At 44.3% G+C, this 130,177-nt stretch overlaps 1 protein-coding gene and 1 long non-coding RNA gene across 3 annotated transcripts; one reads left to right on the top strand and one right to left on the bottom strand.

Moving 5' to 3' along the window:
- Positions 1–9,321: 9,321 nt before the first annotated feature.
- On the top strand, positions 9,322–115,179 carry ITIH5 (inter-alpha-trypsin inhibitor heavy chain 5). Of its 2 annotated transcripts, XM_032151600.2 has the most exons (14): positions 9,322–9,488; positions 20,673–20,717; positions 34,738–34,901; positions 35,952–36,053; positions 39,311–39,561; positions 58,644–58,813; positions 59,841–59,957; positions 88,536–88,704; positions 94,571–94,880; positions 97,633–98,192; positions 101,424–101,477; positions 104,851–104,967; positions 108,015–108,392; positions 110,992–115,179. In XM_032151600.2, the coding sequence occupies exons 1-14, from the start codon at positions 9,399–9,401 to the stop codon at positions 111,291–111,293; spliced, it is 2,829 nt and encodes a 942-aa protein (XP_032007491.1). In that variant the 5' UTR covers positions 9,322–9,398; the 3' UTR covers positions 111,294–115,179. The 2 variants fall into 2 exon arrangements, with proteins under 2 accessions (XP_032007491.1, XP_058287350.1); XM_058431367.1 differs by lacking the exons at positions 9,322–9,488; positions 20,673–20,717; positions 34,738–34,901; positions 35,952–36,053; positions 39,311–39,561 and adding an exon at positions 56,300–56,315.
- On the bottom strand, positions 58,747–60,291 carry LOC131381964 (uncharacterized). The gene is made up of 2 exons (XR_009211066.1): positions 59,896–60,291; positions 58,747–59,006 (listed from the first exon to the last, which is right to left on the bottom strand). It is a non-coding gene; the product is annotated as an uncharacterized LOC131381964 (long non-coding RNA).
- Positions 115,180–130,177: the final 14,998 nt, after the last annotated feature.

Below are 130,177 nucleotides of genomic sequence, written 5' to 3'. Positions count from 1 at the left end.
AAAAAAAAAAAAAAAAAAAAAAAGCATGAGGGTGGGGGACTAGCACGGGATGTGGAGACAGGTGGAACTGAAGCTCCATCTTATTCCACAGTGTTAGCACATCCTCTGTTCTATCCCTGGTCTTCTGTGATCCCAGGTTAAAGCCTAGAAAACTAGGATGCAACTTGTTGCTCTGGCATCTTCCCCAAAGAAAATAAAAAGGATCCTTGAGTTTGGACTAAGATTTTTTTTTTCAGTATTTAAGTATTTCTGTAGAAATAAATCATCACTCATCTGATAAATATTTCTTCAGAACTGCTTGCCTGGCACTAAATTATACATTAATTCAGAACAGCAAAGATGAAGGCAAGTGTTGGCTTTGTGTGTGTGTGCGGGGATGCACTCTTAGGAAATAAGGCAAAATTAATGCTAATTGTGCCTTCTGATGACTTCAGGAATATAATAAATATATTACTACATATTATGAACCTTAAAATTTTTCAAGGGAAAATTATTTTTAGTGTGTCTGGAGGATGGTTGTAACAGTTTTTGAGAGCAGATGTTTCAAAATGGGGAGATCCTTGAAGAGGTGAGGGTTTGGGATAGAGAAATAGAGATGAGGAAGGGGAAGTGCATGGATTGGAACTTGCTTCTTCTGCCACAAATAATTCAAGAACGTGGGAATTCAGTACTCTAAGAAAAGATTAAGCATCAATATAGTATTACATCAAGTGTGCAAAATTCAGTTGCTTTTTTTCCAGTTTTTGTAATTATAATTCCCACAAAATGAATAAACAAAAAAGAGAGATGATTGTGTCCTAACATGTTTTTGGCAATAGAGGAGTCGATATTCTGCTGCTCTTTAAAAATACTCCCCTTTAGAGAGGTACACACTTAGTCTAAGGTCTTGCATCCTGTCAATGCCTTTGCAGACTGATGCTAAAGGTATTTCAAAAGAAATGACAACATGAAAGCTTACTAAGTAAACTAAGTCTAGGTCTACCATACTAACCAAGTTTCCTTTATTCATTCAACAAACATTTCCCAAGCTCAGGTACATGCTGAATGTGGACAAAGCACACAAAGATGAAAAGAAGATAGCTAGGCACGGTGGCTCACGTCTGTAATCCCAGCACTTTGGGAGGCTGAGGTAGGCGGGTCACGAGGTCAGTAGATAGAGACCATCCTGGATAACATAGTGAAACCCCCTCTTTACTAAAAATACAAAAATTAGCTGGGCGTGGTGGCATGTGCCTGCAGTCCCACCTACTCGGGAGGCTAAGGCAGGAGAATCACTTGAACCTGGGAAGTGGAGGTTGCAGTGAGCTGAGATCATGCCACTGCCCTCCAGCCTGGGTGACAGAGCGAGACTCCATCAAAAAAAGAAGAAAGAAGAAGGAGGAGGAGGAGGAGGAGGAGAAGAAGAAGGAGGAGGAGGAGGAGGAGAAGAAGAAGAAGGAGGAGGAGAAGACAGCCCTCTGCTGGGTCTTGGTTTAGTGAGAAACAGACACATAGACAAAGAGCTGGATGCTCTATTGGAGGCACTAGTGGCATTTATGAACCTAATGAGATCTGGGAGACACTCTGGAGGAGGTGACATTTGCAGGGTGGGGTGGGAAGGTAGAGGCAGACATTCCAGAAAAGAGAAGAATCCATGCAAAGCAAGGGGCAAGAAGAAAGAAGAAACCAGAAGGAGTTGCGCATAGCTGGCATGTGTGTGTGTGTGTGTGTGTGTGTGTGTGTGTGTGTGTGCACGCTCATGAGCCCAGGAGGGGAAGCTAGAAGAGGGGAGTGCAGTTCCACTGTGAGCCACTGAGTTTTGTGTCTACCCAGCAAACCCAGGAGAGTTAAAGTCTTCAATAAGAGAGACCTGAGGGGTCAGCTGTTCTTCTTCTTCTTCTCCTCCTCCTCCTCCTCCTCCTCCTCCTCCTCCTCCTCCTCCTCCTCCTCCTCCTCTTCTTTTGGCTGTAGTTTTAAATTAATTTATTAACCCTGAATATGTAGTACATTCACTGTGGTCAAAAATAAAGAATCAAATATTAAAATAATACAGTAAATATATAATACAGTAACAAAACAAAACAAAACCCATCCCTTCCTGAGATCACATCTGTCCTGTTCCCATCCTCTTACCACCCCGTCCCCGCAAATACTTTTCTTCATGGTTTATGTTTCCTAGAATTTCTTTATGCAAAACATGCAAGCAAATATGAATATGCTTTCTTATTTTCTTCTTACACTAGTCAGCCTGCACTTTGCTCTTTCTTCCCTAATTACATGATACTGGCCATTTTTCTGTAGCAAGACATAGAAGCCTTCCTCATTCTTTTGTACAGCTTCATAGTACCACATTGTATCTAATCAGGCTTCACTGTACCACACTGTATTTAATCAGGCTTCGTAGTACCGCATTGTATCTAATCAGGCTTCATAGTACCGCATTATAGCTAATCAGGCTTCATTTATACCACACTGTATCTAATTAGGCTTCATTTGTACCACATTGTATCTAATCAGGCTTTACAGTACCGCATTGTATCTAATCAGGCTTCGTTTATACCACATTGTATCTAATCAGGCTTCGTCCTACCGCACTGTATCTCATCAGGCTTCATTTGTACCACACTGTATCTAATCCGGCTTCGTAGTACCCCATTGTATCTAATCAGGCTTCATTTGTACCACACTGTATCTAATCAGGCTTCGTAGTACCGCATTGTATCTAATCAGGCTTCATTTGTACCACAGTGTATCTAATCAGGCTTCGTAGTACCCCATTATATCTAATCAGGCTTCATAGTACCCCATTATATCTAATCAGGCTTTATAGTACCGCATTGTATCTAATCAGGCTTCGTAGTACCGCATTGTATCTAATCAGGCTTCATTTGTACCACATTGTATCTAACCAGGCTTCGTAGTACCCCATTGTATCTAATCAGGCTTCATTTGTACCACAGTGTATCTAATCAGGCTTCGTAGTACCCCATTGTATCTAATCAGGATTCATTTGTACCACAGTGTATCTAATCAGGCTTCGCAGTACCCCATTGTATCTAATCAGGCTTCATAGTACCCCATTGTATCTAATCAGGCTTCATAGTACCCCATTGTATCTAATCAGGCTTCATTTGTACCACATTGTATCTAATCAGGCTTCGTAGTACCCCATTATATCTAATCAGGCTTCATAGTACCCCATTGTATCTAATCAGGCTTCGTAGTACCCCATTGTATCTAATCAGGCTTCCTAGTACCCCATTGTATCTAATCAGGCTTTATAGTACCGCATTGTATCTAATCAGGCTTCATTTGTACCGCATTGTATCTAATCAGGCTTCGTAGTACCCCATTGTATCTAATCAGGCTTTATAGTACCGCATTGTATCTAATCAGGCTTTATCTAATCAGGCTTCACAGTACCCCATTGTATCTAATCAGGCTTTATAGTACCGCATTGTATCTAATCAGGCTTCATTTGTACCGCATTGTATCTAATCAGGCTTCGTAGTACCCCATTGTATCTAATCACGCTTTATAGTACCGCATTGTATCTAATCAGGCTTCATTTGTACCGCATTGTATCTAATCAGGCTTCGTAGTACCCCATTGTATCTAATCAGGCTTTATAGTACTGCATTGTATCTCATCAGGCTTCATTTGTACCGCATTGTATCTAATCAGGCTTCGTAGTACCACGTTGTATCTAATCAGGCGTCATTGTACCACATTGTATCTAACCAGACTCCTGTTAATAAACTTTTGGGTTGTTTCCAATCTCTGCACATTACAAACAAATTCATGCTGTAATGCATAATCTTGTACCTACACCTTTCTGTATGTGAGCAGGTTCGTTCACATGATAAAGTCTCCAAAGTGGGTTTGGTGGATCAAACAGTAGATGCATGTGCAGATTTGATGAGATCACTGCCAGAGGCTTGCGTTCCTTTGGCATTTCATATTAGGCATATCACATAATTGTATAGAGCTCTTGACATATAAGACTCTGGACAGGTGTCACAGCCTGGATGAATACTGGATAGGGAGCCAACAGCACTGATGTCATTGAAAAAGTACTCATGTTCAACTACTCACTTTATAGTATTGGTAGTGGCAACCAGCATGGGAAACAGAAATAGTAGTCGTTGTTGTAAGTTGCATGTGCATGCTACTACATTTGTGGGATGTGTGAGCAGGATTTCTGATTTCTGTATCATCAAGAAGGTTATTCTTTTCTTTCTTTCCTGCTTTCTTTTCCTTCCTTCCTTACCTTCCTCCCCCTTTCTCTCTTTGTCTTTCTTTCCCTCCTTTCTCCTCCCTCCCTCCCTTCCTTTCTTCCTTCCTTCTCTCCTTCCTGCTTTCCTTCCCTCTTTCTTTCCCTCCCTCCCTTCCTTCCATTTTTCTTTTCTTCCCTCCCTCCTTCTCTCTTTCTCTTTCCATCCCTCTCTCCCTCTCCCCTTCCTTCCCCCTCCTTCCCTCCCTTCCTTCTTTCCTTCCTTCCTTCCTTTCTTCCATCCTTCCTTCCTTTTTCTCTTTCTTGATGGGGATCTTGTTATGTTGCTCAGGCTGGTTTCGAACTCCTGGCCTCGAGTGATCATCCTGCCTCAGCCTCCTGAGTAGCTAGGATTACAGGAATGAACCACCATGCCCAGCTAAGCAGGTTTTCCACTGTTTTCCTGAGATCCTGGTTTACCATTCCCTCCCCAACATACATACCTCCTCTGGGGACATACTCTTTTCACTCTCCACCCCACGGCCTCACAGTAAGGCAGTGTTATCAATATTGTTATTGACCAAGGAGTAACAAAAAACTTAGAGCAGAGCAAAGGACAGTTCTTTAAAGTAAGAAGTTGGTGGGGCATGGTGGCTCACACATGTAATCCCAGTACTTCGGGAGGCTGAGGTGCATGGATCACCTGAGCTCAGGAGTTTGAGACCAGCCTGGGCAACATGGCGCAACCCCGTCTCTACTAAAAATACAAAAATTAGCTGGGCATGGTTGAGGCTGAGGCGGGAGAATTGCTTGACCCCGTGAAGCAGAGGTTGCAGGGAGCTGAGATGGCGCAACTGTGTTCCAGCCTGGGAGACAGAGATCTTGTCTCAAAGTTTAAAAAAACAAACAAACAACAACAAAAAAAAAAACATAAATACACCATGATAACTCAGTTTTCTCCTTTCACAAGCAGATGGAGAAAATGCGGTCAGGAATCTGCACTGGTTGGCAGATTTGTGTTTGGGACCACTGTGTTATACTTTCCCATTTTTCAGCCTCCCCACCCCCCACCAAATTCCACAAGCAACTGCCCAGACTTGAACCTCAGAATTTTATATTGTTCTTTCCCCAATGTCAAAGCCTTTTCCACTCTTGTTCCCCCTCCTTCCTCTGTCTCCTTAATGTTTTCTCTTCTCCACTTGGCTTTCAAAATCAAATTCATGCAAATATCAATTTTCACATCCTTCATGAAGCCTTCCAGACCACAACTGCAATCACAATCTTGTCCCTTCTCCTCTTAGGAAATCACTATTGAGTTCAAATTTTGTCCATTTTGTTAGCTCCATCTTCATATCTAAATGGTAACTTCTTCAAGGTCACAGAGTCTGTCTAAAACTTGTCATATCATACACAACTAGCACAGGATAACCTAATGGCAGATATACATTTTTTCATTCATTCATCAAACATACAGCACGTCTACTCTATTCCGGGCCATGTGTCAGAGCCTGAGGATGTCAAAACAAGAATGATAGAATCCTTGACCATGAAGAAATCAGAGTCTAATTTAGGTCTCAAATCTGCAAGCCAATAATTAAAATATGGTAAGTGTTACACTTCGTGAACAGTTGAGTTCAGCAATCACCAATTATAAATTAGAAAACTGCATTCCCTATTTCTTCCTTCACAGATCTCTGTGGACAAAACTCAGTGCTTGGTGAAGCAGATGAAAAGTGGGTATAACTAGACTCCTGACAGGCTATAACTGGGCTCCTGAGAAATCACCAAGTCAAAGTCAAAAGGAACCCATTTCCTCCCTAGTAGTCCCCTCTAATCAAGAAAAAAAAAAAAAGCCAAGGTTGTAAAAAACTACCGATTCTAGAGTTGTCAGGGGGCCAAGAGAAACACACAAGGCCATATAAGTAGATAAAAAAGGAGTAGACCAAGGATGGGGAGAAATAGCTGGCCCAGAATAGAACAATGGCCTTACAGAGGCTCAGAAGGGAGGATGAGAGAGGGAGAGCAGGTGGAGACCAAAGGACTGGGTGGTGGTTTGAATGTAACCATAGCTGGATTTAGGAGCTATGGGGTGTCAGGATGTAAAATCAAAGGAGATGTTTAAAAGAAAACAAATATGCAGCCTGTTTTCAACTCTTTAATCTCTTTAAGTCATGGTTGTTTTGACCATGATTTTGGGCCTGTCTATGGGTAGTCTCCAGTAGGAGACCAGGATAAAGGGATAACTCTCACAAGTGTGATTCGACAATTCTGGAATACTTTGGCCCATCATTCAGTTACTCGTGGGAATCGTTTCCTAGAAGTGGCGTGGACAGAGCAGCATCTCTGGCCCAGGAGAAACAGCTCCTGTTCATTCTTGGACTCTGAGTCCCTTGTCGCTGAGCTCTGCATCTAGATCCTGTCCATGAACTCCGGGGGCCTTCTCTGTGATTTGTCACTCATGGCACGTGGTCCTGGTGAATGAATTGAGCTAGACATCCTGCAGAGTCTTTTCTAGCTTTGAGATTTTATGTGTTCAGTAACTGGAAATTCAGCTCCTCCTGGAGGTAAAATGAGAAACATGGAATCAAAGGACAAATGTATGTGGGGACACCTTAGCCCTTATTTATAAGGCTGACATAAATCACTGCCTTTGCTTGTTGACAGTCTTGGAAAACTTTCACTAGGTCTTATTTTTATCATACCTACCTAGATTTTAAAGATCGTCATACAGATACACAGGTGTCACATAGAATACTGAACTATTACAGCTTGAAAATAATAGGAAGTTCAGAAACTCTATCAAGTCATACAGCTAGATAGAGGTCAAGTTTGCACTCCAGCCCAGCCCCACCTCCCTGGCACAGCCTGGCTCTACCCTGCACACTCATTCCTCCCATCTACTAATCTCATTCATCAAAAGGCCCTTAAGTGCTAACAATATATTTAGCATAGTGCTAGAAGTTGGGGGAGAGGCTTGTCCTCAATGAACTGATCCAATTAGAGAAACTGGCTTTATATTAAACAAACAACACATTAGCACCACAGTCTAGGGTAGAATCAGAGGGTCCTCCCAGATGAAGAAAATAAAACTCACTTTTCATAACTAATGTAAACTGCTGTAAAACCCAGTTAGTATGAATTTGGAAAAAAAAAAAAGAGATCAGATATAAAGGCAAAAATAGTTTAGTATGGGCCCTTTCAGCATTTCAAGGGAGAGGGATGGCAGGGAAGGAAAGACGATGGAGTCTCTCCTCTATTGCAATCATGGACTGAATTAATGGCCGCTGTATGGTTCCCCATTGCAAATAACCCGGCTTTGTCCAGTTCAACTTCTGGTTCACAAATAGTTACTTTCCTCTCGAGGGAAAAATAACCAGCTACAGTTGTTTCTTATTGGTTGCATGCTGACTAGTGGTTAGGCTATTAAAGGATTAACTGCTAATGACAATAATTTTCCTTTCATTTATTTCACAGTAGCAAGGTGTTTGTTTTTAACCTCTCCTAATTCATTAAAGAGCATTTCAACAAGAATAGATATTTTCGAGGATCTCACCACAAACTAACTTACTCACTGCTTTTATTTTTCATGTTTTTTTTCTAGTTATGTCCATCCATATGTATTTCTACCTAATTGCAATCATACTGTTGATACGATTTGGTGATGTGATTTTCTCTTTAGATTACACTATCAACATTCTCCATGTTTCTGGAGACGTCGCGATGATTATTTAACGGCCCCATAATATCCTGCATGGAATACTATTCTCTATTCCATGGTCCGAAGTTGGCCACTTCCCTCTTTTTGGTCCTTAAGGTCTGTCACTCACCTCATCTATTTAGATGAAATTGTCACAGAGACATAAAAAAAATTCTTTGCAAGATGAAATAAACAAGTAGCCCCAACTGCAATGTGTATCACCATACAAAAAAGACGCACTCAGCCTGTAGAAGGCCAGGTGTGGACGGCTGGTGGATAAGAACTCTCCCAAGGGCAGGATGGAAGTATCACCAATAGTTTGTAACTAAGATACATACTGGCACTCACTTTCATGATTAATAACCAGAAACTCAGAAATACTACCCGCTGCCAAGATACTTCCCTCGTCTCGTCTCTTTCTCCTTAGTCCAGAACATAAAGGCCGGCAGCCTTGCCAGTCTCCTGCGCTAGACCGCAGGTAGTACCCTTTGTCCTGCCAACTAAACGTCTGTGGCCAATGCAGAGGTGACGATCTGCCGGCTTCAGGCTGGCAGGTGCGGGGGCCAGGCTGGCCTTCTCGCGTCTTCTGGCGACAGAAATTAAGCAAGTCCACAAAGAAGCATATTGCACCTTGAGGGAGAGGAAGAAAGAGTTGCGGGGGGGTGTGGGATGGGGGCCCGGGAGGCAGGGGGTGTTGGCAAGAAACGGAATAGGAGGCTCGACAGAGGAGACTGGTCCTTAGTTAAGTGTCACAGCCGCAGGATGGGAGGGTGTGGGAGGGGTCCGTGGGGCCAACACAAGTGGACCCTGCTGTGCGCGGCGAAGCAGGCTTGGAGTGCCTTCTCCCCGAACAGAGCTAGCCCGGGGCGGGGTAGGGGCTGGGGAGGAGGCAGGGCCTGGTGTGGGGGTGCACAGGGAGGCGGGGCCCGGGTTTAAGGGGGTGGCTGTAGGTTGGGTCCGGGAAGTTGGCCTCGGTCGGGACAGGGACAGGAGAGGTAGGGCCGGGACTGGGGAGGTGGGGAGAAATGGGGGCGTGGAGAAGCGGCACTTGGGGTTGGGGACCTGTGGAAGCTGGGTCCTGACTGGGGCCCAGGGAGGCGAGGCCCGGGCTGTTGGGGGGTCAAGAGAGGCAGGGTCTGGGGAAGTCTGCGGCGGGGAGGTGGGGTCTGGGCTGGGGGTGGGAGAGTTGGAGTCCAGAAGGGGACTGTGGGGTACGCGGAGTCCAGGAGGGGACCACAGTGTGGGCGGGGTCCGGGCTGGGACCGTGGGGTGGGCGGGGTCCGGGCTGGGACCGTGGGGTGGGCGGGGTCCGGGCTGGGACCGTGGGGTGGGCTGGGTCCGGGCTGGGACCGGGGTAGGCGGAGTCCAGGAGGGGACCACGGGGTGGGCGGGGTCCGGGCTGGGACCGTGGGGTGGGCGGCCCCGAGCGCGTCCCGCAGTGGCCGGAGCCCTGGGCGCTGCAAAGCGTGTCCCGCCGGGTCCCCGAGCGTCCCGCGCCCTCGCCCCGCCATGCTCCTGCTGCTGGGGCTGTGCCTGGGGCTGTCCCTGTGTGTGGGGTCGCAGGAAGAGGCGCAGAGCTGGGGCCACTCTTCGGAGCAAGTAAGTGGAGCCGCGGGGAGCCAGGGCCGGGGCGCGGCCGCCCCCTTCCCTCCGCCGACCCGGCCTCGGAGCTTCTGCCTGGGCCTCCTTCGACCGTCGCCCAGGATCCCAGCAGAGGCCCAGGGATCCCCGTCTGTGGGTCACTCGTGGGTCACCTCTGTGTGAGCCGCGGTGCCTGATCTGGCCTGAGGCTTCCTGTAGAACTGTGCCCGGGACTTGTCCTGCGGAGCCGAGTTTTCTTCTTGGCTCCTGTTCATTGAGCAGATTTCTGTTCGTCGTTGTTAATTTATGGGGCAGCTCCAAAAGTTATTATAATTACAAGGTTTTTTCCTTACCACGCGTGGGGGGGCAGTCTGCTGTTATCATCATTCCCAGTTGGTCCAGGGAGAAAGGCAATCTGAGAGGAGTTCTAGACTCCTGGAAGCCTCAGCTTTTCCCATCTGAAAACCGGGAGAGCACGACTTTCCCATTTAGTGACTACCTACCGGTGGTTTAGCATTTAAAAGTGGCCAAAGCGTCTGAGTTCCTGGTCTGTGCGTTTGTCAGGATTTGTGTTTTAAATGCTGCAATAAAACCTGCAAATATGAAATGTCAATAAAATGATGAATAGACAGGCATTTTTGTCTTTAAAAAGTATGAAGCGGGTTCACACAAATAGCATTGAGAGCTAATGTGCAACATGGCCCTGTCACAAAGTAGAAGTGCTGTTCACACACATGCCATTTAAACATTTAAGCCGTTTAGCTTCCAGCGTGTTTGTGCATGACGGGAGGAAGATACAAGTAGGCGGACCTTTTCTCCCTTTTCCAGCCCCTGTTTTGAAGAGCAGTTTTGAAGACCAACTGCCTAAATATGAAGACAGTTATCTTCATGTTCTCTGTCCTGTGAATGTGCTTAACAGTAAAATGGTAGTAATCATACTTCCTTCTGGGGGGGAATAACTAATAAAATCCCAGAAGGCATCGTAGTGATGTTGGAAAAGTGCAGGCTTTGGATTCAGAGACAGGCTGGGCTTTAGTTGTGTGTTCTGGGCAAGCCCTTTAATCTCTCAGAGCCTTCATGTCCTCGTTGGTCAGGGCAGGGAATGCGGCTCTTTTTGAGCAAACTTGCAAGGACTCAGCTAGTTTGTGTTAAGCACCTGGTTTACAGTGGACACTCAATCACTGGGAGATGTTTTAGTAGATGGCTGAAGGCGTGGGCTTGATGCCAGGATGTCTGGGACCTCTTGATTCTTGATTCTGTCACTTATCAGCTCTGGGACCCTGGGCAAGTGCCTTTCTGCCTTACATTCCTCTTCTGTGAAATGTGGAGAAATGATAGGGTTGTGAGGACTGAATGCTTAAAACACTGTCAGCACTTAATACTGGCCATGGTCTTAGACTCCTGCTGCTGAAATGCTGAGTGAAGGAATTTAGGGTAAAGATCTTGAAACTTTTTTTGGGGCGTGGAGACAGGAGAGTGTGGGATGGACTGAAACAAAGATTCTGTGTCTGAACTAGGAAGGCTGTTTAAACTCTAACATCTACCAAGTTCAAGTAGGCTTCACAGTCTCTGGACTTGCCGTTATAGAAAAACATGGCTTTGACCTGTTTTAATGATTTCATGCTGTCTTCAACCCAGCACAATATTTATTTATCTTGAAAATTACTAAATCAGGAAAAAAAATCCAAGGTATAAAGTTCTATGAACTTGCAATTTTACCTTTTATCCCTAATCCATTCATTTTTATATTTAGTTTTTGTGATATAGGGCTTGAGAGCATAGGCTTTGGCACCAGAATTCTGGGTTCAAATCTTGGGTCTGCACTTACTGAGGAGTTGCTTAATGTTTGTGAGCCTCTATGTCTGTATGGGGATGATGCATTTACTTAGGGTTTTGAAAAGTGAAACAATTAATATACTTAAATCTTAGAACAGAACCTGGGAATGTAATGCGCGCTCTATTCTCCATCGTTATGGTCTTTAAAATTGTATGTAAACTTAATTTTAAAAATGTAAGTCTATGCAAATCTTATGCAAATTTTAATATAGCTGAATATGACTATTAACTTGCATTGCATTTATTTGTCATTCACCTGTAATTGGAAATATGCCAGTAACACCTTTGATTCAAGTTCCTTCACCTCTCACCCTTCACCCCATCTGCAGACAGTGGGTACTCAGTAACCCATAGTGGAATGACTCCTAAAAGCAGTGGTTTTCACCCTTAGGGTGGAAAAAGTCACTTGGGGTGTTCATTAAACATTCAGCTTCCTGAGTTCCACTTCCATTGATTTAGATCCATTAGGTTTGGGATGGGGCACAGATGATTCTGATGCAGGTGGTCCATGGACCACATTTTAGTTTTTTGTTTTTTTTTTTTTGAGACAGAATCTCACTGCGTCGCCCAGGCTGGAGTGCAGTGGCAGGCTGTCTGCTCTCTGCAACCTCTGGCTTCTGGGTTCAAGTGATTCTCATGCCTCAGCCTCCCAAGCAGATGGGATTACAGGTGCGCTACACCACACCTGGCTAATTTTTGTATTTTTAATAGAGACAAAAATACATCACGTTGGCCAGGCTGGTCTCAAACTCCTGAGCTCAAGTGATCCACCTGCCCTGGCCTCCCAAAGTGCTGGGATTACAGGCATAAGCCACTGTGCCTAGCCGCACACTTTGAATAGTAGTATTTTTAAAGGATATTTTGGGAAATTAGTATTTAAAAGAAAATTCCTTGTATAAAAACTGTCTGCTACAGAGTTATCTGTTTTGTTAGCTTAAATTTATATGGTGTCTTTAAATAAAGATAGAGTTATATTCCCATTATTATCAAAGCAGTTTTAGATTGACAGAATGGTAAAAGCCACCAGTTATTGAGTATCTGTAATGTCCCTATGTCTCAGGGAGTTTGCTAGGAGCTTTATTTGAAAATAATAAGAGGCAATAATGTATTCTGGTCGAGTACTCCATGTGGTGCCAGACTGCCTGGGTTCAAATCTGGACCCCATCACTTACTGGCTGTGTGTACCTGGGCAAGTCACTTAACCTCTCTGGGTCTCAGTTTCATCATCTGCAATAGAGAATTGTTAATAATTCCTACTACATAGGCAGGGATGGATCTAGGCTTTGGGAGGAGAGTAAAGTTTACAGAATTTGCAGGACCCTCTTGAAGGCAAAAAGTATCAAATTATAGCTACAAAATTAGGTGCTAAAATGACCATTTACTTAGAATGATAAAGAAAGCACAACAAATTACACATTTTGACAATCTGACGGGCACCACAAATATCATGCATTTTTAGGGGCTTGCACAAGTGAGGGGTCCTGGAGCTTATGTTTTATTAGCATCTAAATAATAATTAAATTTTTATAAAAATAACACACTTCTGCTTTTATGATTGTTTGAGGATTAAATGAGTTAATTCAGGCAAAGCATTTGCATGTAGTAAACACTTAGGTAATATTAGTTGCTTTTACTATTTATGCACAGCCTGGTTAAGTCTCTCACTATCGCTGTAATGTCTCAATGTACTTATTTGACAAAGGACAACCAGGAAGTCCTTTCTGAGAAGTGACGGCTGCAACAACGTACTAAGTGCAAAGCCTGGATTGGAGTACAGGTGTGCCGACCCCCAAAGCTGGGGCTCTCAGCAAATCCTTCAAATAGCAAGCAAGCCACGTTCACCTTTATAATTTAGTTGAATTTGTTTAAATGTGATTTGTGTTTGTAGCTCATGGCACATAGGTGATGTGCAATACATGCTAGTCATAATTCAAACATGTATTGTGGTAATACATTTCTAATTCCCTGAATTGGACATTTCCAGATTTTTAATTTCTTATAAATTCTCACTCAGAAGCAAATCTTTGCATTTTGGGGGAAAAAAAAAACAAAAAAAAATCAAGACAGCTATTTTTTTTTTTAACTCTTTAAAAAACAAAGCCAGTGAAAGATTTTGTAAGCTTCTGGCCATTCAATAACATCTCCCTATGTGCAGGGCTGGATTGTTGAAATGAGTTTGTAGGGCAGAGTGTGGAAGGAGTATGCAGTGGGAGAAATTCCAGAGATTTGGTCACTCCCAAAGCAGCCATATGCCATTTCTTGAGGGCGGAAAGGAAGGGTGGGGAAGTCCTGAGAACTGGGTGATGGGCTGTGTGTGACTTGGTGTTCCTAACTAGCACTTTCCCCAAGTCCTTGGATGCTCACATACAAGGGGATCTTGCTTATCATGTCGTCAGCGCTGCTGCTGGGAATGCCAGCCGGGTGTCTCTGGATCTGAGGAACAGTGGAGTAGGTCGATTTAGGAAGATGGGGGCCAGAGGATAAAGACCTGAGCTTTTCTTCGGAGGAGGGTTCTGAACCACTCATTATTTTCCCACAAGCAATATCCAGTTCCTTGATTTTTCTTTTCTCTCTCTCTCTCTTTTTTTTTTTTTTGAGACAGTCTCACTCTGTTGCCTCCAGGCTGGAGTGCAGTGACGTGATCTTGGCTCACTGCAACCTCTGCCTCCCGGGTTCAAGCAATTCTCCTGCCTCAGCCTCCCAGGTAGCTGGGACTACAGGAGCCCACCACCACACCTGGATAATTTTTGTATTTTTGTAGAGATGGGGTTTTACCATGTTGGCCAGGCTGGTCTCGAACTCTTGATCTCAGATGATCGGCCTGCCTTGACCTCCCAAAGTGCTGAGATTACAGGCGTGAGCCACTGCCCCCAGCCCCTGATATTTTATAGGTAAAGAAAATAAGCAGGATGACTTGCCTAATGGCAGTTGCTTTTAAAAAATTTTAGTCAGCCAGGCATGGTGGTTCACACCTGTAATCCCAGCAGTTTGGGAGGCTGAGGTGGGCAGATAGCTTGAGCCTAGGAGTTCAAGACCAGCCTGGACAACATGGTTGAAACCCCACGTCTACTAAAAATACAAAAATTAGCTGGGCATGGTGGCATGCACCTGTAGTCCCAGGTACTTGGGAGGCTGAGGTGGGAGGATCACCTGAGCCTGGGTAGTCAAGGCTGCAGTGAGCTGTGATCACACCACTGCACTCCAGCCTGGGTGGTATGAGTTGAGGGTCTGCCTCAAAAAAACTTAAAAAACAATCTTTCAGGAAATTGTTTGGAATTTTAGCTGGAATATCAAGTTTCTTCTTCTATTACCAAGGTGATAGGCACCCCAAATTGAAATGGTTAATAGCTAAACAACTTGCAGCAACATTACTTTCAAGGAAGAAAAATTTTGGGTGAGTCATATAGAATTACCCAAATGGGAATATTCTCAGACTGACTGTTCTCAGCCCACATAATAAATGGCATCTCAGGTGACTTTCCAACATTTAGCTCTTGGTTCTGTTCCAGGTCCTATTGCAGATCTCTGAGGTAATTGGCCCTTTAGTTTCTCAGTTTTGGTTTCAGCATTTCAGAATGCCCTCAGAAGAATGGGGCCAGGTGGTGGATAAATTCCTTGTACAGATTCCTCTGGGAACTCATGACTTCAGTGAGTTGAAGGTGTTTGGCTGAAGCTGGCCTCAGTGTAATCGCTCTTGGATCTGTTATGGCAGCAGTCCCCAACCTTTTTAGCACCAGGGACTGGTTTTGTGGAAGACAAGTTTTCCACGGACTGGGGGTGGGAGGGATGGTTTTAGGATGAAATTGTTCCACCTAAAATCATCAGGCATCGGTAAGAATCTCATAAGGAGCACACAACCTAGATCCCTTGCATGCACAGTTCACAATAGGGTTTGCCTCCTATGAGAATCTAGTGCCTGGAGCATTAGGAGGCAGAGCTCAGCCGGTAATGCGGGCTTACCCACTGCTCACCTGCTGTGTGGCCCGATTCCTAACGGGCCACCAACTGGGACCTGTCCACGCCCCAGGGATGGGGACGCTTGTGTCATGGGACCTAGAGTCACGGATACAATGTTACAGCTCAAAAGGAAGAGTGGAGGTTGTAAACCTCGCCTTTACATCTGTCTTGAAGTCAGCTGGGTCATTAAAGCATCCATACCAAAGGTGGACTGTCTATGCTCAAGAATTAGGCTTTGTTTCTCTCCTCCTGCCTCGCATTCTTTCCCATGGATCGACTCTCGAGATGACTCAAGTACCTATCTCTCTTCCTCCCTCAGTCATGGTCTGATGCTCTGATGGATCCCGGGAAGAAAAATAGAATCCCTATCAGTCAAATTATAAACACTTAAGCAGCACTGGCAGGTTTTATTTTCCACCTATAGTTGCACTAATTGATAACAGGGTAGGTTTGGAGATTCCACACTCCACAGCTCTGATGATGTTACTGACACATGCTTGTGCTAAGGAAGCCTTTATCTCACCTTCTGTTTCCTGGTGGTGATGTTGCTGGGTCCATTTGTGTTAGAGGCAGGTGCAGATCTATGAAGTTGATGTTCTGAGGATTGTTCCTGTGTTGAACCTGATTCTCTTTAACTTTCTTCTTCCCTTTCATCCCACTCCAAGACACATCTCCACAGCTAAGCTGCAGCCCTGTCTCCTTCATAAAGCCCTTCATTGTCACTCAAGAGGATAGTGATCTCTTCTTTCATCTATTTCTTTTTTAACTTATAAAACTCACTTTGTCTATTGTGCTTTCGTGAGTATATATATTTTTGAAAATTAGATAGAATGGTCCTTGGTGGCAGAGATGGTGGCTTACGTTTTTCTTAATAAATGTTGTGGTCTGGAGATCTTCTGTTCTGATACTGGAGAAATAACCTCAGCTGGGTAGCACCATCTCTTCAGTCCATGATTTGGGGCCTCAAGGAAGTCAGTGGAAGCTCTAAGATGACTATTTATGGCAGTTTTGCCTGAAGCTGGGAGTCAGTTAGTTTTCTGTACCCAGACTCCACCCCTACTTTCTTAAAAGGCACTGGGAAAACACTCAAACAATAAAAAGGATCAGGAATTCTTAACTAAAAATGATGATGGTATTAATGTCCTTTGCAATTCCAATCCTAGCTGGCACCAGCAATGTATGTGTACTGGGAAGTTTTGATTCTGGGTCAAGCTGAGTTGAAACTTGGACTGAAGTGTGGCCATAGTGATCCCCTGAGACATCAGATAGTCATCTCAAAAATGAAAAACCAGCTTCTCTTGTTCTCCTTGAAGCATGCTTATTTTCTCAGAAAACCTATTTTACAAAAGAGAAAACTTCAAAGAAAATACTTTAGATCAGTCAGGGAACTTAATACCTGAGAGGGGCTGGGCTTTCCTTCTGACCATAGTTATTTTAAGTGGTCCCCAGGCTGCTCCACAATTTAGGGAGGGAAGGGCAAGAGATGGTCTTACAGGACTGATAAAGAACTTGCCCAGGGTCCCTATGATGGCCTTCCTTCACAGTCTCTTGTACATCTCACCTCATTTTATTTTATTTAATTAATTAATTTACTTTTAATTTTTTTTTTTTTGAGACGGACTCTCGCATTGTTGCCCAGGCTGGAGTACAGTGGCATGATCTCGGCTCACTGCAACCTCCACCTCCCGGGTTCAAGCGATTCTCCTGCCTCAGCCTCCTGAGTAGATGGGACTATAGGCGCCCGCCACCACACCCAGCTAATTTTTGTCTTTTTAAAGCAGAGATGGGGTTTTGCCATGTTGGCCAGGTTGGTTTTGAACTCCTGACCTCAGGTGATCCACTCGCCATGGCCTCCCAGAGTGCTGGGATTACAGGAGTGAGCCACCGTGCCCAGCCTCACCTCATTTTAGAATTCCAAAACCGATATACTCCTAGGAAGTGTTTGGTTTGTAAACCAAGAATAAAATCTGAAGGCCCGCCAACCATCTGAATGGACTTCCTCCTCTAGGCCAAGGCCCTCTAAGTTTAACCTGAAAGACTGGTTCAGACCATCACGGGAAGTGGGGCTCCGGGAAGTGGGGGTTCGGCATGCCTGCTTGTACCCCTCCAGCACGAACATCAACACAGATCTTAAGTCTCATAAGAAACATTTACAGTTGATGCTCTCTGAAGCCTGCTACCTGGGGGCTTCATCTGCATATAAAATTTTGGTCTCCACAATCTCTTATTATAACCCAGAGATTCCTTTCTATTGATAATAACTCTTTCAACCAATTGCCAATCAGAAAACTTTTACATCTACGTATAACCTGGAAGCCCCAACCACCTTTGAGATGTCCCGCCTTTCTGGATTGAACCAATGTATATCTTACATGTATTTGATTGATGTCTCATGTCTCCCTAAAAGGTATAAAACCAAGCAGCTGTGCCCCCGACACCCTGGGCACGTATTCTCGGGATTTTCTGAGGGCTGTGTCATGGGCCACGGTCACTGATACTTGGATCAGAATAAATCTCTTCAAATATTTTACAGAGTTTGACTCTTTCATCGATAGGTTCTTACTTGGAGTCAGGGTGATGTCAGCCTAAATCCTGTACTATTTTTCTCCGTCCCATGTTCTATTCAATAGTAGACTCTATAATGGCTTAGAATGGCAACTTTCTTACTTGGAGTCAGGGTGGATGTCAGCCTAAATCCTGTACTATTTTTCTCCATCCCATGTTCTATTGAATAGTAGACTCTATAATGGCTTGGAATGGCAACTTATAATGTATGTATATTTTTGGGTGGGAAGATAAGCAGGGAATGGGGTTAAAAGAGTTTCTCTTATACTTTTAGTCTTCAAAATGGAAATATCTGCGTTTTGTTAAGACTTGAGGTAATACAGAAAAGTTTAAAGAACAAGATGTCAATCAAAGGTAACAGCCGTTGATTAGCACTTTGATACACATTCTATACATAAAAACACTTACACTTACAAAAATGGGATCATGTTACATATAGTGTTTTGTTACCTGATTTCATCACTTAAAATTGTGTCATGAACATATCTCAGGATAGACTAGGTTATGCTGTGGTACCCAACAATCCCCAATTCTCAATGTCTTAAACAACAGACTCTTACATTTTGCTTATACACCTTGCCCATCTTGGGTCAGCAGTGGGGCAGCTCTGCACCCGTTGGTCACTGTGAACTTGGGCTTCATGGAGCAGCCATTACCCCGAACATTACTAACTACTGTGCTGAAGAGAAGGCAATTCTGGAACACTGAACATTAACTTAATGCTTGGCTCAGAAGGGACTAATGTTACTTACATTCATAACTTATTGGCCAGAACTAGGCACATGACCCTATCTACCCACAAGGACTAATCCCTCTGGCTGAGAGCTAGGAACACATTTGGAGAACAACATTGAAGTCCAGTAAAATGAATGTTGATCCATGTTAGTAAATGTAGGTGCAGGTCCTTATTTTCAGTAGCTGTGTGGTAATTAATCAATGTATCATAGTCTACTTAACTGAACCACATTTTCAGGGCATTTTAGGCTATTTCTAATTAAGGGCAATCGTTTTAAAAGTTGCCAAGAATTTTCTTTTGTGTTCATTTTTTTTTTCTGTCAGTATTTTCCTCCCTTTGCTATAAGTAGAATTTATAAATTAAAAGATTGCATACTGGTGGGAATGCAGAATGTTACAGCCACTTTGGAAAACAGTTTGGCAGTATCGTAAAAAGTTAAACTTGGCCGGACACAGTGGCTCATGCCTGTAATTCCAGCACTTTGGGAGGCAGAGGCGGGCGGATCACGAGGTCAGGAGATCCAGACCATCCTGGCCAACATGGTGAAACTCCGTCTCTACTAAAATACAAAAATAAAATTAGCCAGGCGTGGTGGTGCATGCCTGCAGTCTCAGCTACTCAGGAGGCTAAGGCAGGGGAATCGCTTGAACCCAGGAGGTGGAGATTGCAGTGAGCTAAGGTGGCATCACTGCACTCCAGCCTGGGCAACAGAACAAGACTCCGTCTAAAAAAAAAAAAAAAAAAAAAAAGCCAGATGCAGTGGCTCATGCCTGTAATCCCAGCACTTTGGGAGGCCGAGGCAGGCGAATCACGAGGTCAGGAGATTGAGACCAGCCTGGCCAACATGGTGAAACTCCATCTCTACTAAAAATACAAAAAATTAGCAGGGTGTGCTGGCAGGCACCTGTAATCCCAGCTACTCCAGAGGCTGAGGCAGGAGAATTGCTTGAACCTGGGAGGTGGAGGTTGCAGTGAGCCGAGACTCTGCCACCGCACTCCAGCTTGGGCAACATAGCGAGACTCTGTCTCAAAAAAAAAAAAAAAAAAGACATGAAGTCTAGGCATATTTCTTATGTTTTTGATCTACATTGTAAAACTGCCCTCCAGAAAGAAAGGAAAACTTATTACTCCCAGCAATAATAGTTTACACTTCTATTAGTTAATGAGATTTGCCATAAGTAACGTTCATATAACCAGCTAAGACCTTTAAATTAGTCCAGAGGGGCTAATTAATTATTAATGAGTTTTTTTTAAAATATAACTTTTGGGTGGGCACAGTGGCTCACGCCTATAAATCTCAGCACTTTGAGAGGCTGAGGTGAGACGTTCACTTGAACCCAGGAGTTTGAGATCAGCCTGGGCAACATAGCGAGACCCTGTCTCTACAAAAAATACAAAAATGACCCCGATGTGGCAGCTCATGCCTGTAGTCCCAGCTGCTTGTGAGGTTGAAGTTGGGGGATGGCTTGAGCCAGGGAGCTTGAGGTTGCGGTGAGCTGTGATTGCACCACCGCACTCCAACCTGAGCAACAGAGCGAGGCCGTGTCTATAAAAAGATGATTTTATCACTTTCCTGCATCCCTCCCCTGCATGTGGAAGAATATAAGAAATCATCCAGAAAAGACACAATGAAGAAAATTCAAGATAAGTTCAATTTTGCTTCCAGAGTTTCCTGGAGTTTTAAGTTGAATAGTGAGCTCATTGGAATTAAGACTGAATACCTTTACTTACTGTAATAAACACAGTAGCAAAGAGTTTAACGTGAAGCCCCAAATAAAAGGAAACAGAATATACATACTCTATCTTTTTGTTCTTGTCATTTCATCCATTTCCTCTTACAGATAGAAGAATGCTCAGGAGATGAGGTAGTGTGACGTTACAGGTTAAGAGTCAACCAGATCTGACAGGGCTGAATTCTAATTCTGGCCTGGAAACCAACTCCCTGATAAAAAGTCAAAACTGCTTTTCAGGATAGATAGGGCTTTTGGTGAATTTGAATAGATTTTAACCCCCTTGTATAACTCATGTAAGAATGACCTCACAGTCATATTTCATGTCTCTTCTCTTTTCTTAAAATCACCTTTTTAACAGTCTCTTCTCTTTTCTAGGATGGACTCAGGGTCCCGAGGCAAGTCAGACTGTTGCAGAGGCTGGTAGGTATATTCACGGTGCATCTTGAAATTCCATTGCCTCATTCTTCTATTTATTTTGAACCAGGTATCCACTTTGCTTGCAGATCCTCCAAAACATATAACGTTGCTTGTAGAAAAATTCTGAGATGAAACAGCATAGCTGAGTCTTTTATAAGGCTTTCTTTAAGTGGATTTTTTTTTCTTTTTTTTTCCTGGAAGGAGACCTGATTATTTCAATAGGACTAAAAACACAAAGGTCTTTGCAGGCTTATTTTTTTAAAGCCTAAATATAACTTTTATTTATTTTTATGACATCCTTACCCAGGAAATAAGAGCTCTGTTGTGAAGTAAACAACTAAAGCAACCAAAGAATTCATATTTGTAGACTAAAGCATCATGTGATGAAAGTTGGACAGGCTCTCAATGCATGCTGGAGGCTAAGAGATTGGGACTTGGGCAAATGTTCAGAAACTATAAGAGCTTATTTGAAACGACCTCAGTTCTTCCTTACCACTGTGCATGGAGTGAAATATCAAAATGTACAGACGTGCCTTTAGACTCTGGTGAGGCATTTATCCTAGCCCTCCCAGCACCTGGCGGGTGTTTGAGTGAATTCAGATTTCTTGTCATTACCAATATCACAAACATGACCATCTTTGTTTGGATTGAGATTTTGAATTAAAAAAATTTTTTTTGCTTGGTTTTCTCATCTCCTTTCCTTCTTCTGATCTTCCCAATCTTGCTTCCCCATACCCCAAATTCATTAGCCTAGTGTTCCTTCTTTCATGTTTTCTCTACCTTCACGTAATCCTAGACAATCACATATGTACATAAACACGTCAAGAATCGTGAAGGGGCTGAGATTAAAGGTACTTACAAGCTAATAAGTAGTTTGTTACCATTTCATGGATGCTAGTGGAAAACAGGAGACTCCTGGGTCAGAGACAAAGGACGATTTATTACTCACAGTAATAGCAGTAGTCAAAGCATGTGTGCCATTCCCCCAGTTCCCAGAAGGTGGTAGAGATGGCCAGATGACACCTGCCATGCAGTTGGTTTGCATGGTGTGAAAGGAGCCCTTAACTTAGGGAACGTGCCTCTTTAATCATGAGCACTAAGCCTGCCTGGTCTTTGTTCCTGGAGGGAGATATTTTCCTTATTATTCTGCACATTAAGCCAACCTGTCTTCTTCCCTGAAGGGGGAACCTGTCTTCCGAGGCTATTCACCATACATTTGTAAAGGTAGTTCCCAGCAAAGGCAGCTAGAGTCTCTGCTTGCAAATTGTGCAGAAACACCAGAGATTCATGGAGAATAGCCTCCCAGCAATACGTACGTACATGTAAATTGTAAGCATACTGATAATTGAGATGATGACAAGTGCCACTGAAAAATCGAATGCAGCAGGGGAACCCGAGGTACTTTTGCATACCGAGACATCTGATCATTGCTCTAAAACCATGCGTGCATGTGACGGCTCATGTCAACCGAATGCTTACAGAGTTGCACTCTTGTTGCTCAGGCTGGAGTGCAGTGGCGTGATCTCAGCTCACTGCAACCTCTGCCTCCTGGGTTGAAGAGAGCCTCCTGCCTCAGCCTCCTGAGTAGCTGGGATTACAGGCATGCACCACCACACTTGGCTAATTTTTGTATTTTTTAGTGGAGATGGGGTTTCACCATGTTGTCCAGGTTGGTCTCAAACTCCTGACCTCAGGTGATCTGCCCACCTCGGCCTCCCAGGGTGTTGGGATTATAGGCGTGAGCCACTGCACCTGGCCTTCAATTACTCTTATAACAATTATTTGAGGCATTTTACAGATGAGAAAACAAATTCAGAGTGAGTGAGTAACTTTTCCAAGATGACACAGCTGGGAAGAGGTGGTAGAGCCAGGATTTTAGTCCAGTTCAGTGTCTGAGTCCATGCTCTTAACTAATACACCAAATGGGCCTCTCAGTTATATGTATTTAAACCTGTATTTATATTTATATGTATTATAATTTACTAAACTTTCTGTTATTGATGAACTCTCATTTCCAGATTTTTTCACCCTGTATACAATGCTTCAAAAAACACTTTCATTTCTTCTTTTATGCAGCTGTTTTTAATTGTACGACTTACAATTCAAAGTGCATATACATTTTAAATTTTACTGGGCTCGGTGTCTCATGCCTGTAATCTCAGCAGTTTGGGAGGCCAAGGGAGGTGAATCATCTGAGGTCTGGAGTTCGAGACCAGCCTGGCTAACATGGTGAAACCCTGTCTCTACTAAAAAATACAAAAATTAGCCAAGTGTGGTGGTGCATGCCTGTAATCCCAGCTACTCAGGAGGCAGAGGCAGGAGGATCTCTTGAACCCTGGAGGCAGAAGTTGCAGTGAGCCGAGATCATGCTACTGCACTCCAGCCTGAGTGACAAGAGTGAGACTCTGTAAGCTACTCGGGAGGCTGAGGCAGGAGGATCTCTTGAACCTGGGAGGCATAGGTTGCAGTGAGTTTAGATCACACCGCTGCTCTCTAGCTTAGGCAACAGAGCAAGACTCTGTCTCAGAAACAACATTTTTTTTTTGATAGATGTCAGATTAATTTTTGAATACTATTACTCTTAATACTATCTGTATTCATACTATATCAGCAATGATGAATATGCACATTTCTGCAAGCAACTGATATAATTACTCTTTTTAATTTGCCAATCTCTTACTTAGGAAGTGGTATCTTATTGTTCCTTTAACTTGCATTCCTCTGCCTATGTACAAATTTGGAATGTTTTTCTTTTATTGCTCAAACCATTCTCCATAACAAGGATTTGGACATTTTAAATTATATATGTTAGCCATTCAAAGTCGTTCTCCTGTGAATTGCTTTTTTTTTTTTTTCAGGCCCTTGGCCCATCTTTCTATTGTGTTTTTTATCCACCTCATTGTCAATGTATCAGAGACCTTCGTATGTGATAGACACCTTCTGTCTTCTAAACTGGAAGAATTCCTCTGTGAATGTGTCATCTATTAATTTTCTTTCTGGTATGATTGCCACGTAAAAGTGCTCAGTTCCTAAGTAATAAGTAGCTCATGTTTTCCTTTCAAAGGAAAGGAAAAGGAGGCTTTGTACACGTAGCCTGTAAGGGTACAAAGATTTTCTTGACTCGTTGGCTTAGACCATTTATACAACCTCTTAGATTTTCTTAGAAATTTCTTAGAATTTTGAAAGTCTTACTTTTACAAGTATCATAAATTTTTAACATGAACTTTATTGACCATCCAGTTGGTACTAGAATGATCTTTCAGTGGTAGACCTGGCGCGTCACTCTCTTGTGTGCATGTCTTCAGTGACTCCACATCACCCGTGGGATAAGCTCCAAGGACGTGTGCGACCCTGCGTGATGTGCCTCCTGCTTGCCTCTGGAGCTCAGTTCATCCTATGAGTCTCCTTCTAGCCTGCATTCTTGCCTTCTCCCTCCAGTTGTCATTCTCTGAATGTTCCGTGCTTGAATTAATGAATAGAATGTGGATGGCAACAGCTGGTACTCCCGTAACATTGCCAGGACCACAGGAATTTGTTTGATTTTATTCTGAATTAATTAGATACCCTTTTTATGAATCTCCCTGGCATCACATACACACAAAATATTTTACTCTTTGGAAAGCAGGGGGATCTTTGTGTGTGAGTTTCCATGGTGCTGAATGGATCCTGGCCTGGGTTTCCCAAGATGATTCGCTGCCATCATTTAACCCCCTGACTGCAGGGTCTGTCTTGGTGTCTGCTTTGCGGCAGGTGTTCTACAGTTTGTGCTCAGGGTTTGTTTCTATCAAGTGTGGTAAGACACACAGACACAGAAATAATTGACGTGAAGGAGGAATTTCATACTCACAGATCCCTGGAGACAGGGGCGGCAGCATACCGTGCCAGGACACATGGGGAGGCGCCAAGGTGGGTCGGGGCAGCAGGTGCAGAGGACAGCGCGTGTCTCAGAGCCTGCATTGGGGTTTTCATGGGAAGGAATGGGCAAGGTGGGGTAGTAGGTAGGCTGAGAAGGTTTAGGATTGGCTGTAGGGATGGTCCCTAGTTGTCAGGTACCTGGTCCTGGGGAGATTTAGGGTAGGGGGAGTATTGGCTTGATGCATGAGTTTTATTTATTTATTTATTTATTTATTTATTATTATTATTATTATTATTATTATTTTGAGACAGAGTCTCACTCTGTGGCCCAGGCTGGAGCACAGTGGCATGATCTTGGCTCACTGCAACCTCGACCTCCTGGGTTCAAGTGAGTCTCGTGCCTCAGTCTCCCGAGTACCTGGGATTACAGGCGTGCATCATCGCACCCAGCTAATTTTCGTGTTTTTAGTAGAGATGGGTTTCGCCACGTTGGCCAGGCTGGTCTTAAACTCCTGACCTCAGGTGATCTGCCTGCCCTGCCCTCCCAAAGTGCTGGGATTACAGGCATGAGCCACCGCGCCCAGCCAAGGTGCATGAGTTTGATATGGGAGACGGTTGGATGTGTGGCTCTGGATTGGTCGGTTTATATATCAAAGGTGTGCTTGCAGCAGGGTTGCCTGCTGTTCCTAGAAACAAGCCAGCCCTGGGAGGGATGGTCTTTCCAGGATCAAAGCCCCAAATGCCGGAGCATCAAGAATATAGAAAACAAGAAAATAAAGTCAATACAGCAGGTAGCATGACTCTGGGCCTCATACCTCATTGAGGACGAGTCATATGTGTGTTTGTGCCGGTGCCCAACTCTGACCACTGTGGTGCATCCTGTTCAGGAAGTGTATAGAATGGGACGGGGGGAGGGGAGGTCTTTCTTATATAAAAATAAAAATGGCATTTTGCTTTCCTTCTCTAAATATAATGAAACATCACTACGTAGACTGTATTAGCACAAGTAGGTGATTCAGAACCGATGCCATTTCCTGTCTACAGAGGGGTAAAATGATTTCCCCGAGGTGGTAAATCCAGCAGTCAAGGAAGTGCCTTTTTCTCCTGTTTCATTCGATAACAACATGGGCTGTATTTTTTTTTTTTTTTTTGGGATGGAGTTTTGCTCTTGTCACCCAGGCTAGAGTGCAATGGCATTATCTCGGCTCACTGCAACCTCCTCTTCCCAGGTTCAAGTGATTCTCCTGCCTTAGCCTCCTGAGTAGCTGGGATTACAGGCGCCCATCACCACACCTGCCTAATTTTTTGCATTTGTAGTAGAGATGGTGTTTTACCATGTTGGCCAGGCTGGTCTCGAACTCCTGATCTCAGGTGATCCACCAGCTTTGACCCCCAAAGTGCTGGGATTACAGGCGTGAGCCACCACGCCCGGCCCTGTATTGTTTTTCTCAGAAAGGAGAAGCATTAAGAGTTAGTAGAGATTTGGTGCGTGGAGTCGGCCAACTGCCACGCTCCAGCCTTCTCTCTAAAACAAAGGGGAGCAGAGTTAGATGATTTCCAAAGTTCTCTCCCACCTCCGTAATGACTTCTAATGGTCGCTAAAGACTGGTTAGACTGAAAGAAAACAATGAAAGGTTAATCTTCTAGGAAGAGGCACTGTGGCCTGAGTGCTGGCAAAGGCTGTCCCAACCATTCCCCCACCACATTTCCAGATGGCATCTTGGGTGACTCAGGACGTCCTCGGGTGGCTTGATTTTAAGTGCCTCTCATGAGTCATACCCAAAGCTTAGGTCCCTTGAGCAATTAAGACACTCCCTGCCTCAAATGACTTTTCCATCTGTGTTGCCTTTGTAGGAAAAAATAATGAAGAAATTATCTTATGTCACAGGAAGATTTTTTTTACCACTATTTTCCAGCGGACATCCCAAAACAAAGTTATGACTTAAATAGAAATATGGAAAGCATGTTGGATTTTTAAGAACCATGCACTGGGAAAAAGGCCACTGTTTTATATCCTTCCTTTCATGACACATTTTCATGAGCCTCTGCCATTCAAAGGCCTCGCTTGTGTTTTAGGGTTGTCGGGTTGTCCATTTTCTGTGTTACCTGCCTGTCCAATATTCTTCTCACAGCATGCCCTCTTTTCTAGTCATTGATCTGGGAATGTGCTGTGATTCATTTCCATTTTCATGTCTTCCATGTTCTTAGAGTGTTCTTTCTGTTCTCTTTCACCACATATAAACACTACATCTGTTTTAAAACCTTTTCTTACTTTTGCAGACCTCACTGATTTATCTTTTTCTCAACACTGGAAGGTCTTATAGTCAAGGTATCTATCTATCTATCTATCTATCTATCTATCTATCTATCTATCTATCCATTTACCCATTCCTATATCCCCTATCTCTTTAGATATAAAAGATTAGATTTCATATATATATGTATATACATATGTATATATATAGTTTTCCTCTATCTTGAGAGCTGTAGGTAAAAAAAGAACACCATGTTAAGCACTATTATGTCTCATGATCTAAATAGAAACTCTTTCTAGTGCAAAGAAAAAGAAGGAGGGGGAGGAGGGGAAGGGAAAGAAGAAGAAGGAAGGAAGAAGAAAGAAGAAGGGGGAAGAAGAAAGGAGGAAGAAGAAAGAAGGAAGAAGAAAGAAGAAAGAGAAGGAGAAGGAGGAGAAGGAAAAGGAGGGAGAAGGGAAGGGGAAGGGGAAGGGGAAGGACAACAGGAGTAAGTGGTAGTCATGGTTTCTGTTCTTCGTGTTTACAATCCCATAATCTACAGGGCAGGGGTAAGTGTTGGTAACTGGGAAGGGAATAGACTTGTGCCTAATTGAATCTAGTAGATTCTGCACCAAGGAAACTGTAACAGAAGGGCCAGGCTGTGGTATGTCAGTAACAGCAGGGGATCCTGGGAGAATTGTAGCTGGGCAGAAGCATAAAAACTAAAATAGTTTCTTGAATCTTTTTTCAGCCTGTCTCTTGGGCCCGTAAACTAAGCTTCATATTCTTGATCTAATATTGTGGAAAATTCTACTAAATCTATACACTTAATTTAAAGTATAAGAAGATAGTGTAATAAACTTAATATTGTCAGGTACCTCCTAATTTTCACATTTTAAATTTAATGAAATTATTTCTTATGTCATAAATAAGAACAAATCACCATGACATTAAAAATAGTCTTAAGTATACCAAGTGAAGAAGATTTTGATCTATTTTAAAAATACTACTGAGCAAGAACTATTAGCAGAAGGAGCTAAATTTTACTTGGAACACTGTGCAGCTAGAGCTGCAAACTTCTGCTTGTCTAAGATGTAAACTTAATACTCTCCCCCCACTAGTATTCTACTTTTATGTAAAAGAATTACATGATAAGTTGACAAGAAGAATTTTTGAAGTGTCAGAATATGACTACAGTTCAGAGAATACATTCAGTTTAATGTCCTCTATCTTCAATGTGTACAATTTAATGGATGATAACTGAGCTTCACAAGTAACTTTTGAATTAGCACCAAAGACTGAATTATATTTAGTATACCTTTGGTGTTCTATATTTCATTGGTTATCAAACAATTATCCCTGCGAAAAGCCTTGAATTAGCCAAGGTGTCTCTGTGTTCTTTTTTTTTTTTTTTTTTGAGATGGAGTCTTGCTCTGTCGCCCAGGCTGGAGTGCAGTGGCGCAATCTCAGCTCACTGCAAGCTCCGCCTCCCAGGTTCATGCTATTCTCCTGCCTCAGCCTCGTGAGTAGCTGGGACTACAGCTGCCCGCCACCACACCTGGCTAATTTTTGTATTTTTTTTTTTAGTAGAAACAGGGTTTCACCATGTTAGCCAGGATGGTCTTGATCTCCTGACCTCGTGATCCACCTGCCTTGGCCTCCTAAAGTGCTGGGATTACAGGCGTGAGCCACTATGCCTGGCCACTGTGTTCTTTTTCAAAAGAGGGAGGATTGGAAATCGGGGCTGTGGATGGCCTTTGGGGATTGACTACCTTTTACCTGTGTGATCTGGCAAAGTCACACAGTGAATAACTTCGGCCTAGACTGGAAAAGTGAAGAGTTTATATTTCAGAAGCTCTTTTTCTTTACAGTTTATCTTCATAATTTAACCTTTTCCGGCCAGGCGCGGTGGCTCACACCTGTAATCCCAGCACTTTGGGAGGCCGAGGCGGGTGGATCACGAGGTCAGGAGATCGAGACTCATCCTGGCTAACACGGTGAAACCCCGTCTCTACTAAAAATACAAAAAATTAGCCAGGTGCGGTGGTGGGCGCCTGTAGTCCCAGCTACTCGTGAGGCTGAGGCAGGAGAATGGTGTGAACCTGGGAGGCGGAGCTTGCAGTGAGCCACGATCTCACCACTGCACTCCAGCCTGGGCAAAAGGGCAAGACTCCGTCTCAAAAAAAAAAAAAAAAAATTTAACCTTTTCCAAAAAAATTTCAAGCATATTTTTAATATGCTGAAAGTTTAGTTTACAAAATATAACAAAGTGTGTAAAGATCAGAAATGACACAGAGTTGGAAAAAACTATTAAAATACCTAAATTTCACTCACCTGCAAGTCACACTGAAGTGGGGTTGCAAACTCAAATGTCTACAAAGACTAGACAGGTGTTCAAGTTTTCTATTGCTGCACAAAAATTTTCCACAAAATTCAGTGGCTTACAGCAACAACCATTTTATCACATCATTTGGTGGGGAAGGATTTGGATAGAGCTCAGCTGGGTGATTCTTCTGTCTTGTGGTGTTGCTGGAGGTTGCTCTGGGGTGTTCAGTTGGCAGATGGCTGCTCTGGAGGGGGCAATGCAGCTTCCCACGAGCCAGGCTCCTTGGCAGGAGCAGCTGGGCTCAGCTGAGTTATTCTCCATGTTTTTCCTGCCATTGTAGCAGAAATGCAGCCATAGACAGTATGTAAATGAATGGATGTGGCTGTGTTTCAATAAAACTTTATTTACAAAACAGTGTGGCCTGCCTGACATAGCTTGCCTACTCCTGCTACAGATGAATGAGAGAGCAGGGATATCTGAAAGGACTTTCCAAAAATGATGAAAAATGATTACAAATGGATGATGGATGATGGGGAAACTGGTTAACTAAAATTTAATACATCCATAAAATGTAATACTATGCAGCTATTTTTAAAAAGGAAGGAGGTAGATATTTTTTGTTCAGTGGCAGATTGCATTTTCCAAAGATGGCAGCACTTGGATGTGCCATTCCTCCCATGGAGATGGGGGTCTGTGCCCTCCGCCTTTGAGTGTGCCTTTATGCCTGCTTTGACCAGTAGAGTATGATAGAAGTAATGCATTGTGATTCTGGAGGTCAGGACATGACAGGGCATCTAGCTTCCACCTTGCTGTTGGGAAAGCTACCAGGTGACCAGTAAAGCCTGTGGCTACCAGGTGACCAGCCTGACTCATGTGCAGTGGCCCATGCTGTGAGTTCATCTACACTTGCCCATTTGGAAGGACTATGTAGAGGGGATTGAGGGACAACATGAGACAGAGAGATGCCAGCCTTGGCTGCCTCAGCAACTCACAATTCCAGCTTCAGCCACCCTTTGTAGAGAAGCCAGACCTCCCAGCCAAGCCCTTCTGGAATTCATGACCCACAGAAACCCTGAGAGAAAACATAAGGATTGCTGCTGTTTTAAACCACTGAGTTTTAGAGTGATTCATTAAGCAGCATGAGATAGCTAAAACACAGATAAAGAAAGATGAACTAACTATATCACTAGGTGAGATTAAGCAAATTAGTACAGTATATATTTATGGAAGGATATACAAAAGTTGTCAAACATTGTCTCTGGGAAATGGAACTGTGAATCCAGGGTGGGAGGGAGGCTGCTATTTTCATTTTATATTCAGCATAATTAGTTTTTACCATGTGCATATGTTACTTGATAATTTTTAAAACACCGGTTTAAATTTTAAATAAAGCAGAGAATGATAAAGCTAGAATATACTGAGTTTGTAGGATTTTTTTTTTTTTATTATACTTTAGGTTTTAGGGTACATGTGCACAATGTGCAGGTTTGTTACATATGTATCCATGTGCCGTGTTGGTGTTCTGCACCCATTAACTCGTCATTTAGCATTAGGTATATCTCCTAATGCTGTCGCTCCCCCCCTCCCCCCACCCCACAACAGTCCCAGTAAACTATCGCAAGGACAAAAAACCAAACACCGCATGTTCTCACTCATAGGTGGGAAATGAACAATGAGAACTCATGGACACAGGGAGGATTTTTTTTTAAACCATTGATTCCTATTTACTTTGCAGTGCATCTATAGAAATCAGAGCTGTGTTCAGTGGTATTTTAGATGCTTCGCAAATTCACAAGATCACAGCCATGGGGCATTTCTTATACACTCGTTTAGATTTGGAGATAAAAGAATATATTTAATCATGGATAATTTAGAAAGAAAACCTCTTCCAGAAATAACACAGATCAAAGTAAATAATTCATCTCAATTCATGGTCTTATTCACCTTGGGGTTCTTTTTGTGAAAGATAATGAGATACAAATTTTAACTTTAAAAAAAACCCCACAGGTTGTCATGCTGTTAAGATAATTATCATTACCATCCCCAGCCTAATCCTCATGGCCTTTACTGAAATGTATGAAATGTTTTTAATGAGATCATTTAGCGGAAACATTTGGTAAAGCTACATGTTGGAGTCTCTTTTTTAATCCGAATCGCTTTGGAAGAGAGAGGCAGATTTTGTCCTGAAGAGACTAGATTTCCATAAAATGATACTGTATAATCCAGCTTCTCAATTCACACATAATTTCCTAAACCCAAAGGTTTTATTCCTCAGTTTTAGCTTTGCCTTAAATCTGTGGATCACAGATGTGGATGTAATTTTGGTGATTTATCCAAGCCCTTTTCACTTGCAGATGAAGAAATATATATTTTAAAGTTCGATTAGTTAAAAAGAGTCATTCTGAAGCTTGATCAGGCATTAGAATGACCTGAAGGGCTTGTTAAACCACAGCTTGCTGGGCCCACCCTCTGAGTTTCTGATTCTGTGGATTTGGATGGAGTCTGAGAATCTCTAACAAGTTTCCAGATGATGGTGATGCTGATGGTCTGAGGACCACACTTTGAGAAGTGCTACTTTGAAATAATTCCTTCTCAAACTAAACTGGAAGGTTTCTTTTCCTCTTTTAGGCAAAAGTCTTTCAACTATGCTCAGATTTTTTTTTTAACTTGATCATCACTTAAATGAACTGTAAATGTTTATCCCTTCTGTCTGTCTAGGAAAGATGCACATCCCCCTAACATTTTCATTAAGCTGTTCCATTTGTCTTTGGCTTTTTTGAATTACCAAGACTGGAAGTTCTTGCACAGTCTGTTACAAAGATGAATGGCCCCGACACCTTTGCATGGAGTGCTTGCCCATTCTCTCCCCTTGCTCATGTGCTTGGCTCCAACCCTCGCAGCTCCCTGTCTTGTGTGTGTTCGAGTCCATCCTCAGGTGTGCTTTATATATATATATGTGTGTACACCTATATATATATGTACATACACACCTGAGGTGTGCTTTATATATATATGTGTGTGTACACCTATATATATATGTACATACACACCTGAGGTGTGCTTTATATATATATATGTGTGTGTACACCTATATATATATGTACATTGAAATAGATGACACCCATATATATGTACAAATAAAGAGGTGTCTTATATATAGATTACCAATTAATTAATTGATATATATGTACATACACACCTGAGGTATGCTTTATATATATATGTGTGTGTACACCTATATATATATGTACCTACACACCTGAGGTGTGCTTTATATATATATGTGTGTGTACACCTATATATATATGTACATACACACCTGAGGTGTGCTTTATATATATATGTGTGTGTACACATATATATGTACATACACACCTGAGGATATGTGTGTGTGTGTGTGTGTATATATATATATATATACACACACACACACACACATTAAATATGTTTGTTTTTTTTCTGTGACAGGGTCTTGCTCTGTCACCCAGGCTGGAGTGCAGTGGCACAATCTTGGCTCACTGCAACCTTTGCCTCCCTGCTTCAAGCAATTCTCCTGCTTCAGCCATCTGAGTAGCCGGGACTACAGTCATGCACCACCACATGCAGCTAATGTATTTTTGGTAAAGATGGGGTTTCACCATGTTGGCCAGACTGGTCTTGAACTCCCAAACTCAGGTGATCTGTCCACCTTGGCCTCCCAAAGTGCTGGGACTACAGGTGTGAGCCACCGCACCCGGCCGGTGTGCTTGATATTTATAGCCACTTCTCTAATACATCATAGCAAATGTCTCTCAAGCTTTTGGTGGTTTGAATGCAGATCGTGATTTGACGCAAACATTTTGAGTGCGTATTTGTTTAAATAGAATAACCCTCTGTAGTAACCTTTTTGAAGTAAGGTTTGTGATGACCTTTGTATGTCACAGCAGGAATATGTCTTTGATGGCAATAGGTCGCAACCTTATATCTGTTTTGAAAACAGGCCTAGGGCTGTAAATAAGTTAATAAAGCAGATGAGGGTTGAAATAAACATTGCCCAGCTAGGTGACAGTTCCTGAAGGAGAGAGTAGAATCTTATCAGAGGAAGCCAGTTGCATTCAACATTTTTGAGAGCCTTTGTGTGCCCAGGGCCAGGATAGGGATTGAGCACACAGTGATGAGTAGGACGTGTCTGCAGAGGGCAGCCAGACAGTCTCACATAATAGTGGCCAGTGCAGACTTTAAGGTAAGTGGGATTGGGTTCAAGTTCCACATCCATTAATTGCTGGCATGGGCCAATATGTGCCCTCACTAAGCTTGACTTCCCTCCATCTATGAAATGGGAATAAAACACCTACTGCGTATGTCTTCCAAGACTGTCATGGGGTAATGACTTGTTTTAGATTGCTCGGGCTTCCGTAACAAAATTCTATAGACCATGTGGCTTAAACAACATACATTTATTTTCTCACAGTTCTAGAGGCTGGAAGTCCAAGACCCAGGTTCTACAGGGTTTGGTTTTTGACGGGTGCTCTTGTCCTGGCTTGCAGACAGCTGCCTTCTCAATGTGTGCCCACATGGTCTTTCTTGGTGTACGCACACGGAGAGAGAGAGAGAGAGAGCTCTCTTATGTCTCCTCACTTGAAGGCATTAATCCTATCATAGAGACCCCACCTTCATTACCTCATCTAAATCTAATTTCCCCCAAAGGCACTCATCTCCAAATACTGCCTTCCCCCCAACCCCACCACCTCCGATAGTGGGTTAGGGCTTCGACATGTGCATTCTAGGAGGACACAGCCCACAACATGCTTGTCAATTGCTTGGCCAGTTCCTGGAGTTAGATAACCACTCTGTTAGTAGTGGCTTGTGGCTTTCCTTACAAATGTTTTCTTCCTTCTTCAGGCCTCTGCTACCAGCTGTCACCAGATGTAGCTCTGTTGTGAGGACTAGAAAAAACCCTGAAGAGTTTTAACAGGCTCTTACATTTGCACCTTCTAGTTACTGCTCTTATCAGAGGCTTTTGGGAGAAATTTAATTAGCACAGACTTAGGCGTTCCTTTTTCTGGGTTCTAAACTCTCCAGATACTCTGCTGAGTTCAGTATCGATTCCTATGTCACAGTAATGTGCCTGTAATTCAGATAGGGAAGCTCTGGTGTATTGTTTCTCTAAGTGGACATTGAAAGTAATTTTAAAATATGAGATTTTTGTTAGTCATGTTCCGGTTTTTGGAACATTTCGGTAGTCCTGTAAATGTGATGTAAAAGTGATAACAGAATAGTATACACAGCACATACTTTCTTCTAAAATTCCAATAATTGATTGAACTATTTAAGGAATGTGTATTTTCTGCTAAATTGGACGTCTTCACTGTGTTCACTTGTTAAAGTCAGGTTAAAAGATTTGTTTGTGTGTTATTAATTGTTTATGCAAAACAACCAAGGTTGTTTTACAAAGGAAGGGAGTTAAAAATGGGGAAATCATGACAAGATGAAGAAAGGAGGTAGGAATCACACGCCAAAGCTTCCCGAACTGAAGATCATTTCCCTTGTGGAAAAAAAAAAGACGTTCCGCTACCACCAAAATGCTTTCATGCATCACCGATAATACTGTGTGTTTCCATTCCTGCAGAAAACCAAACCTTTGATGACAGAATTCTCAGTGAAGTCTACCATCATTTCCCGTTATGCCTTCACTACGGTTTCCTGCAGAATGCTGAACAGAGCTTCTGAGGACCAGGACATTGAGTTCCAGATGCAGATTCCAGCTGCAGCTTTCATCACCAACTTCACTATGTAAGTGACACGCTGGTCAGGGATGAAGATTTCTGTGTGGGGTGGTCACGTTGAGCCTGAGATGATGTGAGGTCCACAGCCTTGTGGCTGTGAGGATTTATATTCCAGTAGGTGGTATATGGATCAGAAGGTTGATTCTTTTGTTCAAATTCATTAGTTTGTTCATTCATTCATTCATTCCTTTTCTTCTTCTCTTTTTCCCGCCCTCTTTTCCTTCCTTCCTTCCTTCCTTCCTTCCTTCCTTCCTTCCTTCCTTCCTTCCTTCTTTCCCTTTCCCTCCCTCCTTCTCTCTCTCCCTTCCTTCTATTTTCTCTTTTTTATTCAATTTTTTTCTTCCTTTGTTTCTTTCCTCTTTCTTTCTTTCCTTCCTCCCCTCCAACAAATGAATGACCTTTGTGGGCCAGGTTACTCTTCATGAAAACTGGTGCACTTCTCTGAGAAAGACAGCATCACTGTGCTGCACAAATTCCAGTAGGGAGAAACAGTCAATAGATAAATGAACAAAGAATAAATGAGATGAATTTCAGACAGTTGCAAATATGATAAAGATGGCAAGTCAGACCAACAGGGCCTTCTTCAGTTAGGGAGATCTGGGAAGAGCTTTCAGGAGGTTCTTCCTCCTCCATGGTGAAGTTGAGGGCTGAAAGACAAGGCAGTGTAGATCCTTTGATATACTAGATTGGATATCTTTCCTCCTTCCCTGAGCCAAAAAGTAAAGATACGTAAAACGGGGTAGGTGTTGGGTTTAATTTTTGGCCCAGGTCAGATGTAAGTTGGTGAATCTTCATGGTGGTATGAGCAGATCTTGTGATTTTTCTCCTGGAGAATCACAGAGGCACCATGGGTCAGGTCTTGCTATTTGGACCTGTTGAAAATTGCCCTAGAATAAAATGAATTATTCAAAGGTAGTGCCCTAGTCTGGAATGCATCCTTTCTACACATCCAAGAGGCAAATAAAAATATTTCCTGGGGTTGTCATGGTTATAAGATCCATGTCTGAATTTGTCTTGGAACTGCAAGCTGGTAGCACAACTGTCTCTTGTGTTTCAGGCTTATTGGAGACAAGGTGTATCAGGGTGAAATTACAGAGAGAGAAAAGAAGAGTGGTGATAGAGTAAAAGAGAAAAGGAATAAAACCACAGAAGAAAATGGGTAAGTATTGGTTAATTAAGGAATTGAAAACTCATTTTAGCAAAGTGCCAGGTTTTCTATGCCTTTGCCTACTCCTCTTATTGTCTTCCTTTCCTCCAAATACTTTTCTCTTTCTTTTTTATTTTTTATCAAAGTAGTAAATACATCTAGTGAATAATATATTAGATAAGTGTTTGTAATAAAAAGGAAAATTTTACCATGCATATCCCTCATTCTCACTTCCTACACATATCCTCTTCTAATATTTTCCTTTTTTTTTTTTTTTTTGAATGAAGTCTCACTCTTTGCCCAGGCTGGAGTGCAGTGGTGCAACCATAGCTCACTGCAGCCTCAACCTCCTGGCTCAAGCGATCCTCCCACCTCAGCCTCCCAAGAAGCTGGGATCACAGGTGTGCACCACCACACCCAGCTAATTTTTAATTTTCTTTTTTTTAGAGATGGGGTCTTGCTATATTGCCCAGGCTGATCTCAAACTTCGGGGCTTAAGCAGTCCTCCCACCTCAGCCTCTCAAAGTACTGGGATTACAGGTGTGAGCCACTATGCCTGGCCTGTACATAGTTTTTGTTGTTGTTGTTGTGTGTTTTTTTTTGTAATTACCCCCCTAACTCTAAATATTATGATAGTCATACTTCAAAAAATTTTTGTTGATAAAAATAAGACATTATCTGTTGACTCTTTGCTATAAAGAAAGGGTATATAGCAAATCAGCAATACTCCTACTTTTACTCTGCATTCAGATTTTTATATTATTTTATTTCTTCTTCCATCAATCCAACAGTATTTAGACTATCTTGGACTATCCCTACTATCTTAAATGATTATATTCCCTCTCCTAACCTCCACCGTCTCTCTCCTTTCTCATTTCATGATGTTACCTAATCATTGTTTGAGTTATTAGCATCCTAATTCTGACTTGTAATAATTTTATTCTTTCTTTTTTCTATAAATTGAATCTAAACATTGAAACCAATACATAGCAATTGCTTTTTAATGACTATAGAAATAACATGAACGCATGCAGAGCCACGTAGTACACTAAGATTATTTTTTCCTCTCCACCAGCCCAACGTGTAGGCCTTCATCCTCTTGGCAGAAAAACGATCTTTGTATCTAGATAAAATGGTGCGAACTTGGTAACCCGGTTTTCCTCGTGAATAAAAAGACATCATTTTGAGAAATTTAGTTCTTTAAAATTATAGACTGCCAGAAACTTTGCTGTTGGAAATTTTATTAATGACAAGGGAATGCCTCACTCTTGTCTGGAGGACATGAGCCATGGGTTCACTTTGATACAGAAAAGCAACCAAGGTCCAGAGCTTCAGATAAGGGATTTTCAAAGGCACAAAATTCCACATTTATCTTAATGTCATAGTTTCTAAAGCCACAGAGAATCTTTAGTCTGCTTGTCAGTCCAGGCTGCAATGATGGTTTTACACACAGCCTTTGCTTTGAGTCTGTCCAAATACTGCTCTATTTAAATTTAACCTATACTCCATCCTTCCCCTAATTCTGTAAAAACCCTGTCTCTTCCTTTGTTTGATGAGTTGCCTCGTTGTGCCTCTGGTATGTGGTCTCCCTTGCTGTGGCAAGTTATTAAAACCTAACTCTGTTAGACTATAGATTTATCCCAAGTGGTCTTTATCACAATTGTTCAGAGTCACGCTACAAATTAGTTTAGTTGAATCATGACATATGTTTCTGTTTTTCCTGGAGTTTCTAATTGCTTTTCTTTTTTCTTATGATATAAAATGATATAACATCTAGCGAGACACATAACCATTATTTAAAATATGTTATGATTTAACATAACAAAATGAACAGCTATGAACAAGTTTCTGCAAGCAGTGACATCCTTATCACTCCTGATATCTGGCCAACAGCAGCTGAAAGACATCACTCATTGGGAGACATTCTGATTTCAGAGCTATGAAAACATGGATGTCTTTATATCCATGAAATACTTTCATTGCTTTTCAGCCTTGGTGCAAAACCTTTACCCTGGTATCTCTTTTCATTTTCTTCTGGGTTGGCTTTTTTATTTCGTGTATTCCACATTTTCCTCTTTCTTGGCTTTCACCTTTATTTTGCAGAAGTTATATTCTGAAGTAACTTTCTCAGAATGGGTGCATGAGAAGTAAACTTTCTGAGACCTTGATTAATATTTTGGCTATGTATGACTTTAAGGTCAAAATACTTTTCCTTTTGAACTTTGAGGCATTGTTTCAATGTCTTATAACATCCAGTATTATTGATGACACATCTAATGGGATCAGATAACATCCCTTTTATGTTTTCTCTATGTGATGTTCTGAAGTTTTACAATGGTGGGTTTCTGTGTCAGTCTCTTTTCATTCATTCTGCTCAGTGCTTGAATTTTTCCATTTCAATACTTGTGCCTCTTTCCAGTTCTGGGAAGGAGGAATATAGAAAGCCTATCAGTTTAGTCATTCATTAACATTGGACTTGGCATTATCCTCTCTATACTGGGTCTCCCTTTTCCCTTCCATCTTGTGGTGTCCTGAATTCAGAGCCTGCACTCTCTCTTAGATTCTGCCACACAGTTGGGTTCTCTCCTTTGCTGCAGCCCTTTGCTGTATGTTCTGAGCTATAAAATTCTTGCTCTACTGAACACCCTAAGCCTTCTGGAAACTTCTTGAAATGTCTTACCTAACGGTTGCCACTCCCACTTATTCCTCTGGTGATCAGTCTGCCATTTTGAATAAGAGAACCCTCACTCCCAGTACCGAAAGCATCTGGAGTGTATTTCTGTCAGCTTTGGAGTCCTTTATTCCCTACCTTTCCTGCTAAACATATCCACCAAACTTTACCAAGATGTGAAAACCTAGTATGTTAGCTATTTTAAAGTTATGTAAAATGACAAGATTCATGGGTCATCCTTGTAAAGGGAGAGCACAATTCACAGCTTCACTCCGAAGCTCTCTCTTCTAGCAGTTCACCTACTCAACGTCCTTTCCCATTACTCCCTTGGGTCTGTCTCAGGGAGAGGTAGGACAGTATTCTTAGAATCCTCTCCTGGTCGGTATTCTTTGACCCTTCGTGACTTACCTCTAGCACGCGGTTTCACTTCTTCTAATATTAATTTTTATTTTTGCTTTCTCAGGACCCACACTCACACCCCTGGGTCTCCCTGGCAGGCTGGTTGAGAGGGTATGGCTCTCAGTCCTGTGGGGACTGAGGGAACCTGGCTCTATCCTCTTCTGAACCTCCCTGGGGTTCTTTTCCTTTTTCCTGACAGAGAGAAGGGGACTGAAATATTCAGAGCTTCTGCAGTGATTCCCAGCAAGGACAAAGCCGCCTTCTTCCTGAGTTATGAGGAGCTTCTGCAGAGGCGCCTGGGCAAGTACGAGCACAGCATCAGCGTGCGGCCCCAGCAGCTGTCCGGGAGGCTGAGCGTGGAAGTGAATATCCTGGAGAGCGCGGGCCTCGCATCCCTGGAGGTGCTGCCGCTTCGCAACAGCAGGCAGAGGGGCAGCGGGCGCGGGGAAGGTGAGTCCTGCGTGCCGGGTTCGCGCAGATCTGCGGTGAAAACACCCAGCTGGTACTTGGCTTCGGAGAAATCTGCAAGAGATGGCACCCTTTCCCTTCAGCAAAGCCTTTGCATTTTTGTAGGAACAGGAATGATAGCAATGAAGCTAAGACAGCACCTGGTACTTTTTTTCTTTTTTTTTTTTGAGACGAAGTCTCTCTGTTGCCCAGGCTAGAGTGCAGTGGCAAGATCTCGGCTCACTGCAACCTCCGCCTCCCGGGTTCAAGCGATTCTGCTGCCTCAGCCTCCCGAGTAGCTGGGATTACAGGCATGCGCCATCAGGCCCGGCTAATTTTGTATTTTTAGTCGAGACGGGGTTTCACCATGTTGGTCAGGCTAGTCTCGAACTCCTGACCTCGTGATCCACCCGCCTCGGCCTCCCGAAGTGCTGGGATTACAGGTGTGAGCCACACCACCCGGCCCATATTTTTTTATTAAAGCCATGCTCTAATAGGAGGTTAAAAATGTATGAGTTATTGATGCAGTAATACCACTTTTGAAAATCTGTCCTAGGTAAAACATCTAACATATTGGGAATGTCATATGTACAAGCTCGTTTGATAGTATTTGTGGTAGCAAAAACATTCCATCAGCCTAAAGATTCAATTATACGGAAAAGATTAGTAAATTACGATTATAAGACAATTCAGCATGTGGCAGAGAAGAAAAGGCAAGTTGCATATGTACTATAATGTTAAATATGAAGCTGATAAAATACTAGAAAGTTATAGAAAATAATCATTTTGTATCGGGGTACGAGATTGTGGGGCCATTTTCTACAAATCTGTTTTTTGACATTCAGCAATATGTTATATTCTTTCTAAATTTAAATAATGAGAAATGCTTAGTATAGGTGTAAAATACAGGCATCCTGATTCATTAGCAGAATCATTCTGATTTTTAAATTTTCTCAAATGCTGATTTTTAAAAAAGCTCTTCATGTATTGAAATGAAAAATTACAGTATAATCTAGTTTTAATCACCGTATTTTTTTCTTTTTTTGGGAGGGGGCTTTCTGGTTTTCACAAAGTCGAAAAGAGTGACTTTAGTTACTATATGAATTTCAACTAATAGTATATATTAAATATTTACTTGTGTTGGACTGTATACTTAATCTACCAGTAAGCCTGGTCAGTGTTGAATTGGATGAGACAGGAATGTTCAAAAATTGCACCAGGATTGGAATTTTAAGATTTCAGAGAATTGTGACATCGAGGGTGGAGAAATGGTAAATGACGAGCAGAGAATGTGCAGAATCTGTATTCAGTGCCTGTGGCTGCACAATCATAGAGTGACCCAGGAAGGCTTCTTGGACCAGGATATGTAGGGATGAGATTGGCAGGAGAAGAGAGAGAGAGATGCCTGGACAAGTGGAATCAGAGAATGTTGGTATTTAACATAATGCAAAAATAGCCAAGGCCTAGAGCTGGTCTATGGAAGGGCAAACAGTGTGGAAAATACGCTTCCTCCCCCAGCATGCATTTGAGTTAATGACTTTGTGAGAGGTCGTTCACTCTCACAGACTGAGCGTTTCCTGGCTCTGCGAGAGACCTAGGTCCTTTGTTATGTGTTGGACTCAAGTCCTTTGTTATGTGTTGACTCCAAACAATGAGCTTGACATTCTTAATCCAGATCTAGCTGGTATCTAGAAAAAGCAAAAATATTGTCAAGGTACCTGGCATTTAGAAATGGCATGAGATCCAATACACCATTCTTAGGTCCTGCGGGTGGTAGCTATATGGTTAATGGATTTTAGTTCGGTTGTTCATTGTAACCTTGTAAAAAATGCAAGGCTGTAAGACTTAGATTGCACATCTGGGAAACAGGGGTAATAACTAGCTCATGGGTCATTGTGAAGTGCTCATGTATGCAAAGGGTTGGCCGCAGAATGAGAGCTTAAAAATTAAGTATTATTACTAGTTATCACATTATATTGACTTTTTTTCTGTTGCAAAACTTATCTCTGTAATAAGATCATCAGTGCCTTTGAAATCAGGTCTGTTTCTGATTAACCTGTGTCTCCCTAGCACTTAACACAATGCCTGTTAAACAGTAGGTAGCTAATTGAGTGTCTTCAAACTACAGAAGAAAAGCAGGCCAGGGATGGTGGCTCACACCTGTAATCCCAGCACTTTGGCAGGCCAAGGTGGGAAGATGAGGAGTTCGAGACCAGCCTGGACACCATAGTAAGACCTTGTCTCTGTGAAAAAAAATAAATAAATAAATAAAAAGAAAAGCAAACACAAATAACTAAGAATGTTTTAAAATTTCATTTCTCTCTAACAGTACCTCGGAAGAAAATTTTCTCATGTGCAACTGTGGGAAAGAAGTTTTTTCTCAGGGGGCAGAGTTGTCAGGATCTCGTAAGGAGGGTAGAGTATCTGTTAAGTGTGTCTGGGATGAGAACACATTCAGTAGCTGTGTCAGTAGAAGGTTCAGAGGGGAGTCCTGTTGCAGTAATGAAATGTGTTTTGCCTAATTTTCAGAATCATAATCACTCTTCAGAGATGTGTACGTGTTGTGGGGTGTGTATGTGTTTTGTTTGGAGGGAGTGTGAATTATGACTGTTAGCTAAAAAAGTTGCTTACTGTTTATATTCAGGGCCTGCTAGTGTCTCAGAGGAATTTTTCCAAACGGTTGATCTCTTGGGATCTGTTTATTTTTAAGGAAATTGTTTTCTTAGCTCCTTGTACCAAAGCAGATACTTTGCTGTCCAGAACATGAAGCTTTTACAAGCATGTCCCAGAGCCAGGTGCAGTGGACGGATTCCCTTTTTGCTGCTCCCCACTCCGGTCTTTCAGAGCTCATGGTTATTGTTCCTGCAAAATGGCAGCCTTAGCAGCTTGAAGCACAGGATGTTGTGATTTTGTCTGGACACCGCTGCTTGTTTCCAGAAGAAATCCAGGCTAAAGATCAAACTGGAATTGGGCTTGCACCAAAACTATGATTGTGTGAATGAGGTCCAAGCCAATACATTCCGCTGATAGATCTGGCTGTGTTAAGAAATCTAACTTCTGGGATTTGTCTAAGTAAATCTCTCACCATGGACCCATTTTCTTTTTCTATTCTTTTTTTTTTTTTTTTTTTTTAGACGGAGTCTTGCTCTGTCCCCCAGGCTGGAGTGCAATGGCGCGATCTTGGCTCACTGCAAGCTCTGCCTCCTGGGTTCACACCATTCCCCTGCCTCAGCCTCCCCAGCAGCTGGGACTACAGGTGCCTGCCACCATGCCTGGCTAATTTTTTGTATTTTTGGTAGAGACGGGGTTTCACTGTGTTAGCCAGGATGGTCTCGATCTCATGACCTTGTGATCTGCCCGCCTCGGCCTCCCAAAGTGCTGGGATTACAGGCGTGAGCCACCGTGCCTGGCCACCATGGACCCATTTTCATCTTTAGAGATGCAATTCTAGGTAAGGATTATTACTGTGTGCTAGATACTAGACTAAGCACTTGCAGAGTGTATTATCTCATGCAATTTTTATAACAACCCTCTTAGCTTTTTTTTTTAATCCCCATTTTAATTATTAAGAAGCTAAGAAACCTTACTTACCCACTAAAATGGAGGTTCAGTAATATAGACAAGGTCTCATATTTAATTATGGATAGAAATAGAATTTAAACATAGGTCTATTTTATTCCAAGTTATACCCTTAACCACTGCACTGTCTACCTCCTCATTAAATAGACTGTACATTACTGTGGGTGGAGTTCAAATTCTAACTCTCTTCCTAAATATAAAAATAAAAAGAAAGACTAAGAGCAATACAATCCACCTTTGCCTCAGTTTACTTTATAGTGTATCAGGATTGAACCCACGTCTGTTGAATTATAAATTAATGGGATCTTTCCCAGTATAAAAGGCAATCCTGTGAGATGTATTTTGGAAGATGAAACATTATAATTTCTGTTTATTAAAATAGTTAACACAGGTATGTGGTTCAAAATCTCAAGCATTACAAATTGGTATACAGTGAAATACAAGACTCCCTGTCTCTTCTGTCTCTCCGTTCTCCACTTCCCCAGTTCTTATCCTCTACAATATTCTCATGCTTTAAGAGCTCAGTAGAACAGAGTATTTGAAATGAACGCTTTCCTGGAACATGCCTGGGACGTGTGATTTCTGAAGGTATATTCTGACTGATGTTCCGAGACAGATATTCCCACTGTGTGATTGTTTTAAGGCTGGTTACTCTACTCTCTTTGTTAAAATCTTAAACTTCCTACTGTCCCACTTATGGCACCTAAATTACTACCCTTGCCATGATTCCAATACTTTTTTTGGCAGAAAATTTTCATTTATGACAAGATCCCCAATGACTAGGGGTAAAATAAAATGAGATAAATCAAGTGAGAAAAAGGATACCTTACTTATTTTATTATCCTTGTGATTTTACATCAATGACTCTCAACCCTAGAGGGGTTTAGAAAGAATTCCACACAACCTACTCTAGACAAGTCCTACCCTAGCCTAGACAAGCGAATTTGAACTTATTAGGGTGGGGCTATGGAGCTGCACTTTTGGGTATGATATCCTACACATTTATATTAAAAACTTAAAAATCTGTGAGTGATTAAAAAATTTTTAGTTATTTGTAAAGTTAAGAATAATGCTCATTATTTTTTCTGCCACTTGACAGATGTGGTCATATGATTTTCATGGTTTATCCTTTCTATTCCTTGCTTTTTAAAAAAGTTTTAGGGAAGTTTAATTTACATACCATAACATTTACTCATTTTAAATGTACAATTTAATGATTTTTAGTACATTGGCAGAGTTGTACAACCGTCATCAGGGTCCAATTTTAGAACACTTCTACCACCTCAAAAGGATCCTTGTATCCATTTGCAGTCACATCCTGTTCCTACCCCAGCCCCAGGCAACCGCTGATCCACTCTCCATCCCTGTAGACTTCAAACAGCTGTATTTTTAAAAGCACTACAGCTAATTCAGATGCTCAGTAAAGGTTGAGATCTATTCCCTTGGATTTTCCAGCAGACCTTAGGAATATTAACTATATCAAAATCTTGATCTACAGAAGCAGTTTTTAAATTAAACAAGATTGGGCCAGGTGCAGTGGTTCATGCCTGTAATCCCCGCATTTTGGAAGGCCAAGGCGGGTGGATCACCTGAGATCAGGAGTTCAAGACCAGCCTGGCCAACATGGTGAAACCCCATTTCTACTAAAAAATAAAAAATAAAAAAAATACGAAAATTAGCTAGGTGTGGTGGCCCACCCTTGTAATCCTAGGTACTTGGGAGGCTGAGGCAGGAGAATTGCTTGAACCCGGGAGGTGGAGGCTGCAGTGAGCTGAGTTTGTGCCATTGCCCTCCACCCTGGGCGACAGAGTCAGATTTGGTCTCAAAAAAAAAAAAAAAAAAAAAAAATTAAACAAGGTTGTTTCTCAATTTCATGGGGCCCTCAGATTACTCTAACTTTAGATCCTTGTTAAAATGTATTTTGTTCCTCTTTTTCCACCGACAAGTTTTCACTCTCAGATACAGGCCAATGCAGAATTATGTGATTGGTGGAAACAACCTCTTCCCATCTCCTGCTTCTGCTCTTCCACGTGGAGACCAGAGATGGAGAAATCCCAACAGGCAAGCTCAGTGGGCCAGTGCAGTCTTTGTAATACAGTCTTAAGCTCGTTAAATTAGATATCTCACCTTCTTTTGGAGAAAAGCATGATTGTTCAGGACATTTAGGTGTCAAAAAAGAGCTTCTTAAAGGTACTTGAGTCCCTCTCTGGCTTCTTAGACTTGTGGCACTTGCCCCTCCCACAGCCCTCCCACTCCAACCCCCACCCCACGTTGAGAGAAAAGGCTCCAAGTCTGGCTTAGTGTCAGCCTTTATCCCTGTGGTTTGACGGCTCCATTGCCAATCTCAGTGGTTCCCAAACTTTGCCACCCGTTAGAATCCACAGGGAGCTTTTATAAATCTATTGCTTAAGCCTCACCCATGCCAATGAAATCAAATAGCTGTGGATGGAAACTAGGTGTCAGTATTTTTATTAAAAAGATCCCCTTGTGATTGCAACGGGTAATAAAGTTTGGGGTCTAGACTGTGATGTCCTGTTTTCTAGAAATATTCGGCTTTAGGTCCTACCCCTTTGTTTTCTAAACTCTTTTTTTTTTCCTGGGCTGCTTGACCCCGCTTCCAAGCTGCCACCTGGGGTTCCTGGGTAACCTCAATTCCTCATCTCTGTCAAAACTGAGGGACTTAGAAGACCTTGCGCTAACCTAACATTAAAAGCAAATCTGAACTCTGGGAATAGGGAGACCTTTGTAACTGTTTTCGTGTTCTCCTGTCATCTGGTTCATCACCGAGAAGTGTTTGGCACTTAAGAACATGAAAGAAAGAGATAGGGTATCTGGTTATGCTCTTAACAAAATACATTCTAAAAAGACAACCTACAGAATAGGAGAAAATATTTGCAAATCATATATTTGATAGGAGTCTAGTGTCCAGAATATACAAAGAATCCTTACAACTCAACCACAAAAGGATAAACAACCCAATTAAAATATGAGCAAAGGACTTGAACAGATGTCCTTCCAAAGAAGACATATGAATGGCCAAAAAGCATCAGAAAAGGTGCTCAACACGATTAGTCATTAGGAAAATGCAAACCAAAACCACTTCTCACACCCTAGGATGGCTATAACGGAACAAACAAAGGAAAGTTACAAGCGTTGGGGAAGATGTGGAAAAATTAGGACCCTCGTCCGTTGCTGGTAGGAATGTAAAATGGAGCAGGAAAACATTTGAAGTTTCCTCAAAAAGTTAAAACGAGCAAGTTAAGAGATCTAGCAAGACCCAAGATCTGGCAAAATTTACCAATGTAAGTCAAGAAAGTGCTGAAAACCTAATATCACTGTCATAACCAACAGTTATTTCCCCCTCAGTTCCTTCGACAAACACTTACTGAGCACCTATGCCAGGTACATAGTAAATTGTACACTTAAAATGAGTAAATGTTATGGTGTGTAAATTAAACTTCCATAAAACTTTTTTTAAAAAGCAAGGAATAGAAAGAATAAACCATGAAAGTCATACAACCACACCTGTTGAGTGGCAGAAAAAATAGTCAGCATTATTCTTAACTTTACAAATAACTAAAATTTTTAAATTACTTACAGATTTTTAAGCTTTTAATATACATTTATAGAATATCACACCCAAAAGTAAAGGTCCCTGGCCCCCGCCTAATAAATTCAAATTCAACTTGTCTAGGGTAGGACTTGTCTAGAGTGGGTTGTCTGGAATTCTTTCTAAACCCTTCTAGGTTACTACAGAGTATAGTCAGGATTGAGAGTCATTGATGTAAAGATGGAGCAAGTCCTCTGGGTATATATTCCAAATAACTGAAAGCAGGTACTTAAATACTTGTGCAGAAATGTCTACAGTAGCAGTATTCACAGTAGCCCCAAAGTGGAAACAACAAAAACGCTCCTGAACAGGTGAATGGAAAAACAAAATGTGGTATATGCATACAATGGAATATTATCCAGGCATGAAAAAGAATGAAACACGGACACATGCTACAACATGGACACATGCTACAACGTGGACACATGCTACAACATGGACACGTGCTGCAACATGGACACGTGCTACAATATGGACACATGCTACAATATGGACACACGCTACAACATGGACACATGTGACAACGCAGATACGTATGACAACATGGATGCATGCCACAACACAGACACATGCTACAACATGGACGCATGTTACAATATGGACACATGCTACAACATAGACACATGCTACAACATGGACACATGCTACAACATGGATACATGCTACAACACAGATACATGCTACAGCAAGGACACGTCACAACATGGATACATGCTACAACATGGATGCATGTGACAACCTGGACAACATGGACACATAGTACAACATGGACACATGGTACAACATGGATGCATGTGATAACATGGATACATGGTACAAAATGGACACATGCCACAACACAGATACATGCTACAGCATGGACACATGTCACAACATGGACACATTCCACAACATGGATACATGCCATAACACAGATACATGGTATAATATGGACACATGCCACGACACAGATACATGGTACAACATGGATACAACATGCTATAATACAGACACATGCTACAGCATGGATACTTGCCACAACATGGATACATGCTACAACATGGAGCCTCAAAAACATTACGCTAAGTGAAACAAGCCAGACTGAAAAGGTCATATGTGTATGGTTCCATTTAGCTGAAATGTCCAGAACACACAAATCCGTAGAGACAGAAAGCAGATTGGTGGTTGCCTGGGGCTGGGAGGAGGGAAAAATGGAAAGTGGCTGCTGGATGGTTACAGAGTTTCCTTGGGGTGATGAAGATGTTTTGGAACTTAATAGAGGTGGTGTTTGCACAACATTGTGGAAGTACTAAGTGCTATTTTTTTGTATACTTTAAAATGGTTAATTTTGGCTGGGCGCTGTGGCTCAGGCCTGTAATCCTAGCACTTTAGAAGGCCAAGGTGGGTGGATAACTCGAGGCCAGGAGTTTGAGACTGGCCTGGCCAACATGGTAAAACCCCATCTCTACTGAAAATCAAAAATGAGCTGGGCGTGGCGTGCCTGTAATCTCAGCTACTCGGGAGGCTGAGGCAGGAGAATCGCTTGAATTTGGGAGGTGGAGGTTGCAGTGAGCTGAGATTCCACCACTGCACTCCAGCCTGGGTGACAGACCAGTGAGACTCTGTCTCAAAAAAAAAAAAAAAAAAAAAAAAAAAAAAAGGTTAATTTCATGTTCTGTGAGATTCACCTTGACTTTTGTTAAAAATGAAAAAATTACATTCTAGGTTGTTAGAATCCCCCTCCCTCCACATGCCCTGGAAGCCAGTTTGCTGTGTTCTCTGGCAGTTATCTGTGGGTCCTTCACATGTGTGGGAAGGCAAATAACAGGACTGGGTACCATCCAATTTATGGCTTGCTTTTTAATCATATCACTCCTATGTAAGTGTCCAATAAAATGTCAATCTTCAAATAATCCCAAGAACTGAGGAAGCGTCATTGGAAAGAAGAGAACCATTGGAAATACAGCTTTACGATCTTTTATTTGGAAGACCTGGTGGCCGACACTGCAGCTGTCTTTGAGGGCAGGCTACTGACCAGCCACACATCCCACAAGGTCAAGTCCCCTCGACCAGAGACTAGCACAGTGTCCTGCATTTCAGTTGATGCCCAAGAAGGGCTTGAATTGAATCTGTTAATTTTTTTTTTTTTTTGTACTTTATCTTCTTCTTTTCTTTTTTTTCTTTTACTTTAAGTTCTGGGATCCATGTGCAGAACGTGCAGGTTTGTTACATAGGTATACATGTGCCATGGTGGTTTGCTGCACCCATCAACCCGTCATCTAGGTTTTAAGCCCCGCATGCATTAGCTATTTGTCCTAATGCTTTCCCTCCCCTTGCCCACCACCCCGTTTTTGAAATTATTCTGATGTTTTTCTTTGCTCTGCGAGCATCATGATCTGCCTTTGCTGTGAAGGCTTCGGTTGTCTTTGTAGGCACTTGGTGTGGCACCTGGCATAGAATGGGTGCTCAGTAGGTGTTTGTTGAAGGAACTGAGGGGAAATAACTGTTGATTATGACAGTGCTATCAGGTTTTCAGCACTTTCTTGGCTTACGTTGATAAATTTTGCCAGATCTTGGGTCTAGCACTTATGTTGTTATGAAGCAGGGATTAAGAGACAAAAGTAATAACTAACTTTGGTTCCAGAAGACTCTGGTTACAGAAAATCTAGATAAATCCCCCTTAGCTAGGGTTTCCAGATGAGATATAAGATGCCCAGTTTCATTTGAATTCAGAGAAACAATATGTCCTGTGCAATATTTAGGACATGCTTCTACTAGGAAATTATTCATTGTTTATCCAAAATTCAAACGTAACCAGGGATGCTGTATTGTAATTTGCTAAATCGGGCAACTCTGCCTATTAAAGGGCTGCATTGTGACTGGCTGTGAAACCCCCAGCTCCAGGGTCCCGGCCTGGGTCCAGTCTCTGCTCTGCAGCTGGAAGGGCAGGACCCTGTTTGGCCTCTGCGAAATCTCTGTACCTTTGCCAGGAAACAGTCTGGTTGTTATGTGAGGGTTTCCAGCATTGTTCACACAGAAATTATTCAGGTATGAATCATTTGGCCCCATAGTTGGTTGTGTTTTGATTTTTAATCCAATATGGAAATCCATGTTATCTTGTTTGTTTTGACGTTGGCTGTGGCTCGGTCAACCCAAGAGTGTGGCACAGAGGCTTTGGCGTTTCTCTGTAGCCCAATACCGGTGAGACACCTCCTCTTTACTGTGAGGCTTCACTCTTACTCTTCCTTTTTCCTGCTGCCTTGGCTTGCTGTAGGAGGTGGATGTTGTCAGTGTGTATGACCCGGGCCACCACAGCTGTGGCTGAACCAGAGGTGGGCGAGGGGATGTGATGCAGATCACCAAGAGCATCTGCCACACCCCCTGAACACTTTCGGGAAGAGAAACATCAGTTCCCTTGAAGGGCTCCTCTGTCCATCTGCCCAGCTATGTGCTAATGCGTTTCATCATTTTCATCCTCAGTGTTCCACAAGCTGGACATGAACTCTCACACGTTTCTGGTGCTGTGCGAGGTTCCTGGAATCTACAGACGTCTAAGATGTTGTCACTGCCTTTGCAGAACTTAGAGTTGGCAGTTAAAAACTTTGTAAAAATTGTGATAAAAAGCATAAAATGTAAAATTTACCATCTTAGCCATTTCTTTTTCTTTTTCTTTTTTTTTTTTTTGAGACAGAGTATCACTCTGTCACCCAGGCAAGAGTGCAGTGGTGCAGTCTTGGCTCATGGCAATCTCTGCCTCCCGGGTTCAAGCAATTCTCCTGCCTCAGGATCCCCAGTAGCTGGGGTTATAGGCTCACGCCACCAGGCCTGGCTAATTTTTGTATTTTTAGTAGAGACAGGGTTTCACCATGTTGGCCAGGCCGATCTCTAACTCCTCACATCAAGTGATCTACCTGCCTTGGCCTCCCAAAGTGCTGGGATTACAGGTGTGATCCACCACGCCCGGCCCATCTGAGTCATTTCTAAGTGTTTGGCAGTGTTAAGTCTATTCACATTGATGTATTGCCAATCTCCTGAACTTTTTCATCTCCCACACTGAAACTTTGTACCCATTAAACACTGACTCCTCATCTCTCCTTCCCCCTGGTCCCAGATAACCACTGTTCTCCTTTCTGTCTCATCTATGAATTGGACAACTTTGCATACCTCATGTAAGTGGACTTCTACAGTATCTGTTCTTTTGTGTCTGGCTTATTTCACCTGACATAATGTCCTCAAAGTTTATCCATGTTGTACCACATGTCAACATTTCTCTTCTTTTAAAGGCTGAATTATATTACACTGTGTGTCTGCACCAAGTGCCACTCCGCTTTTTTCAGTTATTAGCCCCTGCTCTGCCTGTGTGCCAGAGAACACTGTAAAGGCATTTAACAGAAGTCTCTCAATCTCATATTCTTGGCTGCTCTACCATTGTTTCTGGTGGGCTTCCATTTGGTTGAATTTCAAATGCTTGGAGCAGCTAGTATTTGAGGTCTCCAATGGACACATGATGGCAGACAGGGATAATGCATATGTGTATATATATATATATATATTTTTTTTTTTTTTGAGGCAGAGTCTCACTCTGTCGTCCAGGTTGTAGTGCAGTGACACAGTCTTGGCTCACTGCAACTTCTGCCTCCCAGGTTCAAGCAATTCTCCTGCCTCAGCCTCCCTAGTAGCTAATTTTTGTATTTTTAGTAGAGATGGGGTTTCACCATGTTGGTCAGGCTGGACTGGAACTCCTGGCCTCAGGTGATCTGCCCGCCTTGGCCTCCCAAAGTGCTGGGATTACAGGCATGAGCCACTGTGCCTGGCCTGATAATGCATGTTTGTTTGTTTTGAGATGGAGTTTCGCTCTTGTTGCCCAGGCTGGAGTGCAATGGTGTGATCTTGGCTCACCGCAACCTCTGCCTCCTGGGTCCAAGTGATTCTCCTGCCTCAGCCTCCCAAGTAGCTAGGATTACATGCCTGTGAATGCGTATTTTTAAGGGTTAACTTTTAGAATGTGTGCTTGCTGTGTGAGGTAGTTGTACTTGTTTTCACGCATAGTCTCTCTTGGGAAATTTTTTCAAATATGGGAAACTGAGAGTCAGGAATCTATTATTTTAGGAAGCAAGAGCATTGAATAAGCAGTGAAGAAAGCTGATTTGCTAAGAAACCTGGGCAAACATCTACTTAACTATAAAATACTACAGTTGAGTTTAAATCCCTTCAGCTGTAAATTTGAATTAGTATTCTGTGCTCTGTGTTGCTATCATATCTATATGATGCTGTTTTCCAAAAGGATTTAAAATACCAAACATTCATGTAGGGGGAAGAAAAATCCTTTCCCAAAAGAAAGCTGTGGATAGTAAGAGACTTATGAAGGTTTTTTTTTTTTTTTTTTTTTTGAGACGGAGTCTCACTCTGTCGCCCAAGCTGGAGTGCAGTGGCACAGATCTCGGCTCACTGCAAACTCCGCCTCCTGGGTTGATGCCATTCTCCTGCCTCAGCCTCCCGAGTAGCTGGGACAACAGGTGCCTGCCACCATGCCTGGCTATTTTTTTGTATTTTTAGTAGAGACGGAGTTTCACCATGTTATCCAGGATGGTCTTGATCTCCTGACCTTGTGACCCGCCCGCCTCAGCCTCCCAAAGTGCTGGGATTACAGGTGTGAGCCACTGCGCCCGGCCTTATGAAGGTATTTAACCAAATTCCTTCTCGTCATCATTGCCTCTGTGGTACCAGTTTTTCTTTCAATCCTCTGCTGATTTGCTTGAGTTTTGTCTTTATTGCCACCCCCAGAGGGTAGTGCTCCAATTATTCACAGTATTTTTGACCTCCATATATTTAAGAAATTGCCTCGTTGGATCCCAGGTAAGCAGGGTTCATAAACAAACATAGACAATTTAAGTTTCTTTCTAAAGAGGAAATGAGCAGGCAGTGTGTGTTGGGAAATCCTTTTGTCAATGCACCAGGTGTTGGCTGCTTTTCTCCGACAGCAGCCAAAACCCAGACCCTCAGGAAAGAGAGGCCAGGAAATCCGTCTCCCTATCAACCCAATGGGTGGCGCTTCCAGCCCACGGCTGTGAGCATGGGGCTCTTCTCCTCCATCTTTTCACCTTTGGCATTTTACATAGCAGTTGGCTGCCATCTTTCCCCATGTGATAATTGTCTAGGAAAAGACTGTATGTTTGTGACCAACAACCACGTATCAGGACATCACTAAGGACATATATTTTGTTCTCTTCAACTCTGATGCACAAGCTATAAAGTACTTTGTCATTACCCAATAGGATCAGTCAGAGGAATATTTACGGGCACTTATAGGCATTGTTCTTAACTTTCTTTAGAGTCCTTGGAGAATGTGGCAAAATCAATGCATCCTTTCTTCAGAAAAAAATGTACATTTACACTTACGTGCAAACTTCTGTGTATAATTTTAGGGGACTTTCAGACAGCTACTGACTTCATTATATTTTGTAAAGATTATTCTTTTTTTAAAAAGATTATTCTTTATATAAGTATATTGACATATATATAACGTGTATATATATTGAATTTCCTGTTATGAAGGTCTGTCCTTTTGAAATATTATTTGTTTTTATCAAGCTTTCAGTGGCATAGAGAAAACTGTTATGACAAAATGTGAACTGTATGTTATCAAAGAGCATTTTTTTCTTTATAAGTTGCCTTTCATAATGGACAAAGAGTATAAAAAACTACTTCTGAAGTGGAAGAGGATGGAGCTAGTATGTATTGAGCACCTACTGTCTGCCAGGCACTACGCGGGGCACCTTACATATGAGATCTCACTTCATCTCAACAATGATTCTGTGACTGTGGAATTGTTCCCATGTAACAGACGTGGGACTGAAGCTCAGGAATACTAAGTCAGTCGTTTTGATTCAGTCACACTCTAGAGCCCTCTCTCTTTGGTATTCTGTAGTTTGCAAAGATAACACAAAACTTCTTGCTCTAAAATACTGGGCTTTAGAAAAGAAGAGAGCCCCTGGGAACCCTGGTGGCCTGAGAGGCAGGGCAGAGTCAGTGAGTGGAGGAAGAGCGGGAGTGAATGTTCCCGAGGGCAGGAGAGGCAGTTGTGTGTCCCTGGGTTTGGCTTGCATGGGACCGCCAATGCCCGCATGGAGACAGGAAGATGGCATTAGAAGACTTGGCCTCCCTCAAATCGGAGCAGCTGCTCCAGCTCGCCATAGAAGTGGGCAAGAAGGAGAGAACACGAAGGAGGAAAGAGACATGGGTTCTCGTTAAACAAGTGGGTCAGATTCTTCCTCTTTTTTGGTCTGCACCAATGTCTTTCCTTGCAGTCTTCATTAACCTGTGACTCTGAGGACCCTGTGGGTGACATTCATTTTTGTGCTTAGGAAATATCTGTGGTGGTCAGCAGGGTGAGCCCCCATTCACAGCAAGGAAAGACGGAGTGATGTTCTTCTGCTCTGGGATTTTGGTCAGTAACTGTGGAATAGCCCATACGAACCTACTTAACAGATTTTTTTCCTCCTTAATAAAAAGATGATTCTATTTTCTAGAGATGCTCCTCTGGAATTGCTCCCAGTAAACTTAAAAAAAAAAAGTAGTGAAAAATTTATTGGGTCACATTTACTGTCTGGTTCTTACTGGGTGGTGGTTGGCCTCAGGAACTAGGCTCCTTGGTGAGTAACCAAACTGAGAATCAACCCATTCTTTGGGTGTGTAAAATAAGCCCATTTAGTTGAATCTCATGAATTTTCATCATGAGCTAGTAAAACCAGAGGTCACTAGGAAACCAAAATAATCATACAGTATCCTTCCTCATGGTCCATATCAAAGAGCCTAGTCAAGTGAATGATGAAGAGAGAAATTATACTTTCTAATCCCCTGTGCTTTTACTCAGCCATGGATGGTGTTAATTCAGGGAGCTTGTAAAAAGCATTTTCACGAGAGAGATTGGAAGCAAGACTAAGTAGGTACATGCTGGGAGCATAAAGACAGTCTAATCTAATTATTGTAGAATCTTAGAGATAATCTAAGTGCTGCCTAATTGCATGCAACACATTTTATTGACTCTTTTCTATGTGTAAGGCACATAGACTGTGTGTAAGGTACATGCCTATTTTCTATGGGCAAAAACAGGAATCACCCTGAGGGCTCGTTAAAACACAAATGGTGGAGTCCCATCCCCAGAGTTTCTGACTCTGAGTTTCTGGGGTGGGCCTGAGAATTGGCATTTCTAGCAAGTTCCCAGGAGCTGCTGATGCTGCTGGTTCAAGATCACACTGTGAGAGCTGCTCTACACCCTCGTGGGGGGGGATTATTCCAGGGTTCACTTGAGCCCTTGTCATGGGATGGGTTGTGAAAGCAGCCGATCCCAACAGGACAGCTTTCTTAGGGTTCACCGACACTGCGCTGAAAAGTGCCTCCCGGAAACTCTCTCCCTGGTCCTAATTCTGCCAGCTGGAATTGCTCTGGACACACCTAATCCTCATTTAATAAATGCCCATGCACATTCATCCTAAGGAGAAGGACAGAGAGGGGTCTGTTTGGCAAATAACATTGTTATGTTCCATGCTGGGGAATGCCTGTTTAATCCACTTTGCTAACAATAAATTTAAATGTTAATAACTGGGGTGTACATACACCATAAAGGGTACAAATGTCATGTGTACAGCTTGATAAAGTTTTACATAGGTATACACTCATACAACTGCCTTCCACCTCAAGACATGGAATATTTTCTCCCTTCCTCAAAATTACCATGTGCTCTTTCCTGGTCCGTAGCCGGCCCTCAAAAGTCAGCACTGTTCTACTCCAGTTGCCATGGATATTTCATGCTCCTCTTGAACTTTATGTAGATGGAAGCAGAGAGAACATGCCCTTTTGTATCTGATATTTTCACTCAAGAAGACTGTGAGGTTCAACCATGTTCTAAATAGCAGTATTAGTTCTTTTGTTTTTATTGCCTTGTGGTATCCCAAGTTTGACTTGTGTTTATAGTTGTATATTTAATTGCTCCTTCTATTTTTTTTTTTGCGGGGGTAGGGGTTGGTGGGATGGAATTTTGCTCTTGTTGCCCAGGCTGGAGTGCAATGGCGCCATCTCAGCTCACTGCAACCTCCGCCTTCCGGGTTCAAGCGATATTCTCCTGCCTCAGCCTCCTGAGTAGCTGGGATTACAGCCACCACACCCACCTAATTTTTTGTATTTTTAGTAGAGACGAGGTTTCTCCATGTTGGCCAGGCTGATCTCAAACTCCAACCCTGATCTCAGGTGATCCACCCGCCTCAGCTTCCCAAAGTGCTGGGATTAGAGGCGTGAGCCACCATGCCTGGGCCCTCCTTCTATTTTATATAGTTAAGGTTGGAAATCGATATGGTTTGGCTCTGTGTCCCCACCGAAATTGCATTTTGAATTGTAATCCGCCTGTGTCAGAGGAGTGGCCTGGTGGGAGGTGATTGGACCGTGGAGGTGAATTTCCCCCTTGCTGTTCTCGTGATAGTGAGTGAGTTCTCACGAGATCTGGTGGTTTAAGAGTCTGGCGCTTCCCGGTTCTCCCTTTCTCTCCTGCCACCATGTAGACGTGCTCGCTTCACGTTTGCCTTCTGCCGTGATTGTAAGTTTCCCTAGGCCTCCCCAGCCATGCGGAACTGTGAGTCAGTTAAACCTCTTTTCTGTATAAACTACACAGTCTCAGGTACTTCTTTATAGCAGTATGAAAATGGACTAATACAGTAATGATATAAGCTGGCATGACTGCTGACTGTGAACTGGAATGGTGCTAAGTACATGACATCACTTGATGTTTTCAGTACTGTGAGATTGGTACTATCATTAATCCATTTTACAGATGAGATAACCAAGGCTGAGTAACGTGCTCAAAGTCTCACAGCTGATAAGAAGTGAAACCAATATTTGAATGCAGGTTTCTGACCACGATCCTGCGTTCTTAGCTAATATATTGTGATGCCTGTCACTCTGGGTGCTTTAACAGTGACCATAATGAGAGATTGACCCTGGACAGCATGCAATTTCCTTTGATTTCGAGGACTTTTCCTTTTTCAGCACCCGTTTCTTTCTCCTAATGGTTCCAAGGCATCTTCAACCATGCTGGTAGTGACCTGGACCGTGCCACCTGTGCATGCACTGTCTAGATTTTCCCAGCTCCTTCAGATGAGCAGATCTGTGGATGCATGTTCTCTCTTATGTAACTATCTCCTTACAAAAATAACCTTTTCTCTTTGCTGGCTCTCTGATCACTTCCAAAATCCTTGTTCTTGATAAGTGCAAATAATAGAAGAATCTGTTCTACCTTGTGGTTCCTGTTGAGGTTACACCTAAATTGTCTCTGAAAAATAATTGTCTGTTTTGTTAAAGGAAATGTTTAAACTTCCTTTGACTTTTGTGTCTAATAAACCCTCAGCAGAAGGAAGTTTATTTTTAAATACAAATTACTGTGGCCACTTAACGCCTCATTTCCTTTTTCATTCTGCTGATTGGAGATGGGAAATTGCTGGTCAGCCTATTTCATGCTATCAACTTGAGTACATTTAAAAAGATAGTCAGAGGCTTTGCAGCAGTTTTAAGTCTGGCTTTGATTCAATATCTGGATAAAAAGCCTCCACATGCCCTTATGATTAAGAATTCTTGTTTATGTTTTTATATTCTCCAGAGTGCATGCAGACCTCATCGTTTGGGTTTTTATTGCTAAGTACATAGATATGGTGTTGTTTGGCTTTATAAACATGAGTAGTTTGCTAAATAATTATCTGTGTTCTAACCGGAAATGAAGGTCAGGAGTAAAAGATGGGATGCTCTTTGCTTAATCTGTCATCACACTAGGTTTTCATAAATTACATAACATCCATTTATCGTTTATCTTTCTGTAATTCTAATTTATATCCTAAATTTCATGTTAAAAAGCTGTGAGAATTTTTTTTTTTTTTAAATGAGCCATAAGCCGGGCATGGTGGCTCACACCCATACTCCTAGAACTTTGGGAGTCCGAGGCAGGAGGATGGCTTGAGCCTAGGAGTTCAAGACCAGTCTAAGCAGCATAGCAAGACCCTGTCTCTACAAAAAACAACAACAAAAAATTATCCAGGTATGCTGGTGTGTGCCTGTAGTCCCAGCTACTTGGGAGGCTGAGGTGAGAGAATCAATTGAGTCCAAAAGTGAGCTGTGATTGCCCCATTGCACTCTGGGTGACAGAGTAAGACTCTGTCTCAAAAAAAAAAAAAGGAATACGGAAAAAGAGAAATCCTGAAGGACAAATGACCAGCAATTTATCACATATATGTAGCATCAGAAAAGAGGTGGAGGCAGACACTGGAAATTAAAAGACGGAAAAAATGGAATGTGATTGGGGACTCTGTTCTAATCTTGATTCAAACAAATCAACCATACCAAGACCCTTTCTTTAGGGAATCAGATAAATTTAAATATAAACTGAGAATGAGGTAATAATAGGGTATTCAGCATTAATTGTGTTAGTTGTGATAATGGTTTTGTGGTTATGTTAGTAAAAGAGTTCTTACAGGTAAAGACTTACTGGAGTATTTATGGATGAAATATAGTGTCTGGAATTTGTTTTAAAATACTCTAGGAAAAAATGGGGAATAGATAAAAACAGATACAAAAGATTGGTAACATGCTGATGATTGTTAAAGTTGGGTGATGGGTACAGGGGTTCATTTTACTGTTCTCTCTACTTTTGTGTGTTTTAAAAATGTTCATAAGAAAAGGTTCAAAAAGAGGCATAAGAGGGAACTATATGATGACATAACTGTCGTATTGTGATATGTGAGTACAGTCTTAGAAGTTCCTGTGAAATACAAGCCTGTAATAAAATGAAATCTAAAACTCTGTGTCTGCCAAACAGTTCTTATTTCTTTTTGGAAAAATATATATTAAGTTATTAATTATGTTTCTATCTTGTTTGCAGATGATTCTGGGCCTCCCCCATCCACTGTCATCAACCAAAATGAAACATTTGCCAACATCATTTTTAAACCTACTGTAGTACAACAAGCCAGGATTGCCCAGAATGGAATTTTGGGAGACTTTATCATTAGATATGACGTCAACAGAGAACAGAGCATTGGGGACATCCAGGTAATGGGATCGTTGTTGCTATTTCATGTTGGTTGGTCGGTACTTTGGATAGACTCAGACTGTGGATTCCAATATTTACCCAAGGGAGAGAGAACTTTCTGCTTCTTAGTAGATTTGTTTTAATCCAAGATATTTCTTCAACGAGACTAGTGGTATTGTTTTGCTGAGGGTACCTATTTCCGGCTTCAGTAATCTGTAGAGCAAGTGAAATCTGTAATATAAAGCTGCCTGTGGTGTTTTAGATGAAATTAGAATTTTAGTTCATGCTCCATTTTATTTTATTTTTGAGACCGAGTCTCACTCTGTCACCCAGGCTGGAGTGCAGTGGCCAGTCTCGGCTCACTGCAACCTTTGTCTCCCAGGTTCAAGCGATTTTCCTGCCTCAGCTTCCTGAGTAGCTGGGATTACAGGCACCCACCACCACGCCCCGCTAATTTTTGTATTTTTAGTAGAGATGGGGTTTTACCATGGCAGCCAGGCTGGTCTCGAACTCCTGACCTCAAGTGATCCGACCATCTCAGCCTCCCAAAGCACTGGGATTACCGGCATGAGCCACCGCCCTTGGTCCGTGTTCCATTTTAATTAAAAGAGATTGCTCATTTCCCTTTAGGTCTTACTGTTCCAGAGACAGGGTGGGAATATTAAAACCTATTAATTTCATCCAGAATGTGGAGAATCTTGATGTCTTAACTTGTAAGATGCTTGGTAAAAAAAAAAAAAAAAAAACAGATAATGAAGGAAGCAGAATTCTCAAGTAGCAAAGGTACAGGGGATGGATAATTAAACTTGAACTGGTAGTCATCATTGATCAATTTTAAAGGGAAGAATCCACCCTTATACAGACTAAATTAGCAATTAGTTCTCTTGGAGGGATCAGGGCCTTAGATAATTTTACTCCAGGTGTGGAATCTGACCCTAAACGCTTTGTCATGCTTTAACTTTTAGAAATTCCATAGACTACCCACTTCAGGTATTTTTCCTCCCCACTCTAGGTACTACCGTTTTTACTTTCTTTTCCCTCCACCAGGTTCTAAATGGCTATTTTGTGCATTACTTTGCTCCTAAAGACCTTCCTCCCTTACCCAAGAATGTGGTATTCGTGCTTGACAGCAGTGCTTCTATGGTGGGAACCAAACTCCGGCAGGTGAGTGAGTGCCAACCACCCATGTATTCCTCTCTCGCTTTTGCCTGGGACAATGACTTGCTTTGCGAATAAAGTTCAGTAGATGCCAGACGTCAGCTTTACCATCCAGCGACTCCTGCCTGTGGAGAGCCTTCCTGAGCGGATTCAGTTAAGTCGTTTGACATAAACTGTATTTCAGCGTGGTGGTTTTAAGAGAGCAGAGGGACGTGCTGTAGAAACCCCTTGAAATAAATGGCAGCGGCAGAGTGGATAATGTAAGTGAGACAGGAATACATCGACAGGGCCAGTCCTCAGCACTATCGTTGATGGAGTAATTCTGTTCAGTGATGATTCCTTTGAGAACAGTGGAATAGAATCGTTGGAAGCCTCCTTAGAATAAAGAACTCAGGTCACAGTAAGTCAGGACTGATGTTGTCACAAAACTTAGGATGAATCTTAAAATTCCAGGGTGGTGGGGAGACATTCAGGGGTCACGTAGTTTATGTTGAAAAATTAGATTCCTGAAAATATGACTATTTATACTTTTCTTACAAACCACTGGAAAAGGCTTTCTTATTCTGCTATCATAAATGTCAGAATCCTTCATATACGATGCATTTCAAACTCACATTATAGAAAACAGAGCTACTGGCTGCCAGACCAGCTAATATCTTTACATTCTTCGAAAACATAAATCTCTTAGTTTGTCTTTTAAAATTCATTATCTATTTTATTTTACTTATTTTTTTGAGATGGAGTTTTGCTCTTGTTGCCCAGGCTGGAGTGCAATGGCGCGATCTCAGCTCACTGCATGCAACCTCTGCCTTCTGGATTCAAGGGATTCTCCTGCCTCAGCCTCCTGAGTAGCTGGGATTACAGGCATACCCCACCCACCTGGCTAATTTTTGTATTTTTAGTAGAGACAGGATTTCATCACGTTGGCCAGGCTGGTCTTGAACTCCTGACCTTAGGTATCCACCTGTCTCGGCCTCCTAAAGTGCTGGGATTACAGGCATCAGCCACCACGCCTGGCTTACTTCATTTTTTTATACAATTCACGATGCATTTGTGATTTAATGAGTGAGATACTATCTCAAATCTCACAGAAACTCTGTCCAACCTGCATCCACCTCCAGGTCCTGCCTCACACGCAGTTGAACCTACTCCTAGCTGATAAACTATTGCAACTATTTTTTCTCAATCTCAATCTACTACTTTATGAATGGCTTCTTTGGCCATTTATATTTAAAAAATCTGGCATTAAAATCTGTATCTTCTGGTTTCTTCCGGTTTTCCATGATTTTCTGGTTTTTCATGGCATCTGGTTTTCCTACACTCCAGTAGAGCAAAAACATATTCCAAAATATGCTGCGAGACTAGGATTTAACTGTTTTCTTTCAGAGCAGGGGTATCCAATCTTTTGGCTTCCCTGGGCTGCACTGGAAGAAGAAGAATTGTCTTGAGCCACACATCAAATACACTCACACTAACAATAGCTAATGAGCTAAAAAAAAAAAAAATCACGCAAAAAAATCTCACAATGTTTTAAGAAAGTTTATGAAATTGTGTTGGGCTGCATTCAAAGCTGACCTGAGCTGCATGTGGCCCATGGGCTGGGGGTTGGACAAGCTTGTTTTAGAGGAGAGCCAAATATAATGTCTAACTAATAGAGGGGGAAAATAACCTTGCTCTGTGAATCAGCTTTTAGTGGTTCTTTAATGTCACGTGCTTGTCCAGAGCGCACCCTGCCAACTGCTCCATTTTTGACTTTTTCTTCCTTCTGCTTTCTTGACTGTCCATCTGGGGTTCCTTTTCTTTTGCATGAGGAATGTCATCCATGAGCATATTTTTAAAAAGAATTCTCTATCTTTGTCTGAAAATGATTTATTTTACTTTTATCCTTTAAGGATAGTTTTTACTAGCTATGGTATTCTACATTGGCAGTGATCGAATGATGAACATAATATTTGAAAATCTGTTTGTAGAAATAGTTTGAGGCCTAGGATGATGGTCTATTCCTCTAGAGAAGGTTTGGGCTTGTTTCTGTCAGGTCGCTGGGGGAATTAAAATCTGGGATTACTTTGGTCCATTTTCAGGGGTGGAGGTGTTTGGGCAGCCCAGATGTCTCGAAGCGGGACGGCAGAACTTTGAGGAGCTGGCGTATTTCTGCTTTGCGCATAGTGTAGGTTTGCCAGAGCACCCCTAAGCTACAAAGGGGATGCGCAGCCTCTCAGGTGTCTCTTCAGCCTTGACAAACACCCTTGAGACACAAGTGGTCCCAAATGCTGAGCTCACCTGTTAAAATTTGCATCTTCTCTCAGATTTTTTTTTTCTCACTGTTTTGTTTGCTCTCTGTTACTTTAAAGATTTTTTTTAAACCCCATTTGTTTAGCTTTTTTAGTTCTTACTGGGAAGCTAAAGAAAATGTTTGTTTAAGTTCTTTTTCAAATCTCCTCTGTGACGTTTTAGGATTTTCCGTTTTTTACAAAGTTTTTAATCTTTATATTTTCTCAAGCACAGTGAACATGTGCTTGTCTGTGTCTGCGAAATCCAAACTTTGGAGTCCCTTAGGGCTCAAGTGACTTGTAGGTTTCCCAAAGTTTTCCCCAAAGTTTTCATTACACCAAAGTGAAGCTTTCTCTTATAGTGGCTGATATTTATCGATGTTTTAGAGGCCACATAGCCTTTCCTTATTTACCAAATACCCTGTGAAGTTCTTCGCATTATGGGCTACAAGTTCTTTTTTTTTTTTGAGACGAAGTCTCACTCTGTCACCTGGGCTGGAGTGCAATGGCATGATCTCGGCTTACTGCAACCTCCACCTCCCGGGTCCAAGCAATTCTCCTGCCTCAGTTCCCCCAAGTAGCTGAGATTACAGGTGCTCGCCACCATGCCCAGCTAATTTTTGTATTTTTAGTAGAGGTGGGATTTTACCATGTTGGCCAGGCTGGTCTCGAACTCCTAACCTCAGGTACTCTGCCCGCCTCGGCTTTCCAAAGTGCTGGGATTACAGGCATGAGCCACTGCGCCCGGCCCTATGTACTACAAGTTCTTAAGTGCCATTTGTTGACCAAGTTGTTTTGTGACATTGATGGCTGCGTGATAGATGCTGACAGAAGAATAATCATGGCTTCTTTTAAGACCACTGTGGGCCACAGAATACAGTGTTAATTAGGCTGACATATGATCAGTATGATAATTTCCATTTGGATTTTGAATCACTTAACAGTTACTGAGTGGGTGCCATGTGCTGGGTTTCCCCAGGCATCTCATTTAATTCCTAGATACCTATGAATCTTCAGATGTTCTTTCTTTTTCTTTCAAAAAAAGCTTTTTCATGGGGGCAGGGTTTGTATTTCCTCTGAACAAACATAACTTGCTGAAGATATTTATGACTAAATTAACTGCAACCAGTCTGAATTCCTGTGACTACTGAATAGTTTGTATTCTGATGTTTTTATTCACCCCCATATTATGAATATATCTTATGGCGTTAAATATTCTTTAAAAACCTGATTCTAATGGCCATAGAGCAACATTGTTCACTAGAAGCTTCTATGAGAATGGGAATGTTCTACACCTGTGCTGTCCAATACAATAGCCGCTAGTCACATATGGCTGTTGAGCAAGTGAAGTATGGCTAATGCAAGTGAGAAACTGAATTTTTAATTTTAATACATTTAAATTTGCGTAGTTAATATGTGGCTAATAGTAACCATATGGGAGCGTGTAGCTGCAGAACATTTATTCACCCTCCACCTGTTAGAGACTGTTCAGCCATTTCCATTTTTTGCGATAATAAACCCCATCGGGATGACTGTCTTCATGTAGAAATGCCTGATGCATGCCCTGTCATTTTCTTAAATTAGATTCTTAGAATTGGAATTACTGGGGCAAAGAACACCAACTCATTTGTGGGTTTGGTACATATTCCAAAAACATTTTCTAAAAAGTCTGTGCCAATTTATAACATTTAAAACTGTTACCAGGCTAAGAATTCCAAATGGGTTAAGAGGCTTAAGGTAATCAATGAACCACACCCCAAAATATGTATAAAAAAATGCAGGTGCATATTTAACTGATTTTCAAGTGGGAAGAAACTTTCTAAGCCTAAAAGCAGTATAATCACTTTTAAGCCTAAAAGTAATTACAAAGGGGAAAATCAGTAACTTTAGCTACGTAAAAATTTTAAATTTTTGTTGTAAACAAAAAAAAGTAAACAAAAGACTAGAAAATTACATGCAGAAAAATACATAAGTGTATTATTAATACGTAAAGAACTGTTCCAGATTAATGAAAATTAATCCTATATAAGAAAATGAGCAAAGGATATAAAACAAGCTACTAGAAAGAAATAAGAAGATTTGATAAAATTATGAAAAAATCATCAAGCATATTAGTAAGTGAAGAAATGCATCTCAGGTGCCAGAGTCACTTCAGGGTTTAACCCCAAACCTAGTCCAATCCAGTGCCCCAGGGTTGTCTTCCACTTCCTATGGGAGAATGATCAAGAACCTTCTTGCCAAATAACCCTCAGAAAAATGAACCCTGCCCCAAATTGTCCAGAGAAAAACTAATGAACTAAATCAGGGTCTCCTAAATGTACCTTTAATCATAAAATAATTTGGGCACTTCTTAAAAATATGGCATGGGGCATTTCCAAAATAGCTAAGAGTATTATGTGAATGATTTAATATAAGAATCTTTAATCTTTAAAATAATTTGGTTGTCATCTCCATTTTACTGATGGAGAAACTGAGGCTTTGCAAAGGTAGATAAGTTGGCTAATACATGATGGTGGCAGACTTTAGTCCCAGGTCTGAAGTCTGAGAACTAAGCCATGTACCGTGCAAGTAACAGCGTGGTTGTGGTAAGAAGGCACACGTGTGTGCAGCTGGCAGAAGTGCAAATGGATGCAAGGTCAAGGCAGTCTTACATTTCAAGACCCAGTTGAGAAGGCTGCATTGCAGAAAGCAGGGATTTCCTTGCATGATGCAAGAGCAATGTAATAACAGATGTCAGATCATTTGTTTTTCTCCCTTCTTCCTTCATTCCTGGATATTAAAATTCCATTCCTTGCTAGCCGCTGAAAGTCTGGCATGCACTCTGCTGGCTTCGAAGCTTCAGCATGGCCTCTTTCCAGGAGAGCCACCCTAGACCAGCCAAACACATGTCTGAGCAATTTTGAAAGCCCCTCGCTGCCTTGAGTGGTTTTGAAAATTGCCAACTATTTTTGCAGTTCTCAGCTTCTCCAAGGCCACAGTACTAAGTGAAAAGCTTAGCTGGCTCTTTGAAGAGTCTTGTATATGATGTTGTGTCTATTGGTGAAGAGGACAATTACCTCAGGCAAAGGGCTTTCATATTGTGTCAACAGGCTTGGCAATGTGGGACACTTGTCATGCATCCACATGGATTCTGTTAAGACTCATTCAGTTATTCCCGATGTTCTTGGCTCCCCTCATCTTTGACAGGCCTGAAAGACCTTGCTGCATTTATTGCAATGTAGGACACATAGTTGGCATTTAATAATTACTTGAACCATTGATTTAGAAAAAGCTGTAAAGACCATTCAACCTTAAAAAAATATTCTCGGTAAGGGGTATATTGGCACCTGGGGAGCCCCCAAAGCTGAGTGTCTCTGGCATTTTCTGGTTTCTAATCCCAGTGGGAACATGATCCTGGAAGCCAGGACCTGCCCGGCTTGGGAACAGCAACAGAGCTGCCTGAGGTTTGCTGGCACGTGGCTTTGCTGTTTTCCCTCCTGTGTGCTTTTGCAGATGAGTTTGTTGAGAGATGGCTCTGGTGTTGGGTCAGGCAGGCAGGGTTTCTACCTCCCAATTTGAGCTAAAACTTCTCGGTGAGAATGGGAGCTGAGAAGAGCCAAAAAAAAAAAAAAAAAAAAAAAAAAAAAGGAGGGGGAGAAAAATGTAATCAGGGAAGGCTTCTGTTTTTCTTGTTAGTTGCGTGCTTAAAGCATTGACATTTGCAGACAGACATGTAGTCCTTGGGAGCATTAAGAATATGTTTTTCCTTGACCATGGTGTCCACTTTCTTGTCTTCCCTTTCCCTGATCTATAGAATTAGATCTACTACTTTCACATTCATATTAAAGAACTTGGCTAAGGGACCCTCTTTGGCAATCAGGCAGTGACGAATGGATCACTTACCAGATGTTTTCCATGCTTTAATGGTCTTCAAACCTGTTCTCACACTCTGTGTCCCTCTGTGCCAATTCTGGGTTCCCATGTAGCCTTTGAAGCTTGTCTTCCTTTCTCCATTTTATTTGGCTGACAAATTTAGAGGGTAAAGAACAAGCATGTTTCTTATCTGTAATTGTCAAGTTAAAATGAGGGCAAACGTGAATTAGTCAAGTTAAAATGAGGGCAAACGTGAATTAACGAGTAGGAGAACTGGGATCTGCATGTCGATTTTGCTTCACTCACAGGCTTACTTTATGCTCTAGGACATCGGTTTCTCCCTTGCTGTCCAAAATTGGGTTCCCAAGAGCTATTTGGGTATTTCATGTGTAACCTTACAGGTGAATAATTTGTAAGCTCCATGGACGTGGGGAACATCTTGTGTTTGATCATTACAATATGCATTCCCAACTCTTCACACACAATAGGTAATGACATTTGCTGCCAAACTACCAGCCCACAAACAATAAACGTATCCTGCATTTTTCTGAGGCACAGTAGTTACCATTGAGTGATCAGTGCATATCAAGTGCTGTGAGGGTTTTACATACATTTCTTCATTTAATCTTTCAGCCATCCAGTGAAGTAAACATTGCTATCCCTATTTTATACATGGGAAGGTGGAGGCCAGGAAGATGACGTAATTATGCTGAAATACACAAAGTTGTAAGTAGGAAAGTTAGGATTCAAGCCCAGGTCAGCCTTACCTAAAGCACTTCTCCGTAACATCATATATGGACCGTAACACAGTGGTGGTCTGTAGACCACTTCTTAAGCTTTGAGGCTCTGTTTTTGTCACCAAGTAATGTGAAGGACAGTGCTGCCCATCTCAGGTGAGTGCACACAGATGTCACCTACTCAAAGAGGTGCCAGCCAGCAGGCTAGTATTGTGAAAAACTCATGAAGCTGTTCTGCTTTGATTCATAGAATTATTGAGCAACATTTTATTATTTAACATTAAGCACTCCTTGGGCATGTATAGGGAGGCAAACTTCTTTACCTTTTATGATGTAGATTGGGCAAGTGACATCCGAGTGTGCGTGCAGATGGCAGAAATGTAGACTGAGGCAAAGTGGCTCGGGCAAGCTGGGTGACTGTCAAGTCCAGTGATGTCCAACAGTGTGACATTGTAGCTGCCCTCTTCAAACTATGTGGATCTGACACATTTCAAAAGAGAGGATCCAGACCAGGTATGGTGGCTCATGCCTGTAATCCCAGCACTTTGAGAGGCCGAGGCAGGAGGATGGCTTGAGCCCAGGAGTTCAACACCAGGCTGGGCAGCATAGTGAGACCTCATCTGTACCAAAAAGATAAACAAAATTAGCCAGGCATGATGGCCCACATCTGTAGTCCCAGCTACTTAGGAGGCTGAGGTAAGAGGATGGCTTGAGCCCAGGAGGTTGAGACTGCAGTGAGCTATGATGGCGCCATTGCACTCCAGCCTGGGCAACAGAGCCAGACCTTGTCTCAAACAAACAAACAAAAATTAAATGACGGAGATCAAAGAAGGCAGTCAGATTCACCGAGCAGCCTGGAGGAAAGCTCGGCATGAGCTGTGGGACCCAGAGGGCCTCTGAGGGCTTGACATCTGGTTAGGGGAGAGAAATCCCCGAACAAATGAAGGTGCTCAGAAAGCAGGAGGATGCAAGCTTGCCCAGTGAGAGCATGCCTGAAAGACTGGGGGAAGGGGTCTCAGAAGGCAAGCGCTACGTGGCTATCATGCAAATAAAAATCGACAACAGAGAGCGTCGGGTCCACCTGCTTTGCCTGTTCAGGTCTAGGCCTTGTTTAAGCACCTGAAAGCAAGGCCCCAGGAAATATCAGAAGGAAATATCAGAAGAGTCTAGCTTCCCTTTTTGGCTTTCTGGAGCCAGTGTCATCACACTCTTTTGGAAAGGGGCAGATGATAAACATCTTAAGTTTTGCAGACCAGATTTTTTTTGTTTTTTTCTTCTTTTGAGACTGAGTTTTGCTCCTGTTGCACAGGCTGGAGTGCAATGGCGCTATCTCAGCTCACTGCAACCTCCGCCTCCTGGGTTCAAGCAATTCTCCTGCCTCAGCCTTCCGAGTAGGCTGGGATTACAGGCATGCGCCACCACACCTGGCTAATTTTGTATTTTTAGTAGAGATGGGGTTTCACTATGTTGGCCAGGCTGATCTCAAACTCCTAACCTCAGGTGATCCACCTGCCTCGGCCTCCCAAAGTGCTGGGATTACAGGCATGAACCACGGCGCCAGGCTGAAGATTCATTTTTCTAAGCTTTCTCCCCTCTCCCCTCCTCTTTATTTCTGTAGAGACAGGGTCTCACTATGTTACCCAGGCTGGTTTTGAACTCCTGGACTCAAGCGATCCGCCCACCTTGGCTTCCAAAGTGTTGGGATTACAGGAATGAGCCACCACGCCCGGCCCCCAGATGGTTTCTGTTGTAACCACTCAACTCTGCTGTTGGATGCAAGATCTGTCCTCCTTGTGACAAGAGCACAGCCACAGGCAATATGCAAAGAAATGGGTGTGATTGTGTTCCAGTAAAAGCTTATTTACTAAAAGGCAGCAGCGAGGCCCCTGAGCCACAGTTTGCTGACACCTGTCTAGAGCAAGGACTCATCAAAATGACCTTGAGTTACATGCCGGTTGATTGTGTTTATTCTCGTCTACTGGGCTGCCCTTGTCAGGATGTTGCTGCCAGCAGATGCGTGTTTCGGGAAAACATTGCAAAACAGATTTGAGACTTGAGGCAGGAAGCAGAAGACAGTGGGGAAAACTGGCTTTTGTCTCTGACTCAGAATATGAGGTAATAAATGATGGACAGAGGGCAAAATATTCTTTCCCTAGGCCATGAGTGAAAGCTTGAATTTTTAGTTTCAAGAAAAAAAATTGCTCTCCAACAATGATAACACAGATAATTTAAAATAAATTAGAGGCACTCATTTAAAAATTTATTGCCGTTGTTGAGGTAGTTAACATTTACTCTGATGAAGTATATCTTAAAGGTAAAATGACGTCCTATTTTATTTATTTTTCCTTTAAACTTTTAGGTTTAAGAGGCACATATACAGGTTTGTTATATGGATAAATTGTGTGTTGAGGGGGTTTGGTGTACAGATTATTTCATCACCCAGCTAATAAGCACAGTACCTGAGAGGTAGTTTTTTGACCCTCTCCCTCAAGAGGCCCCAGTGTCTGTTCCCTTCTTTGTGTCCATGTGTACTCAATGTTTAGCTCCCACTTGTAAGTGAGGGTATACAGTATTTGTTTTTCTGTTCCTGGGTTAATTTGCTTAGGATAATGGCTCCCAGATCATCCATGTTGCTCCAAAGGACGTGATCTTATACTTTTTTATGGCTGCATAGTATTCCATGGTATATTTGTACCACATTTTCTTTATCAAGTCCACCACCGATGGTCATTTAGGTTGCTTCCATGTCTTTGGTCTTGAGAACGGTGCTGCAATGAACATATGTGTATGTGTGTCTTTATGGTAGAATGATTTCTATTCCTTTGGGTTTATACCCAATAATGGGCTGGCTGGATTGAATAGGAGCTGTTTCCAGTTCTTTGAGAAATCGCCAGACTGCTGTCCACAGTGACTGAAGTAGTTTACATTCCTACCGGCAGTGTATAAGCATTCCCTTTTCTCTGCAACCTTGCCCGCATCTGTTATAAAATGAGGTCATGTTATTGAAATGTGGAGTATCTCTGAATGTGGGCACTCTGTGGCCGTCATACAAAGAGACACTTGTCAGTGTAGAGCTTGGGGTGCTCCGGCATCACCTGCTCAGATTGCAGCCTTGCTGTGAGCATCGGAAAGTGTGGCGCCAGGAAATCACAGAAAAGCCTAGTTTCCCCCTTTCTGGTTTCCCAGTTTTTCACTTAAGTCCCAAATTGGAATTGGCAGACTTTTTCTGTAAAGGGCTAGATAGGGGCAGAAACGAAACTTTGCTACAAGTAACAGCGAGATAAACACTACAAGTCAAAGAGAATTAAATGAGATAACAAACGTGGAAGTGCTTATCAGTGTCAGAATGCTTTGTCACTCAGGGATTGTGTAGTCTTGGCTGGCTGGCTGAAATTGCAACTGGGTAAAATTCCTAAGCGCTGGCGTTGCCTGATAGCACAGCCCCCCACTTCTCAGGTTCGGGACGCCTGACTGTCACTCAGCTTCCCACTTTGGCTTTAACTCTAGACTTCAGATTCTCCGAACATGAAACAAATATGGGCTATAGGCTGTCGGGGTGGGGGCGCTAGGTATGGGGGACACAGAGATAAATGAGACACAGCCTTTCCTCACAAGAAGCTCAGAAGAGAAAGTCAGGCAAAAATTATACAGGGAGTGCTGCGTGTAATAGGGCATATGTAAGGGCCAGTAGTTGCGTGATGGGGTGGTGATCAGTTCTTTTTAGTAGTGGGAGAGTGGGGGATGATGGATGATTCTCAGAGGAGGGCATATTTGGGTGAGTCTCAAAGGCCTCTTGGAAGTTAATTGAGTGGGTGGCATGAGAAGAGGGGGATTGGATCCAAGCAAAATCAGAGAGATGCATGACATGTACAAAGTGTGGAGGCAGGAGAAAGCTTGCCTCTAAAGGCATCAGCCCTAAGTCACTTTCACCGAGAACTTTAGAATTTTGCTGGGGAAAAGAAACACAGAATAGACAAAGCCCAGTGGCTCACGCTTGTAATCCCAGCACTTTGGGAGGCCAAGAGGGGCAGATCATCTGAGGTCAGGAGTTTGAGACCAGCCTGGGCAACATGGCGAAATCTCATTTCTACTAAACATACAAAAATTGGCTGGGTGTGGTGGTGGGCACCTGTCATCCCAGCTGTTTGGGAGGCCGAGGCAGGAGAATTGCTTGAATCTGGGAGGCGGAGGTTGCAGTGAGCCATGATCACAGCACTGCACTCCAGCCTGGCGACACAGAGAGACGCAATTTCAAAAAAGAAAAAAAAATGGAACAATCATATATTATTCAAAACTAACATAGATAGTGGAAAGGATTGTAGGGGAGAGAAAGAACTTGAGATAGGGAGAGATTAATGATGGAGATGGAAAAGGAACTGGTTCTTGAAGATGGGGTACAATTTTCTTGGCAGGAAAAGAATGAGTGAATTCTTGGTTGGGGAAAACGACGAAGCATAAAAGAAGGCCGAATATGCTGTAGTGTGAAGGTGTGGGTCATGTTTTGGACTAGATAACTTGAAAACCTTCCTGATACAAACATTTAGAAAAGGAGGTGAATTGAAACATGTCTTGCTGGTAAGCAAGACACAGTCTAAGAGTCTCGGAATGAAAAGAGGACGGGGAAGGAAAACGCTGAGCGCGTGAGTTAAGTGTTATCCCCCAGGAGAGTTACCAGTCGCTGGGTCCTCGGGCCTGAGGCTTTAATGACCCCATGGGAACAGCAGATGAAAGCTTCGGCACTCTGAGGTGGGGGGTTGAACCTGAGACCCCTGATGAAGCTGGTTCCATCAAAGGACTGCACCCTTAGGGGAGAGTAGGCAGAGGAAACCTCCGCCCGCTGATGCAGGAAGACAACATAGAAGGTTGCCCAACTCTGTTTGGCCTTGGAGGTTGGGGGCAAGGGAAGACTTCCGTTATGACCATGGGACCCAAATCAAATAGCCTGGAAGCATGTGAGCAGGTGATTGAATGTACACTACCATGGAATCAAAGATCTCTCTGATAATCTACCTATCAAGAGCTTCTGGGCTAGGGAGAACCTGGAGGTGCCTGGGAAGCTCTTGCAGGGCTGTGGCACCAACTTATGCTGTAGGGGATTCCCCCGGATAAAGCCCCTCTGAGAAGACGCTCACGACACAACAGCACAAAACACACAAGGAGGCAGTCCACGCAGACCAAGGGACAGTCATGCCACGCACTTCAAAAATAACCGTATCAGGCCGGGCGTGGTGGCTCACGCCTGTAATCCCAGCACTTTGGGAGGCCAAGACGGGCAGATCATGAGGTCAGGAGATGGGGACCATCCTGGCTAACACGGTGAAACGCTGTCTCTACTAAAAATACAAAAAAATTAGCTGGGCTTGGTGGCAAGGCCTGTAGTCCCAGCTGCTCGGGAGGCTGAGGCAGGAGAATGGCGTGAACCCGGGAGGCGGAGCTTGCAGTGAGCCAAGATCGCGCCACTGCACTCCAGCCTGGATGACAGAGGGAGACTCCGTCTCAAAAACAAACAAACAAACAAAAAACAAAATCGTGTCAGTGTTGAGATAGAATTCACAGACCATAAAAGCCATGCTTTCTAAGCATACCGTTCAGTGGCTTTTAGTATTTTTGGGGAGTTGGGAAACCATCACCACTATCTAATTTTAGAACATCTCATCATCCCCTAAAGAACCCCCACACTGATTAGCAGTCATTGCGCGTTCACCCCTTTTTCTAGCCCCTGACTACTACTAGTTGGCTTCTTGTCTCTATGGATTTGCCTATTCTAGACATTTTGTATTAATAGTTATACAGTGTGTGGCCTTTTGTGCCTGGCTACTTTCATGTAGCATGATACCTCCCAGGTTCAGCCATGTCATAGTGTGCATCCGTACTTCTTCTTTTTTTATTGTTGAATAGTATTTCATTAGATGGATATACCAGGCATTTTTTAGCAGAGATTCTGAGAGCGTGAGGTGAGTTTGAGCTTGCACAGAACTATGCGCTACAGCTGCAGCTAAACTCAGAGGTGGGATTCAGTTGTTTACATGATGCTGAGGTGTAGGATTTCTTCAGTGGCTGATGGAAGGAGCCATGCAGCTGGAAGTGCTGTAGGAATGTAATCTGTGGGCCACAGCTGTTGGTAAGACAAATGGGACACAGAAGCTATGAGACTCGGGGAGCCTGCATGGAATGAGAGCATATGCCTCACAAGAAGGAACTTGAGCCAGAGTGGTGACTACGAATGTGGAAGAAGGAAGAGGTATGGAGCTGTTACTAAAGAAAATCAGTGTGGCTTGGTAATTAGCTGGATAGAGTTAAAAAAAAAAAAGATTCTTGAGACTTTGGAACCATGAGTGGAAGTAGGAAATCCTACAGGAGGAGCTGATTTGAGAGAAAAATATTATATGAGTTTGTTCTCACACTACTATGAAGAAATACCTGAGACTGAGTAATTTATGAAGGAAAGAGGTTTAATTGACTCTCAGTTCCACATGTCTGGGGAGGCCTCAGGAAACTTACAATCATGGCAGAAGGGAAAGGAGAAGCAGGCACCTTTTTCACAGGGCAGCAGGACAGAGTGAGTGCAAGCAGGGGAAATGCCAGATGCTTAAAAAACCGTCAGATCTCGTGAGACTCACTCATTATCACAAGAGCAGCCTGGGGGAAACCGCCTCCATGATTCAGTTACCTGCACCTGGTCCTGCCCTTGACCTGTGGGGATTATGGGGATTAAAATTCAAGGTGAGATTTGGGTAGGGACACAGGCAAACCATACCAAATATTATGTATTGAGTTTTCAGCAGATTAAGACTGAAATGACAGTGGGGTGGTGAAGGTATTCAGATGGAGAGCCTGGAGGTGTGGACTTGAGAGAGCCCAAAACAGATGTGGTAGCTGAAGAATGGATAAAACTCCTTCAGGGAAGAGGAGAGAGAGAGGGAGGATGAAAGGCCAAAAACTGAGCCTTAGGGCAGGCATGGTGGCTCACGCCTGTAATCCCAGCACTTTGGGAGGCTGAGGCAGGCAGATCACCTGAGGTCAGGAGTTCGAGACCAGCCTGGCCAACATGGTGAACCCCCGTCTCTACTAAAAATGCCAAAAATTAGCCCTGCGTGGTGGCATGCACCTGTAGTCCCAGCTACTCAGGAGGCTGAGGCACGGGAATCTCTTGAACCTGGGAGGTAGAGGTTACGGTGAGCTGAGATTGAGCCACTGCACTCCAGCCTGGGCGACAGAGGGAGACTCCATCTAAAAAAACGAAACAAAAACTGAGCCTTATAGTGTATCAGATTTGGTAGGAGGAAAAGAGGGTGATTGATATGCATGTGATCAACAATTCTACAATCAATGAAGAGAAATTCTGGTGAGGGGATTTAGTACTCCAAGGGTAGCCCTTGTTCTGAGAAAAGCTGCTGCTCAGGGATGGCCGTCGGCCCTGTGTGGTGGTGTTCCCCATCACGGGGTGTTCACATGCATTCCTGGGGCCACCTGGAAGGACCCCCAGAAGCAGATCATGCAGAGGTTGGAGATATAACCTGCTTGATGCTGGCTACTGGATACCAGGAGGGAGGCTGATGCTGCTGAGAGTGTTCAGAGTTCCTACGGAGCAGACTTGTGTCATTGAGAGAGAGACAGGCCTGGCAAAGCAAAGCCTCAGCTAGTCCTCAGTGCAGTAGTGTTTATGATTTAACAATGGCCTGGCAAACTCTCCTTGAATATGGCTCTGGAAGATCTGCTTCTGTGAGGATAAAGCAGTCACCCTCCCCAGATATAAACACTTGGCATTTGGCATTCTTGACCTCCAAGAACCCCGTTGGGCCAGCCCTCTCTCTGAATTGGGGTAAAGAAGAGGAAGTTCTCACAGTCACTGTTTTAGACACTGTTCCTTTGATTCTCTGAAATCTCCCACTTTTGCTTAGATGTGGTCATCATGCACAGTTCTACAGTTTGCCAAATGACATCAGTTGCTGATGTTTCAAGAAAGATGGATAAGTAAAATTTGTGGGGAGAGGAAAGCCAAATTAAAATTAATAACAATTAAGAGCTCTTTCCCCACCGGTAGCAAAAAATGTTATATTGAGTGGTGCCATAGTCTGTGTCTTAGTGCATTCAGGCCACTATAACCATGTGCCATAAGACTGAGTAGCTTATAAACAACAGAAATCTATTTCTCACAGTTCTAGAGGTTGGAAAGTCCAACATCAAGATGCCAACAGACTCTGTGTCTGGGGAGGGCCCACCTTCTGGTTCATAGACGCAACTTCTCCCTATGTCCTCTCATGGTGGAAGGGAGTAGCTAGCTAGCTCACTGGGGTCTTTCATAAGGGCACTGATCCCAACAATGAGGGCTCTAATTTCATGACCTAATTACCTCCTAAAGTCCCCACCTCCTGGTACCATCACTTGGGGGTTAGGATTTCAACATATGAATTTAGGGGGACCCAAAAAGTCCCTTGTGTACCCCTAGGCTTTGCCAAATTCTTAGCTTGAAGAAGGATGTTCTGATTAACCAAATGTTAAGTCAGATAATTAGTGATTTCCCAATCATCTTTTCTAGGTGCACGTGTAACTTGAAAGGGAAGGCAAAGGCCAAGGTCACAAGACAAATATCCAGGAGGAGAGACCGGGCTCATTTCTGGTGGGCTGGGCAGGGCTGGGTTGATGGCAGCAGTGGGCTGAAGGGACCTAGTGCTCAGAGATGTTCAGGAGACAGTTGTGGTCACTTTGAGAATGTGCTAGACTGAAGGAAAATACCTAGAAGAAGACAGAAGCATGTTTCGGGGGACCAGGTGGGAAAATGGGGTTTCAGAGGTCAGATTAAGTCACAGCATTGGAATTATTCTCCCCCCAGCATCCTGTCCACTGGCTCAGATTTCTGAGATACGGAGCACATCTGAAACTTCAGCCAACCTACACCCTTTATGACTGGTTAGAACTTAGTCCTGAGGCCATTTTGCTTTTCTTCCCCAGGTAGTTGAGCCAGACAGAGTAGGAAGAGATGTGAGGTTTCTACTTAACCCTCCTTCCCCATAGATCTAAGAAGCCTCTACTGCCTTCTCTGCTCTGGACTCTCTAGCTATCCACATCCAATCTAGCACAAATAAGGAAGACAAGAAAAAGTAACCAGAGCACCTCTCAATCCCCAACAGTTAAGTTCACCCGTTTTTATAATTTCTTCCCTCTTGCAACAGAAATCTCCCTCTCCAGTCTCATTGGTGACCTTAACTAAGAGTCTGGGAAGATGGGAAGAGACCCAGGAACAGTGTCACTCTCCCTGCCTGGTGGAGGGGGCTCCACTTCCGCTAAATATTTTCTTGTATATACAATCTACATTTGTGGATATGCTGTGTTTACTTCTTGCATAATTGTTCCATGATTTTACATGGAGCATGGCTTTTTCCCAGCCTGTCCATATCTTTGTGTTTCATGTTCTCAATGTTTGTGAAGACACATCTCTGGGAATTTATAGTGAGAGGCATAGGATGGACCAAAGCCAGGGAGAGAGGAATCATGAGAACTTAAGGGAAAGGGAAAGGTGATCAGGTCAAAGGCAGGTGGAGAGTCTGACACCAAAACACCTGTACAATGAAACGTGGGGATCTAGAATCCAGACCTGCAGTAGGACAATATAAACTTCAGATTTAGACCAGGGGTGAGAAACCAAGAACTCAATCATTTTATCAGTTCGTGTGTCAGAACAGTGGATGGGAGACACCAGTTACACAGAGAGCTGAACCTCTCTTGGTCAGCATCATCCTCTTACTTCCTATTAGGGCAGGCAGCCATGCCTGGGGTTCACCTGAAGCCAAGAGTTAGAGGTAGGCGGGGTTCTTGTCAAGGCTATCAAGCCTATGTGCTAAGGCTGTGTTCTTGGCTAGAATGAGAAGTATGGAATTGACAATGAATGTAAATCCTCTGAAGTACTGACCTTCCACATGAAGAGAAGTGGGAAAAAAATCTATTTCTAGCCCTGAGTTATTTACACATCAAGTATAAAAAATGGATTTGTCTACTATGTCATAAAGAATAGCAGAAATATTATTGGCAAAGAGCTTTTCAGAAAAACGTACAATGACATGATTAGGTAAATCATGTCAAAGCAAAGTCAAAACATTAGATAACTGATCTTAACATAAGCGGAGGGTTAAGATGAGACAGTTCGCTTCTCAAGTTAGAATAATATTATGCAAACATAAAGATTAATGGAATTAGTTTTGTTTATATTGCAAAAAATGTTTTAATATCTAAACCTATTCAGCCTTTTTAAAAAAAGTTAAGGCTGACTTTAGCCAGAATTTAATCTTTAGCAATCTTTCTATTTTAGAACCAGTCTTGAAGTGGTACTGGTATTTAGAAACTTTACAATAAAAGTGCTTTTTATCTTGCTATGAAGAAATAATTTGTTTATATTTTTACGTAGATGGGGTAAACATATATGCAAGTAAGTATTTCGAATCAGAGTTGCGATATTATCTAGCACAATCCTGCATTCAAAGAGCATTTGAAAGGAGACTTTAGCAGTAAATGAAAGTGTAGTAGCTTAAAAGAATATATTTTAAAATATAGGAGCCCTGTGATTTTGCTTAGTTGAAGAAATATGCTTTTCTTGGCAATGTGAATGTTAAAATGTTGAGAACAAAGAAAAATGTTTTCTACATTTACTTCTGAGTGAAATTTCATTAAACTGTTTAAAAATATTTGAAGATGTAGGACTTCTATCCTAAATTTTCCATTTTATGAAGAAAGCTAATTAGTTTCTGCCATTTCTCCAAAAAATATTTTGGCCAGTAGAAAAATCGTTCTAGTTTCTCGCAACAAGATTTCCCTTGTTGACAGAGACACCTTTTTTGGTTATCTTCTGTATGTTACAATTAAACATTTTTATTTTTAATATGAATTATATAATGTGGTGCATTTCAGGAGGTATTTGTAGCAGAGGGGCAACAAAAGGAACTTTGGCATTGCACGATCGTTGACTTCCTTTAGGCATTTTCATAACCCCTTGAAGTGTTACTTACACTCTTACACTGTAGTCAATGGAGTAGCATTCTTTTGTAATGTTTTGATTTCTTCCTGGGAGCCAATCTGTTGCTAGATTTTTTAGAAGTACAACAATGATATGGACCCAAATACATTATGGAGAACTGGTTCTTCTTACTCAATTTATTGCCTTACTCCTAAGACTGGGGATTTAAAAAAAAAATCTGATTATTTGGTGGGTCAGTCACAGTAAGATTTCAGAAAAGCTTCCTTCAAATTACTGAATGACCTGCAGAATGTAACATAAGTTTATGCTACCTTTTATAGAATAAGTTTTTGTAATCTTGTAATACTATGGACTTGGAATACCCCCACTGAGGCTTAGTGGACACCCACGTCCTGGGGACATCCCTTGGAAAGTCATGGCTGCTCTGGTCTCAGCCATGACTGTGACTCCAAGGTGACGTGGGACCATGCTGTGTACGGGTGTCTGTGGGGTACACAGTGGGTGACTCCAAGGTGACTTGGGATCATCCTGTGTACGGGTGTCTGTGGGGTACAGAATAAGTGACTCCAAGGTGACGTGGGACCATGCTGTGTATGGGTATCTGTGGGGTACAGAATAGGTGACTCCAAGGTGACTTTGGACCATGCTGTGTACGGGTGTCTGTGGGGTACAGAGGGGGTGACCCCAAGGTGACTTGGGACCATGCTGTGTATGTCTATGGGGTACAGAGGGGGCAACAGATCTGAGGCTGCGAAGGCAGACATTTCCATTCTCCTCACTGTGGGCTTAGGCAAGAAGTTTCAGGTTGCAGTAAGAATCTGTTGTTGTGAACTTTGATGAAGTCACAGATAGTTTTTTATTTTGGTTGGTTCCTTCAGATGGCATGATGACAGGGCCATACTGCCACCCACCAAGGGGCACTGAGGACCTCCTGCCTGCTGGGTCGGGAAGGCCCAAGGACAGTACAGACACCTGCCCCCTCCCCACTGGTGTCCGTGGCCTCTGCCTACCTTAGAAAGGACAAAGGCTGACCTGCCACTACAGCTTGTCTTGGGCATATTTCATTTTCCAGAATTACCTTTCAGAAACTTAGGGCTGTTTTCATTTGCTGATCATGATTCTCTTCCATGGCTCAAATCAGGCTTTCAGAAGGTCTTTGATTTCTTTGGTGGATTTTTTTTTTGAGATGGAGTCTCACTCTGCACCCAGGCTGGAGTGCAGTGGTGCGGTCTCTGCTCACTGCACCCTCCATCTCCTGGGTTCATGCAGTTCTCCCGCCTCGCCTCCCGAGTAGCTGGGATTACAGGCATGCACCGTCATGCTTGGCTAATTTTGTATTTTTAGTAGAGATGGGGTTTTGCCACGTTGGCCAGGCTGGTCTCAAACTCCTGACCTCAGGTGATTGTCCTTCCTCCACCTCCCAAAGTGCTGGGATTACAGGCGTGAGCCACTGCACTTGGCCTTTACTGGATTATTTTAAGTTGTTCATCTTAGGTCTTTCCCTTAGGCTCATTCAAAAGAACTATGTGGATCAATGGGAAGGAAAATAACCCCCTGGTAAACATTTTAGACTGAGGCAAGTGATGGTTCCACTCAGGAGAACAGCACGATCATTGTGCAGGAGGCGTGGAATGGCTAATGCTGAGTTCCCTTGAACTTGGATTCATCTGTGATGTCATGGGTTCTCCTTGTCTTATGCCCAAAAAACGTAGGGTTTGTGGCACAAGAGCCTTTTGTGTCAGGGTTAGTTCCCATCAAATATGGTTTGAGAAAAGCTGCATCGTGGGTACCCGATGGAAGTGGGAGGAAGCCGTGGGCTGCAGCTGGCTCTTCGTGGGCTCCCTTGACTTCCCCTCTGAGGGTCTCATTAGACGCGATTCTACTTGGGAAATGTTCACCGGTCATTCATGGCGTGGTAGTTAACGCAATGGAATGCTTACCCCTTTGAGGGTTGTGCCAAGAGCCTGAAGCTCCTTGGGCTCAGTTTTATAGGAAAGAGGGAGAGGCAGACAAAGGAAGACCCCATCTCTTGTTCCCAGTGCAGCTTCATGCAGGGCCTGTGGTGTGCAGGACAGATACCATTAAAAAGACTCTTTAATCTTCCTCCCCAAAGATCCACTGGAACAAGCCAGACCATTGCCAACTGTACTGAAGGGATGGAGAATCTGAAATAGAGTTTACATGTATTTATTTATTTAGACGGAATCTCGCTCTGTTGCCCAGGCTGGAATGCAGTGGCGTCATCTCGGCTCACTGCAACCTGTGCCTCGTGGGTTCACGTGATTCTCCTGCTTCAGCCTCCCTGCCAGCCTCCCTGGCACTTAACTTGAATTCCAGTACTACAACCCTACTACTATCCCGCACCTGAAATAAACTAACCTGACTAAGTAGCTGGGACTACAGGCACGTGCCACCATACCTGGCTAATTTTTTGTATTATTAGTAGAGATGGGGTTTCACCATGTTAGCCTGGATAGTCTCGATCTCCTGACCTCATGATCCACCCGCCTTGGCTTCCCAAAGTGCTGGGATTACGGGCGTGAGCCACCACACCTGGCCAGAGTTTACTTATATTTATTTATGTCCTGCCTTGTGCCTGGAAGAATTTAAATAGAAAGAGATTAAGGGACTTACTTAATAGTAAACCTAAGACAGAGCTGGAATGGACTTCTAAGATAGTGTTTTTAAAGCAAATAGGTTTTTGTTCTTTTAACCCAAGTGAAGTACGTGTAAGAAGAGGAATTCATCACCATAAAATAGTTTTAAACAGAGTAATCTCTATCCTTTGTGACTCTAGATAACTGGGTTTTAGAAGGAATCTTGTGTAATGCCTGCATCCAGGCCAAGGTATGTCTTCACTACCCGAATAGTAAGAAGTATATTCTTTCCATTTACTAAGTGTATCTGGGTGCGATTTTCAAAATCTCCCTTCAGTCCAAACATCATCTGGTATTTTTTATTTTTTCAATTTTAATTTTATTATTTATTTATTTACGTTTTAGAGCTAAGGACTCGCTCTGCTGCCCAGGCTGAAGTGTAGTGGCATGATCCTAGCTCACTGCAGCCTCAAACTCCTGGGCTCAAGCGATCCTCCTGCCTCAGCCTCCTGAATAGCTGGGACCACAGCCATTGCTCCCAGCCTGGAATTTTTAAAAGATCTCTTCTGATGACCTGTGGACCCATGTCTGCAGCTTGTCCTCTTGTGTTAGCAGAGATGACACCCATTCACTATGGATTGTGCTTTTAGGAACTGGCACGGACCCCCCAGGGGAAACCCGAAGGGCCTCTTGTGGGTTGACCTCTGTAAGAACCCTGTTTTCCTCCTCAGTAAGGCCCACAGGTGCCCCTTATGTTTTTCCCCTAGGCACAGGGGCTTGGTGTTCCTGCCTCTTCCTGATCCCCCACTCTCCCCAAGACTTGCTAATTCCTCCCCACTGGCTTCCCAGTCAGGAGTTGTCAGGCAGTGACCCGAACCCCGTCCCCTTGGTTTCCACCCCAAAGAAGCCCTTGTCCTTGTCCAAGAGCATGAAGACAATGAGTTGGAAACTCTTCTTATGGCCCCAAAAAGCAAGAGTGGCCTTCTAAAGTCAGACACTTAAGCCCCTTGCGAATCAGGCCTGTACCCTGATTGTATTCATCTCCATGGAAACTGCGATACATACGATGATACATTTTATATGCCTGTTTTAAAAGATCTCCAGGGAAGACATTTCCACAGCCCCCTGTGGTCATCTTTTAAGGAATTAACTTCATGACTCCAACATGTATGTTTTGGGGGTAACTGTCTCAAGCAGGCTGGCCTCTTTCTAGCATGGAAGGCCCCTAGAGGGAGCTTGGAGGACAGGAGCGTGGCTTCCTGGGGTGCCCAGTGTCTCTTCCTTCAGGCCTAGTTAGTTGGAAAGAGCATCGAGGGTAAGTGGTGACCAGCTGTGTCCATCACCTGTACTGGAAGAGTCTACAGCTCTTCCTAGCCACGATCATGCGGCCTCAGGATTGGGAGGGACTCTGAACGGGAGTCTTGTCCAGTCCCTGAAGTGATGTTCCCTTTTCCTCTGGACAGGCTCAGAGGACACATCTTCTGCCTCTCTGGGCATCCTCTGATCTGTCTGGAATGCGCTTACCGTGTTCTCTGGACTGTGCTCCTGGCAGACTCTGACTGCATTTCAGTTCGTCTTCAGCATCTGAACATGATGTGCAGAAAGATCAGCTCCAGCCCCTCACATGAACCCTTCTGTGTGGACGCTCCTCTCCTCTTTGCTCTTAAACCTCCCACAGGAGGCAGAGCTCTTGGCTGCTCAGCCCATTGGAGGTGGGAAGGCAAGTCAAGGGGTAACAGAGCCAGTGGCTGCAGTCTGCAGTGATTGGTGGGGCCGGGTGGCTGCAGTCTGCAGGGGTGAATGAGGTTGGGTGGCTGCAGTCTGCAGGGGTGAGTGGGGCTGGGTGGCTGCAGTCTGCAGGGGTGAGTGGGGCTGGGTGGCTGTAGTCTGTAGGAGTTAGTGCCTGCCCCTCTGGAACGAGGGCAGGAGTCCATCACACGGCTCTCCTCTGAGTGGGAATGGAGCCACCGGGAGGTGCCTGGGCTGCCTTCCCTGGTGCATGCAAGGACAAGTTGCAGCTGAGGCCTTACAAGGTCATAAGGAGCCTGTAGCTGCTGAGCTGAGGGAAGGAGGGTAGAGAGATTGAATAGCTCTTCCTAAAGCAGAATATCCGTCATGTGGGAAAAAAAAATGCCAGCTTAAGAGCTAGGCGGGTCCCTCTGGAGGGTCCTTGGCACACTGTGAAGGATCTCCAAGGATGCCAGCAGCTAAAGCAGCAGCTCTGCCGTGTGTGGCCTCTCTGGCAGGCCCCCATGCAGCCTGACCACTCTGGGCCCAGCAGTGTGCAGCATGGAGACTCTCAGGAGGGCCTGAGAACCGGGCCCAGCACCCCAGCACCCCAGCATTGCCCCACCACCGCCACTGCATGCTGCTGTCCCTCCCATCCCAGCCGGCACCTTCAGTCCTTCCTGGGTGGGGACACCTGGACTGAGTGCACAGGGTCCGTCTGATGCTCACATAGGCTGTGCTGGCTCTAAGTGAGAGGAGGGGCAGGGAGCCCAGGATGAACCAGGGTGAGAAGCACCCAGCGCCCTGGCTGAGGCCGCCCCTGCCTGTGGAGTGCAGTTCTCTGAGTTATTGATCATCACTGCCGCTTGTCTATCAGGCAGCTCGGAGCTTCCTGCACATCCTCTTTCTCAGTAGTGTCTGTCTTAGCTTCTCCAGGGCTGGGCTGTGTCTCATGTCCCTTGCATTCACCAACAGAACCTCTCTCTCTCTTTCTCCTGCCCTCTATTTCCCTCTTTTCCCTACTCTTTCTGTCTCTCTCTTTCTCTCTGTCCCTCTCTGAGTATTCTGTCTGTCTGTCTCTGTCTCCTCTACCTCTGTTCTTCTCTGTCTCTGTCTTATTTGTTTAATAATACAGCAGATATTTACTAAAAGCTTACAATGTACCAAATGCCACCACGTTGGGAGGGTGGGGCAGGGCAAGGGGATGGCTGTTTTGAGGAACTCCCTGTCCGGTGTGACAGATGGATCGTTTATTCACTACTCACTTATTCAGAACACATTTGTCAAGCATCTCCTATGTGCCAGGCACTGCTGGGTATTAAATATAGAATAATAAACATACAATAATAAACCAGAAAAAGTGGCTGGGCGCGGTGGCTCACGCCTGTAATCCCAACACTTTGGGAAGCTAAGGTGGGCGGATAACCAGGTAGGGATCGAGACCATCCTGGCCAACACAGTGAAACCCTGTCTCTACTAAAAATACAAAAATTAGCTGGGCATGGTGGCATGCGCCTGTAGCTCCAGCTACTCAGGAGGCTGAGGCAGGAGAATTGCTTGAACCCAGGAGGCAGAGGTTGCAGTGAGCCGAGATCGCACCACTGCACTCCAGCCTGGCGATAAAGCAAGACTCCATCTCAAAAAATAAAATAAAAAATAAATAAATAAATAAATAAATAAAACAGAAAAAGCTCTTGCACACAGAAGCATAGACTGGAGATGGACAGACCAGTCAATGCACAGAGAGAGAAGGACATTCTGTCTATCAACGTGAAAGGAGAGAGCAGGGGCCCATGCTTTGGGGAATGGTGGGCAGGGCTGGGAAACAGGGAAGGGCTCTCTTGGAAGATCATGTGTAAACCCAGGATTGCAGGACAAGAAGGGACCTGCAGCAGCAAAGACTGAGAGGAAGAGGAAGGGAGCGCCAAGCAAAGGAAGCAGCAGGTGCAGGAGTCCTGGGGAGGGAAAGAGCTTGCAGGACTCATGGCCGCACAGCGTGGACATCCTGTAGCTGGGGTACGTGTCAGCTAGTGCAGCAGCGGGGGTGGAGCTGTCACCTATCTTCACCATTGGGTTAGGAATGGCCTCACCAAGGAGGGGACATATCAAGTGAGTTTTGAAGGGTGGCCATAGCTCAATGTTTAGGAAAGGCGGGGAAGGAGGGCAGCCCCTGGTGCCACCACAGGAAGTCACGAGAAAGCAGGGTGAGTTTAGGGAAGCTGGGTGTGGGCGAATCAGACCTTATTGTTGATAGCTGGGGCAGACTAGCAGGAAATAAAAGACAGGGATTTGAACCAGGACCATTTATTTTAATGAGGATTTTGTATCCAAAAAGAGACATTAGGCCAGGCGCGGTGGCTCACGCCTGTAATCCCAGCACTTTGGGAGGCCGAGGCAGGCAGATTACGAGGTCAGGAGATTGAGACCATCCTGGCCAACATGGTGAAACCCCGTCTGTACTAAAATACAAAAAATGAGCTGAGCGTGGTGGCGTGTGCTGTAAGCCCAGCTACTCTGGAGGCTGAGGCAGGGGAATCGCTTGAACGCGGGAGGCGGAGGTTGCAGTGAGTGGATACCGCGCCACTGCACTCCAGCCTGGTGACAGAGCAAGACTCCGTCTCAAAATAAAATAAAATAAGAGACATTAGACTTTATGCTGAGGGCAGCGAGGGGCCATGGAAGGCTTTGAAGAGAGGAGGGTTGAAAATCCACATGGCAGTAATGTAGGGCCACGCTACGTCCTTCCTAAAGTGCAAGCCCTTTGTCGCTCCACTTCCACGTATGGGAATTTATCCTAAGGGAAGAGTCATGGGCACAAAGACGTGGGGATAATGAGCTTCCCAGCAGTGCTGCTCAAATATTCCAGAATACTAAAACATGGTGGATGCATGCAGGAGGATGCTGGGTTGCTGTTAAAATGACGTGGCAAACATTTCTCCATTGACGTGAAAACCGTATGTAATATGTTATAGTAAAGAGAAACTTTACAGCACGAGATCTGTATTATATGATCCCACTTTCTTTAAAAATCACACCTGCACACACACACAGCCGGGAATGTTTCTGAAGTGGTATGTGGCACACCAGCATTTTAGTAGTGGTTGTCTCTAGGTAGGCGTGATGATGTGAGTTGTATATGTTTTTCTTCTGATCTTTCAAGGAATTCCAGGGTGGTGTTGAAGGATGTGAGGGCCTGACGTCCAGGCTTCCGTCCTGGACCACGGGTGAAGGTTGCAGTGTCCTCTGTCCCGGGACAGAGAGCAGCAGAGGAGAGGGAGATTTAAAAAGACGAAGGTTCCATTCTCCACCGAGTTGAGTCTGAGCTACCCGTGGGACACGCAGGGAGAAACGGTTGGCAGGTCAGTCTGGATGGAACGAGAGAGGCCAGCTCCAGAGATGAGCCTGGAAGTTCACAGATGACGATGGCACTATGGGGATGGATGATGTCACCTGGGGCAGTGTCTGGTGTGAGTGGAGCTGAGAACTTCAGCTGAGAAAAGGACCGTGTGACTCACCCTGAAGGGCCAGCAGAGAAGGGGGGCAACAGCAAAGCCCAGGGGAGCACCAATCCCCTCCAGGGAGGGGCCGGGGAAGTCAGAGCAGGAGGAGTTTCAAGGAGGGAACAGCATAGACTTGACAATGTCTTCTGCAGAGTGCTGGCACATCTTGGGTGTGGATTCTGTTTATTTGCATGGGATACTTTGACGGATTTCCTGGGGGTGGGAGCGGACAGGAAACTGCTGCAGTGAGCTCCTCTGAACAAGGAGAGTATCGGGGGATAGGAGGAGGGAATAGCAGAGGAGAAAACAGAGAATAGTGGAGGTCTTTGAGCCCTGGGAATGGAAAGGAGCACTCCACTGAATGTTCTTTTCTCCCAGAAGAATTTGTTGCATTCTTCAGTAGGATGAGAACGTGGGTTTAATGAAATATGTTCATTGTTCTTGTCCCTGGGCAGGTGCAAAAATCCTGCAGTGCCTTCATTTTTTTTTGAGATAGAGTCTCGCTCCGTCGCCCAGGCTGGAGTGCAGTGGTGTGATCCCAGCTCACTGCAACTTCCACCTCCCAGGTTCAAGTGATTCTCCTGCTTCAGCCTCCTGAGTAGCTGGGATTACAGGTGCACCACCATGCCCAGCTAATTTTTTGTATTATTAGTAGAGACAAGGTTTCACCATGTTGGCCAGGCTGGTCTCAAGCTCCTGACTTCAAGTGATCTACCCACCTCGGCCTCCCAAAGTGCGGGGATTACAGGTGTGCACCACCATGCCTGGCTAATTTTTGTATTATTAGTAGAGACGAGGTTTTGCCATGTTGGCCAGGCTGGTCTCTAACTCCTGACCTTAAGTGATCCGCCTGCCTTGGCTTCCCAAAGTGTTGGGATTAGAGGCATGAGCCACCGCACCTGGCCTAATGTGCAGATTTAAAAATAGATGCATTGAGAATAGTTTTCTGAAGTAGAATTTGAGGTTCCTACAAAATTCAAGTTGGACAGTGGGATATGGGATGAGCAGTTGGATTCAGGATTGAAAGGAGGCTGAGGAGTGAGGAAGAGGGAAAATTCCAGAGGGAAAGGATACGAAAGCAGTGGTTGTTTCACCTAGCCAGAGAGGCCGACGGGGCCATCTGTCCGAACCTGGAGAAGGAGGAAAGGCGAAGAGTCATGAACCGGGGAAGAGACCTACAGCGTGTTTTGACGGTGTCCCAGAGCCCCTTAGCACATGTCCTTCTGGAAACCACCACTCCTGATGTCACCGTTTCTCTTAAGCTTTGCCAGGGCTTTCCACCAGCCAGCAAGTAACAGCAAACCCATCTAGAACTGAGATTGTGTGCCTGGCCCTGCCCAGAGCCCTCTTCATCTCGATCCTGATTTAATCCTCATGACAACCTGATGAGGCAGGTACTATTACTGTCCTGATTTTATGGATGGGGTAATGTGGGCGGAGCGAGTAAGTGAGGGAGCTTACTGCTCAGGGCCCCAGGGCCCCACGGAGAGTCAGAGATGAATCCAGCCTCAAGGGTGACAGCTGGCCCTGAAGCCTGCGCTCTTCACCTTCGTAAAGGTGCCGGATGTCTTTTCGTGGTCATTATCTAATGAAAGTCCCTGACCTCCTATGCTGAGTCTCTAAGTGTCTAACAACAGTGCTGCTTGGGAAGACAGAGTTTGCCCACAGTGTCTGTGGATTACTATAGAAACCTTTTCTAGGCCCCTAGAGTATTTCTGGTTTCAGGTCATATGGCTTCTTTCTTCTTTCCATGCGTCACAGCTGACTTTAGTGCATACCTGTTATCACTTAGCATCCCCAATCTCACCTGTATTACTTCCTGGCTTTGCTCAAACTGCCTTCCTTCTCTTCAGAATGTCCTTCCAAGCCGGGTGCAGTGGCTCACGCCTGTAATCCTAGCACTTTGGGAGGCTGAGGCAGGTGGATTGCCTGAGCTCAGGAGTTCGAGACCACCCTGGGCAACATGGTGAAACCCCCGTCTCTACTAAAATACAAAAATTAGCCAGGCGTGGTGGCATGCACCTGTAATCCCAGCTACTTAGGAAGCTGAGGCAGGAGAATCGCTTGAACCTGGGAGGCAGAGGTTGCAGTGAGCTGAGATCGCACCACTGCATTCCAGCCTGGGTGACAGAGTGAGAGTTTGTATAAAAAAAAAAAATAAGAAGAATGCCCTTCCAGTTCTTTCAAGGTATTCTTTAAATCTCATCCTCAAATTCCTCTTTCTCTATAAGGCCTCATGTCACTCCAGTACACAGTAATAATCTTTTCAATTCCTATGCTATTTATTATTTGGGCCTTTTAATTTTATAATTCATTAAATGTTCATTCATTCATTCATTCATTCACCTGCCTCACCTTTGTCTAGCACCTCCTTCTTGTCACGAGGTGATAGGAAGATGAAGGAGACCCACCTGCAAAGAACTCACAACCAAGTAAGGCAAGGAGATAAAACGATCAGCATCATTGTGTGATGTGTGCTTTATAATAGGAATGTGTTGAGGGCTTTGCCAGCCTAAGGGAGGGAATGATCAGCTCTCTTCAGAGAAGTTAGAAAAATTTCAAACAGAGAATTTGCACACTTGCCTGGCTCTTAAGAATGATGAGGGGCTTGTCAAGTGAAAGATGGAGGTAGGGCAGTGGGGAAGAACATCTGGGGTCAAGAGAACAGCAGTTGTGGAGATGTGGAGGCCCGAAGCACCATGGCAGGAAGCAGCATTCAGCACTGATTCACTCCTGTCTATAGCCGTAACATCTTTATACCATTTTTTCCAGCCAGGTAACCAATTCCTTGACATTCAGCCCAGTGCCCTTTACGTAGCTGACACTGAATTTGAACCCTTGACATTGTTCCTGTGGGGGCGGTTTCTAGAACAGGGGACAAGTGGACTTACGTGAGCGGCTGTGACTGGTTTTGCTTTTGTGTTTGCCTAGACCAAGGATGCCCTCTTCACGATTCTCCATGACCTCCGACCCCAGGACCGTTTCAGTATCATTGGATTTTCCAACCGGATCAAAGTATGGAAGGACTACTTGATATCAGTCACTCCAGACAGCATCAGGGATGGCAAAGTGTACATTCACCATATGTCGCCCACTGGAGGTAAAGATGACACCTTCTTTTCACATTGGCTTGGCTTCAAAATAATGTTTTGGGTTTTTTTTTGCCAAGAGATAAGGATTTGAAAGCTGGGGTTGATGACAGGAAAGGAGACTGCAGGTGAGAGTTTTCTCAGCAGCTTAGGTTGCTCCGAATACCAAATCCGTATTCTCCTTTCCCAGTCTCCAAATGAAGCTGGTGAAGTTCTGGGGGAAAATAACCTGATAGGTGTTTGGAGGCTTTCCTGGTTCATCTCATGGATCCTGTTAGAAAAAGTCTTGCTGATACAAAAACAGTACCGTTTTCATAAATGGTTTTAGGGTGGAGAATTAAAGCCACATGGACCAGCCAGTGTTTCCTGCGCACCTTGGGCAGGGGCAGGTGGAACTGTTTTACAAAACAAGGAGCGCTCTTGGTAGAGCTGCAGCAGAGTGAGTGAAATGTGTATCCCAGTGGCCCAGGAGGGCTGCGGGGGTAAAATGTGATGGGGAGGATGTGGGCTCTCAGCCACTGCATGCTTGTCTTGGGTGGTGCCCAGGTAAGGGTGCAGAATGTTAAGAAAGGAGAGAAAAGATCATAAAGAATTCTGAGAAGAGTGGAGAATCAGAGCAGTGTGTTACCAGCTGTCCTAGATGTTAAGTTCTCCTAACTCAGGACCTGTGCCTTGCTCTTGCCGTTCCCTGTATCAACAGTGCAGTGGACACAGAAGACGTGCTCAGTATTGGAGCATTTAGCAGAAGTGGACCTACTCCCTCCCCATTCCTTTCAGGCTCTGTACAGAGACACCACCTCCTGGTTAATTCCACTTCAGCTATCTGGAAACATACAAAACACTCTGTTCAGTCTTCTCCCATCTGGGATTTTCCATCTTTCATATATTCATTGTTTCCCAATCCAAGACAAAGCCCTCATTTCCCAAATGAACTTAACTTGGAACTTGATCTTGCTGGGCTGGTACTTTCATTTACACTGGGATTTCCTACTAGCCTCCCAAACAGTATAATCTAGGAACTGTTTTGGTGTTTGATGGGAGAAATAGAAGATTAGATTTAATATGATAGTGATGCTCTACGGCAGGAATTCCACAGCACCGTAAAATTCTTGAAGGAGCGGATTTCTCTTCATGTTTACATAGCTCCTACCTCCATGCATGGTTCCTAACACAGAGGGCATGCTCAATGGATATTTGTAGATTGGATTTATTTTAATGGCCCTGCTTACTAGCAGAATGATGTGTGTGTGCTTGTGGAGTGGGGGCCGTGGAGTAATAAACAGCTTTAGAAAATGGCTGGGCTGGGTGAGGTGGCTCACGCTTGTAATCCCAGCACTTTGGGAGGCCGAGGCGGATGGATCACCTGAGGTCAGGAGATCAAGACCAGCCTGGCCAACATGGCGAAACCCTGTCTCTACTAAAAATACAAAAAGTTAGCTGGGTGTGGTGGTGGGTACCTGTAATCAATCACAGCTACTTGGGAGGCTGAGGCAGGAGAATTGCTTGAACCCGGGAGGCAGAGGTTGCAGTGAGCCAAGATCATGCCAGTGCACTCCAGCCTGGGTGACAGCGAGACTCTGTCTCAAAAAAAAAAAGAAAAAAAGAAAAAATAGAAAGAAAATGGCTGATGTATGTTATGGTCTTTTGGACTCCAAGCCTTAGAAACCCTGTGGGTTTCCTTTATTTTTCTTGACACCGCATTGCCCTAGCCTCTGCAGGTGAACAGCAGATCAGCCTGCTTCTCTCTAAGACATGTAGCATCAGGATTGTGAGCATGGATTTGGAAGCCAGACTGCCTGGGTTTGAATCCAGCTCCACCTTCTCTGTGCCTCAGTTTCCTCATCTGTAGAATGAAGATAACAATGGAGTCGTTATCAGGATGGAGTGAGTTAAAGCATTTCTAGTGGTTAGAATGGTCCTGGCACATAGGAAGTCCTCTTTAAGCATCAGATGTGGCCGTTATTTTCACCCACTCGGGTAACCCCTCTCACTGGTGCTTGTGAGTCCTGTGATGACAGCTCCTCTCTATTTTCAGTGGGCAGGAGATGCCCCACTTAACGTGGGCTTGATGCCAATCCCTGCAGGGCCTCTGGTGGCTGTGTGCCATCAGGAAAGCTAATCCATCCCTCTGCCTGGGCTCTCCTTGGCTTTAAAGTGGAGTGAGAGATTTGGCACCATTGCTGAATACAGATAAGAGAAAAAAATGCCCGTTCATCCTTGCTCACACACCCAGGGGCACTAAGAAAGTAGACTGGGACTTAAGAAAGGTAAGTTAGGCCAGGTGCAGTGGCTCATGCCTGTAATCCTGGCACTTTGGGAGGCCAAGGTGGGCGGATTGCCTGAGCTCAGGAGCTCGAGACCAGCCTGGGCAACACGGTGAAACCCTATCTCTACTAAAATACAAAAAATTAGCTGGGCGTGGTGGCTTGCGCCTGTAGTCCCAGCTACTGGGGAGGCTGAGGCAGGAGAATTGTATGAACCTGGGAGGCGGAGGTTGTAGTGAGCCGAGATCGCGCCGCTGCACTCCAGCCCTGGTGACGGAGTGAAATTCCGTTTCAAAAACAAACAAACAAACAAACGAAAGAAAGGCAAATTAGTGATTCCAATAAAATGTTAAATAACTTTCTTTCCATTTGGACTCTGCATCTTAGCAAGAATTATCAGCATTTGCTCATGGACATAGCCTTATCTACTTTTTTAGCTAGAAAATCTGGAGGATGTAAAGCCATGGGGGAGATGATCTGGTTCTCTCAGATGTGGTACCTTTTAATTTTAATTTTAATTTTTTGTGGGTCCAGAGTAGGTATATGTGTTTATGGGGTATATGAGGTATTTTGATACAGGCATACATTGTGTGATAATTACATCAGATAAATGAGATATCCATCACCTCAAGCATTTGCCCTTTGTGTTACAAACAATCCAATTATACTCTTAGTTATTTTTAAATGTGTCATGAAATTATTATTGAATATAATCACCCTGTTGCACTATCAAGTACTAGATCTTCTTCATTCTTTCTACTTTTTGTACCCATTAACTATCCCTACTTCTGCCCCACTCCCTACTACCCTTCCCAGCCTCTGGAAACCATCCTTCTACTCTTCATCTCCATGAGTTCAATCGTTTTAATTTTTAGCTCCCACAAATAAGCAAGAACATAGGAAGTTGGTCTTTCTGTGCCTGGCTTAATTCATTTAATATAATGAGCTCCAGTTCCATCCGTCTTGTTGCAGATGACAGGATCTCATTCCTTTTTACGGCTGAATAGTGCCTCATGGTATGTATGTACCACAAATTTGGTAAAATTTGCAGGTAGAGAAAAGTCACTCCAGTCAGGATGATGGATGGTGGTGATGGTCATCAAACTCTAAATTTACTACAAATCATGAATTGGACACTTAGAATGGGTGATCTTTTGGTATGTAGATTTTGTCTTAAGCCATTTTCAAAAAACAAAGGAAATAGGTGTTCACACTACAGTAAGGTCTCTGCTTTACTTGATGATGGTGGGATGTTGGTAGCTTAGTTCAGTGGAATTCTTAGTTAACCCAGAAACCTCACTGTAGCTGGGATTTCAACCTCAACCACCCAACCACCTGTCTCCCCATCCACCAAACAAATACTTGTTCAGCTCCTATCAAAGACACAGGCCCCAACTTTATTTATTTATTTTACTCCCAAACTTAAATTGTCTGATTTATTTTAATCATAAAGCAGTAAATTTAAGAATACATGGGGCCAGGTGCAGTGGCCCATGCCAGTAATCCCAGCACTTTGGAGGCCAAGGTGGGCAAATCACAAGGTCAGGAGATCGAGACCAGCCTAGCCAACATGGTGAAATCCCATCTCTACTAAAAAAATACAAAAATTAGCCAGGCATGGTGGCATGTGCCTGTAATCCCAGCTACTTGAGAGGCTGAGGCAGGAGAATTGCTTGAACCCAGGAGGCAGAGGTTGCAATGAGCCAAGATCACCTACTGCACTCCAGCTTGGGTGAGAGAGCAAGACTATGTCTCAAAAAAAAAAAAAAGAAAAAGAAAAAAAATACATGGGTGGCTGGGCATGGTGGCTCATGCCTATAGTCCTAGCACTTTGGGAGGCTGAGGTGGGAGAATTGCTTGAGCCCAAGAGTTCGAGACCAGCCTGGGCAACATAGTGAGACCCTGTCTCTAAAAAAAAAAAAAAAAAAAAAAAAAAAAAAAAAAAAAAAAAAAAAAAAAAAAAAAAAGGAAAAGAAAACATGGGAACATTCTTTTTTAAGGAAGCAGTAACCTGTAGTGTAACATACATGCAGAAAAATGTACATGTGGTAAGTGTACAACTTGATATGTTTTCATAAACTGAACAGAACCCAGACCCAGATCAAGAAACAGAACATTTAGAATTCCAGAAGCCTGCTCATGTTCTCACCCCATTTTTTTCCGTGGAAGTATCTATACTAAAACATTTGAGGAATAAAGAAAATCATCAAAGGAAAAGAAGGAGAGAAAAACCTCCTGCTGTCCACAGATGCCTGCTAATGTCACTGGTGTTTATTGTTCCATCATTTCTCAGAGTTGAGATTAGTTTTCTGTTTTGTATCGTTTTTCTAAGCCACATATTCCTGATAAAATTTTTCTTCCCTTTCGCCCCCAACTTTATTTATTCATTTATTTATTTTATTTTTATTTTTTCTGTTGAGACAGCGTCTCACTCTGTTTCCCAGGCTGGAGTGCAATGGCACGATCTTGGCTCACTGCAACTTCCGCCTTCTGGGTTCAAGTGATTTTCTGATCTTAGCCACCCGAGTAGCTGGGATTACAGGCATGTACCACCACGCCTGGCTAATTTTTGTATTTTTGGTAGAGACAGGGTTTCACCATGTTAGTCAGGCTGGTCTCGCACTCCTAACCTCAGGTGATCCACCCACCTTGGCCTCCCAAAGTGCTGGGATTACAGGCATGAGCCACCGTGTCTGGCTGGCCTCCAACTTTAATCAGAGCTGTTGCTGACAAGGGCCTCTGAAGGAAAAAGGGTGACCAGGAGGAGAAATATTTCATGCTCCCTTCCTCTGTGGGGTTCTGGCAAGCAGAGGTGATCTGAAGGGACAGGAAGCCAGGAAAGGAGAGACGATGAAGGCAACAAATTCATTCTTTCATCAGCTCCACCCAGCCCTAGACAACACTGGAAGGCATCTGAGATGTCAGCAGCTACCCTCCTCCTCTTCATTCCATGCCCCTCCTCCCCTCTGTGGCTCTTTCTCCCTCCATACTCCTGCTGTCCTCTCTGCTCAACACCTTCCTGCTCTTTTCAAAGCCGTTCTCAGAAGAGGGCACAGAAGCCATTGAAGCTCAGGTAAGCTAAGGCGTCGCCACACGCCTTCTGGAGAAGGTTTGTCACAGTGGGATAATCCCCAGTCACTTATATGCATTTAGTAAACGCACTTGCATTTAGCAAGTTTCTGGATGGCCCCCTAACATCTCACTCCTGTGAGCACTTGGGTGGTTGAGTGTGAACTGCAGCTATGAAAGTGCATTCAGGCTGGGTGTGGTGGCTGATGCCTGTAATTCCAGCACTTTGGGAGGCCAAGGTGGGTGGATTACTTGAGGTCAGGAGTTTGAGACCAGCCTGGCCAACACGGTCAATCCCATCTCTACTAAAAATACAAAAATTAGCCAGGTGTGGTGGTAGGCACCTGTAATCCCAGCTACTCGGGAGGCTGAGGCAGGAGACTTGTTTGAACCCGGGAGGCGGAGGTTGCAGTGAGTGGAGATTGCGCCACTGCACCCCAGCCTGGGTGACAGAGCAAGACTCCGTCTCAAAAAAAAAGAAAGTGCATTCAGGGTGGGGAGGTGAGTGCAGAGGCTTGAGCTGTCCTGTGTTGGTGTCCTGCAGGCACAGACATCAACGGGGCCCTGCAGAGGGCCATCAGGCTCCTCAACAAGTACGTGGCCCACAGTGACATTGGAGACCGGAGCGTGTCCCTCGTCGTCTTCCTGACAGATGGGAAGCCCACAGTCGGGGAGACGCACACCCTCAAGATCCTCAACAACACCCGGGAGGCCGCCCGAGGCCAGGTCTGCATCTTCACCATCGGCATTGGCAACGACGTGGACTTCAGGCTGCTGGAGAAACTGTCGCTGGAGAACTGCGGCCTCACACGGCGCGTGCATGAGGAGGAGGACGCAGGCTCGCAGCTCATCGGGTCTGTGGACTGTCCTCGTAGGCGTGAGGGGATGTTCGAGGGGCTGAGGGGTGGCTGCGGTGGGGACTCAGAGAGGAGTGTGTTGCTGCACCCCAGCCTTGCATCTGCTGACAACGATCACAGCTCATTGCAACGGGAGGCGTCACAATATGTTTTGAAACCAGGCAGGTCAGAGTTCAAATTCTGATCCTCCTTTATGACTTTAGGCAAGATTTTTTTTTTTTCTCGTGATGGAGTTTCGCTCTTGTTGCCTAGGCTGCAATGCAGTGGTGTGATCTCAGTTCACTGCGACCTCTGCCTCCTGGGTTCAAGCAATTCTCCTGTCTCAGCCTCCTGAGTAGCTGGGATTACAGGCACATGCCACCATGCCCGGCTGATTTTGTATTTTTAGTAGAGACAAGGTTTCTCCATGTTGGTCAGGCTGGTCTCGAACTCCTGACCTCAGGTGATCTGCCCGCCTCGGCCTCCCAAAGTACAGGGATTATGGGCGTGAGCCACCACACCCGGCCCTAAGCAAGATTTTAAGACAGTCTGTACCTCCGTTTTCTCATCTGTAAAATGAGGATTATGGTTGGTTGCAGAATTTAATGAGAAAATCGCTATATGAAAACACTCTGTAAAGCCTTGGCACAGTGGCCATCCCATATTAAGTATTTAATGAGCTCTCATGGTTCATTGACGTTGTGATATTTCAAAGCACTTTCTAGTAAGTTTACTTTTATTCTACCCTGTAAGCAAGTAGCAGAGTACTGTTATCTTCATTTTGAGTACTAGTTAGAAGATACTTTTATTTAGAAGCAAAACCATCAGATAAAACTGTTAAATAATCAGATTATTTTGAGGTGGAGAATAAATGAGATCTTTTAAATGAGAGATGGAGAAAACTTAGATCTTTTAAAACAGAAATAGCTTCCCTCAGATATTATGTTGCCACACACAGTCTGCCCCTTTGCTGTTCATTGAGTGAAGTGCCAACTCCCAGTTCAGTGTGAGGTGCTTTAATCTGCCAACTCCCAGTTCAGTGTGAGGTGGCATAAATAGTATCTACTTAAAAGCAAAGGGGTGGTTTGGGTAGATTTATGGGTGTTTAATAGCCATAATCAAAGGACATTTGTTAATGATAAATGGAAGTGGAGGCCCCTAAGGTATGCAGTAAAGATAGGTCCTTGGTTTAGGATTTGCCGCCGTTTCCTCCCACGCATTTTAGTGAAAGATTTAAATGAAAACACAGATTTGCTTTCCACATTTTAAAAATTATTCAAAACTAGAGTCAAAGGGGAGAATCTGATGCACTGGATAATAGAGTTGAGATTCAATAAGGCATTCAGAAGCAAAAGCAATTATGCTGTAGCAAGTCAGCTGCACTGCCATCCCACTGAAACTATGATCAATACCCGGCATTTATGAGAACTTATGATACACCAGGAACTTCTATGTGCATTACCCCAGCTGATCCTCACAGAAATCCTAGGAGATAGGTATATTAGGGTAAAGGCTGAGCTGCAGTACAGAGATGATGAAAGGCAAAGGCTGAAATAAGATAGCCATTTACTTTCCTCTCCTGTAATGGTAACAGGCTAGATCCTGCTCCAGGAAGTCATTCAGGGACCCAGGCTCCTTCTGTTTCATTGCTCTGCTTCCCTCAGGTATTGTCCTTCATGCTACAGGATTGAAATTCGGTCACCATCACTCTTGTTTTCTAGCTGCAAAAAGGGAGAGAGAAAAGAAAGCCAGCATGGATTTTAAGCAAATATTGAGAAGTTGCACATCTCACTCCTACCCATGTTCCATTGGGAGGACATAGTCACATGGCCATTTGTGGCCTTGATGGGGGCTGGGAAATGTAGGTTGTAGCTGGATGGCCGGAGCTCAATTCTCATGAAAGAAGGGGAAAATGGACTTTCGGGGCCAGCAGCAGGCGACCAAAGAAGTACTGTTAACATCCTGATTTTCTAGATAAGGAAACTGAAGTTCAGAGAGGTTAAGTCACATGTCCCAAGACACACAGCAAGGAAGCAACAGAGATGGAAGTCTAACTCCACAGCCTGTGCTTTCTAGATCTTTTGAAAGGGAATTTTAATTGTCTCCTTAGCAAGAAGTAACCATGTAACTTAACTACAAGAAAAGCAAATGCAAGCAAATGTTATATGCACAAACTCACGCAAGTCAGGTTTCTGAAGTAGAATGTGCTGCTTAAAGCACATCTGGAAGTTGTGTTTGGTTCTAAGAAAAAGGTTTATAAGAGGCCCTTTAAGAAATGTAAGTGTACACAAAGGAAATTTACCAAGACTGGTGAGGGAATCTTGAAATTATATCACAGGAAGAGCAGTTCATGAAACTGGGGATTGACTGGGCTTAAAGGAATGCACAGCATTGGTTTTTAAGCATCCAAATGTCTGTTGAAATGGATTATACTAATTCTGTATTGTTCCAGAGGCAAAACTGAAACCCGTGGGTGGAAATTTCAGGGAGGAAGATTTTAATCCACTATAAGCAGGTTTTTTCTCATCATGAGAGTGGTTGAAAAATAGCTCAGAAACCGCGTGAGAGAATGCATTCCCTCTCACCAATGGCGTTCAACCTGCTGCCTAGTGACCTCCTGGCAGAAATATTGTGTGGGATGCCATGTTGGACTCGATTGCTTCTAAAATCAGACGCATCCCCCTGAGAGTCTGCAGTTTCCTTTAGGACTGTCCTGCCTGCTGTCAGAGCAGGGCCCTGATCTCCCTCTCTCCCTGTGCTTCCACCACAGGTTCTACGATGAAATCAGGACCCCTCTCCTCTCTGACATCCGCATCGATTATCCCCCCAGCTCAGTGGTGCAGGCCACCAAGACCCTGTTCCCCAACTACTTCAACGGCTCGGAGATCATCATCGCGGGGAAGCTGGTGGACAGGAAGCTGGATCACCTGCACGTGGAGGTCACCGCCAGCAACAGTAAGAAATTCGTCATCCTGAAGACGGATGTGCCTGTGGGGCCTCAGAAGGCAGGGAAAGATGTCACAGGAAGTCCCAGGCCTGGAGGCGATGGAGAGGGGGACCCCAACCACGTCGAGCGTCTCTGGAGCTACCTCACCACAAAGGAGCTGCTGAGTTCCTGGCTGCAAAGTGATGATGAGCCAGAGAAGGAGCGGCTGCGGCAGCAGGCCCAGGCCCTGGCCGTGAGCTACCGCTTCCTCACTCCCTTCACCTCCATGAAGCTGAGGGGGCCGATCCCACGCACGGATGGCCTGGAGGAGGCCCACGGCATGTCGGCTGCCATGGGACCCGAACCGGTGGTGCAGAGCGTGCGAGGAGCTGGCACGCAGCCGGGTACGAGGCACCTGTGCCAGCCAGGTGTGGGGGACGCGGGCCTGAGATACCACTCTCCTCCTCCACAGGGAGCCCCAGCAGGAAGCTGTGTTATTCCGTCTTGCTATAATACTTAGAAACAATAACCCAGACCGGGTATAGTAGCTCACACCTGTAATCCCAGCACTTTGGGAGGCTGAGGTGGGATCTCTTGAGACCATGAGTTCAATATCAGCTTGGGCAACACAGAGAGACCCTGTCTCTACAAAAGAAAAAAAAAATTATCTGTGTATGGGGGAATGCCTGTAGTCTCAGCTACTCAGGAGGCTGAGGAAGGAGGATCACTGGAGCCCAGGAGTTTGAGGCTGCAGTGAGCCATGATCATACCATTGCGCTCCAACCTGGGTGACAGAGCAAGACCCCATCTCTCAAAAACCAACCAACCAAAAAGCAGTAACACTATATACAGCGCATAGTCTTCAGAGAGGATTGTAGACTGTTGTACGTGCATTGCTGTACACTGTGGCTGTCTAGAGAAATGAGAAAAAGGTGGCCTTTGGTTCAGAAATGTCGCCTAGTGAGGGCAGTCCACCAATAAACCATCAATACACTGAGTGCTTGCCAGGTTTCAGGCATGGGCGGAAGCACTGAAATGAACATACCAGTGCCCATTTTTCAGTGCCTTTCTATGTTTTCAAGCACTTCAGAGTTATGTAGTGTAATTTAATTGTATGCTTGATTTTATTTCCCCGAGAGCATGTGGGAAGGACCAAGGTACGGATTATTGCAAGAATGCGGTCTTTCCATGTCAGTCTCTGCGAATCTGAACAGAAGCAGGCACAGTCGATCTCAGTGCCATTCTGCTAGGGGGATGAGTAGAGACAAGAACAAGAGAGAGCAAACACAGAGAAACCAAAGCAGGGCATTGCGTTCCTGGCAGATCTGCTTGTGGAAAACCGCGTTTCATATGCATCGCATTTTTAACTGGGCGTCTGTCAACTTCTGTCTCCTGGGAGAGGAAACTGAGGTTGATGAGGCCCTACTCCGCACCCCACCGATGCTGTCCCATTTATTCCTCACGCTCTAAAGTCTTAGAAGGACCTGGGTGTGGAGAAAGCGTGCAGTTAGGATTCACCAACCTCCTGACCAGCTGTGAGGCCTGAGGCAGGTTTCTCAACCTCTCTGAGCTTCCATTCCCACTCCCCAGCCCTGAACACGCAGATAATCATAATTTCCCTGCAGGGCTGTTGTAGGGACTAAATATGGAATGCCATGGGCACACAGTGAGTTTTGCACAGATGTCAGACACGCCTTCCGTGGAGGCACGGAATACCAGAAATGTGTTGAAAAGTTGGGACCCTGATAGCGAGGTTACAATTGACGTGGCTATTTCAGAAAGCCTGGAGCTTGTCTTGGCAACACTTACACAATTTTTGTTGCGATTAAAAGCATGTGGCAGGATGCTGTCACTTTCTGCCTATGAGGTCCATGCCACTTCCAGGAAAAGTGGCTTTCTGAATAAGATCTTGATGCTAGGTCATCAGCGCAAATCTCCACAGCTTCAGGAGAGATCGGATCCAGACGATACAAGACTCGGGGGGCCAGAAACACAGAGGAGGAGATAACCAACTGACTATTTGAAAGGCGTGTTTTTTTTTTTTTTTTTTTTTTTTTTTTGAGACAGAGTCTTGTTCTTTTGCCCAGGCTGGAGTGCAGTGGCGTAATCTCGGCTAGCCGCAAGCTCCACCTCCCAGGTTCACGCCATTCTCCTGCCTCAGCCTCCCAAGTAGCTGGGACTACAGGTGCCCGCCACCACGCCCAGCTAATTTTTTGTATTTTTAGTACAGATGGGGTTTCACCGTGTTAGCCAGGATGGTCTCGATCTCCTGACCTTGTGATCCGCCCACCTGGGCCTCCTAAAGTGCTGGGATTACAGGCGTGAGCCACTGTGCCTTGCTGGTTTTTTTTTTTTTAAGAAGATTCTTCCTTTCCTTAAAGCTCTGATGGTTTTTAAATTTAAATTTTAATATTTTTGAGAGTTGGTGGCAGCTGCCACTCCTCAAAGCAGTCATCCAGTCATCCATCCTCTTTCCTGGCTAATCTGCATTCTGCCCAGATCACACTGGTCAAGACCAGTATTGAGAAGGAGGTGCTTCAAGAACGTTTAGATACCTCATTCTTTCATTTCTGCAAGCAGTAAAAACCAGAGAAGAGGAGCACAGTTTTGCCAGTACTAACAATTTGACATAAGATATTGATTTTATTTATAGATATTAATTACTTTTAGGTTATCTTTCATTGAATGTTTATTCAAAGCACCAGTACTTTGAAATACAAAGTGTTTCAAAATCTTCTGCTTTGTAAATTCCGCCACACACAATAGCTACAGACACTGGATTATAACTGTACCTCTTTTTTTACATTGTTGTTTGTTTTTATTGTGAACATAAAATTTACCACTTTACCCATTTTTAAGCGCACAGTTCGACGCTGGTAAGCGATGTTAGGTATATTCACACTGTTGTGAAACAGATCTCTAGAACTTTTCCATCTTGCACATCTGAAATGCCACAGGCCCACTGAACAACAACTCATTTCTCCCTTCCCCTATAAATATATCTCAAGTGTGATAAAATATTTTCCCCTATAATATACACAAAAATCACAGAAAAGAATAATGTCTAAATCATACAAGAATTAAATAATTAATCCTACACACTTTACATTCCACTTGTGTAGTTTCTATTCTTTTTTTTTTTCCTTTTTTTTTTTCGAGACAGGGTCTCACTCTGTTAACCAGGCTGGAGTGCAGTGGTGCAGTCACAGCTCACTGCAGCCTCAATCTCCCGGGCTCAAGTGATCCTCCCACCTCAGCCTCCCGAGTAGCTGGGACTACAGACATGTGCCACCTTTTTGGGTTAATTTTATTTATTTATTTATTTTTGTAGAGACAGGGTCTCACTATATTGCCCAGGCTGGTCTCGAACTCCTAGGCTCCAGTGATCCTCCCACCTTGGCCTTCCGAAGCACTGAGATTATGGACATGAGCCACCATGCCTGGCTCTACTTGTGTGTTTTGAGGCCAAGCTCCCTTTTTAAGACTGATGATGTTTTAAAGGTTTTTTGATTATTTAAGCTGTTACAAATGTACCTAAAAGCTGTGTTTTAGTCATGTCTCCTCTCTCCCTTTGTACCTCTCTCTTCATCTTCTTTAATGAATGACCGTGATGTTCTCTTCCTTCTCCTTTTTAGGACCTTTGCTCGAGAAGCCATACCAGCCAAGAATTAAAATCTCTAAAACATCAGGTAAAGGAAAGGATGCAGTTGTGTGTGGATTGAGAGTAAGAGATGTTTAAAAAGTGTAAAACCAGGCCAGGTGTCATTACACCTGTCACCCCAGCACTTTGGGAGGCCATGGTGGGTGTATTGCTTGAGGTCAGGAGTTCAAGACCAGCCTGGCCAACATGGTGAAACCTCGTCTCTACTAAAACTACAAAAATTAGCCAGGCATGGTGGCGGGGGCCTGTAGTCCCAGCTACTGGGGAGGCTGAGACAGGAGAATCGCTTGAATCTGGGAAGTTGAGGTTACAGTGAGCCGAGATTGCGCCACCACACTCCAGCCTGACCTACAAGAGTGAATCTCTGTATCAAAAAAAAAAAAAAAAAAAAAAAAAAAAGTGTAAAACCAAGAATTCCTTGAAGCCAGTTAAAAATACCAGCTCATTCAGCAATGTTTCAAGCCCACAGCGTGAGGCAGAGCCTGAGAACTGCAGCTGTCATGAAACCATCCCATAAACACCGTGGAGATAGCACAGTCCCCAGGAAGCCTGGCAGGAAACCCGAAGAGGCTGCAGTGAGCTATATTGCACCACCCAATAGATGGGTGGCAGAGGCACATTCTGAGCCTTACTGAGTTTGGAAGACATTTGGTTTAGAGACCCGGAGCATGCGTCCTTCCAGCCTCTGCTATTACAAACATAAAATGGTGCTACCAAAATAAAAACGTCTGGTGTGACAGGCAGGCTTTGTTTTTGTTTTCATTGTTTTCAGTTCATGCTTCAGAAGGGAAGAACAGATTTTTTCAAATGTCATGAAATTTCCTTTTGCCAGCATCCTGGGACTATAATAAAAATTCACAGGGAAGAACAACCTATGACTGGGCTTTGTTCTGCTGTGTCCACATCACCTCTGGAAGTCTTGATTGTTGCCTTTCTGCTGCTGTGCTGTACGTGCAAGTTCCTAAAGCCAGGGACATCCCAGAGATTAGCTGTGGATATAGAGTCCGCACAGCCTGCGGGAGACAGAATGTAATTCCTTTGAACACACACATAGACTTTATGGAATGCCAGAAAAGCTTCCTCTTGGATGCTGCCTGGAGTAATGACTTTTTGACCCCTCCTCTCTTTTTTGGAGTAAGCACTATCTTTCCTTGTAAAGAGATTTGGACAATTTGGGTAGAAGTGGTGTGGTATGTGCACATAGAAACTCTCAGAAAACTGTCAGATGAGCTAGACAGTTGCCCTCTATCTCCATGGGTCCTGCATCCCAAGGATCAAACCAACAGCAGATCAAAAATACATGAAAAAGGAATTGCATCTGTATTGAATGTGTACGGACTTTTTTTCTTGTCTTTGTTCCTTAAATAATACAGTGTAACAACTATTTACATTGCATTTCCTTTGCATTAGTTATTATAAGTAAACTAGAGATGATTTAAAGTATATGGAAAGGCTGCGTGCAGTGGCTAACGTCTGTAATCCCAGCACTTTGAGAGGCCGAGGCAGGTGGATCACCTGAGGTCAGGAGTTCGAGACCAGCCTGGCCAACATGGTGAAACCCCATCTCTACTAAAAATACAGTAATTAGCTGGGCATGGTGGTGCAGGCCTGTAATCCCAGCTACTCAGGAGGCGGAGGCAGGAGAATCGCTTGAACCCAGGAGGTGGAGGTTGCAGTGAGCCGAGATTGCACCATTGCATTCCAGCCTGGGTGACAGAGTGAACCTCTGTCTCAAAAACAAAATAAATAAATAAAAATAAACTAAAAATAAAGTGTATGGAAGGCTGTGCGAGGGTTATATACAGATACTACACTATTGTATGTCATGGACCTAAGTACGCATGGATTTTAGTATCTGCGGGGGTCCTGGAACTGATCCCCCATGTACACCGAGAGACAACTGCATGCATGCCTGAAAAATGCCAGCAATGTGGATGAGAACTTTGATCTCTTCTAGGGGTCAGTTTTTCCCCATCAGCAAAAGACCAGCACCTTGAATTTCTTCCTATGTTGCAATGTTCAGGGAAGTTGAGGCTCTTCTCAGGGAGAGCAGCCAGACCCTCTCAAGGGCCCTTGTCAGGGATGCTGGGGCAGAAAGGATTTCTCAGCAGTGAATGCAGGGATGTTAGTTTGCTGCAGCATAAAAAGAGTGGACTCTGCCTGGCCCCTGCCTACACCATGCACAGCACGCATGCAGACATGTCCATGTGCACAGAAAGCAGAGGGGCATTCGAGAAACAAGCTGTAGGCCGGTGCGGTGGCTCACGCCTGAAATCCCAGCACTTTGGGAGGCTGAGGTGGGTGGAATGCTTGAGCCCGGGAGTTTGAGACCAGCCTAGGTAACACAGTGAGATCCTGTCCCTACAAACAATAAAAAATTAGCCCAGCATGGCGGCACGTGCCTGTAGTCGCAGCTACTCAGGAGGCTGAGGCGGGAGGACTATTTGAGCCCAGGAGTTTGAGGCTGCAGTGAGCTATGATTGTACCACTGTGCTCCAGCCTGGTCAACAGAGTGCGACCCTGTCTCAAAAAAATAAAATAAAATAAAATTAAATTAAATTAAATAAATTGCACTTGGAATATAAATTAGAGAGAAGGTAAATCTCCAATCTAGTAAGAGAATTGATATAGATTCTCAAGAAATCTTTTGTCTGTATAATAAAAGGCAAGGCTGTTCACCTTTAACAGAGGTAAAACTGAGGAGAACAGACTAGAACTGTCACCTGAAAACTTTGTGGTCTCATCTGTGGACAGAAATTTCAGAGCAAAGTCGGTGTGACCCAGAGGAGGGGTTTCCGCCAGCACCCTGACTGTGTGCCTGGCCGCCTACTCACTTTTCGCTTCCCTTGCCCCTGCATCTAAGCTGGGCATGGCTCTCAGTGCCTGTGTGCAGGGGTGGCGTACAGCTGACGCTGCGAATGAGCCTGGGATAGCCCGCGGCTTCCTGGGAGAAGAAGCGCCATAGATCTCCCGTCATAGGGAGGACTGTCCTCTGCATCTGTGCCATTAAAGGAGAAAGCAAATAGCCAGGGATGTCCGCCTGGGAAGTGGAAGCATGGGGACTGAGTACCAGTTGAAGGTGTGTGGGGATCTCTCTTTCCTTCTCCTCTCACCTCTCAAAGCTTAGTTGTCTATACTGAGCTTAGGTGTGATGAAAGGAGCATTATATTGGAATTTAGAAGATCCGAAGTCAAATGTTTACTGCGAACTCACTGGGTAATTTTGAGGAGTTGTTTCCCTCCCACTCATCTTCCTCATCTGGAAATTGAGGACACCTCCTTCCAGTATCGTTTTCAGGATTCAACAAAATAATTCATGAGAAAATAGAGAGTAGCCCCTACACAAGGAAGGTACTCAGTAAGTGTCTTTCTTTTTCTCTCCTTTTTCATCTGCTCTGGCAGTGGATGGCGATCCCCACTTTGTTGTGGATTTCCCCCTGAGCAAACTCACCATGTGCTTCAACATTGATGGGCAGCCCGGGGACATCCTCAGGCTGGTCTCTGATCACATGGACTCTGGTAAGTTCTACCTTCCGCTGCAGCATCTGGGCAAGAACCAGGTAGGTACTGCATCCCCCTCTGTTCTTCAGATGGATGTCCAGTGGTCTAAGGGCCGCCTTATAGACACTCAGTATTGTCAGTGGTTAAGGGAAGTGCACTGTGCTCCTGGACTTACGCATCCGACTCCCTGCTTTATGACAAGTGCCGTGTGGCCTTGGGCACATGCTTGGGAGTTGTTTCCCTTGTAAAATGGAGATAGGGACACTCTCTTGGCCTCACAGAGCTATTATAAAGTGGATCAAATGAAACTGGTTATGAAGTTTTGTAAATGCTCAAGTGCTTTAGAAATCCACTATGTAGGCTGGGTGCGGTGGCTCATGCCTGTAATCCCAGCACTTTGGGAGGCCCAGGCGGGCGGATCACCTGAGGTCAGGAGTTCAAGACCAGCTTGGCCAACATGGTGAAACCCCATCTCTACTGAAGTTACAAAAAAATTAGCCGGGCATCATGGTGGGCACCTGAAATCCCAGCTACTCGGGAGGCTGAGGCAGGAGAATCGCTTGAACCCAGGAGGCGGCGGTTGCAGTGAGCTGAGATCATGCCACTGCACTCCAGGCTGGGTGAAAAGAGCAAGACTCTATCTCAAAAAAAAAAAAAAAAAAAGAAAGAAATCCACGATATATTGTTGTGTATTATTGTCATAGTGTCTATCCATTCAAAAGCTGTGATGCCGGGGAGGCCAAGGTTCTAAACTCATGTCAGTTTCTTGATGACTTAGATGGGATGTCAGATGTTAATCCACAGCTCTGTCTGTGTGCCGTGAACATATATGGACAAAGGGGCTCTCTGGCCCCTGTTGATCTGTAGAGGGCCTGGGTGAAAGAGATTAGCACAGAGAAAGCTTTTCAAGTTCAATGCAGGTAACAAACCATGTCCAGCTCTGTGAGGACAAGCTTTGGAGTGGGCACCCTGGCACTTCTCACTGCTGAGAACGTGTCTTGGAATGTTGGGTTGCACAGGGTCCCCCAGCAGGTGACACGTGTGATGCAGTTATGTAGAGTTTGATCCTGGGGTTCCTTCAACACATTGTTTTCTTGTGGGACTTTATCGCCTCAGAGCTAAATCTCTACTGTTTCTTATTTCAAAGGACTCAGGAAAAAGATAGGGGCCTGACTGTGCATGTCCTTGCAGATACCTCCTATTCTGGGAGCAGTTCCCATGGTTTCTGTCTTCCGCGAGATGTCGGTGATGGGAACGCAGCCCGAGAATGCTTAGAACTTTGAGGCTGGAAGAGCATAGGCTCTTCTCATGCTGGGATTTCTCCTCTCCCCTGACCCCTGCCCCAGAGAAGGCCCTTTTTACCTTGAATGTCTAAGAAGTTTTATTGGGAAGATTATTGGGAAGATTATCCTCAAAGCAGAGAAAACAAGAGTTAATTATATAGCAATCTTTTCTTATTGCAAATTGCTGCTTTGCCTGAGAGCAAAACACATTTAACATGCATCACCTAATTCAGCCCCAAACATCTCAAGTGCAATTGCCATCTGTTCGCTATTCAGCCAGACAGCACAGAACCCTGGGGCCTGGTTCACAGGCCTTGCTCAAGTCCAGAAAAGCCCCAGTGGTGTTCATAATGATGAAGAAGAAAAAAGGAGTTCTATTTGATAGCAGTTTACAACTTACACAAATGCTACCTCCTGGGATCCTCGCAAAAATTCTGTTAGGTTTTACATCTGTCCATCCATTTGACACATAAGGAAATTGAGGCAGGGTTTTTTTTTTTTGAGATGGAGTTTCACTCTGTCGCCCAGGCTGCGGTGAAGTGGTGCGATCTCGGCTCACTGCAATCTCCACCTCCTGGGTTCAAGCGATTCTCCTGCCTCAGCTTCCCCAGAAACTGGGATTACAGGTTTTTGTTTTTGTTTTTGTTTTTCCACTTGTCTAAGGATGAACACCTAAGTGGAAGAACTTGAGTTTTTGGACAAAAAAAAGAAAACTAACTTTGCGTTCTCCCACACTGCTCAGTGGCATCATGAGACGTCTGAGAAAACTATCGCAAGGACAAAACCAAACACCGCATGTTCTCACTCATAGGTGGGAATCGAACAATGAGAACACTTGGACACAGGGTGGGGAACATCACACACCAGGGCCTGTCGTGGTGTCGGGGGAGGGGGGCGGGATAGCATGAGGAGATATACCTAATGTAAATGACGAGTTAATGGGTGCAGCACACCAACAGGGCACATGGATACATATGTAACAAACCTGCACGTTGGGCACATGTACCCTAGAACTTAAAGTATAATAATAAACGATGTCCGAATTAGGATCAGCAGCCTCTGGTAGATACAAAATACACATCAGGGTCATACAAGAGTTCTTATCACTACAGCCACACTGGAAGGAAACCAGACAAACATGGTAAGCTGTGTGTAGATGCACAAATACCTAGCTTCGTGCCTCCTTCTACGGTATCTTGACCCAAACCTACGTCCTCTCTCCCCTATCCCAACATACTGGTCAGACAACAGTAAAAAACCCACACATAACTTTACGCATTCCCTCGTTCATTCACTCACTGGGTAACCACTGAGTGGCCTCTGTGTGTAAGTCAGACATGTTTTTGGTACTAGAGATACAAAGATGAGCCCAAAGGAGGAGGGAGATTCTAACTTGAGGCGTTGGGCAAGGGTAGATTTTTTTTTCTTTTCTTCTTCTTCTTCTTCTTCTTCTTTTTTTTTTTTGTGAGATAGGATCTCACTCTGTAGCCCGGGATGGACTGCAGTGGTGCAATCACAGATCACTGCAGCCTTGAACTCCTGGCCTCAAGGGAACTCCTGGGCTCAAGTGAACTAGCTGGGACTACAGGCTTGCACCACTATGCTCAACTAGTTTTTTATTTTTAGTAGAGACAGGGTCTCTCTGTGTTGCCCAGGCTGGTCTTGAACTCCTGGGCTCAGGCAATCCACCTGCCCTGGCCTTCCAAGTGCTGGGATTACAGGCGTGAGCCACCACTCCTGGCCAGATTTTCTAACCTTGTTCTTTTCCCCTTGGCCTTTGAGGTGTGACAGTGAACGGAGAGTTAATTGGGGCACCCGCCCCTCCAAAGGGCCACAAGAAACAGCGCACTTACTTCCGCACTATCACCATCCTCATCAACAAGCCAGAGAGATCTTATCTCGAGATCACACCGAGCAGAGTCATCTTGGATGGTGGGGACAGGCTGGTGCTCCCCTGCAACCAGAGTGTGGTGGTGGGGAGCCAGGGGCTGGAGGTGTCCGTGTCTGCCAACGCCAATGTCACCGTCACCATCCAGGGCTCCATAGCCTTTGTCATACTCATCCACCTCTACAAAAAGCCGGCACCCTTCCAGCGACACCACCTGGGTTTCTACATTGCCAACAGTGAAGGCCTTTCCAGGAACTGCCACGGACTGCTAGGTAGGGGGCTGCGCTCTCCTCACGCTGGGTATGGAGGACAGAGTTACATTTCCCAAGCAAAGCTGATATTGCCAACACCTTTAGTTTGACTGAGAAATTCAATAGGAATGTGGTTTGTATTATATATACAGTCCGCATATGTATGTATGTGTGTGCATATATATATGCAGTCTATACATGTATACATATATATAATGTATTACATATTATACATATATGTATATATGTATTATATATTATGCATATATGTATATATGTATTAATATATATGTGTGTATATATACACAGTCTGTGTATGTATATATATGTATGTATACTGTCTGTGTATGTGTATATGTGTGTATATATACACACATAGTCTGTGTATGTATATAGATGTATGTATACCATCTGTATATGTATGTATACCAGATGGTATATGTATGATGTGTGTGTGTATATATATATATATATATATACAGTCTATATGTATGGTGTGTGTATATATGTACAGTCTGTGTATATGTGTATATGTATGTATACACTGTGTATATATGTATGATGTGTGTGTGTGTACATATATATATATATAGCCTGTGTATGTATGTGTGTGTATATATGTACATACATATATATGTATGATGTGTGTGTATACATATATATATATACAGTCTATATGTATGGTGTGTGTATATATGTACAGTCTGTGTATATATGTATATGTATGTATACACTGTGTATATATGTATGATGTGTGTATATATATATATGATGTGTGTGTGTGTATATATATATATATATATATATATATATATATATATATATATAGCCTGTGTATGTATGTGTGTGTATATATACAGTCTGTATGTATGGTGTGTGTATATATACACAGTCTGTATATGTGTGTGTGTGTGTGTGTGTGTATATACACACAGTCTGTGTATGTATATATATAGGTATACAGTCTGTATGTATGAATGTGTGTGTATATGTATATTTATGTATGTATACAGTCTGTGTAAGTATGTATGGTGTGTGTGTATATATATATAGTCTGTCTGTATGTATGTGTGTGTGTATACATACACAGTCTATGTATGTATATATGTATGTATGTATACAGTCTGTGTATGTATGGTGTGTGTATGTGTATATATATATATATATATATACACAGTCTGTATATATGTGTGTGTGTACACATACACAGTCTGTGTATGTATGTACATATTATATATATTCACACCCACACACACACACAGTCATGCCTTGCTTAATGACAGGGATACATTCTAATGGTCGTTAGGTGATTTGGTCATTATGTGACCATCTAGAATATCCTTACACAAACCTCTCTAGATAGTGTCGCCTACTACCCACCCAGCTGGGCTATGTGGTGTCTCCTGTTGCTCCCGGGCTGCAAACCTGTACAGCATGTGACTGCATGGACTACTGCAGGCAATTGCAACACGATGATAAGTATTTGTTCATCTAAACATATGTAGACACAGAAAAGTTACACTAAAAATATGCTATTATAATCTTATGGGACCACCATCATATTTTCAGTCCATCATTGATTGAAATGTCATGATGTGGTGCATGACTGTATATGCAACATGAAAATTACATATGTAATATGAAAATTAGATTACATATATGTAATATGAAAATTAGATTACTATATATGCAATATGAAAATTAGATTACTACATATGTAATATGAAAATTAGATCTCTTCCTGGGCTTTGTGAGCTAGGAATGGGCTTTATAAACCAGTAGTTCTCTTTAGCCTTCTGGGAAAATGAACGAGGAATGGAAATGTAGTCACCTGAGGGTCCGGTTCCTTTGCTCTCAGCAAGAATACACAGACACGAGGCAGCCCTGCCCAGCGTCCAGCCTGAGCGACACGCCCACCAGGGGAGGCAGCCACGTGGCCGTGCACGGCAGGCGGGCCATTCTACCCAGCTTTCTTCAACGTGTCATTTCACGTGGGCCCCTTGGCCAAAAATACAGAGCAAGCCATTGTCAGGGCCCAGTTCAGTAGGCAGGATTTCCTGGCTCTCGAGCCAGCCGCGTTTCGTGGGGCCTGGCGGCCCAGCGTGGGCTCCCCTTGCAGACACAGCTCTTTATTCCTGCGGCCTGAGCAGTGCTGCCATCTGACCAGGAGAGTCCTGAGGACGCGGGTCAGAGAGGAGCTGAGCTGACTGCTTTCCACCCCCACCTGGCGCAGACCTGAGATGGATAGAAAGGAGGCGGGCCCGTGACTGGGAAGAGGACAGAGGGAAGATGGAACACTACTTCCCTCTTTATATGCCCTGTCCTGTCCTCTGGACTCAGTAGGAGACCGTGGTTATCGCTATGTGTAGGTTAGGCAACTTTCTAGTGTTAGCAGCTGGGAAGCTTCCAGCAGTCATGGGTAAATCCCACAGTGTGGATAAATCCTCAGCTCTCTGCTCCCTGCCCCCCAAGAACACATGTTCTTCCATGACACTGGGAGAGTCCAGTCTCGGGCTGTGGCCAATTGTAAGCCTTCCTGCCACTGATAGCTCTGAAGTTGGATTTCAGCACGAGGTTTCTGCATTTGACTGAGACCTGATGCTTTTCTTTGTCCTCCCAGGTCAGTTCCTGAAGCAGGATGCCAGACTCACAGAAGACCCTGCAGGGCCCAGCCAGAACCTCACTCACCCTCCGTTCCTTCAGGTGGGAGAGGGGCCTGAGGCCGTCCTAACAGTGAAAGGCCACCAAGTCCCAGTGGTCTGGAAGCAAAGGAAGATTTACAACGGGGAAGAGCAGATAGACTGCTGGTTTGCCAGGAACAACGCCGCCAAACTGATCGACGGGGAGTACAAGGATTACCTGGCATCCCATCCATTTGACACAGGGATGACACTTGGCCGGGGAACATCCAGGGAGCTCTGAAGCTGGCAGCCTCAATAATGCAAGTGCATGAAGGACAGTGATGTGGGGAGGCCGTGGGGCAGCTCTTTTCATGGCCTGTACATGCCTCAGCTCCTGGCAATTAGCTGGACTCCATGACCCATCCCTGGTGCAGCGTAGATCCGACATCTGTCTGGGAGTAGGGTGGGGTGGGTAGGGGCGGGAAGCCTGAGTGCAAATGTTGTTTCCCTCTACTGCCTCTTCCTGCCTCTCCCCACCCTGCCCACATCCACGGAGGGGAGAAGGGTCATAGCTAAATGCAACAAAGTCTGTATCTTGTCCCAACCTGCTTTTCTGTTCTGTTAGCATTATCATAAAGTAAGCCTTTCTGGTGAAGGAAGGTTGCTATGAAACTTTTTTTCTTGGTGGAAATGGCCAAGTTTAGGCACTCTGCTTTTTGCCTTACACTAATGCTTAGAAAGCTGTGTTTTCAGTGGTGGTGCAGCCCCCAGGTGTGTGGCCAACCTCTGCTGCAAAGGAATCTCTCACTGAGTCCAGGCCACCAGTCATGCCAATGGCCCATATATTTGATCATTGTCAACCGGGAAGTCTTTTCTTGCAAGAGGTTTTTCTTCTGCTGTGGTATCTTGCCCTTAAAAATTAGTTTTCATTAAAAAGAAATTTGATTGAAAATAGAAACATCTACAGCTCAGATACTGATCTCTTTCTAATGGGCTTTGTAAACCACTTGACTTTGCCAATGGCTATTCTCCAATTTGTTCCAATAAGCTAAGGGCTTTTCATGCACAGGACAACTCCATGTGGTTGATTTTACTGGCACGTCTTGGTGACGAAGAGTTGGCCAAGTGAATGATGCATCTTTTACTTGGAGCTCTCCAGCCTTTGTCACAGTTCCCAGACCTTTTTTCCTTGTGGTCCTCCAGGAGGTGATCCATTACATGTGCACAGTGCTAGGACGGGAGGCAGAGCTGGCTCAGAGCAGGTCCACCAGCCCACCTATAGCAGGAAGCGTGTCGATGCTTAGAAAATCTAGGACTTCCAGCTTCCCTCATGTCAGATAGAAAAAAAGTCAGGAAACCAGCTCGTGAACAGGGGCTTTGATTCGAAAACTTGGACAAACCTGATGCCTTAAAGAAAAGGTTAAGATCAGAGGGAACTTCCAGAGTCAATGAACGTCACCCTTCAGTGGACAGATACTGGGGGCGCTTGGGCGAAACAGCAGAGAAAGAAAGACTGTGGTCAGGGAAGTGGAATGTTCCGATGCAGGCCAGAGTTCAAGGCTCTGGGGCTGGCCTCACAAGAGGCTTCTTCCATGGGGCTTGACACCAGAGCAGCCCCCACGTGAAATGAGAAGGCATGCTTAGCACTGGGAGGGAAACCTGAGTTAAGAAAATTGTTTATCATGTTTGCCTTCCCTGGGGAAACATTCAGGCAGTGAAATGACATCCACATGTTCCTGTCGGACGCAGCGGCTTCGGGAACAAGTTGGTGCTGGGGGACTATCCGGGCTAGTCTCTCTCTGCTTTGTGAACCCAGCACACCAGGGCCTGTCTGCTGTGCTATTTATTTGCCTTCCGTCTTCCCAAACTCAGCTGCCTGTATTCATGCCAGAGGTGCAAAGGCTGCCAGCCAGTGCTGCTGACAGATGCCTTCAGACTGTAGAGCTCAGAGAAAGGGAGTGGGAGCTAGAGGTAGCCAGGGGGCTGGCCAGGCTCCCCGGGGCCTTCCTATTATGTAAATCCCAGCTGGACAGACAGCCCTGGTGCCAGGTGGCCCTGTCCCCTGTGAAGCACTTGGAGCAGTGATCTGTTGTTCCAGGTGTAAGTCTCGACACTGCAGAAACGAGGGCGTTATTAGGAAAGACCAGTTCCTACTGCCTGTGCTGCTACTTTAAGAGCTGAGAAAAACGTTCCAATGAGATACCCATAGCTAACTTGCTTGCTCAGAAAAAAATAAAAAGTAACAACGTTGAGCTTTTATTTTTAAAAATTATATTTTACTTTAGAAAAATATCACCTTTTTTCCTCCTCCTCTTTATGTGCAGATCTTTTTTTTTTTTTTTTCAAATGGGGTCAGTACCTGAAAGCCCAAAACCCCACACCAAGGTTATAGTTAGGACCTTTGCATTTGATAAAAATAAATAAATAAATAAATAAAATAGTATTTTCTGTTGTCCAGAAAATCTTCCCAGATAGGGAAATTGAGGCAGAGAGTGCCGTGGAGTGGTTTTTGCCGTTACACAACATACTTAACGCAGGGCTACACTGAACCTCCAGAATCGTTTTGTTTGCTTTGACACTGTTTCACCATCTGGGCAATCATTTATTTTCCTTGAGCATTTTAAAACCAGGGTGAGAGTTGTTCCTAAATGAGTAATTGAATGAGATGAAGAAATATGTCATAATTAGAGGAGATAAATCTCCTTATTATCACAATAGTTAATGTGTCATAATCACTGACTGACTGGGACTGTGAACAAGTCAGCATCTCTGCCTTTCAAAATTAAGGAACATTGTTCTTTATCCTCCCCTGACCCCCCACGGCCCCATGCTAGGTGCACCATTTTCCTCCATTTGACTTTTTAATGCTTTACAACTTCAGGCTAAAGGGAGGGGATGTTGGGAGGAGAAACCATCACAAGATTCCCTCGGTGCTGCAGCTGTGCTGAGGAGGCCAGGGACTGGGAATCGGAGTGATGAGCACCTCTGTGTTTCTCTAGGGAGTAACATTCAACATTTAATTGAATCACGTATCCTGATAGGTGGATTAGGAACAGGATTCATTCCTTTAACTTTAAATTTTGGCTAAACAACATGCCTTGGATTGAGTGTATATGCCTTCCCCAAATTCGTATGTTGAAGCTTAAATCCTGAATGTGATGGTTCTTGGAATTGGGACCTTTGGAAGGTTATTAGGTCTTGAGGGCAGAGCCCTCACGAATGGGATTAAGGCCCTTATAAGAAGAGACATGGGGCCAGGTGCAGTGGCTCACACCTGTAATCCCAACATTTTGGGAGGCCAAGGCAGGCAGATCATGAGGTCAGGAGATGGAGACCATCCTGGCCAACATGGTGAAACCCCGTCTCTACTAAAAATACAAAAATTAGCTGGGCGTGGTGGCGGGCGCCTGTAGTCCCAGCTACTTGGGAGGCTGAGGCAGGAGAATCACTTGAACCAGGGAGTCGGAGGTTGCAGTGAGCCAAGATCATGCCACTGCACTCCAGCCTGAGTGACAGAGCAAAACTCTGTCAAAAAAACAAAACAAAAACAAAAAAAAACCAAAAAATAAAAAAGCAGACATGGGAGAGATGGTGTTTTTCCTCTCCACCACGTGGGGATACGATGAGAAGATGGCCACCTGCAAGCCAGGAAGACGGCCCTCACCAGACACCACATCTGCTGGCGCCTTGATCTTGGACTTCCCAGCCTCCAGAACTGTGAGAAATAAATGTGTTTTGTTTAAGCTACTCAAGTCTGTGGTATTCTTGTTAAGGCAGCCCAAGCTGACTAAGACACCAAATCATTCAAAACATTAATTCTTTTTCTGTTCTTTAAGCTTCCCAGAATGTACACAAACAATGCTGTTATTAAAATTTAAAGGACTCTTGGAATCGTAGGACATGATCCAGCCAAAATAAATCACAAATAACACAGCTACGCAAATACTTATAAATGTAGCTTTAATATTTATTTTAGTCAGTTTTAAATAATTAGTGGGGTATGAGACAGTTCACATTCAAGAGACGTTTTACTTAGACAAAAATTTGTAAGAGAACGATGAGTAAAAACAAACAACATATTGGTCTGTTTATTTTTCTAAGGGAAAATGGAATTGGGGCTGTTGAGAATAAAACTTGAAGAATCTAACTGCACTGCTTGTTTGTAGGCATTTCTGAATTACACACAATGATATGTAAATGGGGTAGCGACATTGGAAGAATAATGTTAAAGTAATACAAATTATTGTAGAGAACAGCAAATTCGCAGCAGTCATTCTTGTGCTCTTCTGAAACTGTCAGATATACCGGAGAGTCTTAAACCTCTCAGTCCATTCCCTCCTGGGGACTCTGGCATCCCAAACTCTGATCATTATTGGGACCAGTACATTATTGGGTACTCTTCTGCACACACTTTGCCCACCATCTGGACTGGCGCTGCTTCCACTGGGCTCAGGGTCGTTTCCCTCCTAGGTGCCGTTTCTAACTCATGGTTCTGGCACTCCTACCTCCAGTTCTGAGTGGTTTCACTGGATCGCGTTTAGATTTCAATTGAGCTATATTACAAGCTGAACGGGACAACAGCTGCTTAGAACCAAAACAGACATAGGGCACAAAGGAGGCATCACTGGTGGGCTGTGTTAAAGAGAAAACAAGTGAACAACTAATGTCAAGGACTCAAGTTGACTTGTCTCTGCTTTTGGCATCTTCTGTGGCTTTAAAACTGGCTTGGTGGCTCACACCTGTAATTCCAGCAGTTTGGGAGGCCAAGGCAGGTGGATCACTTGAGCTCAGGAGTTCGAGACCAGCCTGGGCAACATGGCAAAACCCTGTCTCTACAAAAAATACAAAAAAATTTAGCCAGGTGTGGCAGCATGCACCTGTAGTCCCAGTTACCCAGGAGGCTGAGGTGGGAGGATCACCCTAGCCCAGGAGGTTAAGGTTGCAGGCACCTGTGATCATGCCACTGCATTCCAGCCTGGGTGATCAAGTGAAACCCTGTCTCAAAAAAGAAGAAAAAAAAATGAAGGAACTGGAGTAGGTAATGTCTACAGTCCTGTGATGTTTATCTTCTGCCTTCAGACAAAGATGCTTCCTGAGCCGCCACGTGGAAAATGCTAAATTATTCATTCAGTGACTCCAGTATGTATTTAGTTCCAGTGTGTCAGGCCCAGGGATTCCAAGGAAAACAAAGTTCATGCCTCTATGGAATCCTTAGTTTAGAACAGGATGTTGAAAGAATGCCCAGCCTGGGCAACATAGGGAGACTGCATCTCCAGAGAAATTTAAAAAATAAGCTGGGCATTGTGATGCGTGCCTGTAGTCCCAGCTACTTGGGAGGCTAAGGTGGGAGGATTGCTTGAGCCCGGAGGTTGAGGCTGCAGTGAGCTAAGATCGCACCACTGCACTCTAACCTGGGCAAGAGAGTGAGACTCTGTCTTAAAAGTAAATAAATAAATAAATAAGAAAGAATGCAAAGATAGAAAGAATGCAAAGATAGAAAGAATGCAAAGATAGAAAGAGTGTGATCAATACTGTAAGGAAACTTGCCGAGGGCTATCTGAGCTCAGAGGAGGGACAACTATGAAGGCAGGAAGGGGGTCAGGAAATCGCTCCAAAGATGGAGAGTTCAGTCAGCTGCAAGGGAGAGGAGCATGGACAGAGGCAGCCACATGTTTCCTAGGATGTCAGGCAGCCAGGAACTTCTCCCACATTGAGGCAATCTTCTTACTCCGTACCGTTTCAGGCATGGCGCTGGTTAGTTGGTGGCCTCTGAGAAACCACCATGGAAAATGCTTGGTGAAACCCTTGCCCCATGCCAGATGGGTCCCCAGTGTGGCATCCACGTCCCCTCTCCCTCTCCTGAGATACGAAGAATGCCTGGGGACAGTCAGAGAACTCTGCCATGGTCATCCCACCCACAGGGCTCCTGCCAGCATTGGGCAGAACTGATCAGTTTTTTTTTCCATGCATTGCCTCGATGGCCACTCCATTCCCCTTCAGCTGCCTATGCCACCGAGCCCCATAGCTTCCCTCCATGGCCATGCCTCCTATTTTGCTGAGAAATCTGAGGCAGGAACTCCTTCCTTTACTGTTTCTCATATCAAAGGGTCTGTGTCTTTGTGTGGCTCTATCAGCTGGTACCCCCTTCCTTCCAAGTGTAGCTGTCACCCTCCACTCTGGATCCCATCTCTTCCCACATCCTCAGGTGGTTGCCTCATTTATTCTCTCTAGATTCTTGTTTTCCACCAGGTGCTTCTTTCTTGATTTCAGATATGGTTCCAAAAATGTCCTCTAGTCTGAAACTATTGTCCCTTGCTTGTGCTCCCTTGGGGCTCCTAACTTCTCTTTTATTTCCTTGTCGAATTTGCTCTAGTGGTTGGTATGTGAACCCTTATTTTTTTTTCCACCCTAGTCAGTTGCTTAAGTCATCAGATTCAGCTTCTGTCTTCACCCTATTAACAGAAACACATCTTAGACGTCACGTTGCCACCTCAATGTCCCTTCCAGCGATCAGTGCCTTCAGCATCCACCACGTGACTCTGTTGAGTAGTTTGACTTTGTTTCTTTTGTTTCTTCTGTTTCTTTTGCAGTTGTGAGATGCTGGATCCCTTTGCTTCTTTGGCGTGAATCTTTTTTTTTTTTTTTTTTTTTTTTTGAGACAGAGTCTTGCTCTGTCACCCAGGCTGGAGTGCAGTGGTGTGATCTTGGCTCACTGCAAACTCCGCCTCCTGGATTCAAGTGATTCTCATGGCTCAGCCTCCTGAGTAGCTGGGATTACAGCCATCTGCTACCACTACACGTGGTTAATTTTGTATTTTTAGTAGAGATAGAGTTTCACCATGTTGGCCAGGCTGGTCTCGAACTCCTGACCTCAGGTGATCTGCCACCTTGGTTTCTTAAAATCTTTCCTAGTCTCTTGATGAATTTCTTCCTTCCTACCAACTTGTAGGCATACCCTAGTGTTTCTCTTTGGTACCCTGCACTTTCCCCCTTAGTGATCTCATCCATGTCTTGGTTTCCACATCTACCTCTGCACACACTGGTGGTTCTGAACATATGTTTGCAGTGCTGATTTCTTTCAAAGTCACTTCCCTTTAGCTATTCTGGAATCATCCCAAACTTAGGAGTTAAAGCAAACTTTCTACCTTCAAAGTGACTATATTGATATTATAGGTATTTGAGGTTGGGGATCTGGGAGCCAAAAGGAAGGAGACCCTCCAGCACCATCCTTTTCTATTTTGGATGTTGCAAACAAAGGTGGAAAAAGGCCTCTCTCTAATATATATAATACGGTATATTTCATAGGAAGGCAACCCAAATTAATTTTTATTGACACAGCGTTCTTCCTGAAAATTCTCTGTTAATCATATTATGTCCTCAAAACAACAGCTGTGTTTGTGCAAGAGAAGACCCAGTGTTCTGATGGCTCCCTGGGAATTTCTGGTTATATAAGTTGAAAATCACATGTACTAAGTTCATTGACATGCCCATGAAATAACTTCACTGAACTATGGGTACAAAATTCATTGTACATGCTTTTTTGTATGCTTTTTAAAAAATAACAAATTTTATTAGAAGTGAGTGAGGGTAATGTAGAAAATACAGTGCTGCAGATATTTGAGTGTGAATGAAGGCCTGAATGCTACACTCTTTTTTTTTTTTTTTTTTGAGACAGAGTCTCGCTCTGTGGCCCAGGCTGGAGTGCAGTGGCGCAATCTCGGCTCACTGCAAGCTCCGCCTCCCGGGTTCACGCCATTCTCCTGCCTCGTGATCCGCCCGCCTCGGCCTCCCAAAGTGCTGGGATTACAAGCGTGAGCCACCGCGCCTGGCTACACTCTTTATTTGGTTCAATTTCCCACTGGAAGTCTGCCTCCTATTTCTTGACTCTTTTAGCCACGAAGTTAACATAAGCCCTATAAATGTTAAAAAGTAAAATGTCACACAAGGCCGAAGTCCAGCTTCTATTCTGGAGGTCTACAGGGAAAGTTACAGAAGAAAACAAACCTTTCTATGGGAAGACAAAAGCAATTTAAGGCTCAGCTCAAAACTGAAGAGGACTGGAGCCTGGGAATATTCTAGAAGCTGAAAGTTCTAGAACTTGTAGGCAACTGCTTATCCTTTCAATTTCTTTATCTGTCTGCCTGGGAAACTAGAATGGAGCACTTTGGAAATTAAATGATGAAGACAACATAGAATAAAACTGTGTGTATTATTGAATGACAATAGCATTCTAAATTGTTCATGCAATTTTCCCAGCAGAGAAAATGCTTCAAACAAACACATTCACTTACTCATTCATTCAACTAATCTTCAGTGGGCACTGACTATGTAGAGAGGACAGAGCATGCCTCCTGTCCTTCCCTGGAGATAATGTTTTGTGTAATTAGTTATGATAAGAGGTGGACAGCTGCCTGTCTTAGAGAGGTTCTGGTAAAAGGTTGGGGGCTTCAAAAGGAAGAAATCGTGCTCATCTGGGGTGCAAGAGGAGTTGGCCTTGGATCTGGGTCTTACAGTACTGGCCAGCGTTGGAGGGGAAGCGTGTCTAGGAGCATTTAATCTAATAACTTCTTTATCATAAAAATTCTCAGCTTGGCGCGGTGGCTCACGCCTGTAATCCCAGCACTTTGGGAGGCCGAGGTGGGTGGATCACGAAGTCAAGAGATTGAGACCATCCTGGCCAACATGGTGAAACCCCGTCTCTACTAAAAATACAAAAAAATTAACTGGGTGTGGTGGCGCATGCCTGTCATCCCAGCTACTTGGGAGGCTGAAGGAGGAGAATTGCTTGAACCCGGGAGGCAGAGGTTGCAGGGAGCCGAGATCACGCCACTGCACTCCAGCCTGTCGACAGAGCGAGACTCCATCTCAAACAACAACAACAACAACAACAACAACAACTCTCCAAGGAAAAGGAAAATAAATTGTATAGGGGAAGAGTCATCCCCTGCCCTCATCACAGAGCTAACGTGCAGGATCAGGCTGGCCTGGCTGCGAGGCCCCTCCTCTTTTCATGACTCTGGGAGGCTCTGGACTAAACAAGAGCAGCTTCTACAGTGACTGCCGTGGGCTGCTGCACCTGAGTCCAGGATCCCACTTGTGTCTACCCCCTGAGCATCCCAGGCCTTTCTTCATCTCCAGAAGCGGTGGTTCCGGAGCTGCCTGTTTCCATCTAAAAGTGGTGTCTGCAGTAACCCATGTTGTGCTGCTTCTGCCAATGGCCAGGATGGGCGTGAGCAGGGCCTCCTGATGGGTGGACACGACGGGGCCACCTTAGGAAGTCCACCACCCCCTTCCAAGTGTTCATTGTTGGACAAGGCTTTTTTTTTCTTTTTCTTTTTTGAAAGAAACCTGGCTAGAGAGTGGGAGAGTGTGGGGCCCACAGTGGAAAAGCCTTGGCCAGGCAGCCAGGCCTCTCTGCTGGGCCCGCGTTTGCTCTGTCGATGCCTCAGACCCCAGGAAGCCCAGAGACCACAGCTCGGCTCCAAGTTCACGTTTCTCCCTTTCCCTTAGACATGACATCCTCGGAAACATCTCGTAATCAGCAGCTTTCTGAAGCAAATCATTGTGAGTTGGAAGGAGGGGAAACATATCTGGGGAGCTGGGGTCGGGGATGGAGAGCCTCTTGGGGGGCAGAGGTGGGGTTGGCGTCACCCCACAACTGGGGATGAAATAAAGAGAGACAGAACCCACATGCATATGAGTGGCTTTTCCATGTCACTTGTCTTCTTGGGAGAGGCCTAGACAATGCAGCTATGGATGTGATTAATGAGCCGCCGGCCACACCTGGCAGAGCGGTGCAGGTGGAAGCCAGGGGACTTCCCTTTCTCCCTGTCAGTTACCCTGCGCTGTGCTGGGAACGCGCCCTGGTTTCTGCAGAGGAGATAAGCAAGTCCTGGGGAGAACATGGACGTTTGGCAGCCAGCGAAAAAGAAAGGAGGGGAAGGTAGACTCGAGATGGCGCCTGGGCACGGCGGATGAGCTCCTGCAGGTTGGAGAGAAGGGGAGTGGGGTGGGGGGTGCTGCGGAGAACCCAGGACCCAGAGGGGATGTCATTTCGGAAAAATTTCCAAGTCATTGCCCTTCCTCCTCTGCACATCCTCGGTCAGCAGCGCTACCCAGGTGAACGAAGCCACATCGAATCCAGCACTGCCCATCCTTGGGAAGGGTCATCAGTTTCTGAGGTTCACTGAGGATCGCTGGAAGTCCCTGAGCTGAGTTTCCCCTGTGAGGCGGGTGCCCCCCACCCTGTGCCCTACTCGTTCGTTCTTTTGTGCTCGTTGTCTGGGAGATGGTGTAGATCCCATACCTCTGGCCTGCTGGCTCACGTCCACCAGGGCACCTGGTACTGGAGGGCAGAGTGCAGGGCAAAGGGCGATGGGAGGAAGGAGTGGCAAGTTACAGATCACCAGGAACCAGGAGCCGAAGGGACCCTGGCAGATGAGATGCTTAGCCCCTTTGAGTCCTGGACACTTTGAGCATCTGATGAAATATGAAATCGAGGGACTCCTCTCTCTCTCTCTCAATCTCTGTCTCTTTGTGATAGGCCCTTCCTCTGTTGCCCACGCTGGAGTGCAATGGTGTGAGCATGGCTCACTGCAGCCTTGACCTCTGGGACTCAGTGGATCCTTGTGTCTCAGTCTCCAAGGTAGCTGCGACCCCAGGTGTGTGCGATCATGCCCAGCTAATTTTTGTTTTGTTTGTTTGTTTTTTGTAGAGAGGGGGTCTTACTATGTTGCTCAGGCTGGTCTTGAACTCCTGGTCTTAAGTGATCTGCCTGCCTCAGCCTCCCAAAGTGCTGGGATTACAGGCAGGAGCCACTGTGCCCAGCCAACTCTCTTTCTTAAAAAAAGAAAAAGGCTAACTCCCAGGTGGAGGTCCTGAGCCACGCGATCTCCTTCTAAAGCCTCCACCATGAAGGGTGCTTTGCTGTTGTGTCCTGGGGCAGCCGGGCTGTCCTGCCAAACCTCCGGCCCTGGGGCTATGACTTAGGCCTAATTCATCCAGCTGGGGGCCTGGAATGACCCGCACCCCCGGGTTACTGCCAACCGCCCACCCCTTGCAGTGAGCAGAGTTTTGGGCACAATATCCAGGATTGTTTTTTGGTTTTTGACCTCCTGTGGCCACAACTCTTCATTTACTTCCCTCTGCAGGACTTTAACGTTTAGGCCAAAGCAGTTCTCAAGACCTCCCTGCGAGGTCAGGGAGAGGCGAGCCTATTCTTTCTTGTTTAGGGGGTCACAGGGAAGCTCACACCCAGTGACCCGCCGCTGACCACACGGTCAGCACAGAGCCAGGCCTGAGTGATTGGCTCCCAGCTGGGACCAATTGCTTCAGGTCCTTCCTGAAGCAAACACCTTGGCGCCCTTCTTTGGCGGGGCCTGCTAGGGTTACAGCTGAACAGACGGGTAAGAAAGGGAGAGAGAAACCCAGCAGGTTAAGTACAGCCAATTCCTGTCCCTGTGCGGTAGGGCTTGGCTGCTGTCGCCACCGAGAGCTGGGAAAGAATGGAGCTCATTATGTAGGGGGTGGAGGGGCCGCCCAGGGAGGTGTTAAGCAGAGAAAACGGGTTGAAATTCAAGTCGAGGCGATGCTGCCAGCCCGGCGCCTGCTGTGAGACAGTCCGATGAACTCTGATAAACCCGGAGGCACCTTTTCCACACCACGGTCCAGCCTGGAAACTTTAGCACCCTGTGGAGAGGGAAGGGCACGCAGGGAGGGGTGCTGGGAGATGGGGTGGCGGGCCGTGTTGCTGGAGAGGCAGGAGAAGAGGGAGGCCCAATTTGCTCAGGACCCCCGGGGTTGGGCCGCTCACCTTCTGGCTCTGGGGACTTGGGGGGTCTGCAGGAGGAGGCTGCAGCATGCAGGGCCCTGATGCAGGGGTGAGAGGAGGAGGGAAGGAGTGGGCCTGGCAGCAGAGAGGGCCCAGGTCCAGGATGCCACCCACCGAACCGCTGTGGCCATGAGCAGAGCCCTGGGATTGGCCCCTGTGCTGGGACATTGCTGGCTGCCGACCAACCCCCAGACAAGCTGGTGAGAAACGTCCTCTTGGGAGACTGCAGCCAGCCTCACAAATGCCCCACATTTCCCTTTCTAGGCCTGGAGATTGGGGTGACAGCCCTTCTTGGTGTCACTGAAACGCGTGTGGTTAATCTCAGTCCTTGGGATCCACATAAAACCACGTGACTGTGCTTCTCATCTGTAATAAATTATATACGAAGGATGCTGAAAGCAGGGCGTTGGAGAGAGAAGTGTATACCCGTGTTCACAGCAGCATTCCTCCGATTACCAAGAGGTGGAAGCAACCCAAAGTCCATCCATGGAAAAATGGTAAGCAGATATAGTATGAATAGATACAGACAGTGGGATATTATTCTGCTTTAGAAAGGAAGGAAATTCTGATACATACCACCGCATGGATGCACCTTGAGGACATTATGCTGAGTGAAATGAGCCAGTCACAAAAGGCAAATATTGCATGATTCCATGTATGTGAGGTCCCTAGAGTACTAATAGAGACAGAAAGTGCAATGGTGGTGGCCAGTGATTTCAAGGAGAGCACAAAGGAGAGTTACTGTTTAATGGGTGCAGAGTTTCCATTTTAAATGACAAAAAAGTTCTAGAGATACGTGGCACAAGAGTGTGAATGTGCTCAATGCTACTGAACTTTTCACTTAAAAATAGTTCCGATGGGCCAGGTGTGTACAGGCTCACGCCTGTAATCCCAGAACTTTGGGAGGCTCAGGTGGGCAGATCACCTGAGGTCAGGAGCTCAAGACCAGCCTGGCCAACATGGTGAAACCCCCATCTCTACAAAAATAGAAAAATTAGGTGGGCATGATGGTGGGTACTTGTAATCCCAGCTACCTGGGAAGCTGAGGTGGGAGAATTGCTTGAACCCAGTAGGCGGAGGTTGCAGAGAGTCGAGATTGCGCCACTGCACTCCACAGAGTGAGACTCTGTCTCAAAAAAAAAAAAAAAAGGTTAAGATGGTAAATTCTATGTTATATGGTTTTTACCACAATAAAAAAGTGAGCATCATAGTGATAGTAAAATCTGACAAATTGCATGAGTGAAAGTTATAGACAAAACCTATTTGTGAATATTGATGCACTAACTACACTCAAAGAATAACATACAATGGTTAAAATGATAAACTTTAGTTGTGCATATTTTAGCACAATTTTAAAAAGCCTTCTGAATTCTTTATTCTCTGACAAAAATCCTCAGAGGCTGAGCAGGACACAGGGAAGATGGCCAGGGAAATCCCAGACTGGCACTGCCAGAAGCTTCCAGCCCATTCCATCAGGGCACAGCCTGGGATGGGCTGGGTCCCCAGAGCTGCACACGCTGCCAGGATGCTGGTGACACATGGTTCAGCTTGGCCCCTAGATGGTGACCATCTGTCTAGGTACTCAGTGAGAGAAAGGGGACCCTCCATTCCTCAATGTGGGGGCCTTGATCCTTAAACAGGGTTTGTCTTCATTTCCTGAGAGGCCAGAGGCAAAATGAAAAAGCACAAGTGGATAACAGAACCCAAAATATAAATTCTGAAGGGCAATATCTAGTTTCTCTGTAGGATGGGACAGGATAGGTGTTCTCTTCTCCTTCCTCTCCTGCTAATGAGATTCCCCTTATGAAATCCTTGCAAACTGCACCTGCTCCCATCCTTCTTAATAAGTCACCCAAATGATTGCACAGAAGCCATGTAGCATAATTTTTCAAATCTCTGCTTTTCTGATCCAGCCTAAAAGGGCGTGACTGGGTTGACACTCCAGTGAAGGCAAAGTTTCCACGACATGTGTCCCTGGGACCTCCCATTCTCATCTATAAACCCAGAACACTAGGACCCCCCCTCCCACAGCAAGAAGCTAAACCTTGATGAAAAAATGTCTTAATAACTGGTCTTTGTCATCATTCAAAATAATCAAAGTGGACCAAATGATGACCTGAACATCAGATCATTGTATCAATAATTTACATTTTTTCTTTTTTTAAAAAAATTTGTTCTTTTAAAATTTCTTTTTAATTTTAAGTTCTGGGATACATGTGCTGAATGTGCAGGTTTGTTACATAGGTATACATGTGCCATGGTGGTTTGCTGCACCTATCAACCCATTATCTAGGTTTTAACCCCTGCATGCATTAGGTATTTGTCCTAATGCTCTCCCCTCCCCTTTCCCCCCATATGGAACAAAAAAAGAGCCCTTATAGCCAAGATAATCCTAAGCAAAAAGAACAAAGCTGGAGGCATCATGCTACCTGACTATACTACATCAAAATATACTACAAGGCTACAGTAACCAAAAGAGCATGGTACTGGTACCAAAACAGACACATAGACCAATAGAACAGACAGAGGCCTCAGAAATAACACCACACATCTACAACCATCTGATCTTTGACAAACCTGACATCTTTTGTTTTAAAAGAAAGATAGGAAGGTCCTGGATGGACATAGGTCTATGTGATGAGACCCACAAAATGTTTCTACTTCCAAAATTGCTTCTAAAATTACAGTGCAAATATATCCTACTTTCTATTATAATATTTCAACAATGAAATGGACTTTGAAAACTATGAAAATGCTTTGTTCCTTGTGTAGAAGACCTTGAATGAGCATCCTTCATTAGGGGAGCTTCTGGGTGGGAATTACATGAAGCAGACGTCCCAAAGATGGTGGGGAGAGAGAACAAATTCTGAAATACCACTCTGCTTCCAGTGGTAGCTGGGCTGATAGCCCTCTGTTGTCAATTACAAACAAAGCCCAACTTGTATCTGATTGCAAAATAATACATATTCATTGTTAAAAAAATGAAACCTTGGAAAATACAGACGGCCACAAAGAGTCTATTTCTTTTTAATTCAGTGTTTTATCTTCTTTGGGTTTTTTTTTTTTTTTTTTGAAAAACAAAAAAGGGTTTTCAAAAGAGCCCTATTTCCAGATTATCAATAAGGAATAAAACGCCTCTTCCAACAGTTTCAGGAAGCTGTGCCAGGACACAGCAAGAAAGATATTCTCAGAGGCGAGATTCAAGACATTTCACCAAAGTAGAAAAAGACTGGGCCCCCATAGTGCAATATGACTGGATTTTCTGCTTACTACGAAGGGGGCAGGATCCTACCCTCATAAGCGAACGTCTGTCCGACCCTCAGGAAAGACAACACGATGTCCTATCGCTGGGCACACCAGAAACGGGGAAAGGTGTGTGTCTCCCAGAGAATACTGTGAAGAACAAGTAGAGCCAGACTCCTGCCTGGAGCCTCCGAGACGCAGACCTCGTGCGGCCCACCCTTGGCCTTGCAGACACAGTCAGTGTTCTCAGTCTGAAGGACATATTATTTTATTGCTTTGAGGGCTCCTTGAGGAAATCCAAATCTCTGAGAGAACCTTCTTTGTGAAGGATGACGCACAATTCTGTTTGCCTCCACCCCATCCTGAGCGGAGGTGGCCCCAAGGCCAGTTTCCTGCGCTGGGCTGCGTGCCTGGCTGGGCCACTTTGTTCTGTTTTCAGGAACCCTTTTGGAGACACTTCAGTTGACTAGGACAGGCACGCTCTGCATCCCAGGACCAGCTCCAGCTCAGGATCTGGGATGAAGTCCAAAAAAAAACCTCCTGAGGCTGCGGGGGAAGAGTCACAGTCACCACTTGACGACAGAGTAGCATCAATCCCGGGGTCTTAGGCATGGGGAAACCCTCTCTCTTGGGAGCTGAAATCCCCTTGCACTTCTACCCATTACCAGGAAACACAAAGGAACCTGGGTATTAAGGATATAGCTCAAAATCGTGTATGGGAGAGGGAGGAGCGGGGCTTTGAGGACAGCGAATGCAAATGCCGTGGAGACAACCCTTAAGGGCTCGTGGCCGTGGAGCACAGGGCAGAGCCTCCGAGTCCACGAAATTCCTCCAGCCTTCCAGTGCAAAGGGAGCTCTAGTGAGGTTTCATTTTCTGCCCTAATACATGTTTTGCCAAAACTCCTTCAAGATGAGTAAAATGGACAGGTTTATGTTCCTCTGGAGGACCAGAAAAATGGCATCACTGTCAATGGCAGGTTAAATCCATGTAGTCAATGCTTTGAGAGCCAACAGCTGGCTACACAATCTTCCAACGTGGTCCCCACATAATTAATTACACGTGGATGATATCATTGTTTCCGAAAGAGAGGGACACACGCCTCCATTCTTTTAGGTTGTATACAGACACAAAAATCAATAACATGGGCTCTCACTGTAAAGAAGTTATTCCCTGTTAAATCATTTTTCAATCCTTCTGATTCTGACAAGGAAAAAGAGAAGTCCCAGATTTTCTGACTGTGCATTTCACACTTCTTGAATGTCTACTTCAATCAAGAAATGTCTGGACCTGGGCTCTAAAACCATCAGCAGGCCACGATATCCATCTGCAACTGAGAAACGTTTCGTTTTGCAAACCAGTGAGACTAACAGGCTTGCAGTAGTGATTTAAGTCTTTCTTGCATAACAAACTTATAAAGTTTACTAAATCCCCTTCGAGGAAAATATTGTCAATCATTGTCAGGGTAGTATAAGTTTATGGCAATAAAACCTCAAGGGTGGTAGAGGGATGACTTCAGACTGAGAAACACTTGGGCGAGATCTTTTCCTTCCCGACACCACCCGCTGCTCTCCCATGCGGGCCTCTCTCTCCAGGACTTGCCTGACTATTTCAGAAAGGTCAGGACACCCGCGGAAGACCAAGCCAGAAGTGGGCATGGCTCAAACGGATGCTTTCCTCATCAACACATCGTTTCTGAACTACATCCTTGCACTGATGAGGCCAGTCTGTGGGCCACAGTGAAAACCTCAACCCCTCATTAGTTTTCCCTGGGGTTCCCTCACTTTGCAATAAAACTCTGAGCCAGGCTCAGCTCTGTGGAATCCCATTCATCAGCAATCACTCTAAGGCTAAGCAGGCCTCTGCCTGGGCTGCATGTGGGCAGATCGGATGTCCAGTGGCTGCTGATGTGGTGAGCACTGGCACAGGGAGACATGTGGTGACTTGAGGTCTCAGGAAAGAACTGGGGGTTTCCATTATCCTGGGCTTCCTGGGTAATGCAATCTGAAAATCAATTCTCATTAAACACAAGTGATACTAATACCTCTGACAGGTTACATCTTAAATGATAATTTAAAAGCATATTTCCTGACACTTGGCTGCTATGAAATGCAGCCCTATTTATGCCACCGAGGAGGCCTCACACTGAGGCCCTGTGGACAGCTCCCCCAGGAAGCGTCCGAGGTCCTGGATTGTCACTCATTATTTTAATCTGATTTTCTTTACTCAAGTGAAATAGAACCTGGCATTGGTGCTTTCTTTCACCACTTCCACCAGTGGTCCTTAAAAAACAATTAACGTTGTCCTAAGCCAAAGAATGAAGACTTCATCTTCCACTAACACAGTCTTTGGTTCTAGCCATGGATAGTGCTTATTAATAAGTGCAGCTGCACCCCACAAAGGTTTATAAACTTCTACAATTCATGAAAGCTGTGGCAGCTGAGATGTTACATCCTTATTTGAGTGTCACGGTAGAAAGCATCTCAGTGTCTGAGGCCATGGAGTGAGAAGTGGAGCTGCCAGGGTCCTCGTGGACACAGACTTTCAGGAAAATATGAGAGTTTTTACAGTGGCCAGTCACAGTTACTGATTTGGCACTTTTGGTATCAACGTGTCTAATTTTATCTCAAAAACTTTCTATTGGGAATAATGGGAAGGTTCAATGTCTCCTACATTTGAACTGGACTTATTGATCATTAAAACGTATCATTAGGACAGAGGAATAGGCAACCAGACCCAAACAAGAAAAAACACATCCAATCTATGTTACATTAGCTTCCCAGGGCTGCCAAAACAAAGTACCACAAACGCGGAGGCTGAAAAGAACAGAAACTGATCATCTCACAGCCTGGAGGCCGGAAGTCTGCAATCAAGGTGTTGGCAAGGTCGTGCTTTCTCCGAGGCCTCTAGAGAGGATCCTTCCTGCCTCCTCCAGCTCCTGGTTGCCCCACGCATTCCCTGGCTTGTGGCCACATCGCTCCAGTCTCTGCCTTTGTTTTAACCTGGCTATCTTCCCTGTGTTTTTTCTTCTTCTTAAAAGACATCAGTCTTCTTGGATTAGGGGCCCACCCTGCTCCAGTATGACCTCATCTTAACTAATTACTTTTTTTTTTTTTTTTTTTAGATGAAATCTCACTCTGTCACCCAGGCTGGAGTGCAGTGGTGCGATCTTGGTTCACTGCAACCTCTGCCTCCCGGGTTCCAGCGATTCTCCTGCCTCAGCCTCTTGAGTAGCTGGGATTACAGGCGTGAGCCACTGTACCCGGCCAACTAATTACATTTTTAACCACCGTATTTCTAAATAAGGTCACTTTCCTGGCTGGGCGCCGTGGCTCACGCCTGTAATCCCGGCATGTTGGGAGGCCGAGATGGGTGGATCACTTGAGGCCAGGAGTTCAAGACCAGGCTGGCTAACATGGTGAAACCCCACCTCTACTAAAAATACAAAAAATTAGCGAGGCATGGTGGTGCCTGCCTGTAGTTCCAGCTACTGGGGAGGCTGAGGCATGAGAATTTCTTGAACCCAGGAGAGAGAGGTTGCAGTGAGCCAAGATCATGCCACTGTACTTCAGCCTGGGCGACAGAGTGAGACTCTGTCTCAAAATAAATAAAATAAAAAAAAATAAATAAATAAAATAAAATAAAAATAAGGTCACATTGTGAGTTACTGGAGATAAGGACATTAACATATATTTTTAGGTGACACAATTCAACCCATAAGTCAGGTAGAAAGAGAGATTAGTTGATAAATGATGTTGGGACAACTGGATAACCATTTAACCACTGGAGGAGGGGGACACATCCGTAATTCTTTACTCTGCTCCTTACACTGAAATGCCAAATAGATCCAAGTTTTAAATGTGGAAAATCATGAAAGTTTTAGAAAGAGAACAGCCAACTCATAAGACTGACGGGCTGCCATGCTGTGAAAGTACTTTACACACGTCAAAGCTGAACCCTCACAACAATCCTGCTCTTATCTCCAGCTGAAGAAATGGAGGCAGGGAGAAGTTAAATAATTTGCCTGAGATCACACAGCTGGGGAGTGCTACAGCTGGGTTCAAACAATGGCAGTCTGTGCTCTTAATCAATTCCATATGACAAGTACAATCTC

This window comes from Hylobates moloch, unplaced genomic scaffold (genome assembly GCF_009828535.3).
Source record: "Hylobates moloch isolate HMO894 unplaced genomic scaffold, HMol_V3 SCAFFOLD_2, whole genome shotgun sequence".
NCBI lineage: Eukaryota > Metazoa > Chordata > Mammalia > Primates > Hylobatidae > Hylobates > Hylobates moloch.
This window is presented reverse-complemented; position numbering and strand designations above follow the sequence as displayed.

Bases quoted from the DNA above. Each gene is read 5' to 3' on its own strand.
- ITIH5 (XM_032151600.2), top strand. From the start codon at position 9,399: ATGCTCCTGCTGCTGGGGCTGTGCCTGGGGCTGTCCCTGTGTGTGGGG. The intron at 34,902-35,951 runs GTAAGTGACACG...CTTGTGTTTCAG, and splicing joins TTCATCACCAACTTCACTAT to GCTTATTGGAGACAAGGTGT. The intron at 39,562-58,643 runs GTGAGTCCTGCG...TCTTGTTTGCAG, and splicing joins GGGCAGCGGGCGCGGGGAAG to ATGATTCTGGGCCTCCCCCA.